Source organism: Barbatula barbatula (assembly GCF_947034865.1).
Source record: "Barbatula barbatula genome assembly, chromosome: 12".
Lineage (NCBI taxonomy): Eukaryota > Metazoa > Chordata > Actinopteri > Cypriniformes > Nemacheilidae > Barbatula > Barbatula barbatula.
Window position 1 is genome coordinate 20210486 of NC_136775.1, and position 117252 is coordinate 20327737.

General features: G+C 39.8%; 3 protein-coding genes across 4 annotated transcripts; 1 reads left to right on the plus strand and 2 right to left on the minus strand.

The window, feature by feature from the left end:
* Positions 1 to 40632: 40632 nt before the first annotated feature.
* On the minus strand, positions 40633 to 43411 carry tent5aa (terminal nucleotidyltransferase 5Aa). The gene is made up of 2 exons (XM_079468569.1): positions 42817 to 43411; positions 40633 to 42012 (listed from the first exon to the last, which is right to left on the minus strand). The coding sequence occupies exons 1-2, from the start codon at positions 43225 to 43227 to the stop codon at positions 41233 to 41235; spliced, it is 1191 nt and encodes a 396-aa protein (XP_079324695.1). The 5' UTR covers positions 43228 to 43411; the 3' UTR covers positions 40633 to 41232.
* A 10421-nt stretch (positions 43412 to 53832) lies between these two features.
* ibtk (inhibitor of Bruton agammaglobulinemia tyrosine kinase) lies at positions 53833 to 83870 on the minus strand. 2 transcript variants are annotated; one of them, XM_079468726.1, is made up of 28 exons: positions 83644 to 83870; positions 80636 to 81515; positions 80412 to 80508; positions 80062 to 80186; positions 74813 to 74923; positions 74328 to 74498; positions 74118 to 74235; positions 73479 to 73659; positions 73165 to 73288; positions 71597 to 71774; positions 71374 to 71524; positions 69973 to 70587; positions 69677 to 69763; positions 69520 to 69602; positions 66440 to 66477; positions 66239 to 66335; positions 66040 to 66141; positions 65501 to 65618; positions 65216 to 65276; positions 65012 to 65136; positions 62903 to 63063; positions 61538 to 61677; positions 60769 to 60881; positions 60531 to 60617; positions 60246 to 60398; positions 59288 to 59464; positions 56847 to 56979; positions 53833 to 54541 (listed from the first exon to the last, which is right to left on the minus strand). In XM_079468726.1, exons 2-28 carry the CDS (start codon positions 80957 to 80959, stop codon positions 54416 to 54418), a joined length of 3996 nt encoding a protein of 1331 aa, XP_079324852.1. In that variant the 5' UTR covers positions 80960 to 81515; positions 83644 to 83870; the 3' UTR covers positions 53833 to 54415. The 2 variants fall into 2 exon arrangements, with proteins under 2 accessions (XP_079324852.1, XP_079324851.1); XM_079468725.1 differs by lacking the exon at positions 83644 to 83870 and adding an exon at positions 82106 to 82274.
* Positions 83782 to 84995, plus strand: tpbg (trophoblast glycoprotein; the record flags this gene model as incomplete). Its single annotated transcript, XM_079468733.1, has 1 exon — positions 83782 to 84995. The coding sequence occupies one exon, from the start codon at positions 83782 to 83784 to the stop codon at positions 84862 to 84864; it is 1083 nt and encodes a 360-aa protein (XP_079324859.1). The 3' UTR covers positions 84865 to 84995.
* Between the last annotated feature and the right edge of the window lie 32257 nt (positions 84996 to 117252).

The following is a 117252-nucleotide window of genomic DNA, read 5'->3' on the forward strand; positions in this document are numbered from 1 at the left end:
ATTGCATTAAAGGTAATGTCCCTGGGTGATCAAATTGCATTAAATTCTGATAAACTCTGAAGAATATCTTGGTAGCCTTTATTAAGAATCATGATGCCTGGCAAGGCAAATCAAGTATTAAATCAAATAAGATGTATTTAAAATAGACATTCCTGATTTATATTTATAGATTTGGATAATTTCATTTCAAGGTATAAACTCCAAAAGAACAGATCATACAGTACATCTCTGATGTTTGGCCAGCATGCCTGGAATCAATTAGGGCATTTTACAAACACAACAGACCTTGCAAAGTAAGTTTTAGGTGGTCGATAATATTTTGAGCAAAGTTTGTTAAAGGTTCATCTGATGGTCATCTTTTATATGACTTGCTTTTCACACTGTGTTCAACCCTACTGCCTAACATTCAAACTCTTTTAACCTCTGGGTAAAGGAAATTTTTAACCTGGGTTAGCTTCTGCTAGCACCAAATTACTGTATGTTATCAAGGGTATAATGTATACCAGTGGTTCTCTACTAAAACACACCTGAACAATCTAATCAACCGCCGCTGCCCAAATCTATCAGCCTTTCACACTTAAGTACCGCGACAGCAATTCAAGTGCAGACTGCTCCGTATGCATTTGAATCACTCTCGCTGTATTGTAATCTAATATGGCAAGCAATCAGTGCAGATCCGCATTAAGTAGAACGCGTCTATTTCTGAAGACGTTGACCAGCTTGTTCAGATGTGTTTTATCAGGGCTGAGGCTGAACGTGACAGGAAAAGGAATCTCGCAGGCCAGAGTTGAGAAGCAAAGCTCTATACTATAAAATATAGAGGATTATATGGTTTATGGTGATGAGTAGGGTACAACGGGACTTAAGGCACATCTTAAGAAACAATGTATGATTGCAGACAAATATATATGTTTGTATTAAACATGTATGGAGCAACAGATTTTGCATTAAAATAAATGATAAGTGGTTGATCTTGTTTAAAAATCTAATAAATGTATGAGGTAGCGATGGGGTTAAAGCCACACAGTATCGATACAAATACTTTAGATAAAATAACTCTTTTGTTTTAATAATGTTTGACTAAATACTTGTTCAGAAAAATCACTTTAGCAAAGTTTGTACTATTTTTGTATATTTCGTTAAAAAGATTGTTCAATAAATATACTGTCTAAATACACTAGACTAAAGACACATCTTTTTATTCTTGCATACACTACACTATCATCATATATATATTCCGAAGGTTTAGGCTGCACTAGTTAGATCAACTGGAACCAGGAACACTTCCAACAACAACTGATGCATGTTTTGCATCAAAGCGTGCAGAACATTACTCTACTCTCAGCTACTCTTGTCTCATTGTTCCAAGGTTACCAGAGCGGGCAGGACGCAGTCCAAGGTTACCAGAGCGGGCAGGACACAGTCCATGCCCAGACCTGACAAAAGCTGTGATGATATAGCTGGACAAAGGACGTTGCGACTCTACAAAATTTCAGCTGCCATTAGATTATTAATGATAAATCAATTGTTTTTTATTTTGCCTTCTTGTGCAAGTACTATCGAGCCTGTGCAGAGGCTGCAGCTTTTGCCAGAGGGGAACTGGAATCCCCTGGTTAGGCCTGGTTTCCTGCTGAGGTTTTTTTTCTCCTCCAATGGAGTTTTGGGTTCCTCGCCACCGTTTGCATACTGTTTTGCACTGTTTTGCCTGGCCGGGGGGGGGGGCTGCTAGAATTTTATAGTTTTATTTAATTAACACTGCATATAGGAATTTATGATCAGTCTGATATTTTACCTGTGCTTTGACTTCCATAACCTTATATGTTTTGCTTATAGTCAATGTTTTCTTGTACAGCTGCTTTGTAACAATGAAAAGTATAAAAAGCACTAAATTAATAAAGCTGACTTGGCTTGACTGTCATTAAAATATGTTAATATCACAATATATAAAAACTAAATATTGCACACACAACACAAAAAATTACTGCACAACCAGCACTCCCTTTATAATTACTAAAAAGCTGTCACTCATCTTCATCGAGATCTCTAGCACCTCAGAACCAGGACTAATAATAATTTACGCAAGGAATACAAAAACCCTGACATGGAGTTGATAAATATAGTGGAAAGATATAAAGAGAGAGAAAATTACCCCTCAACAAAGTAGAAGCTTCCTCTTCCAGATTGCGATTTGTTATTCTACATTTCTTAGCTAAAGTCTATTTAAGTCTATTTTTTACTTCTTATCTGGGGTCCCTAATGCCTTATGGGTGGTCCTGGATCCCCCCTTCAATTCGAGCACTGCTAAAAACTATAAACCGAACAGAGTGACTGACTTCTCAATTCTGTTTCATTACGAATCTAAATCTAAATCTACAGAAATCGTTGTTATAACGCACATCATTTATATTTTGCAATGCTTTGTAAAAACTAAAAAGAAGGGTTAAAATACTTAGGTAATTGTACTTTGTTACTTGTCTTATTTTTCGACCATTTACAAACTTAACTATTATTGAATCTGTATTAATTGTTTAAAAAATACTTAAAAACACAAGAAATCCTGTCCTCTTTTTGTTCTGTTGTCAGTGAAAGTATAGAGAATTTACTTTACTGTTTTTGCTTCTCATTGTAGGCAATTGTGTATTGTAATAAAGCCAAGCCCTAGTTACAGATTTTATCAATCGATTTGACTTTTCTCCAAAGAAATGTATTTGCGCTCAAAACAATTAACACGTCAATCTAAACAAGCACTTTAATCTTTTCTAGTAATGTGTTTATTAAACATACATATTAACACCAATTCTATAGGTGTGCTCTCTATGGATTATAAAACATATTCAGCTGTAGATGCACAAATATGCAATATTAATGAGAATATATGTTTACCAAGTTCTTAAACAGAGAGCCCGCGAATGATATTGGACTTTGTCAACAGAGGGTATGCATTGGCGCATTTGGCATGCTCACGTGGTGAAGTGACGACACATCCATACCCTCTATTGATTTGGTAGAAGTAATGCTACATAGTTTTACGTGTTTAAAACAGTCATACAGTCGTTAAAATGTAAACTACGTTTATGCTTTTTTGGGTTTCCTTGACTCGCCAAAGAGTAATCGTGATCCATAATAACAGAAAAACAGATGCTAAGTCCCAGATGCTGTATAACCATTTCCGCATTTGCGTGTTGCCGTAGTTTCTACAACCAGAAATGGAGGATATTGCGGAGCAGCGGATATTAAGTCACTGATATGCGACAAATACAAGTGAGACAAGGGACGGGCCATTGTTTTAAATAGGAATTTCTCTGGATTTGCTAATTCTTGGGAACATTTGGGATAATGTAAGTACACGACTGCATGAAATATATTACGTTATTTTGGGATATTTCAACTAAATTCTTTCATATTGTGGCTTTTAGTGAGAAATCATTAGTTTGGGACCAACTGAAAATATACCATATGCATTTGATAATTTAACAAATTACAGAGTTTTGTTAGTTGTTTTTGGATTAATAATACATAAATGTTTGTGATTTGTGTAAAACCAATAAAAGGAGTTGCTATTGATTTTTTACCAATATTTTAAAGTATTGGTTGGTTGTATAAACTATTATGAAAACATTTGAGAGTTTTGTTCACAGTAGAGGTCTTCTCGGGTCCAAAGATCTTTACCCGACCCGAAATTACCCGAATCACTTTTACCCGAACCCGACATGCCAATTTAAAAAAAAAATGTAAAGCCCCGAACCCGAGACAGACCCGATAACGTTAGACCCGAGTCCGACCCGACCCATCGTATATTTTTTTTTAAGCCCGACTAGACCTAAATGTAAACGTTATTAATGGAAATGAAATTGATATGGCAATGGAAACGTTGATCCTCTTGTTTTGCTCTGGCAAATTGCGCAAACTCAGGCTAAATAGCCTACGCAAAACAGCATAAAGACACAGCTTAATCCAGTTTCCTGATTAATCCCCTGCACAGATCTGTTTTTTTGGCAAGAGGAGAGTTGGTAACTACACGCACACACACGAGCGATGCGCTGTTACTGTACAGGATAGTTCGGGTCTTCCTCGGGTCAATTCAGCAAAAAACATTTTTACTTTATATTTCCTGAGACCCGAAGAACCTAATAATAGACCCGTGTCCGAAGCTCCCGTGAATCTTTTAGACCCGAACCCGCTCGGGTCTCGGGCCGGACCTCGGGTTTTCGGATCTAAGTGGACCCGTGAAGACTTCTAGTTCACAGTGGTTTGGGGAAATCATTTGCATGATTTGTATGAAATTAATAAAACACTTCTTACAATTATAATGTGTTCAAATTCTATTTTAAAAATAAGAGCTGCAATTCTACAGTATGTGCCTAGACAAAGTACATTGTCCTGTTTTCCTCTGAATATTGTTTACTTGGATGAAATTTCCTGTGTTTTGTTTTCATATTTAGCCTATCCTGATGTGAGCTCTTTGTCCGCTGTGGACAGACAGTCTCTAATTACCACAGCCGAAACTTATTCAGAGCTCTGTGGCTTTTGGGGACATTTTAGGTTGAAAGCACAATGAGAGAACACAATTCCTAGCGTAGCGACTTTGATACACTCACTGACCATTGAATGGCCTGATCAATCACAAGCAACCGAACAATCAACTTAAACCCAATGAATTGTGGTACTCACAGGTGTACAGTATGTTTATATGTAGCTGTGATTGCAAAGGAACTTCCAATTGTCCTGTGTCCTTTCCTGTAGCTCAGTGGTAAGAGCATTGCATTAACAATGCAAGGTTGTGGGTTTGATCCCAGGGGATTGCAGATACCTATGTAAAATAAATTATAGTATAATGCAATGTAAGTCGCTAAAGCGTATGCTAAATGTAAATGTAATTGCTAATAAACATACTAATTTAGTAGCTGGGCCTTCTGCCTGACTACAACCTTTAATAGCGGATCGTCTTTGATAAATGCCATCCCTTGAAGATGGTTATATATCTAAAATAGAGAGCTGCTGAGATGCTGCTGCTGCGCTGTAATTGTCAAACAACTCCTGTTAAATACCATCATTTAAATGTAATGTACCAAAGTCTGACATTTCACTTTTAAATACTGAACAGACTACATAAGGAAGGGAGCACTTTAGAGCATAACAGGGGCATTTCCAAAAGCATTTTTTTTAAAACAGGGAGCGTACAGTATGCGTGGAGTACTGCATTTGTAAAGTGTCCAAAATACTTTACTTAATCATTTTGCTAACAAACTTTGGCACAAACTTTGGCATAATATTTGTTATTTTGCCACATACAGTAATTCAATTTTTGTTTTGCTTTGTTTCTTTTGATTCTTTGTTATTTTAACAAAATTCCAGCACCATTAGCTATGGTTTTATTGTTGTCTACTTCACTTAATTTATTTATTTTTATATATTTTTAAAGACTTGCACCAGCTGTGCTGAATGTTTATAACAAAACAATTACGTTGAGTTGTTCTCCAGCATCAGAAAACTGGAAAAAATAAAAAGGACGTCACATTCGTGGGTGAGCCTCCATTTCGGGAAAACAACCACAGCATTTCCTTAGAATTCTATAGAGCCTCTTTGAAAAAAGTTTATAAGTGAGACCCACACAAGCTTGCTTAGTTCATTACTGAGTGGTGCAAGTTTTTCTTGGCTTTTTGCACCCTTATCAATGGACAACAACAAGACATGAAATTATAAAAAAAATTAAGTTTTTTATTGCATTCTGCAGAAGAAATATTGTAGTTAAGTCTTCAGAGCCATATCATTGCAAGCTTTTTAAACATTTATATACACTGTCACTGACATTTGGTAATTTTTAGAGTGGTAGCTTGCAATTGATTGAAATAATTGGAGCAGTTCATTTGGACTGAATTTGCACTCTATGCAACAAAACATTATTTCCTTATGGAGAGTATATGAAAAACAGTTTTTGCGGTTTGGGTATTTTGCATAGTTTGACCACAGTGGGAGCCTTTTGAATACTGTGTAGCGCCTCTCTAGCGTATCTCTCACTATAAAAAGCACATTTTCTCTATTAAACTTTACCACGTATTTCTTATCAAACCAACACCCTCGCGTCTCTCGATCCTCCTCCCCCTCTCCTTTGACCTCCACCGTGATTGGCTCATTACAAAACTTTCAGAAAATAAAATAAATTCACAAAACACTTCTGTACCTCTCTTCCTATTCTTACAGGCATTAAATAAGCATCTTCACACATATTAACCAAAACATATTTAACCTTTTAAATGCAAAACATGAACATAAATTAATATTGTGCTTTCTTATACATCAAAAGCATAACTTGTAAATGATTATTAACTTTTCTTTTTTAACCTTAAACTACTTATTAAACCATGAAATTATTTATTCAAACCTACTAATGATTAACATTCAACCGGGTTACACCCTCCCCCTTTTAAATGTCTGCGTGTCCTCATCAGACACTAATACTAACCAAAGGAGTCATAAGGGCATAATAATCAGTGTGTCTAGTGTTTTCCTATTTTAATGACTATCCCTCTATGTACGATAGTCAAAGGCTCATCCCTTGATCTACCAGGCTCATCATAGGTAAGTCTAATAGTTGGCTTGGCAGCTCTCTTAGGTCTAGGCTCAGATGTGTGCTGCACTCTATCCTCACGGACCTCAGATACTACTTCTTGTTCAGACTCCGTTCCCACTTCACTAGTCTCTTCTTGAGTTACTTCGGGATCACACTCCTCATTCTCAGGTCCGGGTGCATAGTTCTGGACAACCTCTTCTGGGCCTGAATCATTTTCCTGTTCCGTTTCAAGGTCATCTTCTAATTCAATTACGGGCCTGGTAGTATGCATCAGCCTCGGGACAGGCTCTCTTCGAGTGCAATGGTGAGTGACATAATACTCCATGTCAGAGGACGAATCAGAAAACTCCTGTAACTCTTGAATCTCTGGTCTTGAGTCCCTTTGACTTCTCCTACGAGTGTCTGCTCTGGTCTTGGGTTTCTCGGGCGGATCAACATCTTGGTCAGTGAAAGGCATCCTCACAAGCTGTCCAATCGGAAGAAGGTGGTCCCTGTGTATAGTCTTTGTCCCTAACCTTCCATCTTCCCGCTTGATCTTGAACACAGGTAGGTTTGGCATCTTTCCAACGACAACATACGGGTCAGAACTCCACTTGCTTTCCAGTTTGTGCTTGCCTTTCAAGCCTAGATTCCGGAGCAGTACTCTGTCGCCGATCTCTATGGACTGAAAAGTAACTCTGCGATCATACAACTTCTTGTTTCTCTGATGACGTTTGTCTGCAGCATCAGAGGCTAACTTGTAGGCATGCTTTAAATCTTCCTTCAGCTTGGTTACATATCGGGTGTGAGACGCCTCCTCTACGCCATCTGGGGACGTTCCAAAACACAGATCAACTGGAAGTCTCGCCTCTCTGCCGAACATTAGATGGTAAGGGGAGTAACCAGTGGCATCACACTTAGTACTGTTGTACGCATGGACCAGGTAAGGCACATGTTGACTCCACGTACGCTTCTTCCCCCGGCCTAACGTACCAAGCATGGAGAGCAGAGTTCGGTTGAACCGTTCTGGCTGAGGATCTCCTTGCGGATGATATGGCGTTGTCCGCGACTTACGTATCCCCATCAAGGTCAACAGTTCTCGGATCAGACGGCTCTCGAAATCTCTTCCTTGATCCGAATGGATCCTTGAAGGCAATCCATAATGTATGAAATATTTCTCCATCAAGACCTTTGCCACAACATGGGCCTTCTGGTTTTTAGTTGGGAAAGCCTGGGCGTATCTCGTGAAATGGTCCGTGACTACTAACACGTTACTTATGCCTTTGGAGTCAGGCTCCATGGAAAGAAAGTCCATGCACACTAAATCCATAGGCCCCTGACTTACGATCTGGTGCAATGGAGCAGCTCTCTGTATGGGGGTCTTGTGAGTGACACACTCCCCACAGTTCTTGATGTACTCTTCCACTTGCATCGACATCCTAGGCCAAAAGAATCTACTACGGAGCAGGTCAACAGTTCTTTCTTGTCCAAGATGCCCCATGTCATCATGCATGGCCTGCATAACCATCTCGCGGAACTCTCTGGGCAGGATGAGTTGGTTGACCACATCTCCGGATGGTCTCTTAGTGTACCGATACAGCAGTCCATCTTTCATTGACATCTTCCCAGCTTCTCTTTTCAATCTGGATAATTCAGGACACATGTTCCCCTCCTCTGGCCAGTGCCCAGTCTTGATGGCTTGGATGGCCGGTCCAATGGCTTCATCCTCTTCTTGCGCCTTTCGGAGACTCATTTTGGACATGAGTTCCAGGGACTTTAACTCCATATGTGTTGGAAACGCATACAGTTCAGGAACACAGTGGGGAGATGCTCCAAGCTGAGCCACATAGACTGGTGTACTACATGCAGGCTCTGTGATGCAGACTCTCTGGCAGATGGTTTTCACTCCAGACTGAGGTATAGTCACCCAGCCATTGTCATCCTCCTCTGGCATATTCCTGGACAACAAGTCGGCATCAATGTTTTGTCGGCCTGGGCGATACTGCACATCAAACTCATATGTCGATAGGGCAGCTAGCCAGCGATGCCCTACCGCGTTGAGCTTCGCTGTGGACAGCACGTACGTCAGAGGGTTGTTGTCGGTGCGTACGGTGAATCTTGCCCCATACAAATAGTCGTGGAATTTGTCGACTACGGCCCACTTGAGAGACAAGAATTCCAGCTGATGAATAGGGTAGTTCTTCTCTGCAGAGCTGACTTTTCTGCTTGCAAAGGCGACTGGTCTCACACCTCCAGGGTGTTCTTGGTAAAGAACAGCACCCAGACCCTTCAAGCTTGCATCCACGTGCAGGATGTATGGACGTTGTGGATTGGCAAATGCCAGGACAGGCGCATGTGTCAGACAGTGAATTATTTGATGAAACGCATCTGCACAGGATTTGTCCCATCTTTCCCCGAACGGTTCCGATTCTTTCAAGTAGACTTTGTTCACATATTGGTCATACTTCTTACCCTTCTGAGTTGGAGCATATCCCTTTGTGAGTTCAGTCAGTGGCCTTACAATTTCAGAATAGTTCTGGATGAAACGACGGTAATAACCGCAAAATCCTAGAAAAGATTGTAACGTCTTCAGGTTTGTTGGCATGGGCCAGGCAGTGACGGCCTCAATCTTGTTTGGATCTGGGGCAACTCCATCTGCCGACACAATGTGCCCCAGGTATTTGACCCTTGGCAGACAGATCTGACACTTGTCCACTGAGAGCTTCAGCCCAACTTCACCGAGACGATCTAGGACCTTGAGCAGCCTCTCTTCGTGTTCCTCAAGAGTTTTTCCAAACACGATCACATCGTCTAGGTACACCAGCACTTGTAAGAGGTTCATGTCACCGACAGCCTTTTCCATCAACCTTTGAAAGGTTGCTGGTGCCCCAGTAATGCCTTGAGGCATTCGCTCAAACTGGAAAAATCCTAATGGGCAAATGAATGCCGTCTTCTCTTTGTCCTCTTCGGACATGGCTATCTGGTAGTAGCCTGAACGCAAATCCAGTACAGAAAACCACTGACTTCCTGTTAAAGCATTCAGCGCATCTTCAATGCATGGTGTTGTGTACTGGTCGGGTATGGTTCGGCTATTCAACAGACGGTAATCTATGCACATCCTTATAGCCCCAGTCTTCTTTCTGACTACAACTATAGGGGATGCATAGGGGCTCCGCGACTCTGTTATGATTCCAGCCTGCAGCAATTCTTGTAAATGCTTTCTCACGTCTTCTATATCTGCTGGGGCTAGCCGGCGTGATCGTTGACGGAAAGGGCGGGAATCTGAAAGTCGGATCCGGTGCTCTACTCCTCTAGCTAATCCCACGTCCCACTCGCGCATTGAGAAGACATGAGACTTTTGACTCAGTTTCTTACGTAATCTGTTCTTCCACTGTTCAGAGATGGGGGAGTCTCCAAATTGTATCAGGCTCTCATCAAAGTCAGAGGAAACAGACTCCTTAGGAGGAATCGTCGCAACTGAATCAATGTGGTACACACATCCAAGCACTGTTCCCACAGGTATGGAAGTTTCTCTTGCAGATTCATTTTTCAGTAATATTCTTAAACTGTGGACATCCAATGCCCCACTGGGCACAACCATAGGATGAAAAATCACATCTGCAGGTAAGACAGCTGCGGGTGAGGAATCAATCATCAGTATTTCTTGAGCCACAGGCTTCCTCAGCTCAACTTTACACACAACATGAGTGTCACCATTTGGAGGTAGAACCAAGGGGCCTGGACCCATCCATCGGACACGACCCGCCTCCTCCTCTTGGACTGCCACACCTGTTAGATCAGGTTGATCTTCCTCAACATGAACACGAAACCCTAGAGTACGGGTGACATCAATGCCGTTGTCTTTGCATTCATTCACCAAGCGTCTAACATGGCTTGCGTTGGTGCCCACAATGACAGACGTCTTATCTTCACTCCTGGGGTTAGGACATATGAGAGCTAGGACAGTTAAAGTCTGACTGGTTCCTAACACCTCAGCTGGATACTCCACATCAACTACCACGTAGCCACGGTAAGGGTAGCTAGCTCCAGACTCACTTAAACCCCACAGGGAAAGACCAGATACTGGCTGAATGGGGATATCAGACAAGTACTTCTTGTACCAGGGTTCAAAAATGATCGTCACCTGAGAGCCACTATCTAATAGAGCAGTGCAGGGTTGTCCATTAACCTTCAGCGGCACCAGGCTAGGTGGTCCAACTAAACCATCAGGAATATGCACACTCTCAGGCATGTCCGCTGCACTTTCCTTAACAGAACAGTTAACTTTATTAGCTGTGGCATCACTTGACGGCTGGTGGTTCTTGGACAGCTTCAAAGCTTGGATAAGTCTCTTGATAACTTTAGCCTGGTTTTCTGGGCTTTGACACTTCCTGGCGAAATGCCCACTCTCACCACATCGATAGCAGAAGTGTTCCTCTGATACTTTGACTGATCGTTGTGGGGAGCTGGCTAATCCGTTGGAGGTATTCACAGCTGAAATGGCAGCTTGAGGTTCAGCTACTTTATTTGTGACTTTCTGTTGCAAACGCTTCATTTGTTTTTTCAAAGCTGCTATTTCACCGTCTGAACTGCACTCACTGTACACTACCTTTGGGGGAATTTTCTCGCTGCTAACCGACGGGTCTTGCACTGGCTTTGACATAACAGCAGCAACCAAGGCCTGTAGTTCTTTGATCTCAGACTTCAAGTTCTGAATTTCAGCCTGTTTCGCATCAGCATTCTGCCTTACAGTTCCACTTTGCAGGACAGGAGTAATCTTCTTTCGTGAAGCCTCATATTCCTCTTCTGTGCGAACCTCCTTCAACAGCTGAAGAAAGGATGGGGGCTTTGCTCTTCTCTCTCTCAGACGAAGGTTAACTAACATCAGATCAGAGGCTATTGCACCACGCAACAACTGGTCAAGTCTCGCTTTATCTGCACATCCAAGGGGAAGACCATCTCTCTGCACTACCCTAGTTAACGACTGCTCTAGACGTCTAAGGAAGTCAGACAACTTCTCACCTGGTTGTTGCTGCAGTAAACGAAATGCAAAATACAACTCTTCTCCTGACTCTGCTGTCCCAAAAGCATTCTCCAGTGCTTCTAAGCAATCTTCAGGGCTCACCTCAGGATCACTGGCTCGTATTGATTTTACAATGTCCAGCGCTGGGCCTCTAAGACTTTCCATCAATTTCCGCCTCTTCTCTTTGTGAGAGCAGTCACACTCTTCCACCATGAGCCGTGCTTGCCCCAACCAGTGGTCGAACTGCTCTTCTCCAGCGGGGGTGGGTAACATCCCAGAGAAAGTTCGTAGACGGCGATAGCTTCCATGCTCACCTGAGGACTTGGACGTCTTGTCCAGTAAATCACTCACAGCTCGCAAAATGGCCTCTGTTGACTTAGCAGCAGCCCCATCTTCAGGGAACAATGTGTGAAGGCCTTCAAACTGTTTACCTGGAGCTGGTGGGGTTCTGTGGATATCAACTTGTGTGTTGGCACGTGCAGCTGCATCTGCTGTGATAACCGGCCAAGGCTCTCCACCAGGGATAGGAAACACTTCAACGGGAACAATTTCACCTTTTACTGCTTCCTTACATTCACACAGGACCAAGTATCGGTTTAGATGGCTGTTGAACATTCGGCCTCTGACTCGCACACGTCCCAAGCACTTCACTGTTTGCATTGTCTCTTCTATTGCACTTGGGTCTACATCTTCACGAATGAGCACCATGACTGCATGAGCCTCCTCTAATGCCTCGCCACGGCACCATCCCTTTAAGTCTGATATTAGCTCTTTCGTACGTTCCATTTAAGCTTATAGTTAGCACTATTTAAAGTTTCAGAATGCTAATTTCCAAGGCCAAATAAATTATTTAAAAAAAAGAAGAAACCCACACTAAATATCCCAGCGGTGCCTCCAATTTATGTAGCGCCTCTCTAGCGTATCTCTCACTATAAAAAGCACATTTTCTCTATTAAACTTTACCACGTATTTCTTATCAAACCAACACCCTCGCGTCTCTCGATCCTGCTCCCCCTCTCCTTTGACCTCCACCGTGATTGGCTCATTACAAAACTTTCAGAAAATAAAATAAATTCACAAAACACTTCTGTACCTCTCTTCCTATTCTTACAGGCATTAAATAAGCATCTTCACACATATTAACCAAAACATATTTAACCTTTTAAATGCAAAACATGAACATAAATTAATATTGTGCTTTCTTATACATCAAAAGCATAACTTGTAAATGATTATTAACTTTTCTTTTTTAACCTTAAACTATTTATTAAACCATGAAATTATTTATTCAAACCTACTAATGATTAACATTCAACCGGGTTACAACTGTTTTTGGTAAATTCAGACTTAATTCTATGAAGTTTCAAATCTGAAATATGAACAGATTAAATGTTAACCGTTTGTGATGGCACATGATAATATTGTGGAGCTGGAAAATGTTGCAATGCATAACAGGAAACGTATTTGTGTTGTCGTGTTGCTCTTTACTGTAGTATTTTAGGATAAAATAAAATCAAAAGACCCCATTGTGCTCGTCTCAAAGTCACATCAAAGCCCCTTTCAAAGACCACTGACCTAAACAAAACATTGTTTTAATTATAAAATGCCATACTATTAGAGCCACAAAAAATTCCCTGCAAGGAGAAAAGTGCCTAATGTTTTCGAACATTATCAGCCCTAACAAGCCCTAAATCTAAAACATAAGGATTTCACACATGAATTGACTTCAGTTACCTAATGCAACGTGAAATGAAATAACAGATGACCTCACATAAATCTTGATGTGGAATAGGTTTTATTTTTCAGTATGCAAAGATCTTAGAGCAGACTGGGAAAACGTCAAGGGTCATTATCAGGGCAAAGGAACAGATTATTTTTATAGCATAAGTAATACCCTTTCATGTGAGTCTCCACTAGTTGGCATGGTGGAGGTGGCTGTACTGATACTGTAATTCTGCTATTAGAAGCAGAACTGGGCAATATTTCAAGAGACTTTACATAGTCACTTCATACAGACTTAAAAGAAGACTGTATTAAAAAACCCACTGTGAACACAGTACCATGTGAAAAATTACAATACATGTGTCTGGAATTCACAAATTTGAAAGAAAAACCTGACCCAAATTGTAGATTTAAATCAACCTATTTGTATGCAATGAATGTAAACAATATCTAAATGTAGTGAAAGTAAGTAAAGTAAGTAAGTAAAGAAAGTGACAGGCCTTTCAGAACACCGATTCTGTAACATGCTTTAAATTAATGAGCGTTCATGACCAAGTTCAACAAATAAGACCAGTTCAAACAGCTGCCTGGAATTAACACATGTTTTTGTCATCTCCTATAATGTATGTCATCTCTCTCTTTTCTATTGCCAGCATCTTTTTTCCTATCGACAACTAAAGGAAATACCACGTCGGATGTGCAGGTTTTCATTGACACTTCATAACATTAATTGCAGATTCTTTCATTTGTTTGTATGTTTTATATACAAACTTCCTGATGTGAGATTTTCAGTTGTTTTTTCGATTGCTAACATTCCTTTGACCAAAGTAGTCACATTTTCAAAACTCTAAACAAAATTAGCACAACATCCATCTGTTGTGACCATATGTAAAAGAACCACTAAGACTGCGAGAGGTGAGATCTTCAAATAGTTTATTGACACCACAGAGGAGAACAACAAGTATAATGAAGATATAAATAGTTAAACTATTTATTAAACTATTAAAAGGGGATTCCAGTTCCCCTCTGGCAAAAACTGCAGCCTTCTGCACAAGCTCGACAGTGCTTGCACAACAAGGCAAAATAAAAAAGTTAGATTTCAAATTATCATAAATAATCTAAAAGCAGCTGAAGTTTTGTAGAGTCGCCACGTCCTTCGTCCAGCTTTATCATCACAGCATTTGTCAGGTCTGGATTGTGCCCTGCCCACTCCGGTAACCTTGGACTGTATCCTGTCTGCTCTAGTAACCTTGGAACAATGAGACAAGACTCTTTGATGCAACAAATGCATCAGTTGTTATTGGAAGTGTTCCTGGTTCCGGTTGATCTAACTAGTGCAGCCTAGATCTTTGAAATACATATATTATGATCAGTGGTGTGCGGTGGACTTAAAAAATGAGGAGGCAGATTTCTATCCATGTTATTTTTGTTCATCTCTGCACTATTAACAAGTGCGTTTGTCAGAAAACCAGTGTCATTTCAGTGTTTATGTGTGAAAAATTCCTTTTAATTACTACAAGTTCATTACAGTATGTACTTCTGATTTTTTTTAGTTTATTTTCCCTGCTTTGGGAAAAGGTACATCAACACCACCTTCATCTTATTCTGGAACATTTGGGATTTCCAATATAAGAATAACATCATTACCAATACCATCAATTTAATTATTAGCAGTCCCAGAAATACTCAAAGCATTTAAGAGATCAAATCAAATAGATATGACCAGGGCCGCTGCTAGCCATTTTGGTGCCCTAAGCATAATTCCATTATGATGCCCCCCCCCCCCCCCCTTAAAGGTGCAAACTTTTCTTCAGTAAACAGAATAGCAAAACAAAAAACTATCAATGTTTAACAGTAAAATCTCAATTCAGATTGCAAGCTGCACCGAAATTAATATTGCTCGCCCCGCTCTGCACGGGCTTCGAACCTACGTCAATCCGAATGGGAGACGAGCGCTCTAACGAAGAGGCCAAAGCATCTCTGTTGGTTTGTATGTTAATTTTGATTAAACATGGACTTACCTGCAAGTGATTCGCGTGGTGGGAGCGGCGGCGCTGGATGTGACTTACTTTAGCCTTGCTACTATCCTGAGCAGCCTGATCACAAGCAAAAGTTTTTGACTTTTATGTAAGTCACGTAATTCTGTCAACAATCGATAACTCCTCTGCCTCCGCCATCTCCGACACGAATCCTAAACTCCGATTAATACAACTAATAAAACAATTTAATTAACGTTCAATCTAATTTAGCGCCCGCAGTTTAAAATGAATGACGAAGACGAGCAGGAAGGCGGTATCTCGCTGATGAGTTAATCCAATCATAGCCCGTTGGAGGCATTGCCTCCTCTCACGTGACTTTTCTCCATTCTCTTCAATTACCCCCACTCAAACTCACGGCACGCTTTAGGGGTTATATGTAAAGTCAATGAGCTTAGAGGAGGCAAGAGAAACGCTGTCACCCTTTGGAATTCTTTCGAGCGGGGTCGCTGTTTCACACTGTTCTACACGCTGATTTATCTCATATTTAGCTCAATACGTTATATCCGCTGTCCTATTCTATTTCTGAACAGTTAGTAATATTCTCATTCGATTATTTTCGAGGGGGAGGGGAGGCACTGCCTCCCTTGCCTCCTCGGAGGAAACGCCCCTGATTATGATAGTGTAGTGTATGCAAGATTAAAAAGATGCGTCTTTAGTCTAGATTTAAACTGACAGAGTGTGTCTGCCTCCCGGACAGTGCAGGGAAGACTGTTCCAAAGTTTAGGCGCTAGATAGGAAAAGGATCTGCCGCCTGCACTTTATTTAGAAATTCTAGGTATTACCAACTGACCTGACACCTGAGAGCGTAGTGCACATGATGGACTGTAATACGTGAAAAGTTCACTCAAGTAGTGAGGAGCTAAACCATGCAGGGCTTTATAGGTAATAAACAATATTTTAAAGTTAATGCGATGCTTTATAGGTAACCAGTGCAAGGTTGACAGAACCGGGCTAATATGCTCATACTTTTTTGTACGTGTAAGAACTCGAGCTGCCGCATTTTGGACCAGTTGGAGATTTTGTAATAGGCCTGCAGGGCAACCACCTAATAGTGCATTACAGTAATCTAGTCTTGATGTCATTAAGGCATGAATAAGCTTCTCTGCATCTGATGGTGATGGTTGTCTATTTCAACCCAGGATCTTTGGTTTCAGGCAATGATTGTAATATGCTCTGATATTGCTCTTACTCACGTTCTGCCTCAAATCTCAAATAGACATCATTTAGCTCATTTGCTCTTTGTAGATTGTCTAGTGTTGTAATATTTTTCTTAGCAGAGTTCATATTAGTAACCAATTTCATTGTTTCCCAAAACTGTGTTCCATAGCTTGCCTGTGCTGTTCCTTTGTTCAAATATTATTTAAATGTTTTACCCCCTGAACTCTTTGTAAGTCGCTTTGGAGAAATGCCTGGTTTTTATTATTTATGCACTCTTTAATGTCCTTTGTAACATGTTTTATCTGGATAAACAAGGACATTCTTTTTTCCACCACATTATCTACACAAAAGTTAATATAATCACTTATTGTGTCAGTGGCCTCATCAGGCTTTACTTGGTGAAATATGGACCAACAAATACATTAAGTGTTTCCATAGAGTCCTCAGTCCATATGTTAACTGTTTTGTACTCTGGTTTACATGTCTTAAAAACTGAACTACTGTTTGAGAAGGAATCAGATGTACAACATTATGATCCGAGTTGGACCGAGGTCCATATGCATTTTTGACATTGCCATAACATTTGTCCACATTTGTAGTTTTCCTGGTGTCACGGCGCACATATTGTTCAAAGCCCATGAACAGTGTCCAACTTGAAAGGGTTAAAGTCACCCAGAAAGAAAAGGTGACGCTATCGCTGCTCATGTGCACACTCTGCAATGCACGGGGCAAGTTTTACCTGCGTTTCCGCCAGGTGACACTGCACATATGATGACACAACCGAACATTCTTAGCAAATAATGAGGTCTGAGTGACAACACAGATCAGTCCGATATCAGGGGTACAAATCTTATATCTTACAGTGTGTTGTTTTCACCATCCGTCACATATGTCATACTTCCTTCACTCTTCTTACCAGACTCAATGGAGCGATCTTCGCGCACCAACATATATCCATCAAGTTCGAGTAGCGAATCTGGAATTCTCTCATGAAGCCAGCTTTCTATAAACACCATGAGATTGGACTCCCGATATTCAAAGCAGGTCTTTGTGATGGCACGGAGCTCCCAGACCCCTCTCCATCTCCCTCGCTTGCGCCGCAGCCGGGTCACGGTATGTGGCACACTTATAAGTGCTGGCAACTATCTGGTGCTGCATAATGATGATCTCTGAGAGACAGCAGTGCACTCCTGGAATTTAATTTGTTTTACATTTCTTCCAGATATCTTTCACTTTGTTCATCAGAACAAAGAAATACTGTATATACGGGTTTGAAATTACATAAGAGGTGAACTGCCCCTTTAAGTATCTGAATTAATTTATATCTGTAATGTAAATGTAAGTGTATTGCTATAGCAGGCCGTTGCTTAGTGGCCCGAGTGTCTTTAATACTTTGTTCTCCAGATATGATTTGAGTTTACTAGACTAGGATAAATGGTCTTTAAGGAAATAAATATTTTATACAAAATCTGCTTTGAGCTACACAAAGCTGCGGTAATAATGGCTGTTACCTTGGTTACATGTAAGAGTTTGCATGCATTTTGCTGCAATGAATCCAAGGCTTTGGGATACATCAACCCTGAGCACTCAGAGAGTATTCAGCACTTCAAAATGACCATGATGTTTCCCATAATGTGCTCAGATCCTTCTCACAATGTGGTTGTCAGGATGTGTTCAAGGCTGGGACAAGGTGACATGACGTCCAGTAATCTGTCCAGGATGAAGCTTCAGCAAAGGTGTCCTGCAGAAAAGACAGAATGTCATGTGCCACAATGCATCGCAGATGAGGGTCACATATGTGAGAGATGAGCAAATATTAAAAGAACTTGGTTTAACAGCCACTCAAGGTTGAGGTTAAGCAATACCTCTATATAAAGTATCATGGAAAGATATGTAGTCAAGAGTTTACGTTACACAGACTTGCAGTAAGTTGATTTTATAAAAGTCTTAGCATTTGCTTTCTTTTTATTTTCATAAATATGACCATATCACAAAAGGTTGTGTGTTCATTTCCCATTTGTATAAATACATCCGCTGAATGCATAAATGTTAACAATGGATGCGATCATGAATGGCCGGAGGGGGAAGTGTTAAAAGCTTGTGGGCCCAGGGCTGACTTGCTTCGCCACTGGTATAATACCTAGGTTTTGTAAAAAAATTTGTGTGTGTCAGACTTGACAAAAAGCTGCCCATTCATAAATGTCTCCTTAATGGCAACAGACACAGCTCTAGGTTGTGTGACACTGGTGGTAAAGCTTCCTCAAAGTACTTACACTTCTGCTGGCCTCAGTGTTTATGGCTTGTGTTTATGGTTGTATTTGATTTATTTGCTGCTTGCATTGCTGCACTTTATCTTCTACTGCATATTTTTATGTTTTCATTATTGAAACATAATATAGGCCAGTTTTATATTCAGTTTTTATCAACTTCATTGACAAGGCTTTGGAATAAATATGCTGAAAACTCACAACCCATTGTGATTGTTGTATAAAAATATATTTAGACTGTAGATGCTGTTCAAATAATGTATTCGATTAGGATTCTGTCTAAAAACTAAAAACTATTTAAAAAAACTATTGTAGAATCGTATAGAGATTTAGAGTTTATGTTTTTAGCTCTCAAAGCTTTATAGATTGAATATAATAATTATATAAACATTTATGATGCTGATATGTATAACACAATTAACCCCTAAAACAAAAACTAGTTGTTCCAATCCTAATGCATGCAATGCAGTTAAAACATATATATAGTTTCATATAGTTAATACAAAGTTGAGCTTCAATAAGGTCCAGATAACAACACAAAACTTAACTATTACACCTTGACATTCATGCTGAAGAAAAAAATGATTGGTTATAACTTGGAAACTATAATGATCCATGTAGCTCTCTACTATAATGTGTTGGGGTTAAATGGTGGGATGTTATTTGGCGTAAGAAAACGCCAATAAACCATTAAATTCTGCTGAAATAAACCCAAAACGCACTACATAACATCTTCAGTCTGCATGAACCACTGAGTTTTCCTTCATCTGTGTGCAAGTAGACCAGCATATGCCTACAGTACCTTGTAGTATAATAATAATAGTAATAATCTGATTAGAAAGTTATGGATTTATTTTTCATTATCAGATGCATTAATTATATCTGACATTTTGACAGGAAATGGGTGCTAGTCTTTTTGTCAATTAATTTCATTACCTATACATCAGTTAATTTTTCATTGGATCCCTTTAGTCTGTATTCATTCCAAAACACTTTTAATATTTTTTTATTTTAGTTGAATTTCAGCCCTTTCTGACAGATGTTGCAGAATATTCATCTGTACCTCAGAGAACATTTTTAGGGCAGGGCAACATATTATATTTAATGATCTGAGCTCATGTAATTGAATGGAGGTGGGAACTATTTTACATATTCATGATTCTGGATTTACTAAATGAAGCAAGGGTGTAAAGTTACATTTAGGCGAATATAAGGCATGAAAACATTATTATCACTGGAAACACTTTTAATGCCATTTTAAGTGCTTAAATATGAGTTTTAAGTGATAAAATTATAAAATGCAGTGGGACTTAGTTCTTAATGTTATGGGGCGTTTTGGAGACCTTAAAGGGATAGTATTTATTAATTATTTATGTATTTATTACCACTATATTAAATCATCAGTTTCTTTTTAAAAAGAGAGGCAAATGTATGTATTATGTATGTGACAAACAGTGGCGGTTTTAGACTACTGTGATGTGGGGCAGACACTTATGTTTTAAGGTGGCACACTGACTTTTGTTTTCAGGATTATATTTGAGAAATGTTTCACTATGTCATGTATCACTGTTTTCTCTATATTTATATTATGGAAGTGTAGTGTAGGCAAGGTTGAAATGATGATAACACTTCCATTAACAACTGATGTATTTGTTGCATCAAAGAGTGCAGAACAGTACTCTACTCTTTGCTAGTGAAAAATGAAAATGAATGAATAAATGAATAATTCAAGACAAGAAAATTCTGATTTGCCCACAACTGCTGCTGTGTCTGCTAGCGTTTGAGTCATGCGCAATTGAGACCTCACGTTCATTGACAATTAGCGCCGGTGCGCAAGTGCGCGTCACTGTAATAAATGATAAGCCATGTCACAAAAAAGGATGTATCCTCTGGTGCGGAAAAGAGAAAGAAGAAAAGGACAGAGATGGAGAAAAAAGCGCAAGATAAGCAGCAGCAGCAGCACAAATTTTGCTCACGTCACTTCAGGTAGCAGCTAGTCATGACTCATGATCTTATACAAGCCATTACCAGAGCTAACGTTAACGTCCCCACCATCAACAGTGAAATGTCTCGCATTATTAATATACATTTATCTAGGTGTATTTCACGTATTGATTATAGATATCAGTTTAAGTTGGAGAAAACAGCCGAAGGGGAACTTAATCTTCTAAGTGAAAGGGATGCCAGCTAGCATTGCTGTATATGTTGAAGTTAACGTTAGAAAATATACCAATACCATGTTGGGTGGGGAGACTTCTGTGATGGAAATAGACTTACATTAATATGGTGGCGAGTGATGTAGCAGGGCTATCGTCATATTAATATGCTGCAGTTATGCGATTTTGAGTTCATTGTTGTTCAATTGTCATTGTTGAACCGTTTGCTGTTCTTATGTTTGCTTTCATTATTTAAGTATCTATTTTTTGTAACATTCTATTTTTGATTATATTAATGTTTGTCTATTTTGGTTTCATTTAAAAGAATGCACATTTGCAAATTATTTATTTCATGTTTTGTGACAGTTTGTATTCAGAAGTTTAAGAGTAAAGTATTTTATTTAAGTATCGATTTTTATTTATTTATTTTGTATTAATACATAACCTCACTGTATTCATTTATAATGTAACATTATAGCGTGACATTTGTGTCAATAATCTTGGTGACTCCGCGTGGTGGGAGTGGGGCCCCAAATCAAATTCAGCTTGGGGCCCCAAGAGGCTCGGGCCGGCACTGGCCGTCTTCAATCGAGATTTAAACTGACAGTGTGTCTGCCTACCTGGTTGTCACCTTCAAGTTACCGCCTGTAAATAAATTCACAAGGATGCCTGGACATATCAGCAGAAGATTGCCAGGGATGGCTAGAGGGTGCCAAACACCCATTATTGGTACTGACCAAGAAAACCAAGGCAGACGCTCTTTCACATCAGTTCGACTCCACTCTCCAAAACATGTCCCCTGATCCCATAATTTCACCCTCTCTCATTGTGGCCCTTGTTCAATGGGACATCATGCTGGAGATCAACCATACTAACAGTCATTAAACGGTTCTCCAAAGCATGCCGTTTTATCCCCTTACCCAAACCACCATCTGCATTCGAGACTGCTTCCAGTGATAACTGATTCCAGTTATTCCAGTGTGTGTTTCGATATTATGGTCTTCCTGAAGACATTGTTTCCGACAGAGGTTCCCAATTCACATCCAGGGTATAAACAGCTTTCTTCCGCCTTCTGAACGTCAAATGATCCTTACCTCTTGCTATCACCCCCAATCCAATGGGAAAATGGAACGTCTCAACCAAGAACTGACTAAATTTCTCTGCATATACTGCCATTAGAACAAAGCAGAATGGTGCCGCTTTATCCCATGGGTGATGGGATATCATCTACATTATCTTATCGTCTACGGTTACCTTCTAACTACTGCAACTATCCCACATTACATGTGTCGCTGTTGAAACCGGCTGAAAGAGACGGATGAATGGACATGAACCCCCCTCCCATTATCATGGATGGTGAGCAGGTAATCTTTTGAAGAAATCATTGGACTCAAGACGCAGGGGAGACGCAGCTCCAGTATCTGGTAGACTGGGAGGGGTACGGTCCGGAAGAGAGATCATGGATCAACTCTGATGACATCACAGAGAAACAGAGAGACAGAGAACCCAGGCGCAGACAGAAAGGTGGTGGGAAACAATTGATTTAATTGATAAACACAAAACAAAAACCCACGAGGGGTTAAACAACACTGAACAAGGAATAATAATAATAAACAGACTTGACAGGACACGATAAACTGACTGGAATAAACTAAAACAACACTTGACATACACTAGAACTACTCAACTTGACTTAAAGCGGACCTGCAATGGTATTTCATGCATTCTGACTTATTTACAATGTTAAACGTGTTTAATGTTAGCGTTATACAAGTCAAAACAAAAAAGGTGAAAACACAGAAGACAGACACACACAGATTCAGACACACCCACACAAAACACTCACGCAGACACAACACGCACCAACACAGACACACATACAAACGTGCACATAGACAGACACGCACACACACAGACACACTTTTTTTGTCCGGTCTGGGCACGAACTATGTCCTGCCCGCTCTGGTAACCTTGGAACAATGAGACAAGACTAGCAAAGAGTAGAGTACTGTTCTGCACTCTTTGATGCAACAAATACATCAGTTGTTAATGGAAGTGTTCCTGGTTTTGGTTGATCGAACTAGTGCAGCCTAAACCTTCGTAATACTTATATTAACGTAGTGTAGTGTAGAGTAGCATCTTTCGTCTAGATTTAAACTGACAGAGTGTGTCTGCCTCCCGGACAGTGCGGGGAAGACTGCTCCAAAGTTTAGGCGCTAGATAGCAAAAGGATCTACCTCCACTTGATTTTGAAATTCTAGGTATTACCAATTAACCGGACGCCTGAGAGCGTAGTGCACCTGAAGGACTGTAATACAAGAGATAGTCACTCAAGTAGTGAGGAGCTAAACCATGTAGGGCATTATAGGCAATAAGCAAGATTTTAAAGTTAATATGCTCATACTTTTTTGTACAATACCTGTGTGGGGAGGCTCACTGGCAAACTATAAAATGTTGGAGAAGAATTTGTAAAGTGATAAATCTTTGAACATGAGATGGTTTTATTAAGAGAAATAGCAAGAGATCCAGATTTCAAACCAAATATTTTTGATAGTGTATTTAAGATTTGGGCTAGCAAAGGCCTAGAAAGGTTATAAAATTTATGGAGATAATGAGATGTCATCTCTCACGCATGAAACACTGCAATATTTGAAGTCAGGTGATGTTTAATCCAAACAGTGCTGCTATGAATCCCTTTGAGTCACCTTCAGCCTTCTGTTATTTGCGTTCGAGGTTAAATGTCTGCAACAGAGCTGTGTCTGTTGCTGTCCTACATGCTTGAAGTATGTATCCCTTTAACTCTCGTAGTATTTATTTCCCCTACTATGGAAGTTAATTGGGGATGACACATTTTTTGGGGGGTACTGACATTCTTCCTAATATCTTCCTGTTCAGCAGAACAATGAGATTTATAAAGGTTTTAAAAAAATATTAAGGTAAGTGAAGTATCATACATTTTTGGGTGAACTATTCCGTTAAACTTTAAAGCCTTTTAATACATTTAAATCTTGTGGTGCTATCCCACAAAAGTAAAACAGCACTCTCACGCACTTTCTCCGGATGTGTTCCACAACTCTGGAATGGAATGAGTTGTCTTTAAGAATCGGCTAAAAACACATCTCTTCCATCAACATCTGACCCATTAGGACAGTTTCCTACTTTTGTATTTTCCTATTCCCCCCTCAAAAAAAGAAAACAGAAATTCTTAGCTTTGTATACTGTGGTAATCTAACTGCGCATTGCATTGGTGTTCTTTTGTTGCAAAAATTGCTTCTATTGTTTTTCCCTACTTTGTAAGTCGCTTAGGATAAAAGCGTCTGCTAAATGACTAAATGTAAATCAAACCCAGATGCACAATGAAAAACATATGATGCTGACCAAGCACTGCTTCTCAAACATTCGTTTCACAAACATTCATAACATACTTCATATTCTATTCAAATACAGAAACGCAAAATTAAAATGATGTTGAAGTTAAGTTATACCATTACCAATAAAAATTGTTAAATGGTGTTTCAGAAAAGAAATATCATATCACAGCTGTATCGAGAACATCTGCTTGATATAACAGCCATGTAACTGAAATCGACCAAGCCAAACTTACAAAGAGAAAAATGTTTTGAGGGTTGGAAAAAAAAAATTTTTGCTAATGCGGTGCAAAATCTGGGGAAGAATTTGTTTTTAGCTTGATGATTCACATGAGGTTACGGAGTTTATCTAAAAGTATTCTGAACCCTGTGAACCATTGTCTGAATAAAGAGATGATAATACAAGATATCTACAAATATCATCAAAAAGATAGTTAAACTAGTCAAACCTATTCATTAGAAGGGAGATTTCCAAGACTTTTGTCCATATAGTGCATGTATAAAATTTCAGAACATAGACTCCTAAAAATGATGTGTTTCAGTGGGAAATGCATAGCAGTTATAGGAGAAGCCATGTTTCCAAATGACAGAACCTACGCATCTCATGTATACGGAAAAGAGCAACAGTCCAAGCACTGAGGCACCCTGTATTGAGATGTTGGGACTCAGAGACCTCACCTCTCCAGGATACTCTTAATGACATACCTACAAAGTAAGACTTGAACCATTGTTGCACCATTCCAGAGACACCCATATCCTTGAGGATCGACATGAGGATGTGATGGTTAACAGCAGGGGCACAGATTTTTAACTGGGGGGACCAAGCTGTCAAGTAATTTTTTTAATTTGGGATTTAACTAGTGCCCAAGATGTTACTTTGCGTGCTTTGAGCTAATGGTTTACACTAAAAAGCCATTGGAGGATTCTTATTTGAAATCGTGGATGAATAACAATTAACAAAGGCCTACCCATCAACACTAGCAAATTGTGATCAAACTGTTATTTATATATTATGCCTACCACCCACCAATACTTCATGCCTTCTGCAAAATATGTTTTATTTAAACATAAATCAGTAAATTTACCTCGGTCAATTTACCCAGCACATTAGGTTAGACGATAATGTTATGCCAGGACCCTAATTTCATCCAGATAAATCATAATTTCCTCGGAAAGGATGTAAACACAACATAGAAACAGGAATAAGGATTACTAACTAAACTAGACAATACTAAAACAAAACTTGAATTAAATACAAATAACTGCACTAGACTAAGCTTACTAAGACAGGCACTCACCACACCCTCACAATGTACCAGCACAAAACAGAAGACACAAGGGCATTAAATAAGGGACCAAATAAAGAGGGGAACAGGTGTAGTACATGAACTAATTAACAGGCAATAACGAGGAAACAAGAGGACGGAACAGAGACGAGACCGAAGAGAGCATATGGCAAGCCAAACCAACAATAATTGCCTCTCTCCACATTAAACATGAGGTTCTGTCATGATCCTGTCACTAGACCAAGAGAAACATGACATGATGTGGCAGAATCACGACAAGCAACAGCACCCAGAGAGCACAAAGAACGTAAACAGTGGTGGCCGACTCTGTTCTAAAGCAGTGACGGCAAAATAATTAAGGGAGTGGCAGCCCTGCCCTCCACTACTTAGGCTAATGTACATAGTGGAAACCCTGATTAATCCTCAATTTTACCAATGTTTGTCTCCTTTTGTAAGGACAGTGAGGGGGACAGATCAGGTCACTATGAATCTGAGGTGGTTATGTCTCACCTGTCCTAAGTGCCATCTGCGCACCTGGTTAACGGTGTCAAAGGCTGCAGATAGATCCAGTTGGATGATTGTTGATGATTTCGCATGATCTTGAATTGTTCTTTGGCGCTCATCCTTGACTTGCTGATATAGCAACAGGTCCGTTAGCTTAAACCTGCTCAGGAGCAGGCTAATTTCATGTAAACAAAATCATTTAGCGGCCACGGCACAGTCTTTATTCCTATGAAAGCAACTTGTTGCACAATGTGCTTGATTAATAGAAAGAGCTTTCTGCAGTCTTGATTGATGTCATAGAGCTTTGCCCCATGAGGCCTCAGGTTATTATCCGAAAATAAATTATAATATTTGCATATGAACTATTGTAAATTGTAATATTTCAGATATATTAATATTTCAGATTAGTAATAGTTTATTAAACAAAAAGTTAGAAAATAATAACAATTAAGAAAACTGTATACAATCTCTTACATGGTGTGTAAGAGCCTAAACTTTGGAACAGTCTTCCCTGCACTGTCCGGGAGGCAAACACACTCTGTCAGTTTAAATCTAGACTAAAGACGCATCTTTTTAATCTTGCATACACTACACTATCATAATATATATATTTCAAAGATCTAGTCTGCACTAGTTAGATCAACCGGAACCAGGGACACTTCCAATAACAACTGATGCATTTGTTGTATCAAAGAGTGCAGAACAGTACTCTACTCTCAGCCAGTCTTGTCTCATTGTTCCAAGGTTACCAGAGCGGAAGGACGCAGTCCAAGGCTACTGGAGCGGGCAGGGCGCAATCCATTCCCAGACCTGACAAATGCTGGACGAAGGACGTGGCGACTCTACAAAACTTCAGTCGCTATTAGATTATTAATGATAATTTTAAATCTAAATTTGTTTTTTATTTTGCCTTGTTGTGCAAGCACCGTCGAGCTTGTGCAGAGGCAGCAGTTTTTGCCAGAGGGGAACTGGAATCCCCTGGTTAGGCCTGGTCTCCCTCTGAGGTTTTTTTTCTCCTCCAATGGAGTTTTGGGTTCCTCGCCACCGTTTGCATAATTTTGTTTTGCACTGTTTGCCTGGCCGGGGGGGGGGGGCTGCTAGAATTTGATAGTCTTATTTAATTAACTCTGCATATAGTAATTTATTGTGTGTCTGATATTTGAACTGTGTGACTTCCATAACCTTTTATGTTTTACTTATAGTCAATGTTTTCTTGTACAGCTGCTTTGTAACAATGAAAATTGTAAAAAGCGCTATATAAATAAAGCTGACTTGACTTGACTTGTGTGACTTAATATGCACCTACAGTATGCCCCGCACTGAAGCAAATGGCCTTGATCTGCATAAATCAACAATATTCCGTCACATTTATGCACATTACTTGAATATGTTAAAAGAAATTAAAAGTGTAAAACTCAATGTATTACATGCAGTACATGTATTACATGCTGGGCCTAACTAAACATAATTTTTCCTTGAAAAATTGTGTTAATATTTAGTTATTAAGATCCTAGTTTAGTTTATTGAGTTTCCAACAACAAGTTTACATACATTCAAGGTGTTAAACATTTTCATTTTCTAATGCTATTTCTTGACTGACCCAGTTGATTAGTTCGGCGAATCAACTATGTAATCCCCTCCTTTCTGTCAGCCTACTTTGATCTGATTGGTCATATGGTTTAGTCTGCTGTGATTGGTGTACCGTGTTCAGCGTTGCAGTGTCGCAAATGGAACGTAGGCGGGATTTACAAATCTGACACTGACCTGAAATTAAAATTACAGACGACTCGTTCGTGATAGAACTGTTTTTGAAGACACCATTCCCTGACCCAAACCTGTAACACTGCAGCTCTAGCCAAGACAACATCCTGATTTGAAATGACTTTTGGGTAACCGCTTCTAAAGAAACCCACCCTGGACCCTACACTGCTAGAAAACTACAGGCCTGTCTCCCTTCTTCCCTTCATCGCCAAAGCCCTGGAGCGAGTTGTGTTCAATCAGCTCTCCTCCTTTCTCATGCAAAACAACCTCCTGGACAGCAATCAGTCTGGGTTCAAGACCGGTCATTCCACAGAGACTGCACTGCTCTCAGTCATCGAAGCCCTGAGACTGGCAAAAGCATCATCCATGTCTTCTGTGCTCATCCTACTGGATCTGTCTGCTGCCTTTGACACTGTCAATCATCACATCCTCCTGGCTTCTCTCAGTGCTATGGGTGTCTCCGGAATGGCGTTGCAATGGTTTGAGTCCTACCTCTCGGGTAGGTCATTCAGAGTATCCTGGAGAGATGAGGTCTCCGCGTCCCAACAGCTCAACACGGGGGTGCCACAGGGCTCAGTGCTTGGACCGCTACTCTTCTCCATTTACATGACATCCCTCGGCTCGGTCATTCAGAAGCATGGCTTCTCCTATCACTGCTATGCGGACGACACACAACTCTACTTGTCATTTCAACCGGACGATCCGACGGTCGCTGCTCGCATCGCGGCATGCCTTAGTGATATCTCGCTTTGGATGAAGGATCATCACCTGCAGCTAAACCTTGCAAAAACGGAACTGCTTGTGATCCCGGGCAACCCAAAGATTCACCACAACCTTGCCATTCAACTAGGCTCATCAACGATTACACCGTCCAGCACAGCCAGAAACCTGGGAGTGGTAATCGATGATCGGCTTAACCTCACAAGTCATGTTGCCAGCACCACCCGGTCCTGTAGATTCATCCTCTACAACATTAGGAAAATTTGACCATTCCTATCGGAGCACTCTACGCAAGTCCTAGTCCAGGCTCTTGTCCTGTCCAAACTGGATTATTGCAATGCGCTTCTGGCTGGACTTCCTGCTTGCACAATCAAACCTCTCCAGATGATCCAGAATGCGGCGGCAAGAGTGGTCTTCAATGAACCGAAGAGAGCGCATGTAACTCCGCTCTTCATCAGGTTACACTGGCTCCCTGTTGCCGCCCGCATAAAGTTCAAGGCTTTGCTCCTGGCCTACAAGACCAACACCGGATCTGCACCATCGTATCTCCACTCGCTAATGCAGATCTATGTTCCTGCCAGATCACTGCGGTCTGCAAAGGAACAACGACTAGTGGTACCATCCCAAAAAGGAAAAAAGTCACTCTCCCGTACCTTCACTGGATCTGTTCCACATTGGTGGAATGATCTACCAGCTGCTACAAGATCAGCAGACTCGGTTGCCATCTTTAAAAAACACCTAAAAACGCATCTCTTCCGTCAACACGTTGCTGATTGAGTTTTTCCTAATTCTCTTCCCTTTCCTTCTTAAAAAAAAAAAAAAAAAAAAAAAACTACTAACCTAACTATTCTTAGCTTTTATACTGTGCTAGGCTTTAATGGACTAGTTTGATGCACTTATGTATTTTCGTTGCCTATGTTGTTATAATTGCTTCCAATGTTTCCTCATCTGTAAGTCGCTTTGGATAAAAGCGTCTGCTAAATGACTAAATGTAAATGTAAATGTAACTGATAGGAATTGTTTCAGTCAGAGACAATTCTGCGCAGACTAGTCGGGTTGCATAGGGCTCCTGCACAACCAGGGAGCCCCCTTGAGTACAGAATCAAAAACACTATTGTAAACAAGATACGATTTTTATAACTTGCAGGAATTCAACTTCAGACGAATCATTTAGAAATGTCCTTTTTAATACTTAATTTAAGTTACATACTCGAATATAATGCAGTGGGCGGCAGGTAATGACTTGCTGATATGCGTCTTTACATATGACAAATGGCTTTAAAACGGAGCCATCCGTCTGGGCAGAGAAAAAACGTAGTGTCTATTTACACCGAGTACAAATAGCCCGCCTTGTTGGCAGAGACTATCTACACTAGTTCCGCCCACCAATATGTGATTGGAATATAGAAGTGTAAGATTGACAGCATTTTGAACAGTGTCTCGAGTGGCAAAAAGTGTTATGGCTGTATAGTGCAGCTATATTGCTTTAAAGATCATTAAGACTTAAAATTCATTATTCATAAACTTTAGGTTCAGGGTAAGGTTAGGGGTAGGTAAAGGGCTTAATATATCAATAAGTTGCCATCCTTTTAATAATATTTATAAATATAATGATTTACCCTCTGTTATTATTGCATAATGTTTAATGCACAACAATACTGAGGTGCAAATAGTAACGTTATCTGCCACTATTTATAAGTAAAACGCATCTAACTATTATTTAATCCAAAGTAATTAGTGTAAATAGCATATCGCTAAGAAATACTGCAAGTTTCACTAAGTAAAAACAGAACTTACTACTATTTAAAATTAGTGTAAATAGCATCTGTCGTTATTTTCACTTAGTATAAATAGCATCAATTGCTATCTAAACTTAATGCAAATAGCCACTGGCGAAACAAAATGGCAACAATGCGAAGCAAAAGAACAACAAGGCAAGTGTTTTTGTACAATTTCAAAGTCTTATTTAGTTTTGCCAAATTATGCAATGAATTACTTACAAAATAATTATCCATAATATGGATATGGTTACGGCTTCAGGTGTTTCCTGTGCAGCAAAAAAATATATACTGTTGGTTAAAATGGCACTGGTTTATACAGTTTATAAAACTCTGAGAACGTTATGTAAGCTTCCACTGTCATTAAAAGAAATGAAAATAGCTTCTCAAGTCTCAATGACTGCAGTACTGCAATGGAAACCATGTTGATTTTCGGTATGAACATTCTTGTTGATGCACAGGTGTGAAAGAGTGTGTCGTCATGTTTGTGTATGATGGGCGCTTTATTTGGCTTGTTGCACATATCACATACACCTATTGTAAATAAGAAACATTTGGTTACACCCTGCTGAATCAAGGGACCTTTTTTAATCCACCCAGCCTCCCTCCTTTATCCTGCAATTATCTCCATAAGCACACATATGAAACTAGATGACATTCAGTCAGTCAACTTTGTGTTTGTGGAAACCTCACAGAGTATGAGATGGACCCTGTTCCTCATCCAGCATTAAGATAAGATAGAGCTGCTGTCTGAGTGTTGTTTGAGTCTGATCAATAGGAAATAGGCAATGAGAAAGACTTTGAAACCCACAACAGAGTTTTCATTTCCTAAGCTTGCTCTACCATTAGTGAGATTTAATGAGAAAAGCATGGTGTTTTAAACAGTGTTGATGTACAATACACTATTTTGTTTTTAAATCATTCTTTTTTTAATTGACGCTTATACTTTTCTGACTCCACAAGCAGTTTCCACAAGCAGTTTTTGCTTCTGTGTTGTCCAAATGGATATTGGGAGCATTGAGTGCTCAAAAAGAAGCATAAGGCCTAACAGATTTTCTTACATTTTACTCGTATTGTTAGGTCTTTCAGTGTTTAGCAATAAATACATATATTCTACTTTCTCCATTTTCCTTGCCATGTCTGGGTGGGCCTAGTTTCTGTTTGCTAATAGATTTGTAAATGTGTTAATCATTGTATCTGAAGATGTTTTAGGCATTTAGCAAATTTCAAAGGAACTATAGTTTTGACAGTTATCCTGTGGCTCAGAGGTTAGAGCATGGCTCCGGCAATGCCAAGGTCAGGGGATTGCACATAGCCAGAAACAAATATGCAATGTAGGCAATTTGGACAAGCGTCTGCCAAATGCATTCAAAATGTAAATGTAAATATTGTCATTAAACGTTTCCATCTAATTATTTTCTCATGAAAATGTCTTTCTGGAGGTATAACTTAATTGATTTATAGTTTATTTTTACTTATGTGTTCTGTCTATCTTTGTCATTTACCCTACTTTCCTATTGCCCTTTGTGTATGGGGATTATCTCTCTGGCAAACCAGTTTACTCCTATCACTGTAATCCTTCATAGAGATCAACTTCTCTCTCTTCCTTTGCTCCACCCAGTTTATTAGAAACATTAACAGAGAGAATTACATAATCAACAATGAGAACACATTCATAGCATGCCTGTGTCCCATATGATTTGTTATCCACACCTCTCTCAAAGGCTCATTTTACTGTAATTTATCCTTATATTCTTAGCATTTATTGTCCATAGGAATATAATGTTTCCACCTATTTTTTAATAAACACATACCTTCCACCTTAGAGGCATGTTCTGTATTTTCTTGGGTCACAGACACCAGACATGTGTGATGAGAAGAGAGGGTAGTGTATTTCCTTCCCTATTCACTTTATATTTGCCAACTGTCAACTAAATTGCTTGTCATATAGCTGTAGCATACACTATAATAATGTAATAACATTTTGTCAAATAAAGCCTTTTAATGAGGTTTTGCATCAGAACGATTAGATAAACAGTCAGTGACGTGGGACCATAGGGGCTCAAGCCCCTGCCCCTTTCGTTAAATTGTAAATGTGCGCTTTCGGTCATACTTAAAAATAAATATGAATTATGTTCTTTATCATATTAATTATAAAAATATTAATTATACTGGCTAAAAATACCTTTCTGATATTGTAACGATAACAAATAAATACTCAATATTTTTTTAATTAATTTGCGGTGGGAGGTGGAAAAGTAGGTGAAGGTTCTTTATGGGGATGCGTGCATAACTTCTCTGTCTCTTTACCAGCCGCAGTTAATACAGAAGAAATGCATTTACCAGACTGTTGTTGCTAATGTGCGGGTTATGATTAATCAATTCTAGGTGATTCAACTTGCAAGTGTGCTTTTTTAAGCATTTTTTAAGCACAAACAAGATGAACAAAATTGACCCAGAATGTCCCAATGCACAATCAGATAAAATACATTACAAATGTCACGACTTGTTTGTAAAAATGTTGATTACAGCATTACGTGTTGATCCACACAAGATTAAATGTTTTTGCTGGGTTTAACATTACAACCAGTGACAGATGGATCTGTTGAGATAAGAAACGTAATGGCCAATCAGAGGCATCTAAATGACTCACCTTAGGCATAATTAAGGGCGGGTCACTTGAGTGACAGGTGGATTGACATTGCTGTCTTAACCTATAGGCTCACTCAGCTTCTTTGCCCATTTCCGATTATCCAGGAGTGACATGCTACCAAGTTATCAGGAACTGGTCCTGCCTACTTTAGGCAAGTAAATTGCTCTTCAAAAACCTACGGGTGACGTCATGGACACTACGTCTATGTTGTATACTGTCCATGGCATGGATCTCCAACCCTGCTCCAGCATATTGGGGCATTGCCGCCACCTTCTGCAAAACGTGTAAAGAATTTTAATGTCAAAGGTACGAAACTATCAAAGGTAATACCGCTGCAAATAACCAGAGGGAAAGATTTACTAATTGCATGCAGTAAGTATAAAGTGTTCAAATGTATTCATATAGCCTATTTTAATACAAATATATTAATTTATTCAAACAGTAAACAAGGAAAAGATTTGTTATTAAAATATATATCTTTAACAAAAATGTTAAACCTATGTTACTTGTTTTTATTTTTTATAACATTTATTAAAATACAGTGGTGTGTAGATGTCTTTCAGAAATGGTATAATGTGCATATACTGTATAACAATATCTTAGCCTCAAAAAACAACCACAATATGCAACTAATATTAGCGTTTTTTTTTTTAGATGTAATGCAATGTGTATAGACGATTTAAGGTTCAAAAACACTGTATTTTCCACAAAAATGCTTTATTTTCCCAAATCCAAAACAGCAAAAAACAGTGGCTTATAAAACGTGATTTTGTGCATGTCAGCCATAATAACATCAACCTACTGCACCTGCTCTTCTTTGTCTTTTCTAAAACCCTTTTTGCTTGCTCCTGGTGGACGGGTTTCAGATTTTGGGGTATGTGACAAACCCAGGAAAAAGCTTGTTGTAGTTCCAACTAGATGTTTGTTGTAGTCTTTAAAAAGGTGATTCTGTTCAAGAAAATATCTCTTTGCAGTGAACTTTGAGCTACAATTGATTCCTCATTGGCCTTTCAAATAGGAACATTAGAAAGCTGCAGTTGATACAGAATAGCCTAGTTTACATAAGTCATCAGACCTCGACATTGACCTCCAGCAAAACCTCACCCCCCCCATCCTTACTGTTGCGTCCAACAAGTGTTCGGTAGCAGCCATGCACTCCCAGTGTAAATGTGTGCACTCCCAGGGGAAATGGTGAAGAATTTCTGGAAAAATGACAATATCTTCAATATGCATTAGCAGGAAATATTCAGGATTTGAGATAACTGTACAATAATTATACCTACATTTGCGTCCACACACGATAACGTTATATTAATTTCGAAACTCACACGATGCAGTAGGCTACTAATGTTAATGTCACACAAATGGATGTATAGCTAACCTTAATGTGGTGTATTAAGTGTTTTATTTACTCCTAAATTTGTAATAATGACACTTTTAGAGAGAAAGTAACTTCGACAGGGTTTTTGTCGGCCGTGATCCCTCTTTGTGAAAACAAACGTTTAATTTTTTTTTTTAAATTAGATCGGTACAGAAAAGAATAACAGTCCATCGGTGTCTCAATCTTTATTTGTCTTAAATACAACAAACACAGTTCAGCTGTTGCTTTACGACTTCATTGCAGAAAAAGTCTCTCCTTTAAAATGTCACTGCAAATGCTGCTCTCTGAAGGCTGAAGGTTTGTCAGCACATCACAGGGGCGCAAATTATATCATGCCATCTTGCTCATAAATGTAATATGTAAGTAATATATAAATATTTAGTATATCAGCCTTTAAACATCACTTCCCGAACACTTCCGTCTGTAATTCGTACATTAATGATTCCAACAATATCGTGTCTCGTGTCTGTGTTGGTACAGTTGTGATGTGAACTCCGCTATTCTCCTTCATTTAGAATGATTTTTAAAAGTTATAACTTGGTTATCGTTTATCGTTATAGTGTGAACTATATCTCTGTAACGAGGATCCATAAAAGGAAGGAAGAAGGCAGAAGGAAATAATCAAAAAATTAAACGAACTTAAAATGCCGGTAGCTCCCTCACGGTCGACTGCCGGCCAAACAAACATAATAAAACACAACATAAAGTCCAGGCCTGGTCCTCTCTCGCACTTCCCTGTTGTCTCTCCTCTCTTATGCTTCCGGAGCTCCTCCGTGAGAGATACGAGACCGGTGCATGCACAGTTGACGCTCGTTATCAATCACGTGACCGGCTCGCGCCTTTCCCTCACGGCTCTCATCCCACCCTGCTCACCACAATCTCTCTATATACTATTATAATAATTAAAAAGCTATTTTTTCATATTAATCACCAAAGCTCTACTACGCCAGCTACGTCGGGAATGATTTGTTTGTTGGACAAAAAGGCGGTCAAGTCACAGGAGCACATAATGTCGACGTTATGATTGGTCTGATCGAATCAAAATGTTGGCCTAGGGTCAATTGACCACATTCAAACAGACTTATGGTATAAAGAAACATTAACATCTGAAAGGTTCTTCAGAGTATAAAAAAGGTGGAAGAGGTGGTTCTTTAAAGAGTACTCTACACAAAAAATTTTTTTTATTAAATACTACAAGTAAAAAAAATGAATATTAAAAACTTCAACATTCTATTCTTGTAAATCCACGTAGTAAAGCAGAAATAAAACACTACAATGCCAACCCGTTCTCATTAATCTACATGTGCTGGTCATATAATTATAATATCATCAAAAAGTTGATTTATTTCACTAATTCCCTTCAAAAAGTGAAACTTGCAGATTATATTCATTCATTACACACAGACTATATATATATATTTGATATATTCAAATGTTTATTTATTTTAATTTTGATGATTATAACTGACAACTAAGGAAAATCCCAAATTCAGTATCTCAGAAATTTTGAATATTACTTACGACCAATACAAACAAAGGATTTTTTGGCCTTCAGCTCTTCTGCATTGTTGGGTCTGGCATATCGCATCTTCCTCTTCACAATACCTCGTAGATTTTCTATGGGGTTAAGGTCAGGTGAGTTTGCTGGCCAATTAAGAAAAGGAATACCATGGTCCTTAAACCAGGCACTGATTGCTTTGGCACTGTGTGCAGGTGCCAAGTCCTGTTGGAATATTAAATCTGCATCTCCATAAAGTTGGTCAGCAGCATGAAGCATGAAGTGCTCTAAAACTTCCTGGTATATGGCTGCATTGACCTTGGACCTCAGAAAACATAGTGGACCCACACCAGCAGATGACATGGCACCCCAAACCATCACTGACGGTGGAAACTTTACACAGGACCTAAAGCAACGTGGATTGTGTGCCTTTCCTCTCTTCCTCCAGACTCTGGGGCCCTTATTTCAAAAGGAAATGCAAAATTTACTTTCATCAGAGAACACCAGCTCAGTCCTTTTTGTCTTTAGCCCAGACGAGGCGCTTCTGACGCTGTCGGTGGTTCAAGAATGGCTTGACACAAGGAATGCGACAGCTGAAACCCATGTCTTGAAAGCACTCCAGCTGCAGTCCACTCTTTGTGAATCTCCCCCACATTTTTTAATGGGTTTAGTTTTACAATCCTCTACAGGGTGCGGTTATCCCTATTGCTTGTACACTTTTTTCTACCACATCTTTTCCTTCCCTTCACCTCTCTATTACATTTACATTTATTCATTTGGCAGACGCTTTTATCCAAAGCGACTTACAAGTCGTTTTTTAACAGTGACACATTACTGCAGAGCAATCAGGGGTAAGGTGTCTTGCTCAAGGGCACTTCAGTCATGACCTGCTGGTACTGAGATTAGAACCAGCAACCTTCTGATCACAAGCCCAACGCTCTAACCCCCAGGCCACAACTGACAATTATTGACTATTAATATGTTTGGACATAGAGCTCTGTGAACAACCAGCCTCTTTTGCAATGACCTTTTGTGTCTTGCCCTCCTTGTGCAAGGTGTCAATGGTCATCTTATGGACAACTGTCAAGTCAGCAGTCTTCCCCATGATAGCCTACAGAACTAGACTGAGAGACCATTTAAAGGCTTTGCAGTTGTTTTGAGTTAATTAGCTGATTGGAGTGTGGCACCATGTGTCTTCAATATTTAACCTTTTCAGAATATTAAAATTTTCTGAGATACTGAATATGGGATTTTCCTTAGTTGTCAATTTTAATCATCACAATCAAAAAATTTACATTTGAAATATATCAGTCTGTCTGAAATGAATGAATATAATATACAAGTTTCACTTTTTGAATGGATTTTGTGAAACTTTTGATGATATTCTAATTATATGACCAGCACCTGTATTTATAAATAACACAATTTATGAGCACTTTCCGATTAGACTTAAACTTAGACTTACACTTTACGATTGTGTATAATGCATACGCCAAATTCTAATTTTGCGTGCATGTGATATGCCAATCCTTTCCATTTTTTTCTGTGAATAGTTAAGATATTACACTGAAAAAGAAGTGGCTGCCTCTATAAACATCTAATTCTCATGATATTCTCTGACATCAAATTGATCATTAAGCAAAAATACTGTGCTAGTTGCTCTATTCATAGCCCTACTATTCAGACTGTCCTGGCTGAAGGTCTGGTTGCCCTGGGTGACCGCTGATGTCATATGTATGTCCAGCAGACTGTGGCTTTCCACAAATGTCATCTCACTGAGACGTATATTCTGTCTGCTCACAGAGTATGGCCGTTGTCGATCGCCTGACCTCCTATTGTATCAAGGCAATACAAGTTACAGAGTGACTGCAGTCTTACTGAGCCAATTCACCCCCCCCAAAACAAACCTTTACGATTGACCTGTTTGCTGTTTGTCCTTAAAACATTTCTCAATCCGTTATGCTTAAATTTTAGATGATGGATTACAGCATTATCATCTGTAGGTTTAGGTTATAGGATGGGGTTAGGTGATCCAAAATATCTATTAAAGTACGAATAATACATATTTATAAAATAGTTTTATTTGCACGCATTTGCTCTCCACAGAAATAAATGGAAAGGATTGGCATATCACATGCACGCAAAATTTGAATTTGGCGTATGCATTATACGCAATCGTAAAGTGTAAGTCTAAATTTAAGTCTAATCGGAAAGTGCGTATAAATTGTGTTATTTATACATAGATTGATGAAAACGGGTTGGCATTATAGTGTTTTATTTCTGCTTTACTACGTGGATTTACAAGAATAGAATGTTGAATATAAATTTTAGCGTAAATTATGTATTGTGTTAATTTAAGCCAGTGGTTTGCCTCCAATTTTTGTCACCCCTGTGTTGAGAACTGTTTTTTTACTCTTGACAGAGCTGAAATAAAATTTTACATTTCATCATGCAGGTTATTCCAAAGCTTGTGGAAATGTTTCCTGGTATTTGCCATTCAGATGTAATGTAACTATATATCCTCAAATGTATTTGTTAACTCCCTCCGCCTCTGAAATAAATCCCTGTTTTTCTTTAAAGCCTCTGAGCACCTGGCTTCAGTCTGGTATGTAAAAGCCACTTTTCATTATAACATTTTGTTATAGTTTTATACATACAGCCTCTTGCATGTAAGCATGTGAGCATATGCAGTAGATGGGGCCATGCTGTCCTGTCAAGAAACACTGATTCAGTCTTAAACTGCAATAAGTGCAAATCTTTCAATCTTCTACACAAGCCACACATCTGCTCTATTCACTGATGTTTTCAAAAGGAGTTATATTAGGACGAAACTAAATGACCTTCCTCTTATGAGCTTGTATTATGACTACTGGGATGAATTCTCAGAACTGTTTTCTTTAGTCGGCTCACTTATAAACATACTGTATTATAATAATACTTTTCCGAACTTCAAATGTCACTGCTGAATGAGAATCTACTTAGCTTAAAACTATGTACTAAAATGTATTTCTGTAGCGCAAAAACACAATGCAGTTGAAATTTGTTTTCAGTATTTTTCAGTACTTCATTTTAATAGTCACTGGTACAGCGATTTTTTGTGGCTTAAGTCAGTGCTATTTTCCTCACTCAGCCAAAAAAGAGAGATATTTGTAGAGAATATGTTTCAGCATTTGAGGTGAGCAAGTGGTGCTGTCAAGTTACGGTCAAATTTACGGTTAATGTACAGTAAATTTGCGGGTGTTTTTACCCAAAATACAGAATTACTTTATTTAATCAGGTGCGTGGTAATTATTTTAAATAAATTGTACAATTGTAACTCAAAACGTCCTCCACTGCAAAGACTATTAACAATACACTGCAAACATCTTGTTCTGCACTTTTATGAGACAGATAAACATATTTTAAAATGACCAGCAACAATTACACCAGGGGTCCCAAAATTCGGTCCTGGAGGGCCACTGTCCTGCAGAATTGAATGGAGCTAAACTCAGCAGGACAGTGACCAAGTTTGGGGACTCCTGGATTAGACCTTCAGTACATGTTGACCAGAAACTTTTGTACAAGAGAAAAATGCAAATAAGTAGAATGGTAATAGATTAAATAAAAAGACACAAGTATTTTAAACTCTGAGTAAGCAAGAAAATTCTGACAAATTGATAGTATTCCCTGGGGTTTATAATAGATTGCATATATTGTACAGGGTTATTACTTTTTCTTTCATTTGGAGTACAGATAAGGAATAAAATCACTTGAGTAGAGTGCTCTCAAGACTTCAGGCTAAAACAAATATTAAACACCCATCTGCACAGTTAACTTTTTCACAGAAATGAAAGTAGAATTGATTAAATATATGTTGAAGATAAACCCCTTCACCAGTTGCACCCATCCCTCCAGCCCTCCCTCCCTCCCTCCCTCCCTCCCTCCCTCCCTCCCTCCCTCCCTCCCTCCCTCCCTCCCTCCCTTCCTCACTCACTTTCTACTGCCTCACATGTTTTGCCTTTTTTTCCCAAGTCTCTCTCTCAAGTCTTAACATATATTCCAAGGCTCCACCCAGCTCCTTCAATGGCACTATAAATCAAGAGCAGGTTAAACACTCTCTTAACAAGGAGTGAACGCTGGGTCATGTTTAGCAGACGTACAGTTGCGATGGGAGTGCATGAACACAAGCTGTTTTGCTTTGAAGGTTTCAGCAGGAGCTGTTGAATTCCCTGCTTGTGTGTTACAGTAAATAGTGTCCCGCTATCAGAGGTACTTTGGCAAATATCTTTCTTCTAGAAAGCTTGAAACACACATCTGTCCTGCAAAAGAAGTCTTGTCTTTGTATCCTGCATGTGCTTTCATCTTTCACCTGACACAGGATGTTGTCTGTCGAATGTTGTTGTACAAGTTGTTGACTTGCGAAACTTGGAGGACACCCCCTGTCTCGCACATTAAAACCTTTCACTGACGGCACGTTTGTTATTGTAGGCCTACAGTGCTACTTAAAGTCGGTTCCGCTCAAAACAAATAAATAAGTTACAATAAAAAAAAATTATAATTTCCTTTCACAATGCAGATACAGAACCTATAAGTTGAACCCCTTAATTTACAGTTACATTTACTGTAATGGGTTTGTCGAGTCGCAACGCATCCAGTGTGGACAAAATGTTTAATTATAATGGGGTCTAATGCGTTCTGTTGTCTTTTGTCGGGTCACGTCCGGTGCAGACAGTGATAGATGACCCTGGTAGCTAAACGAGACATAATCATACACATTCACAAGCAGTTAGTCACTTTGTCTTTTATCAAGATTGTTTTTTATTACCTCACTGTACTGCATTAAACATCAGGCACTTAGAATGCATTCACATGTACAAATAAATCTGCATATAAAAATATAATCTTTAAAACTTTGGTTTGAAAAAACCTGTATCTGTTGTGTTTTCTGACTTTTCCCGTCGTTTATATTGAAAGGATCTAGACACACTTTGTAATCTACAACACATCTGGTACCATTCGGACTGAGATGAGAAAGCCAACACTTCCTCTTTAATGCATCTGATAAACTTAATTTAATCTGTGTCAGTGTCAGCCAGTTAGAAATTGGCCTGTTGCTTCACAAATGTTTAAAGCTACACAATCAGCCAAGAGTTGCAAAGGCAGCCTTCTGAAAGTCCTGTTGGAAAGGGAATTGTTAACGGCTAACCCATCATCGACAAACCTTGCTGGAGTTGGTTAACATTGACCCCAAATAATTTCCAATCAATGCAGTTAGGAAGCAGACAGTCGTTCGTTGCACTGTCTATTGCAAAACGATTTCTGTTCCTTTATGAAAATGCAATGATTCATCTCAAAATGAAAAGAAGATATATTTGCTTCCTCCAGATGCTCAGTTGCACGGTAACCATGAAGAGAAGGATTGCTGATGGCAGGTAAATACAGGCTGAACCTGGGCAATGTAATAATTGCTAAAGTTAATGTCTGCTACATAGGGGGCAGGCTGGTAGTAGCAGGTGACATTTGCCACATTGGGTATGACATTCTGTTCGGCCAGCACGCGGACTGCCAGCATTGCAATCAATCCTAGCGTCTGACGTCTCTCATGTCCCATCAGACACACCGTACTTTCATTCACCACCCCATGCAATGTCATAAGATAATCATACTTGCGGTCCTCCAGTCCTACAAAGTGGTTCTGGAGGTACGACTCCAGTTTCCACTGCTGCTCGCTGATGTCCGAAAAGTCAATGAAGAAGCGAGAACACATATATCGCTGGAGAGTCTTCATCTCTGACTCCGAAGTGGCTCGGAAACCTCTTACCAGAAGGTGGCAGTACTTCAGGAGACCCCCACCCCGGATCTCCTCTGGGTTTCTCGTGCAGATCACCTTGTTGCGCAGGTGGTCCAGGGCAGCAGCAAAGTCTCCGTACACGCTCTCGCCAATAACGGTGGGATGAAAGGTCTTGGCCATCGGGTTCTCTGAGCACTCGTAGAAAAGAAGCAGAGAGTCTATCTTAATCTGGAAAGAGTCAACGCTGAACTCGAACTGTCGACGCAAGGAGTCAACAAACTTTAGCTCTACGTTTTTGCCCCTGTTGTTGGAGAGGGAGATCAAACTCCAGCGGTCTGAATCATTACACACCTTCACCATCTTCTGAACATATGCTTCCTGCAACAACAAAAAATGAATCATTTTTACAATTTATATTACTTCATGTATAAGTTGGTTTCGTTTCATAAAGAAGAAAAATTAGTCAGGTCATCCAAATCAGGGGCGACTTGCACCTAACAGATCAGCTTGACACCTCAGTTCTCCATCATTACTGTACCTGTCACAGTACATCTAAGAGGCTGAGATTGGCTTTGACCTGCTTTACTTTAATCCCATTACCCCATTTTGACGACAGAAAAGCAATATTTTACCAGCCTATCGGTAAACTACTCTAATCGCTTTTCTACTACATGTCATTGGATGTAATAGCATGCAGACAATCTGAAGTTACATATTGCAAAAACAAATAAAAAAATTAGAAAAATGACATGCTGGCAGCTTTGACAGACGTGTGTTCCAGTGGCTTCTGTCTTTCTATTTCTTCTAAATCAATGATACATTTAGCTTATTTGCTTCCATAATTGTGCAATATTGTAGACACAGGATTATTTATGTGAACTAAAAACTTTATGTAAAATACATTTTAAAAACATATTTATATAATTTAGAAAGAAAACTGTAGTAAATCAATTTTACAGTATTATTTTGCAGTTATTACTACACTTTGTTAATAAACAGCACAGTACAGTTGACTACAGTAAATAGCCTACTCGGCATACCCAAGCATTTTTATGTGGGTAAAACTGAATCTTTTCATTTTTATATTGTTTTAATAGACACCTTCCCTAACACATGTTTTTTTTAACCGGTTAAAAATACATTTGACATCCACTTGTATGTCCACACGACATAAACACACACCTTCAGAGTCAGGGGGGTGATTTTCTCCTTATTGACCCCCTCGGGTAAAAAGTCCAAAAGACAGTCTAGGACAATATTCTTGACCATCTGAAACTTGTTCTCTCCCTTCAGGTCCGCGCAGAATATGAGGTCCAGGTCTTTATAACCGAGCCCACTGTCCTTGTGCAGTACATGGCTGGCGGCGGATCCGTTGAGCCGCACGTCCCGCACCTGGATGCACTGATCCCGCATGCGACTGCGCACCGCTGTCACGATCTGCCGGGGATTCATCTGCAGCGTGGGGAAGTTTCCGCGGCCATGGATCGGGATGCTCTCGTTCAGGATGACGTCCAGACGCTGGACCTGCTCCCAGTTTAACACGCTAAACTTACAGTCTGAAACTCCACCGATCCAGTTGTCCTCTTCAGCCATCGTGCAGTCTTGCGAATAAACAGGAACGTGCGCCGTTGATCCTAAACGTTACAGACGGAGTTGAAATGCACCAGAGATGCCTTAGAGATGAGACGCATGTTGGATCAGATAAGAGCAATAACTCTCTCTCTCTCTCTTCTGTGTGTGTTCATGCATACAGTGGTTGAGTATGGTGGTGTAGTGTGACAGCAGTATGGCAATAGGCTACTGAAGGTTTCTCTGAGCGTCAGGGCACGCCTATCACTCTGCTATAGGAGTAACCCAATGAGAGCACAGGACTGATCTTTGTACAGCTGTGCTACAGCAAACTCAATGACACATTATTGAATGTGTAGATAGATCGATGAAATTGAAAGTTATTCTCCAGTTAGCCTATATCAGGCTGAGAATTCAACTGAAAAAAACCTAACTGTCATAAATGAACAGCACAGTGGGCTGCATTAGGTCGCACAGGTTAGTTCAGGCTGAGGCTAAGCAGAGAATGTTGAAAGTAGTGACCGAACGAGGCAGCTGTCACTCAAGATTCATCAGTAGACACAAAGACATGCGTCACAACTCTCAACCCGCCCTTCAAATCTGCTTGATCCCATTTAGGTTAACATAGGCTAAAGCATGTGTTTGGAAAACCAGTCTAGCTTTCCTCTTGCTCATCTGTTAGAGGGTGCTTGCAATGCCATGGTCAAAGGTTTGAATCCCATGCAATACGTGAATTCACAAAAGGTATAGCTTAAAGGTAAGTTTCTTTGAATACCAGAATTGGATACATAATAGAAGAAACAAGTGTAAAAATACTGGCTTACAAGCCAGTGTTCACACTGTCCATATTCATACATTCATATTCGTGCAAGAAAGGAAAGAAGGGAATATACTTTCATGAAATATCTTAATCATTTCTGAAGATGAAGGCATACTTTTTTTGTTTAAATTTATTGACTTGTCATGATTCAAATATAGATTCTGTAATCATTTTGACAAATTAACCATAATCGACACGATTCTAAAAACAGTTTTCTTGGTAGTATCTACATTGTCTTAAGTTTTAGCGCCCCCTATTACTGTAAAATTATGACGTTTGCCACATGTCCTCAGATTGTCATCCTGTTTATACAGAATGTACTACTTTGTGGATCTTAGATTTTACGTTTGGGAGATACTGTGTAGGGAAATCTGGCCACACCCAAATAACTTAAAAGCCAAATTAAACTTTGTGTGAATTGAGTGTTGTGACATTGAGTGTTTTTGTATTTGTTAGTGTAGAATTTGTATTTGACTGAAAGGTTCAGAAAGGTTGTCATAATGGCTCATATGATTTTGATTTGATAAGCCAAAATATAAATCAACTTGCTGTTTATAGCACCAAGAAGTGTCAGAAGGATTTGTGTGTGTATTCCTTAGTAGTGGGATTTGTTTTAGAAAAAACAGAGTGCTTACTGAATAGTATTTTGATATTTTAGCCATACTGAATGTGATTAAGTAGCCACTTTATTTACTGTCATCGGCTGTTTGTTCCTTTGAACCAAACAGCAATGAACCAATAAGCAGATCAGAATGAAAGCAGTAATGTTTAGTAGATGACTCAGTACTGACTGGGCCAAAGGTCTGTGTACTGAGTCTGACAAATGTTATGGGCAGGACCAAGAGTAAACAATGTGTTTTTATGCCACATGCCACATCTCTGAGTAGCTCTATTGACCAGACTTGGACCATCAGACCAATAAAAAAAATTATGTTGAGATTATTCAATCAAATGCAGTGTTTGCTGTTGTTTAACCCTTGTTTATGGTAGGCTATGTTCTTTTTCCATGTAAGATGGACTTTCAGAGACAGCTATTTGGTTGAATCTCACGACCCTCCCCTACCCCTCGATACTGTAAACCTGCTACTTTAACTATTCTGGGAAAACATTGTAATTGAATCATATTAAATAGGATTAGTTGAAAGCAATGTAGAAAACACTAATTCACGACAGAAACGATATCTTTCAAAATACACAAAACACCTGAGAGTCAAATCATAGCGTTTACACTGAAGAAGTTATGGGTTTAAAGCCCAGGAAACCTATAGGCAGGCACTGATATATGTACATTTTGGCTGATAATGATAACTGATAGTTTTTTAACGTCAGAAGCCAATAACCAATATATTGGCGGATATACAGTTTCTAAATATGAACATAAATGTTTTCTGAGCTTGAGCATGGATTCTATGGTGCTTAAAATTCTGGTATATTATTTATTTAATAAAGAAATTATAGATGTTCTTCAAGTGCAACTCATAAAATTGTTCTCAGGAGCCACACGTCTAACATGCTTTAAGAAAGAAAGCATTCAGACAACAATCTGGTTCAAACCGTATGCATTTGTTCCTATGGCTTTCCTGTGGCTCAGTGGTTAGAGGATGAATCATTTTTATTTTATTTTAGTCATACCCTTTTAAAGCCACACAGTCCTTAAGGATGATTTAATCTTTTTTGATTTAGTGTATTTACTTGATAACAATTGAATTAATTAACAGTATGCACACAATTATTCTAAACCTTATTTTTCGCAAGGTTGTGGGTTTGATCCCAGGCGATTGCAGATACCTATGTATAAATGTATAGGATAATGCAATGTAAGTCGCTTTGGATAAAAGCGTCTGCCAAATGCGTAAATGTAAATGTAAAATGTAATGTAGTTCAAACCCCATTCTGTCTTGACACAACATCTCGTTTCCTCTATCAATGGAACGGAGGTTACAGTCAAGACGTTTCTGTTGGACTGTTTGCTACAGAAACGTTATTTATTTTATGTAGCACAAACACAGTCCTGTAGGACGCCATTATTGTTTTGGAATACTCGCCCATGACGTCAGTATTTTACCAGTTTTATATATTAACACACAGTGACGACAATGCAGCTGTTTTCAAAAAATTTCACTTTGATACCTGTATTCAATATTTACGATATTTAGTCATTTTTATTTAAACAACCAGCCAAAACACTTGAAAACATTGTCATAAAGTGGCAGGCCGCTATGTCTATGAATGTCAATTCTAAAGACACATTCTTTCAGATCTATTTTCAGCTTTCTTGCCTGATGAGAGGCGCTGTGAAATTATGGGGAGAGAGTGAATATGGGTTTGGTACAAGCTAGATTGAAACTTACATATATCCCACGGAACAGCACCCTTGTTCAACATGGTCGTTGTCTGCTTTTATTACCACTAAAGTTAAAGGTTATTTTCCCAGGTGATTATAACGTCTATGACAGACAAGATAAATTAGACCAATCCATAATTTCATATCCCAATAAAGAACTGTCAGAAATGAAGTAGTTCCTCTATTATAGATGATAGCAGCATAAATCTGGTGTGTCCCTTTTGAACTGCCATTTCTAAAGAAAGAAAGAAAGTAAGAAAGAAAGAAAGTTCTGCTTCACACCACATAAACAGCTCCTCCTGCAGGTTGCAAGACCACATTGTGTTGACGATCTGTGTATGCCTGCTCAGATTGTGCTACCTCCCATAAGAAACATAAGAGTAACCCCTTTCAAACCTTAAATCTCAAGTCAGTGGGAAGTAAATCTGATGCTAACACAAAATGTAAGAACACACATCTGAGTGATAAATGACAAAGGGTTCTGCATCAAAAATATACAGTATATGGTTACAATGATGGCTGCATGTAGGCTATTATTCTGAACCAAAGTCCTAGTGGAATTTCAACAGCATGCACCTGGGACAACATAAAGACAACTGAGTCGACTCCATATAATCCTATTTTACTTTTCCTGAAAAGGATGCTATGAGACCAGTCTCCACCCTAGTCTCCTTCTCCCTATATACTAAAGCAGCTTCTTGCTGAATCCAATCTGGCATCTCAAAAGACGACAGAGTGAAACGTGCCACAGGTCCTGTGAGTTTGAAAGTGACTGATGGGTATGTCAACAATACACTCAGACTTATTCAAAGCAGTTTAATAACAAGAGTCTTGTAGTCAACGCTGCTGGCTCGGTGACCACTGAGATCAGAAGATCAGGAAGACTGCTGCATGTGTGTCTTCAACTACACTTAATTAAGTAATAGCTAAAGTACAGTTGTAATAAACCTTGACCGGGAAATGAAGTGGTTTGTTTTGAAATAACAGTCTAAATGTGGTTTATTTTGTAATAACAGTCTAAATGTGGTTTATTTCGTGATTTGCACTCAACTGTAAGTTGCTTTGGATAAAAGTTTTTGCCAAATGAATATGTAAATGTTGCCCAATTAATAACTGTAGGTAATAACTTTTAGCTCATTTAGTTGCATATTAAATAACAACTTAGAGTACAAGGATCAAACACCTTTTCTATTTACCTATTGCTTTAAAGTATTCCACTGTGGATCATCATACCTTAAAGCCTTGTGCTAAAATAAACTAAACTAACGAAATGATTGACATTCATGCAAACACCATCTTTGTTGAAGAATTCTGTAAAATGCAGATACCCCACATTTCTCCTTTCATTACTGGAAGTGTTACACGGACACCCTGCAGCGCAATTTATTTTCAACAACAACATTTTTTCCACCTTATGACGTAAACAGGTGAAGTTTCATTACGCAGAAAAGCAGATGTGGTGAACAGGTGTTTCATAGCATAGTGCCAAAACATCCAGGGACAGAAATTAAACAGAGAATTAAGCCGAGCTCAGGGCAAAAAATGCCAAACACTGAAAATGGTAAAATGTCCCAGATATGTACAGTATTTAATATGTATAATTATGTATAAAAATGTCAAAAAAAGTTATTTGGCGTCTGAATATTTTATATTTTACTGTAGCTTATAGTCTTTCTGTTTAAGGAATTAGTTTTTAATCTCATTCATTAGTATTTAATGTCACAAAATACAGATGCACAGGTTAAGAAAGTGATAAAAAACATATTTATTTTCTCAAGAAAGTGACTACTTTTCTAAATATGGATGTCAAAGTTTATTCTTTTCCCGTTGCTGAGTAACTCATCCAAACAGGTGATTATCATTCATCTCACTGCCAAATGCTTGAACGGAAATATTGCCGTAATTACTGCACATTAGGACCCTCAACCATCCTGCATGTATTTTCAGAAGAGTCATCTGATGTACTTCTCTACTGGCTGATTTTTAATGCCTTAATGAAGCTAACATATGCAAAGAGAGAGAGAAAAAGACTTGCTTCTTAATTAAATCACACCAAACATCAAATTCATTAGAATGGGCTCGAGAGGACTGCATGAGCGTGAATTTGACAAATGAAAAGGTGTTGACATCACTCCAGTCACATCATCATTCAGGGCACGTACTTCTCTGACCTCAATGACTGAGAAAATACAGGTGACTCCTCTCCTAACAGGCACACAGGGTCACTGAGGTCACTTTGTTAGAGCAAAATAGCTAAATTGATTGCATGATTGTCTCTGTGCTACAAGAAATTGATTGACAGTATCATTAAATACATGTTGAATCTGAGACCAGAATAAGGGTAAAATTTGAGGGTAAAATAGAATTTTGAAGTCAAATAAATATTCTGCTGCTGGTCTGTATCGTCACACATATAATGTGTGATTTTTCATGATCTTTTAGATATTTCTATATCCTGAAACTAAATAGCCACTAAGAACAGATTATTACGTCAGAAAAATTATTCGTACAAAAAGATATGTATATAGAAAACTACTTTTAAGTGCACAGCTGAGCTACATGTATCAGTTATAAAATGTTACAATGCCTGTATTCACGTTGAAATTAGTTTATATTTAATTGAGTAGGAATTACTTAATATTTGTTTTTGTTTTCTGTTGAACCATTGGCTTGGTAAACATCAGAAGGAATTTTCTATTTATGATAATTTAACTTGAGTATACTACGCCACTCTTACTTTAACAAATCATAAGAGAAAATAGGAAAATATCCCTACTCAAGCAATCCAGACAAATTAGAAGCTAAAGTACATAGAAGTCTACAATTTATTAGAAATATTAAAATATAAGCTCCACAATCATTACAGGCACTATCACAGCTCCCCCTACTGATTCAATAATTTAGTAAACACTAGATGGAACGTATAGGAGTGAATTCAAGAATAAAAACTATATTAATCACATCAAAATTAAACCCAAATAAAAATAAATACAAATTAAAAAATAAGAAAAATAAATCAACCAAATCTGTGGAACTCAATTCCAAACACAATGAATTGTGAATAATTGTGGATGAATAAATCTTAAAAAATGGAGCCTATAAATCCACCTGGCAACTTGTTGGCCAGACAATTACAATTGTTCAAAACTATGCTAATAGGCAAAGAAGAATTACAAACAAAACAAAACATTTAAGGAATAAAATAAATCAGTTAAAAAGGAAAAAAACAGTGGTTGCCCGGCCAACAGCTAGTCCTCACATTTAAAACAGATAGAAGACTTAAATTAACTGCGCTGCCTCAGAGAGGGAAGAAACTTCTCAATTTCAAACAATGTCTTCAAAATAGGAATCAGGATCAAACCAATTGATGATAATGAGCCTCCAATTTGTTCACGGCCACATACAAAGAAATACAGTCTCTTGAATAAACAGGCTACAGGAAAGCTGACATAATTTAGTAATGCTTAGCCATCGGTTTGTCACAAGCCACAAACTAAAAGGTCGTTTACACGAGACCGTCTTTAACTGAAAACGGAAAAAAACGCATGCGTTTTGGCTGTTCATTTACACAGAAACGTTTTAGGGAACGGAAAACGGCACCGTTTTCGTTTCCATTTAAACTGCAAGACAGAACTTTCTGAAAATGATGATATCACGCACATGCGAATTACGCGCTCCGACGCAAGAGTATAGTCAAAACAATATGGTGGCTTCCCGTTTTATGAGTTCTCGCTGCTTGACTATGTATTAACGTTTTCCCAGCAAAATGTGGATTTGCTGCACCAATAAGTCAAGTCAAGTCAGCTTTATTTATATAGCGCTTTTTACAATTTTCATTGTTACAAAGCAGCTGTACAAGAAAACATTGACTATAAGTAAAGCATAAAAGGTTATGGAAGTCAAAACACAGGTCAAATATCAGACACACAATAAATTCCTATATGCAGAGTTAATTAAATAAGACTATCAAATTCTAGCAGCCCCCCCGGCCAGGCAAACAGTGCAAAACAGTATGCAAACGGTGGCGAGGAACCCAAAACTCCATTGGAGGAGAAAAAAAACCTCAGAGGGAGACCAGGCCTAACCAGGGGATTCCAGTTCCCCTCTGGCAAAAAATGCTGCCTCTGCACAAGCTCGACAGTGCTTGCACAACAAGGCAAAATAATCAAATCATAAAATTATCATTAATAATCTAATAGCGACTGAAGTTTTGTAGTCGCCACGTCCTTCGTCCAGCATTTGTTAGGTCTGGGAATGGATTGCACCCTGCCCGCTCCGGTAACCTTGGACTGCGTCCTGCCCGCTCTGGTAACCTTGGAACAATGAGACAAGACTGGCTGAGAGTAGAGTACTGTTCTGCACTCTTTGATGCATCAAATGCATCAGCTGTTATTGGAAGTGTCCCTGGTTCCGGTTGATCTAACTAGTGCAGCCTAGATCTTTGAAATATATATATTATGATAGTGCAGTGTATGCAAGATTAAAAAGATGCGTCTTTAGTCTAGATTTAAATAATATAATAAGGACAGGGGAGACACATTGTTTACATTCGCCAGGCTTAAATCACACATATTCATCATCCAATGTTGTTAAAAAGCACTTTTGGCTTATAACTGTGCATGTGCCAAGGCATGCCCTGTTTCTTTACACAACAACATTGCCATCCACTGGCATGGCATGCAAAGTACAGCGTTTTTATCCGTTTTCCTGGATCCGTGTAAATACAGATCATTTTGAAAACGCTGTCATGTGTACGTGAAACCTTTCAAAAACGCAAAGGAATGACAAGCTCAACAGTGTTTGCACAACTAGGCTTAATAAAAATAAATAAACTTATTAATAAGGTAAATTATAGATTTTAGATTATCATTACCACATTTTAACTGCAATTAGATTATTAGTGAAGACGTCTCAAATTGCAGCTTTCTTCTTTATCCAGCTCTATTATCTCAGCTCCTGTCAGGTCCCCGCTTCCCATTCTCAGCTCAACCATTAGGTCTGGGCATGAACTGCATCCTGCCCGCTGTGGTAACATCGGAACAATGAGACAAAACTAGCAAAGAGTAGAGCAAAGAGTGTTCTGCACATTTTGATGCAACAAGTACATCAGTTTTATATTATGGAAGTGAAGTTAATGCAAGATTTAAAAACATGCGTCTTTAGTCTAGATTTAAACTGACAGTTTGTGTCTGCTCCTGGACAGTGCAGGGTAGATTGTTCCAAAGTTTATGATAGGAAATGTATTACCAACTGACCGGAGACCTGTAGTGCACGTGAAGGACTGTAATAAAAGAAGTTCACTGGAGCTAAACCATGTAGTGTAAAGTAAAGGTAATAAGCAAGATTTTAAAGCTAATGCAATTGCTTTATAGGTAACCAGTGCAAGGTTGACAGAACCTGGCTAATATACTCATACTTTTTTGAATGTGTAAGAACTCGAACTCAGAGTATTTGTACTATAGCCTCGTTTCTGCACTGTCTTACTTTACAACACTTATATTCTTCAGTTGGACTCGTTCAGGCGTGCAGGCATGTGTCACCAAAACTACTCCAATCATTTCGAGCGCAGTTGAAAGCAACCGGGTTGAATGTGAGTATGGCCTAACAGACACATAAACTGATAAATTATACCAATGCCAAGGTCTCTGGAAAGAGTTTTGGTAAGTGGAATTTATGTTCCCCTGTCGCCATGAGAAGTCAGGTGGTGGCAACGTCTTCCACTGGTCAGGTTGGGCTGCAGTGGGGAAGGAGTCAGATTCCGTTTAACAGCTTAAACACATAGCACTGTGGGATGCTGATCTCCTTATCTTGAATAAGCAGACGAGGAACACACAGATGAAGTAAAGGTTTGCTCTCCTGAGCTGAACCTTTTTGCAGACATTTGTTGCCGCCATATTTCTGCGTATCCTCTCTCAACAATCATAATTGTGGTATAAAATTTTCTCACAGACATTTACGTTCTTAAAGTAATGATCTTTTATCAAACACAGCATTATTATACAACCAATATTTTAAATAAATGACTCACTGCTTAATGAAACGGATGTTCTTAGGGTTCTCAAATAATTCTCTATGCAGTGTGTGTCTTTAAACTCTTGTGGTTTATTTTTCGAAGTAGCATGCTTTGTTTTGATGCAGTTATGAGAGAGAACTTTTGCACAGATAAGCACTGTGGTTTGGGATTTTGGTCCTGAAATATTTAACCCTTTTTGATCGTCTTTCTGGGAACTGCTGAAACCGAGTTGACGCTGTAATTTCTGATGCATCGCTATCAGTGTCGGTGTCAACAGGAGGGGTTGCTGGACGTACAATTGCAGCCGAAGTGCAGTTGGAGGGACACAGGGTGAAGTCAGATGACTTTCTGTGGCGGTGCGCCTGAATCTTTGCATCAATTTAAAATTTTCAAGCAGTTGTTGTTGCTTCGTTTCAAGAAGCATATTTCAATGAATGTCATGAATTTGACCTTTTATGGCACTACCACTATTTTGCTGTGTACACTAGAGGGAACATGTTTTAATATTTAGGTTGTGAGAAAAACATGCTGGTTGAATGTCAGGTGCATTATTAAGAATACAGTGCATTTGAACAAAATTTCCGCATTTTGTTCAAGTACACCCTCAGTCACCTGGCGTACCCCAGTTTGGGAACCACTGCACTAGGTAATAGGGCATTGGATAAAATATGACATTAAAACGTGACTTTTGTGGTTTATCTATGCATATTTCACTTCCCAAACCACCTTTAAAATACCTTTGGCATTGTACAAACTCTCTGATGGAGGAATCCTCAATCAACTTAATCTGTGGTAGGAAACCGGAACACCCAGAGTAAACCCACGCTGGAAAACATGCAAACTCCACACAGAAAGCCTTCCTCTCCCAGCCCAGACTCAACTGAGGACCTTCTTGTTGTGAAGCAGTGCTAACCAGTGCTGACGTTTGATGTAGACCAGATAAACTGGCAATGAAAAGTGAAATGTGTAATAGGTACAAATAAAATAATTTCTCAGTCAATTAATCTCGCTTAGCCAGAACTTCAGGTCTGCAATTTATCGGCGCTTTTTTGGCCAAAGCACACCCAAGAGGCACGTTTAGTTTTGTGCCGCGTCATGTTTAGAGGGGTGGAAATGTCCCCAAGTAACATAATAAATTTGTTGCTGTAAACTTCTAAGTTTATGCCAGGAACCTTGCATACTTTTAAGAATTAAGCATTTTGTCAATCATGATGAATTCTTACAGCAACCGTCGTAAACATGACAGCTTACTTCTTAAATCAGATTGCTTTGTTGTTTCCAGGCGGACCATTAAGAACGAGAAAATTCAAACATCCAGATCAGCCACTAGCATCTGCACACCGTGCAACAAATTCTTAAGCAGGGTTCCTGAACATCTGTCATTGGTAGAACATCTGTCCCCAGTTCACATCCTTATAATTGATGGCTCATCATAAAGAACTTAGGCACTGATACACATTCAACTCTTTATTGCATGCCACTCCAAAGATCCACATTCAGCAAAAAAAAGAACCAATCATAGTCTTGCAATGCCAAAAAAGTCTACCGCTCTAATCAAACCCAAAATAAGCATGTATTATAAAGATGGCAATGGAAACATTTTTTTGTGCACAGGAAAAAAACAGCTTCTTCAAACAGCCCTTATGCGCAGCCTAATAAAATTGTTATTAAATTTTTCTCATACTGTTACAATGTGTGAAAGGAGTTTGCTGTGCACAGAATTTATATTTTTCTGCCTGGTCTCTAAAGAACCTCATACACACACACACAACCTGTGAGATGCAATTATTTCAACATGACATTACATAGTAAAAATACAAATATTATTTGGCAAGTAACTCTCTGAATAGCATGATTACGTCCACCTCATAGCCCAGTCTTTTCTGTATTTCCCATCTAAGAGATCATCATTACCCATGGGAAAAGAAAGCAGACAGAATTACATCAGCAAGCAGCAAATGAAAATGAGTTTGCATACTACAGAATAAGGTGAGAAAAATAGGACTTGGCTTGCAATACACCATAAAACTTAGCATCAGTGTTTCTTCCAGGTGGGAGCAGCGATTGGACCTTGGGGTGATCTCTCCACCACTATCAACTCCTCCGGGTTATTGGCGGCATTGTAATGGAGTAAAAGGTCTTGAATTGCTCGCTCTTCAATCTAAAGCAGATGGGAGAAACAGAACATAAGAGTCGAATAAAGAGGTCGATAAGGAAAAATGCCACCAGCCATTGAGAAAATACAATCACTGCATACAGCATTAAAGCTGGATGTGTGCAGACACACTGGCTTTATTCTAAATCGAGTGCCTCATAAATAATTTTGGGGGATTTAAACATACATGTGTGCTGTCCATCTAATCTATTAAGCTTATTAAACTCATTTGATTTGACACAGCTTGTAAATGTCTATACTCGCATGCATGGTCATACCCTTGATGGTTTGTCAGTATGTGATCTTGCAATTGACGACCATTAGCCCATTAAATTCAGAGTTCCCATAAATGACAATATTACTAAACACACTAAGGTAGTTTGTTGGTCTCGTATGATAACACAAACTACTTGTAGTGAGTTTCCTGCGGCCTTTAAAGAGGTACTCCAATCATACAACCCTAGTTTGTGAGGATTGGAAGAGTGCTGCTAATCTTAATCATTTTAATACCATTTCTGCTAATATTGTAAACTCTCTGGCTCCTAAAAATGCAATGCAACAAACCAAAGGCTGAGCCCTGGCTCAACAGTAATACTGGTGCTCTTTGACAGGAATGTAGAAGACAGAAAGAATGTGGAAAAAAGATAAACTGCAAGTTTCTTCTGAAATATTAAGAATTTTTTTTATATTGTATCAGACTAAGTTTAAGTATTTTTCATACCTGATTGAGAAAAATTTTCACAATTCCAGAGCACTTCTTTCCACTATTAATGCGGCTGTCTCTGACAATGTGTGACAAATTTCTAAACTTTTTTGAGGTCAAGATAAGAGATATTAGGCTAAATACTCCCTCCTCTTGTCAAGATGCCTTTGTTCCCCCACTAGTTACTAGCAACTTGTAGAGCAGGCAAAGTAACCGGCTCAAACTGCCACAAGATATTGTAAGTCAGCTTAAATCCTCTTCCTATGACATTCTTCCTCCTCGTTTTCTTAAACAAATCTTTGAGGTGATTGGGCCTACTCTACTTAAGATCATGAACAGTTGCCTCAAAATGGCTATTGTCCCGGACGACATGAAGCACAACATCGTATGCCCACTTCTTAAAAAGCCTAATTGACCCGACAGTTCTGACTGTTTTAGACCAGTATCAAATCTTTTAAGTGCAAAATTTTAGAGAAAATAGTGTTTCATCAAGCTACAGACATTTTTACTTAATAACAATATATCTGAGGTGTTTCAATCGGGCTTTAAGCAAAAGCATTTCACTTTAAAAGCTTTGGTTAAAGTTCTGAATTATACTTTAATGACTCTTTATGCTGCCAAATCTGCTGTGTTGGTTCTATTAGATTTGCAGGCGGCATTTGATACAATCGACCACTATGTTTTGATTTCTTGCTTGGAGCGATGGGTGGGCATTAAGGGCAGTGCTCTAAAATAATTCCAATACTACTTAAACAATAGAAGGTTTTCTTTGGTATGGGGGATTTAATCTAAGAGGCAGCTTGCTTAATGAGTGGGGTCCCTCAAGGCTCTTTCCTTGCTCCAATGTTATTCAATTTGTACATGCTCCCACTTGAAACGATTTTAAGGAAACATGGCGTCTCCTTCCATTGTTATGTAGATGATACCCATATGTATTTGCCTCTGGAATCTTATAACAAGGGTTTGGATGCCCTGTGGGCTTGTTTAGCTGAAGTTGAAACCTGGATGTCCCTAAACTATTTACACCTTGAAGGCAAAACTGAAACTATTGTTTTCGATTCTTCAGATATCGCTGGCTCCACTGGCTTAAACCTTGGTCATCTTTAATCAAATGTGTAACCAGTAGTGAAGAATTTGGGGGTCTATTTTCTCATATTTATCAGATTCCGGGGATCATGGGTCAGTTTGAGTACATTAAAATACTTAGAGGTCATGTTGCCTTATGCCGAAGAGGAAATGCCCTTAAAATGGGTGTTTCAAAAAGACAACGGCCCCAAACACACCAGTAAGTGAGCAGCATCTTGGTTCCAGACAAACAAGATTAACGTTATGAAGTGGCCAGCCCAATGTCCAGTCTTTAATCCAATAGAAAACTTGTGGGGTGACATCAAAAATGCTGTTTATCAGAAAATATAATGTATGAAAGTAATTGGCAAATTAATTTTGAAATTTTAACCTGTTAAAATGTAATTAAACCATAGGGTCACAAAAAATAAAAACATTATTAATTACTCAAAGCACCTCTTATATTCATTTAAGTAAACACACTTGATTAAGATGAAACCAGTTCAGAACATGTTTTCATGTGGTTGCCAGCATAGAGAATACCTGAATGAGCGCTAGAGGTTTCTCACGGCTTCGAATAAGTGCGGCCTCTTGTTTTCTCTCCTCCTCCACTATAGAGGTGAATGTGACAGTAGAGGTGGAGGGGGGGCTGCCCAACGCCCGCAGTACCCAAGCGCTAATGGGAGAAAATACAAAATTGTCTTTTTTTAACAATATTTACAATTAACATCCAAACTAACTATTCATATTACTTACTACCGAGGTGCATAACAAATTTCTAGATCTGTAAAGTATTTACTATAAAATGAATTATCTAAAGTTTGTAATCAGCTCCTACGTAGAAAGAAGACAAGGCTTATGTTTACTTGTTTAAACGACATGCCAGCTTCAATGGCGAGAAAGATTTGATCCATTTCCTTCAGGTTTTTATAATTTATTTTAAATTAAATTAATTTAATTAATTTAAACACAGTTTTAATTTAAATTTAACTGGATGATTCTCATGAAATTTTGTCAGCTGTGGCCTGGTGGTTAGAGCGTTGGGCTTGTGATCAGAAGGTTGCCGGATTGAATCTCAGTGCCAGCAGGTCATGACTGAAGTGCCCTTGAGCAAGACACCTTACCCCTGATTGCTCTGCAGTAATGTGCCACTGTAAAAAAAACTACTTGTAAGTCGCTTTGGATAAAAGCGTCTGCCAAATGAATAAATGTAAATGTAAGATGTCAAACGTGATTCTCTTGAAAAAATAACTTGTATCAACACATTTACTTTTCATTCGTTAAAAACAAATGTATGACATGCTTAAGAACATTAACTTCAAAACTATTACTGACATTTTAACAAAATGTAACTTTTTTTATATAAGAAAAGGCTTTAAAATGTCTCATTACCGCAACAATTCAAAAAAACTGCACAGAGAAAGAGAGAGACACACAACAATACATACTGTACACACACAGATAGAGAGACGAAGAGAGAGTCCCACATCTGCAGGCTCAGTTAAGACCAGTGCTGACACAGGCTGGATAAGGAAAATTCATGCAGTGTGTTTCTCATCTGTAGACATTCAGAAACTTCTAGATCAAGCTAACATCGCCTTTTTAAATTGCCAATAGGTTTTGTCCACCATATGAGAAAATACCATGGCGTTGCTTCATAAATTCACATCTTATCCTAAACTGACAGTATAAGCTAACTATTACCTACCATACATCAACAAATGTCATCAAATCTACAATATTTAAACTGCATGCCTGCTGTGACTTTCAACAGTGCTAAATAACTACTGCTCATTTTGTTTTTTATGATTAAAAAAGACCCTTTACTTATGATAGAAGTCTACAACTCCATCTAGTGGACAATACAACAGAGCACTAGAAAAATAATTCACACAGGAAACATTTTCAGGGGGTCATTGACTCTTTCCCTGCCAGCCTCTTTTTTTTTTAAGTTGCTAGTCAGCGCCAGCATTTTTGAACATTTTCACTACAATGTGATTGTACATTTTCTGTCATAAATATATGGACAAATAATACGGAGTCTCTGCTTTTAAACAAAATAAACCTTTTTCTGTAAAATAAATCTTTATTTGTTCTTTTTTTATCACCTCTAAAATGTGGGTAGGTTTGTTCAAAAATACATCATTTTGATATATACATCAATTTGAGATAATTAGCTTTTATTATTAGATTAGATGAAAAAATATTATTAAAAACAGATATTTACGTTCTTTCCAAAGAACACAAAACAGAACAAACAGCAATTGCTGTAATAACTCGTCTTTGGCAGGGAATCGTTGGATTTTAAATGACGAGATAACTTGTCTATGGCGGGAAAAGAGTTAAATATGCAAATCCATAGAAATACATCATAATTATTGCACCGTTATATCCCATAACGCAATGCTCTCGAGTCTCAATTCATCCTTCCATTTTGAGAAAAATGTACAAAAAAAAACTTTTTTTTAGCTGCCAATAATTGTTTTTACGTTCTCACATAACAATTGACCACTCAGTATGCAGAGAACATTCTGAAGAACGTCTGCAACCAGCTGGAAAATCTCCAGTGAAATATAACTCATTGGTAGGGGAACTGTCAGTTTCTGATGAACGTAGCTTTAACAGCATAAAGTTATATAACTAGTCATGCCTTAACATTAAGTTGTTTCACCGTAAAACGTAATTAAAAGACATTTACGTTTCACCGGCATAAGGGGAGAACAGTTGAGCTCTGCTGCATTTTTCAGTGTTTCTCTTCGGGCAATCACAAATCATCCATCCCCTTAAATCTATAGCTGTCAGTTCCCCAGAAATGCCTGAGCTGGCATATCGAAAATCAGGAAGAAACCACGCAAATAGTCAATTAAAATAAACTATGAAGTTACCACTTTTATTTTAGAGAATAACACCACTCCATCATAAACAATCGTAGGCATTATGAAATTGTGTGCCAACAACTACATAGAAAACAATGTGTTTCTCACCCTGATGGTTTCTCTGGGTCACTGGTCTCGGCACATTTAAACGTCACTCTTTTGGCACAGATGGCAGGTCCAGCAGCAGCCACTGGGGAAACTGAAGAGGGTTTCCCACGCTGCTCCTCCTCTACCAAAAGATCCCGGAAGGAACAGGAAGAGGGCAAAGACTGTACCGCTGTCGACCTGAAAACAACAGAGCAAAACTAAGTTGTGGTCAATGTGAACATTTGTATGGAAGAAAATGGCTTCATATAGGGGTGGGCGATATGGCCTCAAAACGATATGACGGTATATCTGGGCGCAGTATCGATAGCAATGGCGTGATATAAATATAACTACGTGCACCATTGTTTTTGGCTAAAAGTGATAGTAAAAGCTGCATGTACCATGTTTTTTAAAGTATAAAATAGAATGGTAATGTTCAACCAATAGAACTCCACTTACACTTAATTTGCTTAAACTGTATATACTGTCATTCACTCTCTACTGAACTCCTTCTCCTCTCTTAGGAACATATAAGCTTGATTATCTGTCATAACTCGCACTACAGAAAGAGCACAGAAATAAATAAAAAATATAATCTACACTGTGGCATACACTCATATTTAGAAACTGGCAATAAATCGTATTAAACAATTCGTTGAAAGCATGCACGCACATAACATCTAACGAATGTCTGAATAAAGACTTTTAACCAAACTTAATGTTGTGGCTGTGAATGGGTATCGCAAAGAAATACGTCATCAACTAGGCTTTATCGTTTATATCACCAGAAGACAAATTCCTATTGTGTTGACAATTTCTAGCAGTCCCTAGTTGCATTACAATGTCAGTAAATTCATTTTCTATCCATTTCTTTAACAATCAACTTTTATACCACAACGGTTCCTCTTTTTGACACATTTCTAATACCACAGTTTTCATTTATTTCAGAGATAGAATGAAACAAGTCCATGGCTCTCACCAGGTCTTCACAGGTTTTACTGGGGTAACAGACGAGGGCGATTTAGGAGACATGTTCTCTGTGCTGCCTTCTCTGGAGGCCAAAGCCATCATCTTCCTCTGCTTCTGAGACAGCTTACTGGAGATGACTGGGACTTTACTGCTGCCACCCGATCTATAATACACACAGAATGAATAATGAATGGATGCTGAACCTCATTGACCAACGCTCCATTTTTGGGTCAACAAACTGACATGAAAATAAGGCTTATGTTTCATAAGTGGAGTACAAAACTGGAAAATTTACAAGCCAGGACTTTTGGGTGTGGCGCCCAGACTTTTTGAATTGGCCTCCATCTCCATGATGGCCCTGAGGTCTAGGATCGGAGCTGGTCTAAACAGATCGAACACAATTCGGTATCAATTTCAGAATTTCTGCTAAATCAATGCAAAATATCCACAGCATCTTCAGGTGAACAACTACTTAAATTGCTTGTGGTGAAAATGTATAAATTACTTTACCCTGTAAGAATCATTTAATTTACCTTGCTTTGACAATTGGGATAGATTCAGGGGTGGAAACTTGAAGCAAATTGCCGTTTTCTAAAACAGGAATCCCAGGTGGTGTTTTTGATCCTATTGGTCCATGTCGATTATCCTGCATACACCAATTGAAGGTATACGTCAACTATAAATTAACCTTAACCAATATTTGTACCAAAAACCATTTAAACCAGTATTTTACACTACCGGTCAAAAGTTTTTGGACATGTAATTATGTGTTCATATTTTTCCATGTTTTAGAATTATAATGAACACATCAAAATTACAATAGAACAAAGGGATCTATTGACACTATATAACATAATTTTATTTATTTATTAAAATGTGCCATGAATATTTTATCATCTTCACCTTTTGACACAAATTTGCTGAAATATTTTTTGGTCAAGCAGCTTCTTGAGGTCTTACCTTGATATACTTTTTAAACAATATTAAAGGAGTTCCCATCTATTCTGTGCTCTTATTGGCTGCTCTTTCTTCATTATTCAGTCAAAGTCATCCATTTCAAAAACATTTTTCATTAAATAAAATGTTAGTTTTGTTATGAAAAAAAGCATGTTTGTTTGTTTGAAAAAAATTATATTGTCTACTAAACTAAGTTCATACATTTAAGCACACACTTTCAGATCAAAAGTTTTTTTTTAAATAACAAGAAACATTTTACTCAAGTGTCCAAAAACTTTGACCGATGGTGTACATTACTAACTGTATGAAATGCACGTCTATTCTATAAGAGTATCCAGGTGTTACCTGTGTGTCAGGTCTGTCCAGGAAGATGGGGGACTGCAGGTCTCTAGGGCTACCCACTCCCATATAACTGCCCTCTGAGTCAGATGTGATGAGCTCCTGAAGAGACTCCACTGAACTTGCCTTCACTGAATTTCTCAAACCTGTTAGATCGTTATTTAAATAATAGCCATTTCAAACCTACTGTACCTTTTCTCTTGAAAGCTGTGCAGACACACGAGAGTAAGTGTGCTCTGTTGGTTTCTATGTTGTATGGGGTAGTTGTAGGGCATATTGCCCAGCCAAATACTTGATGATAATCTAGTTCTTAAATATAGCTCAAGTCATTCCTTTAAGGTTAGTTTAGGGATTTTTACCCATAATATTTTCAGTTAGTTGGAAATGGGGTATATGCATAAGGGTCGATCTCAGCCAGGGTATCACATTCAGCGCACGTGCTGTCCATAGGGAACAATGGCGTTTCGCTTCAGGATGCACATAGGATTACGGTATAAAAAAAAGAAAAATTATTCTAACACTTTGCCATACGTCAAAAACCAAAAAGTAGAACCACTTCAGGCTCCGTTTCAAGGCACATAAACAAATATGAAAAATAAGGACAGTGAACTTTTCCACTTACTCGAGGCATGATCAAAGAGTCACTTAATGCTCACACGTAGTGCAGTGCCTTCACCGAAATTTGAAAGTTTTCTTACTAAATACATCGTTATCACTTGGTGAAAAATCCACTTAGTGCTATGAGAGCAGAAGTGACCTAGCTGGCAGACATTTTAGCAGAAGTACGTCATCGTCCCATTTGCACATATATCCCATTATAAGTCAATTCTAAAAGTAATACAAAGAGGTTCTATGTCGAACTCGCCGAAGGGTAACTCCACCCAAAAAATTCTGTCATGAATAACTCTCTAGTTGTTCCAGACATGTATACATTTCTTTGTTCGGTTGACCACAAAGAGAGATATTTTGGAATAATGTTAGCAACCAACAGTTCTGAAGCACCACAGAGTAGGAAGAGTTTTTAGAGGATTTTTTGGTCCGGTTGAACTCAAAAGAAGATATCTTGAGGAATGTTGGAAAACAAAAATGTTTTGACTACTTTTGACTACCATTTAAATTTGTCCTATTATGGCAGTCAATGGTGCTTCAGAACTGTTGGTTGGTAACATTATTCCAAAATATCTCTCTTTGTGTTCAACCGAACAAAGAAATGTATATATGTTTGGAACAACTGAAGGGTGAGTAATTCATGACAGAATTGTCATTTTTGGGGGGAGTATCCCTTTAAGGTCAAATAATAAAAATAATAATTGATTAAATAAAATAATAATTTCAAAGTAACAGTGATGTTGCCAAGGTTAGCAGATTAACCTGGAATAGGTGGTGTCTGTGTAACATCAACAGGTGAGCTCTGGGTGACATTAACAGGTGAGCTCTGTATGACATCAGACAAGTTGTATCCGGCGGAGCTGTCAGAGCGTCGCCGTGGTTTCCTCTTTGCCCTCATCTTGGCCTTCTTCAGCAGATTATCACTACAGTAAAGACAGTGAAAACAACTTCAGCTACATCTGAACATTCTTTACATATCCACATTTAAGTTATTTAAGCATTCAGCGTGGCACTGAATTCTAGGGATGTTCCAACATTTTTCAAACAAAAATCTTTTCTTTGCCAAAAGAGGGGCTGAAAAAATCTAGCTGCCAACTCTCCAGTCATGATTTCCCTCTCACACTAACTGAGGATGATCATGCAAGCCATAGAATGAACTTATAAATACTGTATACCAGCAAAAAAAGGTCAAAACCAACAGACAGCAAATTAGCTCTGTGTGATGCGTGACTGTGTGATCACACCTTAAATGTTTCTTTTTCACATGCATCAACTCCCAAATTTTTTAACTTTTTACATATAGTTGTTGTGAATGTCATTGTTAATTATCAGTGGCTCTGACAGTAAATGATGTTGTTTTCAGTAGCTCAAGTTTGAATGTAATGCAGCCGGTGGTGACATTTCTGAATCTCAATTAAAGTCCCTTTTCCATTTTGTTTTTCAAAAAAATTACTTCGTTGCATAAATAAACTGTATTACTAAGAGGTGCAGAGTTTTTTGCGAGTCATTTTACTCCTGTAATGCATATAATAGGTTTATAAAGCTTTACATTATTTGAATAACTGGTAAAAAAAAGTTTAGTTTAATTTCAGTAGTGCCTGAGACACGTCAGACATCCATCCATCCATCCATCCATCCATTTTCTACCGCTTATCCGGGGCCGGGTCGCGGGGGCAGCAGTCTAAGCAGAGATGCCCAGACATCCCTCACCCTAGACACTTCCTCCAGCTCTTCCGGGGGGACACCGAGGCGTTCCCAGGCCAGCCGGGAGACATAGTCCCACCAGCGTGTCCTAGGTCTTCCCCGGGGTCTCCTCCCGGTCGGACGGGCCCGGAGCACCTTCCGGGGAAGGCGTCCAGTAGGCATCCGTAACAGATGCCCAAGCCACCTCAGCTGACCCCTCTCGATGTGGAGGAGCAGCGGCTCTACTCCGAGCTCCTCCCGGGTGACCGAGCTTCTCACCCTATCTCTAAGGGATCGCCCAGCCACCCTGCGGAGGAAGCTCATTTCAGCCGCCTGTATCCGGGATCTTGTCCTTTCGGTCATGACCCAAAGCTCATGACCATAGGTGAGAGTAGGAACGTAGATTGACCGGTAAATTGAGAGCTTCGCCTTGCGGCTCAGCTCTTTCTTCACCACGACGGACCGGTACATCGACCGCATTACTGCAGAAGCTGCACCGATCCGTCTGTCAATCTCCCGTTCCATCCTTCCCTCACTCGTGAACAAGACCCCGAGATACTTAAACTCCTCCACTTGAGGAAGGAACTCTCCACCAACCTGAAGTGGGCAAGCCACCCTTTTCCGACTGAGGACCATGGCCTCGGATTTGGAGGTACTGATTTTCATTCCAGCCGCTTCACACTCTGCTGTAAACCGTCACAGGTCAGACATGCAATAACTAATTAGGTTTCTAAAATATAACAACTTCACCCCTCAACCAGCCAGCAAGCTGGGGACCGGGGATCTACCCCCACTCTGCAACTAACACCGCAACACAATTTACTTTCCACCTTCTCTTCCTTTTTGCTTTTGACCCCTATACCTGCCTCAACCAGAAACCAGGTCGTGGTGTCTCTTCCCACCGGGGGAATAGGAATGAACAATGGACTTCTGTTGCCTCGCACACCTCGAGGGACCACATGGCCATGTAAAGTCACGTTACTTATGGCCATGAGATGACTGAAAGTGTTTTAATCATTGATGCATTTGCTGGATGAATGCATACCAATATTGTTATACTGTACATTACTAATCAGAGACTGTAATAAGTAATTTTCAGTTTCGGTTTTTAGCCAAGTGCAACCTGAATTTTCAGTATCTGTTTTCAGCAAACTTTTTTATTTCTGTGCATCATTACTGAATGTACACCTGGAGTGATCCAGATCAGAGCTGCTTTTATAGTCCACTGCAGAGTCCCACTCTCTGTCCTCAAAGGTGCTGAGATCGGGGGCGTTGCAGTATGGCGTGATGAAACGTCTCTGCATAGCTGGGATCTGTCAGAAGATGCTGCTGTCAGATACGCTGAGCTTTAGTGCTATACAGTACCAGAGGAGAGCGATTATTTATACTCACCATTTTCCTGTAAGCTGCGGTCAGCTCAAGCAGAACATCATTGCTCAGGATCTCCAAAGCTCTGACAGACAGACAGATGAATGAGCAACACTGGACAGACTGTTCATTTCCGATCAGAACTTAAGAGGCCAAATGTAAACTGGTGGTTTCTGCTGCTGTATGTCGTGCCTGACATTTTTAGCAGTGATAAGATTGTCAAAATGTTTTAAATATGTTTAATGTTAAACACTTAGGATACTTAGATGTAAGGTGTGAAGCATTTGCGCAAGATGGGTTTTATCTCACTTGGATTCAAGTAGTGCTGCCATGTTAAGGACAATGAACTGCAGGCAGGACAGTTTGAGCTGCTCGGCATTGTACACAGCGGCAAACTCCAGCAATTCAGCTGCATTTTTCAGTGTCACTACAAACAAAACATCCATCCAATAAACATGTCATACACACCATTTAAGTAGTAGTTTACTATAAAATTTAAGTTTCATGATAATTCTCTCACCCACATGTCATACAAGCTGTCCATGTGTTTATTTCAAGCCATATAATTATGTTAAAACATTTATTTTTCGTTTTCTTGAAAATGACCAATCGTTTCGCTAGACAACACCCTTATTCATCGGCTGTTGTCATTTAGAGCCATTTGAAGCTGAAAAGAAAGGGAAATCCGGACCTTAACCAACAGCCCATTGTTTAGGTGCATTATAATGGCTAAGAATCCTGGAAACCTTTCCTCAAAAGCCTCAATTTTTTTCCCCTTATGGGTAAATTAGATAAACGGACTCTAGTAGTTTAAAAAAATGTAAAGTAGGGAGAGAAAGTAAACTTACAGTTCTCAGTAATGGTGACCTCACAGATCTCCTTTAGTCTAGTGATCAACAACTGATCAGCCACCACCAGCACATTACAAACAAACTCCACATACACAGACTCTGGGATAGAAACAGAGACATTGATGAAATTCATTGTGTTGAATACACACATGAAATAATGCTAATGCATCGATAAGGTTTAAAACAGAGTTAAAACCTTTGACAGTTGTGGACTCATCAGTGTAGATGTATTCCAGAACAACCTGTAGGATCTCAGAGGGGATTTGCATGTCTAGTGCAGTGCAGCTTGTGGCCTGAAGGGGGTAGAAGATATCAGCATATAAATTACATTGCAAATTACACAACTGACAAAAATAAAACAGTTCAGGGAGATCAATTCTTATATTTGCCATGATACCTCTATCCATGGATTGCCCAACATACTGTTAAAGTACTCTGCAAAAAAAGACATTCATTTTTAAATACCATATATATGATAACACTGTAATTGACATTCCTAACTGATCACTCTCATGATTTACAACCACATGTGACATATGACTCCAATGTATTTCTTTGCCTGATACACTCCCCCAGAACTACAACTTTTTCAGAAAGTTTTTATAAGTTTGGATCCCAGTTTCGTTACAGGGATCCTATTCATTTTATTGGGCAATTCTCCCGTAAAAGCACGCCCACGGCAAGGCGAAAGAAAAAGCCCCACTTATCAAGATTTGCTTAGCTGCATTAAGATTGGCCTGCAGCTGAAGCTTGTTACTCTTGCTAAATTTGAAGTGTGTTTGTTTGTTCACGGCATTTCAGTGGATGTTGTATAAACATTGGATATAACGCTGGATTTGGAGATCGTTTGAAACTGATAGATGTCGCGGTCCCAGTGCTAAAACATGCCGGACATGAACTGCACAGGGCAAGTCAAACAAAGTCATACGTCTGTGTTTTTTTGGCATTCGATGCAAACGTACATAATGTAAACAACACGAAGGGATAATTCGATGAAGTATTGTGTGCTCCTGCTTTTGTTCCATTGCCTGCCTCCAGCAGCTCGTCTTTTTCCGGAAATAACCGTATAGCTGTATCTCTCTTTTATAAATTTGATCTAAATACTTTTCAAAGATACGATGTATGCAATACTACTGTATCGGTACTCAAGATTAGTATGGGATTGGCTGCATATGTAAACTGAATATGTTATCCCATCTTTAAAGTTGAAATAATAAATTATTGTTTATAATATACAGTGAAAAATAAAGGGGACTGGGGTTGTCAAACTCCTAAAACTAAACACTAAATATAAAAAAATTAGATCTTGATCACTAACAATGTAACTTTTGTTATGTTTCTCACAAAGTTTATTAAAAGGTTTCAAACTACTTTTATAATCTATTTTTGTCATTTAAAATATGCTATTCTGCAAAATATCAGCTTTTGTTTTCACTAAGAACACATGCCGTTTAGAACCTGTGTCGATGAAAGGGTAAATATGTATTAATGTAGTAATAATGGTTGCTTTTATCATTAAATAGTATAAAAGTTACTTCTATTTTTCACAAATGGGGCCAGTTGCATAAACTTGGCTGTAAAGACGCAGCCTTAACTCAGCAGTTATGTTTCCATCCAGTTTTGGCGCTATTTTCTTATCAACAAAGCAAATCTGCTGAAAAACATTGTTTGCGAATTTGCGGTCTGTTTCCGTCCAGTTGTCCTTTTAGCGATACAATTATGTGTGTAATGACAATCATCCCTAAACAAATTCATTGCTGCTTAAGTTTTTTTTATAATGCCCTTCAAGCGTTTCCATAACGAATTTTCAGACATTGCAAATTCGTAGGCCTATCATTGCAAGAGTAATGAGAAAATCTAAATTCGCAAGTAATTACCACTTATTTACACAATGTTATTAAACAAGAAATAAGACGAAGATGTAAATTGTTTGACATAAAATTCTATATTAATAAACTGCACTTACAATAATTATTTGATCCCCTGCTGAAGTTTGCCTGCTTACAAGGAAATTAAGGGTCTATAATTTTTATGGTAGGTTTATTTTTACTGATAGAGACAGAATATAAAACATCAGGGGAAAATTTGTTATATAAAGGTTATAGATTGATTTGCATTTAAGTCAGTGGAATAAGTATTTAATCCATGAGCAAAACATAACTTTGAACTTGGTATAAAAACATTTCTGATAGTTGATTGCCAGGTTTTCACATGTATCCGGATACATTTCAGTCCACTCCTCTGTAAATCTTTAAGGTTTCTTGGCCGTCGCTCAGCAAATTGGAGTTTTAGCCTTTTAACATTACTGATGTGCATCTTGAAACAAAACAATGGCAATGACATATTTTAAGATATGTCAGGGCAAGTTATTTTCAGTTAAAACAGCTTAAAATTAATTTTAGTTTGGGACTAGTTATAAGCCTTTTCTATGAAACCGGCGCTTAACCAAAGAGTGGCTTGAGGAGAAGCATATTGTCTTGGCAATATGCTTTAGGTCTTTATGTTAAAGGCACATCCACGACCCATCTTCAGTAATCTAGTTAAGGGGAGGAGGTTCTTGTCCAAGATTTTAGGTTACATGGGCCCGTCCCTCAATGCGGTGAAGTCATCCTGTACCATTAGCAGTGGAAAAGCTCTAAAGCATAATGTTTCCAACACTGTGCTTCTCTGTAAAGATGGCGTTCTTGGGGTCATAGTCAGCATTTCTCTCCCTCCAAAAACAGCATTTCTCTATCTAATAAATATTTGTGATTTGTGTCTCACAGCACTTTCTCCAAAGCCTTTTCTGAATCATTTTGAAGTTCAAACGGACTATACTTAAAAAAGAAAAACTGAAATATCACATGGTCCTAAGTATTTAGTATATTAATAAATCTGCAAAAATGTCAACAATTCTGTGTTTTTCTGTCAATATGGGGTGCTGTGTGTACATTAATGAGGAAAAAAATGAACTTAAATGATTTTAGCAAATGGCTGCAACATAACATAAAGAGTGAAAAATTTAAGGGGGTCTGAATACTTTCCGTACCCACTGTAAGTTATTATAAGGATTTTGAGCTTTACTTGCTATGTTTTGAACACAACTATATATCGCTGAACATTTTGAAGCTCTAAATCTTCTTTCGCAAAAAAGCAATGGATGGAAACATGGCTACTGACTAGCAATTAGATCGGAATAATACGTTTTACTTTTCAGATTTCAATTAGACCAGTCTACCTTTTAATGTAACTGAATTAAAGAAGTCATAGCCAGTCTTGAAGAAAAAATTTGACTAGTCTAAGAAGTTTATGCAACCAGCCCATGTACAGTTTTTGTACTGGTATTGTTGGAAATTATTTTTGTATTCAATTATTGTGTCGATTATTGGTATTATTGCTTTAAATCACGTGTCTGAATGAGGCAAGCACATAAAAAGATAACACACCGAATAAGACAATAGACAAGCATGATAAAAATAGTTTAAAAAGTTATCTTACCCAGCCTAGCACAGAGAACACATTTGTGACAAGGAAATTCTTTCCCGTCTTCAGACCTCAGCGTGACGTCACAGAGGTAAGAGCTAAAGACATGATTCATCAGTCAAATGAGTTTGTACTCTTTTGTGATTAAAATCTATAAGAAAATAAGACAAACCTTTTCTTCCGGTTGAATCGTGGCTTGTTGCTTGCCTTCTTCTGCCCCAAAATGATCTGCCCCTTTTCATATTTGACTCCATCAAGCCTAAATATTCAGAAAATTAAAATTCATATGCAGCCTCAATACAAAGCCTAAATATTCAGTGCACTGTGCAATGTAACAAGCAAAATTTTAGATAGCAGACAAAGCTAAATTAATTATGATAGTATTGCTTATAAAATGAGGCATGATTAAACATATGACTTGATCACCAAGAATAATAGTTTGTTAAATGAACCTTTTTGTGAACTTACCGTGCTGAGAGACTCCCCAAGCCCAGTTTTTTGGCAACTACCTGCAGCATTTTGACAGGGTTTTGTCCAACTTCCCCGACATTCTTGCCCTTTTTTCCAAACTTTGTACTCCTGCTCTTAGGCTTATCTGCTTCCTCACAGGCCTTAGCAGGAATGGAACGGTAGACTCCCAGAGCCGAGCGCCTCTCTAGCCCTAATGCTTGCAAACTATAGATTAGATGAGGCTGGGGTTCAGGGTCAGTGCTCTGATCAGTGCGCGGTACGCTGGGCCTTGCACCGTGCACTAGCATTTCACAGGAGTCTGTGTAAATGAAGTACAGAGCATGCTCTAAGATCTCAGGAGGAACCTTCTCCAGCACCAGCAGGTCACAGCCCACCGCATCTTCCCCTTTCTTCACCTCACAATCTCCAGCATATTCTGTGGAGCCCTCCGGCAGGAAGGCTTTTCGGAAGAAGTCAGATCTCAAGGAGAGGATGTATTTGTGTGCTGGGAAGGTGCGTTCTCCAGCCTGCAGCGTCACATCATGAATACTGTCAGTCTCATCGGCTTCAGCCAGGAGATGCTGGAAGTGCTGGGAGAACGTGGACTGGGACACACTGGGCACTTCAAACAGGCTGGAGAAAGTTAACATAAACCGTCAAAATGCATGACCAACGCTGTTGGTTTTCATAATGTTAGTAGGGAAGAACACATGCTTTTTTCTTTAAGAGGCCGTTTATATGACAATTTGAAACGTTGTGATTAGCTCTTCACAAAAGTCTGCAATGTGGATGTGATATGCATTACATGCAGCGAGTCTGTCCCAGAGCAAAGCATGACTTCCCTCTCTGTGCGGCAGTCTCACTAACCAATGCAGTGAGCGCACCACTGATCTCTCCAACTACCACTGCCCTAGCCAAATGCATAAACAGGAAAGCATGATGGAGTGGGATTATAGTGTCTGGAGTTTGTACGAATTGAAAACAGCATTTACATTACATTTACATTTATTCATTTGGCAGACGCTTTTATCCAAAGCGACTTGCAAGGAGTTTTTACAGTGGCACATTACTGCAGAGAAATCAGGGGTAAGGTTGCTCAAGGGCACTTCAGTCATGACCTGCTGGCACCGAGATTCGAAATGGCAACCTTCTGATCACAAGCCCAACGCTCTAACCACTAGGCCACAGCTGAAGGTGGGCCCCTTGAAACTTTTTTACATAAAAAATATAAAATTTAAAAAATACTGGTAAAATATTAAATCACAATACCAATATCTGTCAATTAACAAATCAGCATTATTCCATTTTCTACTCATATTTTACTCTAAATTTGCCTTGTCTAATTCCCCCAAAATAGTTTGGACACAAAAAGGTCACCATGAAAATGTATGTAACATTTTGGCATTATTTAATCTATACCTGGTTTTGGGATCAGCCTGCAGGACCCCAAAATTTCGGCCCTTAGAATCCATGGTGATGGAGACGGCTCTGTGGACGTAATGAAGCTTCTCCAGACGAATCCGTTCATAAACAGCCCCGCTTTCTGAGTGACTAGACACCTCCAAACCATCTGAAACAACAGACTAGTCAAGAAAAGAAACCAAATAGAATACAAAAGCTATTATATTGGTATTTTCTGTACCTTTCTTATACACGGCTTTCTTGCATTGGCCCAGCCACTGTCCACTGAACCCTTCTCCATCTTGAGTGACAAACATCATGCTGGTTTTACTCAGGGCGATGTCTGACATAAAGACTTGTCGCCCATATGCCCAGCGACACTGCTTTACCACCGTGCCCGTAGAGTGCCAGCAAAACACCTATTAGAACGTGGAAACAGAGAGAGAGAGAAAATTAATACATCATTGCAACAAAAGGCAACAAATCTATACACCATTGCAACTACCTAGAACACTTAAGCCATGAACAATCCGTTTTTTTCCACATTTCAAGTTGCACAATTAAAGATTAAAGGGTTCATTCGGAACACCAACCAGATTTGGGGACAGTCTACACCAAGGAAAATAGAGAATGTAAAGCTGACGTCACGCCCCATGTTGTAGAGGCTCCGCCATTTTGGGAGGATCATACTCCACTGCTATTATTTTTTGATATGTACTATTACTTGTTTTGTTTGATATATGGAGAAATCGATAGTGAAAGAACCAGGGGATTTTACTAAACGACTCTACGTAATGCTTTTGTAGTTTTTAACACAGCAGCGATACTCCCAAGATGGTGCACGGCGTGATGTATTTATCATTCTCTATAACTACAAAGTTTTAGAAACTGCTTTAAATTTAAGTGGAATTCACAAATATAATAATACAGAGGACACAATTCCTGTCACAGTAAGTAAAAATCGTCTTCAGATTAAAAAGCGTGCATGCTTTCTCCTAAAGCAAGAATATACAGTGTTTTTAACACCGATATTAAACAGTAAAAATGTTAAATCATTCAACATGCCTATTCAAACCTTGGAGCTTTAGCTAACAGGACTGCTACAGCTGATAGTTTTTATCAGGAGACTACAGACCCACTAAACTCAACATCTTGGCCAAACAGACGTTAAAAGATTTCCTGATAAATAAATAAAAGCCATAGCTGCAAATTAGACACGTTTTGAACAGCAACTATCTAAAACAGTTTAATTTCGCATTGTAATCATTTGTTACTGGTGTTAAAGTGATCATTTTAACTATGTCATCATTACTTTATTGTCATTTCAAACCTGTCCGAATTTCTTTCTTCCGCAGAACGAAAAATAAGAGATTTTGAAGAAAGTTGGTAACTTTAAGGACTGGGAACTCATTCACTTGCATTGGTTTTGTGTCCATAAAATATAATTTAATGAGTTAATAAAAATTTTTAAACATATCTTCTTTTGTGTTTAGCGGAAGAAAGTCGTACAGGTTTGAAATGACAAGGGAGTGAGTAAATTATGACAGATTGTTTTGGAGGGTGACCTATCACTTTAACACCAGTAACAAATAACAACAATGCTAGAGAAATTAAACAGTTTTAGACCTGTCTGAACTAATTATGGGAAAGAATTGGGTGCCACAAGTCTTATATATTTTTGTCCATGTTGACTTTGGTTAATATTAAGAAACATGGCAATAGACATGGCAATAGCTTTCATTACGAAAATACACAGCTATGTACTTCCTTGGGACCAAAAACCAAGTTTTCCAAGATCATAATGCTCACCCTTCCAGCTTCATCTAGAGCCAAAATCACCAGCTTCTCTCCTCCACCATCATGCAGGACCTGGGGGTCAACACGATGGTCCAAACTACCACCACTGACAAGAACCTTTTTCAGATTCAGCTGTCTGAAAAATAAAGAAGAACAAGAACAACCAGCTGGACATTGTTAAACTGAGCAACAGGATAAACAAGGTGTCTGTTGAACAACATAACCTCAATATAAACCTTGACCAGTAGATTTCCATGGCAGAGCAATTACAGGCAACCCCTCTAAAGTTCAATCACTGTGAAAGCTGGTCATTGTACTTCACTCACTTGGAGGCCAGTTTCTTGCACTGATAATCTGCCAGCAGGTATACATCTCCTTTTTCTGTCACGCACACGGTGGCACCGTTACTGGCTGTGGCCATAGCGATGTTCACATACTTGTGATGCAGAGCGGACACCTGCCGGGGGGCAGTCACGCACTTCTCACCATTGGGCTCCAGCAGGTAACCTGAATATAACAATAGTCGGAAATCAACTTTTCATATGGGAAAAGGCAAATGAAGCAACCACTTTGACTTCCAAGTTCTATGAAACAAAATGAAAATGGAAGAAGAGGATTTGAATTTTGAAACAAAAGACACATTTTGCTGCTGCAAGAATGGTATATTTAGTTTTTTCCTCGCACTATTATGCTTTTTGTAAGATCAGCTACTTTAACTTTAAGGAGATAAGTTAAGTTCTACCAACAATTATTTTTATAATTTACCCACCCTCATGTCATTTCAAACCTGTATGACTCTCTTCTGCAGAACACAACAGAGTATACTCATTGATTTCCTTTGTATGGACACATAACCACAAAGTCATTTTTCAAAATATCTTCTTTTTTGTTTTACAGAAGGAGGGGTCATATGCAGGTCTGTTTGTTGTCTGTGATAAATAAACCTGTGTGTTTAAGACTCTTACCCAGCTGGCCACCGTTTAATCCTACAGTATACACTGCATCTCGAGTCCAAAGAACTGTGTGGAACCTGCCAGCTGCAACACCAATCACCATCCTACCCTTTAGAGCCTTACATGACACCTGTTGTCAACAGGAAATTACAATAAATTATTCATGAATATAAACAGAGGCAAGGAGACAATGTCCATAGGATCAAGCTACATTACGCTGACCTGTTTGGGAATTTGGCTGGAGGCAAGTGGAGGTGACAGACCAAGCTGATAATGGGTGTTGAGCCCAAACGTGTAGACGTACCCTTCCTCTGTCAGAACCACTGTGTGATCTCGGGCCGCTGCGATCTGAGAGCACTGATGGGACAGCAGCCCATCCACTATTCGGGGAACCTGAGACATAAACATGGACATCAGGGGTTGGTGGCATAAATTGCTCAGACTAGTCTTAAATGTCAGTCATCTACTACTGAAGTTAGGACTAGTCTCAAGTAAAAGTCATCAACATAAAAAGGTAGGTGGTCTAATTGAAATCTGAAAAGTACGACTCGTCAGTCCTAACTAACTGCTAGGTCGTGAGACTACTTAAAGACATAGTCTTTATTTAGCAGCTATGTTTATGCAAACCGGCCCCAGGTATTACAAAGAATGGATAGAGTATGTAAAAAAGATTTCACCCCCACATGAGGAACACCAAAGAATCTCACCAGATAGGTCTGTTCATCACCATGCCCCAGTCGTCCCCCCTGTCCATGTCCACATGTGTAGACCTGACCCTTCTGGGACAGGAAGACGGAGTGGAACTTGCACAACACCACCTGAAATGTCAAAACAATGGCATTGTCATCAAGGATTATATTCACTCTTTGATATCTTTCAATAAATTGCCTCAAATAGTTTTGGTAGGGCTGAACGATTAATTGCATTTGCGATTAAATCGCAATGTGGTGAAACTGCGATTAATTATCGGGATGCACAGTGTGATGCGACCTTAGCTGCTCGGAGCTGACCAGTACCATCTCAAAAGCATTAAAAATGCGCTGCATTTTCTCCTTTTCCCAAAAAAAGGGACAGAAGCTTGCTCTCTCGTGGTGACTGCCTGCGAGTGTAGAAAGAGCGTTGCACCTCATTTGCGTCGCTATAGCTCTCTATTTCAGCTACCTGGCCGCACGTCTGTATTTGAACCATGAGCCGTGGCTGAAGAGCATGTTGCACCACATGAGTGTGTCTGCATTTAAAGTAATTAATATGGGCAGGTCTGAAATCAACTCTCGATGTAGCATTGGAGACACCGAGCATGCATGGCCCTTCGCCTTACATTAGAGAGCATTAGCATCAGTGGTTCGCCTGGTTAAATCACGAGCTCAGGGTTGTCAGCTTTTGTGCACACACTTTCAGGCTCTCTTACACAGTCTCACTCTGCCCAAACAATTATCCTGCCAAATAACAAGTGAACGGTAACGCAGACACGATTGGACGGAGGAAGAAAGTAAAACGGTAAATTGACAGAGGGTGATCACTGGCATGATTTCAGTGCCAACAGCGGACACATCCCCAGCGGTGGGGCTCATTGTTGACAAGATTTTGATAATTTATTTTTAATCATTCAGATTTGGTTAGGTGGATAGTAACACAATTTAATTTTCTATGGTGCAACAAACTCAGAACAGTTATTTTAATATTATAAATGTATTGCTGAAACACATAGTTTTAAATTGTCAAGTTAGATCGTTAGACAGCTTTAAAGGAAAATGACAACTGAGCTTAAAGGGACCATTCACACAAAAAGAAAAATTCTGTCATACCACTTTTGATGGTAGGTTTATTTTAACTGGGAGAGACAAAATATTAAAAAAATCAAGAAAGGTTGTAATTAATTAGCATTTTCAGTCAGTGAAATAAGCATTTGCAAAATATGACTTTGTAATTGGTGGTGAAACCCTTGTTGGCAAGCACAGAGGTAAGACCTTTCTGAGAGTTGGTCACCAGGTTTGCACATGTGTCAGGATACATTTTAGTCCACTCCTCTGTAGATCTTTAAAGGAGGCCTAACATGCTATTAAATCCATTGTGCCTTCTCTATACTGTTAAACGTGCTTGGTCCTCACGCTTAACATGGTCAACTTGTTTAAAAATGTGTTGGTCGCACGGCGTAGTATTTCTGTGCTCGATACTGTCCACCAGCTTCTCGGAAAGTGTTTTTATAAGTCTGGATCCCTGTGTCGAAACTGCACAGTCCGTGTTTAGAATTGCGATGATTTCTCATGATTTACAAGAGATATTGTCTCTGAAGTACTCATCTGAACAGAATATAGAACACTGGTCTAGTCTTTTTTTTTATAATTTACTGCAAAATAATTACAAACTGCACCTTAAAGCCACTCTTTGGTTGTCATGGGAATATGTTTTGGGTCTTTATCATGTTGAAAGCAAATCCACAACCCATCTTCAGTGATCTAGTTAAGGGGAAGAGGTTCTTGCCCAAGATTTTACAGTACATGGCCGGTCCCTCAGCCCCTTAATTCGGTGAAGTTTCCAACACTGTGCTTTCTGTAGCGATGGTGTTCTTGGGAACATAGTCAGCATTTCTCTCCCTCCAAAATTGTGGTTTCAAAGCACTTTCTCCAAAGCCTTTTCTGAATCATTTTGATGTTTGAAACTTTAGACGAGCCAAGCAGGCCTTCATGGGCAGGAGGACCTTGTGGGTGCTTCGGATTTTCAATCTATTGTGGCATAGTGTTACCAATGGTTTGCTTGCTAACTGTGGTCCTTACTGTCTTGAAATCATTAACAAGCTTCTTCCGTGGAGTTCTGGACTGATCTTTAACCTCTCTCAAGATCATCTTTACCCCATTGGGGAAATCTTGCAGGGAGCTCCAGACTAGGAGCAATTGATAGTAATTTTAAATTTATTCGATTTCCGAATAATCGCACCAACAGTTGACTGCTTCTCACCAAGCTTCTATCTGAAGCTAATTCAAGGTTTGTGAAGGTCTACAATCTTCCTTTGAATATTTGGTCTTGACCATGGTGATGGAGCGGTTGAAATGGAAGATACAGATTATGTTGGTAGGCATCTTTTATATACATTAACTGACTAGGACTACTTCCTTAAAGTGACAGGACTAATCTGTGGTCCATATATGCTCATTATCTGTGGAGCAAGAATTCTTGATGGTTGGTAGGGGATCAAATACTTATATATACTGACTGAAATGCAAATCAATTTATAACCTTTATATAATTTTTTTACAACAACAATGGCGTAGCTTGATGATGCTGTGAAGGAGCGTGTAATGATGTGACCTGTTGTATTCAACTCCACCACTGATGGCCATCAATCAGATGGGAACAAGAAATCATGTTAGCTGAGGAGGTAAAGTAATAAAGTTTTATAAATGTTGCATATAATTGTGGTCCATAAATAAGTGACTGCTCGAATCAAGCTAGTGGCTTGGTAGACACCATTTCCTCATTTGTCCGCGACACTGTTGTCATGCTGTTTCTACGTCAGTGAACAGCGGAAACAAAGGGTAACACAGATATTACGCCAATGACTGGGGACTGCACAGCCCTGTCTCACGGTTTAGAATTTTCTAATGATTTACAAGTAGTTGGAAACATTTGAGATATTGTATACAAGTACTCATCTGAACAAAATGTTTTTGGATATTTTAATGCAGAATTGTTACAAACCCGCACCTTTATTTTTATGTAAGCAAATACTTCTTGGCAGCAACACTGTTTACAAATTAAGATGTAAAATAAAAACTGCAGAGCATAATAAAACATCTGTGCCTCGCCCATCATGCGGCCTTGACTTTTAGCCATGACAGCACTGCACTTTCTCTTCAGATCACACCAGTGACTAGCTTGGCGTCGAGTACAGCAGGGGAGGGATGCAAATGTCAAAATCATCACTAATTTAACACACTTCTCAAGTCCTAAAGAGAGACAAGAGATGCTTTGTAAAGCATTCAAACCATTCTGCAATAGAGCTGACTGGCACACGCTTTCGCTCGCATTTATGGCACTTATTTAATCTGGTCCTGTTATCCCTGAATTAATATTTTAATATTTAAATGAGAGCATCTGCAGAACAGCGTAGCAGGTCACAATACACTCTCTTTCCATGTAAGAGGACATCAGAAGGATGATGAAAGAGTCGGGAAATCGGATCCCTACCAGGTTAAATTAAAGGACTGCCAGCACTTCAGGGATTAATATGCTTGCTGTAAATACACACACCAATTTAATGTAAATAAAATATATATTTTGTTTTCCTTTAATGCTAAATTGGTGGCAGAATTGACATCCTCCATTTGTTTTGATTGCACCCTTTTCTCTTTAAGGTAGAGATGGGAAAATCCTTAAATACCAAGTGAAAAGGATAGGGAAGGCTGACAATGGGATTATACAACATTACAGGATCACATTTCCCATCCACATTTTATAGAATTTATAGAACAATTTACAGCCAAAGAGGTTGAAAGTTTTCCTCAGTTGATTTGCAGAGGTCCTTTGAGAGCTTTATTTTGAAGGAGCAAAGCTTGCGGGGAGCCTGTTATCAATGCGACACTAGTAAGTCCCCTGTTTTATCACCCTTTCTTGATGCCACTCTCATTGGGAATTTTAGACCATTGTTTCTCAACCGGGGGTACGCAGACCCCCAGCGGTCCACGGCGTAATTTCAGGGGGTCCGTAAAAACGCAATGTTTTGAGTTATTATCTTGCATTTAGGGTCTAGAAAAGAACACCCACCTGATGCAGATAAAAATCAACTGAGTCGGCTAATGCAGTCAAATTAATTGCCAAATTGACTGGTTACTTTGAGGCATTTCAGACTCAACCACACCCATCATGCGGCATCATTTAGAGCGTAAGACATCACAGCACCGCGAAAGAGAGTTGACTGCTCTGTTTGCTTTGAATTGCTCTTGCAGTACTTTGATGTCATATGCCAGGTGGTTCTGCGCACCACCGCATCAAGACAAACAAGCCTATTTTCATTGAAGCACCACGCTTTACCAAATTCATGAGCTTAAGCTCTTAGCAATAAACAGCAATGGCATCAGTTTTACCTTTTAAGTTCAAAACGCAGATCGATCAGAACTCAAAAGTGTAACGGAGGCCTTCTAGTGCGTGAAAGTGTGCATGGCAAACAGCAATCTTTAGATCACTCATGCGTTTCCAACACCTGACCGAATAACCTCCTATTGGCTCTTATTCGCAGCGGTTTCGCGTCAAATCGGTTTTAAGGAATGGGTCAGGTTAGGTGCAGAGTTCAAAGTCCAATCCTGATAGAAGTTTAAAACGTTTTATTTTGATTGAACAATGGATAGCCTCTATATAACAAATCTGTTATTGTTTTCTTGTTTTTAACCATTTTGTACACGTATTAAACATTTTATAATTTTATAATAGTAATTCAGTAATGGTTGGTTGTAAGTCCATGTTGACAATGTTAAAAAGAATGTCAAAAGAAGAAACTGCAGTAGTGTGTTTATACGGTTGGAGATACTGAAATAGAATGTTTTGGCGATGTAATTGTGATTTAGTCGTCATTTTAATGCAACTGAAAACCATTAAATGGTCCCATGTAATTTAAAGTTGGGCTTACATTTATTGACTTTACAAATATAAAATTTTTGACTTTACTTATCTTTTTACTTTCCAAATTTACTGTATACATGTTGTCGTGCTGGGGAAAGAAAATGGGATGGGGTGTGTGTGGGGGCAGATGTGGGTTTGGGGTACACGAGGATGGTTTGAGATATGATGGGGTCCAATACTCAAAAAAGGTTGAGAACCACTGTTTTGGACCATGCAACTTTGTACAAACCCTGAGGTTCATAGTAGATATCATCAGCAAAACTGAATCCAGACTGAGCCTGACCTTAAAAGTATTACGACTGATCATTGTATTGAAATAAAGTTTAGTGGCAACCACACTTGCCTGTTTCACATAAACACCAGACCTGGAAAACAAATCCACAATCTCAGGATGATGCCTACTTTCCTGGTTTCCATGCCCAAGACTGAAATTTGTGTTGCTTCCCCAAGTGTACACCTCAGTAGGATCTAAAAGACAATCAGATGATTGTAAAAGCAACATAAGATTCAGAAATATAATTTACACCTTCACATATGGTAACTAGGTGCGTTAAGATGCATCATGTTAGGTTCAAGAACAAGGCAGTGACATTATTGTTAGCAATGATGTTAATTTTGTTAGATAAACTATTTCTTTATAAAATTGTTATGGCAGAGATCATTTTAGATAATAAGGAATTTGTATTAAATTACCAGTGTTGCGGAAAACAACATGAGTTGGGCGGTCTTTCATGGTAAGATCTAAAACAGAAAGCCCTTCTTTGTCCTGGATGGACAGCTGCCCTCCATGCTTCAACACAAAAACACAATAAAGCAGTTTAAAAATTAAACATCACATAAAGAATATATACATATGTATAGCCATTACAATGGTCACCCTGCTTTTAAAAAAACATCGGTCAACCACTGGTTCTTACCTTGATGAGGGTCATGAGGCAGTGAATCTGCCCATAGAATGCGCCGCGATGCAGGGCGGTCCACCCCGACTCTTTGTCCTTTGCCAGCAGGTCGGCATGCTTGCTCTCCAGGAGCCACTGAAGCAAGTCACGCTTACCCAGCGAAGCTGCGAAGTGGAGAGCCGTGCGTCCGTATGAATCCCGCAGAGTAGCTGCATTGTGACAATGCGCAGACAGGTAGGTCCGCAGACGACCCTCCGAGCCACTGGTCAATGCAGCGATGACCTCCTCTGCATGCTCCAGAGAACGGCACTTCGGTGTGCAGTCTGGGGTTCCCAGGCTCATTTTAGCTTCTCACACTCTAAGCTACAACCCCACAGTTATTCTTCAATCCCCAACACCTTTGCCCAAAATATTCAAGAAATCTTAACAAGACTGTGCTTAAAATACTGACAGCTAGAAATTAAACTATGAAAAACAGAACGAAAGCATTAAACACATTCAACTTCTTTTTTCTTCAAACACATTCAACTTCTTTCTTCTTCTTGCCAGATTAATTTAGGGTGCTAGAATTGTGCATGTGTTGAGGTTCCACTGCACCCTAGCAACCCTAGAGTGAGGATCTACCTCATCCTAGTCATGTCTCACAGATATTCAACATAACCCTTGAAACGACCACTAGCATTAAAGAAAATACAAAGTCTTCGGTACAAAATAATAAATATATTCCAGTTGTCTCAAATATAAGATAAATGTGCTTAATCAGTCTATCTTTTTTTCATAAAAGGCAACTCCTTCAAATCTTCGAACTGTCCATCCAAAACGTCCATCTACTCTGAGGGAAAGATGCCTTCCCCTCAAAACTCTTTACAATTTAGGCCTCCATAATTGCAAATTGCTCCTGAAAAATAAATATTATTATTATGTGATTTGTGATGTGGTGGTAAAAGTTATTTGCATATAACACAATGTACCTATATTTGTAATAATCTAAAAGTAGCTGGCTGTATAGTTTAACAGTTTTCAAGTGACCTTTCTTGCTTAACGCTTCAAATAATTTAAAACACTGGCTCATACGTGTACCTGCAGTTGAAGAAACACCCAAATATTTTCATAACAGCTCACTGGGCAGGTTGAGACCTTCCAAATACCCCCTCTGCTAAATATGGCTTCAGTTTGAAAACGTATTGCCCTAATTATTGCTTCTTAACCCGTTAGGATCAACAGTCAGAATCTCAAAAATATGTGCAATGCGATGTAATACAGTCAGTCACAGTAACGTTGCATCAGGCTACATTCATTCAACGTTATACCGCTTTACAAGGAGCTCTGGTGTCTAGTGAAAGGAAATTTATATCACACATAATCAGATCTGTCAGTCTCTGAGCGACAGACACATAATCATTTATCATTATAATAATGAACCATATTGGGCTGAACTATGTACCAACCATTGAAATACACAGCTACTATTTTACTCTTTTAACGTACCTGACGCTAGATGAAAGAAAAATACAATATCGTCTTTTCCCTGACGCAGCAGATCATGCAATACATCTTTAAACGAAAGCTTGGTGTTTTTTAGTAAATATGTTGCAGCAAGAGTTAGGTTAAGTAATATCTTGAGGTGGAGGGTATAGCAGTAAAACATTTTGTGATTGGTCTAGCAAGATGTGCATGCTTATAGTTCATTGGGCGATTTAACATACGGTCTTGCATAGTTGCTTTTGATTGGAGGATTTTGTTCATAGAGGTCTTAACAGTTTAAAAGGTCTCGTGAGTTTTTAACTTTTTTATTTAATGGGTTCATTCAGTGTATTTGTGATGCACAGACGGCTTCTTTGACAGATCCCCACCATTTGCGGTTTTAGAGTCTCTGCTTTTGCGTCAGAAAAGTAGGGGCGCGGCTAAGGGAGCATACCTCACACATGAGTCACATGACTTACCATAGCCTAAGTAAATTACCATAATGGGTATGTTTATAAATGAGAAAATAAATATGTCCTATTTTTAAAAGATTTAAAAAAAGTTTATTTATTTAAATGTACAAAATATCTCACAGTTTTTTCCTGGAGTTGCAAGTACAAATACAAGTACATGGCACCTAACAACCAAGTTTTATAAATATGATAAGATCACTTAAGACTAGAATCATATATTTGTATTGGCCAAAAAACGACAATATTGTTACTGAAGCAAATGCATCCATAGTAACATTTTCTCCATTTTCAATTTAAAACGTTCTGTTTAATGAACAATGTATAATGTATATTTATTATAATGTTAATAATATTATCTATTATAATAAATGAATCATTTATAACTGCTAAAATGTATTGGCTATTGCGCAAGGTTGTCTGCATAGAATAGTTTTATATCTTTCATTACTTTGAGCTTTCTTTCTTCTATTATTTAGGCTCACTAAATAAGTGTGCAGTATAAAATATATTTACCTTAAGGGAAATAAGTGTTCAGGTGTATAGGAGTTTATGTTTTTCCGTAGTTTTTTTTACGAATTAAAATCATGTACAATAATGTTCCACTTTCAAAACTTCACAATTAGAGACGGTTCTTGTTGTAACCTGTGTGGTCCTGACGCCCCTGTTAACAGGTGAATGGTACATTCCAGTGAATAGAACTCCGTGTAAGTTCAGGGAGCGGTAGGGGGAGAATCAATGTCTGAGCAGCGGCGCACAGTATAGTGAGTGACATGAAGAGACGTGTGGATTCACAAAAAAAAGACACGAACAATAACACGCCTATGTGTGCCTGGATCTACTTTATCTTTTCAGCAAAGCGAGAACTGAACGTATGGATGTTAATAACGGGATCGGATACTTTTGGCGAATTTAGTGATAAACAAATATGTGTGTTTCAGATTTAAGCGACGATATAAACGTACGGCTTTGACGCACATGAAAATACTCTTTCGTGTTGGATTTCGTCTTTAAGTGAAGACTTAAAGGTCCAGGAAGATATCCCACACAAGCATGTAGAAGAAAGACAACGAAAGATGTGATAGTTCTTACGGGAGAATCGTTTGAAGATCGCCAACTTTCCTTGCATCGCCGTAGAAGGAGAGACACATTCCTGCTAGTTACGTTCTCGGCAAAAAGCGCGAGCTCGGATTAGTGCGTTTGCTTGAACTGGAAAGAAAGGAAATTAACATGTGTAACTTGACTCTCTGTGTTTTGCTCTTCCTTGCGGCTTCAAGCTCATCTTCCTGTCCTGTCCATTGCGTGTGTGAAACCACAATGGTGAACTGTGTAAACCAAGGCTTGAGATCCATCCCACAACCTCTTCCCGAAGACATCACCACACTTAACATCAATGGAAACGAAATAAGGAATCTAAACAATGAATCATTCCCCAGCCCTCTGGAGCATTTAACAAGCCTTTATGTGTCTGGAAGCCAAGTGGAGCAGTTAGACTCTATGGTGTTTGCTAACTTGCCAAGTCTTCGTTTCCTTGACCTCAGCAACAATACAATTGTGCATTTCAGCGCTAAGGCTTTTTCTCAAGACAATAAGGTAGAGGTTCTGAACCTGAGCAGATCCCTATACAATTATTCGTATGTAGGTATGTTTGCAAATCTTTTCAAACAGAGATTACCTAAGGTTTCCCATCTTGATTTATCAAACAACAAACTGGTTCTCCTTCCAGAAGGCACATTCACAGGTTTGTTGGACCTCACTATTTTAGATTTGAGGAACAACTCCCTTGTTTCAATAATGAATGGCACCTTTCAGAACCGCGCACTTGAAGAGTTGGACTTACGTGACAATGCATTAAAAGACCTGCCAAATGGTACTCTTGCAGACCTCCGTTTAATTCCTGATTTGAGAGTCAGGCTTGCAGGAAACCCTTGGCGTTGTGATTGTAATATTGAGGACATGTTGATTTGGTTGAAGAGATATGATATTATAGTTGACAAATTAAAAATGACCTGTTCTGCTCCGGCAGGGTTGAAAAATGTCTCACTTTTACAACTTCAACAATCTCAACTTCCTTGCACCTACACTGGTGATTTAAAGGGTGTTCTGGAGACCTCCTATGTCTTCCTGGGGATGGTCCTTGCCCTCATTGGAGTCATCTTCCTGCTTGTCCTTTATCTCAACAGAAAAGGCATCAAGCGGTGGATCTACAATATCCGTGATGCCTGCAGAGACCATATGGAGGGGTACCATTACAGATATGAGATCAACTCAGACCCAAGGCTAGCCAACCTCAGCCTCAATTCAGATGTGTGAGGAGACATGCAGAATGTTAGAACTGGCTTGCACAACTGGCATGTAATGATTTGAGTCTAGCATTGCATGAGTTTATACATATATGTGTAGAGTTTGCTGTGATATGCATTCTTTCTCATCAGACAGAATTAGCTGGATTTTGTAAGTGTCAACCCTGTCATGCTCGCTAGAGCTAATTCATACATGCTGATATGTTGCTATAATGTTGTCCAGTAATGCATGAATCAAGAAAAAAAAATATTTTTATAACGAAAGGACTGAATAGGACTGTGGAGATTATCTCTTATTCTGAGGAAATGCAAGCATAACACAAACTCTATAGTCTCTGTTACTATTCAAACTGCCATGCATGTGTTTACATACTTTTCATCTATGGTAATAGCTAGTTTTTTATAATCAGTTTCTGTTTTGTTAGGTTTACATTTGTTGTCTGTTCATAGATCAACTTTTCTCTCTGAGATGCCTTGTTAAATAAAAGGTCTTGCACTGATTGTTTTTGCACTGACTCTTCGGTCCAGTGATTTAAATTTCAGAGAGGAGCATGAGGCTAATCAGACGGGCACACTGCACAATGTAAAACTCTTAAAGAATAACTATTGTCCTTAAAATTACATTTCATGCAGTGTGTAATGTTGCTGTGTATGAATGTAAGCAGTGTGCCAAGTTGTAAAGACAAAAGTGAACGAATAACAAAGTTATTGGCTTGGGGAAAGAAGGAGTTGACTCTGAATCACGCGAACGAGGTGTCTGTCATTCTAATTTCAGTTCCGGATCAGATTTACGTCACTCAGTGTAATGCCTGCCGTTCCATTTGCTACTCTACGAAGCTGTACGCTGTAGACCACAGCAGACTAGACCATCTGACCAATCAGATCAAAGTAGGCTGACAGAGAGGAGGGGATTAGACAGATGATTCCCCAAACTAATCATTTGAGAGAAAATAAGTTAAGATAATAACTGCCTATTACTGGAAAATGAAAGTGTTTTACACCTTGTATGTATGTAAACTTGTTGTTTGACAATCTGTAAACCAAAGTCGGACCTTAAAGCAACACTTTGTAGTTTTTAATGGCTCCAAAAAATTTTCAGTGATAGAAAAAATCTTATCTTGAAGAATTCTACTGCCGTGGCTACCTTAGCAGCCTCGTGGCAGCTACAACCCCACTCTGTAAGTTCTGTGTTCGGGTCGGTATACACAGCCCCCCACCATCCCCTGCCTGCAGAAGAGTGAGACATGGTTTCCAGTGACATTTCTGCATTCGCCAGTTTCATCAGCTTAGTAAATACATTCACGTATATTGTGATGCCCACAGGGAAGCTTATACATCGACATTATTTACGACACTGGTAACAAACAATTGCACTTATCAAACACATGGGTGTTGCTTTAAAAATCACAAAGTATTTACTCTTTAATAGTATCACACTCTGGTTTTCAAAACTGTTTAACATGTAAAAGGCTGGCTACTCTATTCAAAGCTGAATCTTACACCTACTGAAGGTGCAGAAGCCGCAAGTATTTGAATAACATTCAGATATATCTACCCATGAAAGCCCTGTGGTTTACAGCAGACAATTGAAAATATGAATATAAGAAACATTCATGGAAGTTGGTCACATTGAAAATCTGGGCTTTTTATTCACATGTTACCTCAAACAATACATTTAAAAATATAAATTTTCAATGTTACTTAGCAAATTGGAGCAAATTGGTAATGTTGACCATGTTCAAGGGATACTTTTTTTCTCGCTCACTCACCCTTGTGTGGTTCCGAACCTGTATGACTTTCTTCTGCAGAACATGAAACACAATATTTTGAAGAACGTTAGTAGCCTGACATTGAATCCCATTGAATTGTTTTGACACATTTCTCACATATCTTTGTTGTTTTACAGAAAGTTAGTTATGTACAGGTCTTGAATGATGTGAGCTTGAATAAATAAATTATGACATAAATTTTACCTTTGGGTGAACTATCCTTAAGCACAACTCCTTAACACAAAAGGTTAGATTTATTTGCTCCCACTAGGCTACTATAGGCTAACACAAAAATATTTTTCATTCTTTAATGATGCTGGGAAAACACATCAGTCCTTGCGGAAACCTCTGTCCCATCCAGGAAAGCTTGAATACTGAAAATGCTGATCAAGAAGAAATTATGCCTTTATGGTTGGGTTGAAACAAACAGACTGGAATGTGTTATGTGTTAGTAATCGCTGTCTGGTTACTCTGACACTTGTTGCATTGTAACGCTTCTGACATCAAAGACAGATTTGTGACTGGTACATTTGCAGTTTGGTTAGTGGTTTGGTCAAGCTTGGTTCAATATTTGTGTATGTTATTGACATACCTATCAGCTTTCTCAATAGTTTTTAAAAGGCAGGTCATGTTTTCTTTTCTTTGAAAACCATTCTGAACCATTAGTTTGGCATATAGCTAAGTGAAATTATGGCTCTATATTCTGTGTAATCCGGCTGCCGATGACACCCCAAGGACATGCCACGCCCTCCCTAGAGAAGAGGGCTCGGTCGCCCATCTCAGGGGGAGGAACACAGGTGCTCACTATCTCACGTTTCCACGGTGACGATCTAAACCTCATGTGATTGCTGTGCAGCGGGTGGCTCTCAGCAGACTTTTATTAGAGAGACTGAGCAGTGTTGCTCAGGCATGCTTCGTGGGGCAGGTGTAATTTGAATGAAACAATAAATGCTGGTGTATTGGAGCACATTTGAAAGAAGGGGTACTTTACCATTGAGACTTTTTAACAACCCCATGTGCCTACTACAAATAGCTTAAACCAGCGCTAAAGCATTTGCCCCAACAGACACTTTTCCAGTTGTGTCTGCGTCTGTGACATTGCCCAAAGTAAAGCTCATAAACCATGACAAGACATTCTTCCATATCTTCCTCTTCCCATCTCTCTAATTTGCTTTTTTCAACACTTTTGTGTCAGTTGTTTTGCAAATGATGCCCAATGAATGCTCTATTCAATCATTTTAGAAAAGAAAAATGAAAATCAAATGGGTTTGGAACGACCATTTTGGGTGAACTACTCATTTACTGTATAATATTTAAACTTAAGGGGCTTGACAGACATAGTAAATGGTCTGGACAGTGTTATCTGCAATCTTGTCATAGATTGACAGAGTGATAAAATACCTTAATTTAGTGTGTTAGTTTTTAAAAAACATGCAGTGCATATCTCAGAGTATATAATAGGAATTTTACAGAACCATTAACCCCATGTATCTTTTTTAATGCTCTTTCTGTTAACTTTGGAGTTGATTTGTCTTAGGGTGGCATTTCTTCCTTCCCTGTTGAGTTTTATTAAATAATTTATCAATAAATAAAGAAAAATATGGTGCTGCCATTCCAACTGAGGCCAATTTCCACCACAATATAACTAGAGTGAAACAAGACCCCAGACTGCAGAGAGAAGGAATAGCCTGGGTTTTTTTCCTGCTAAACCCTTTTCAGTTCATCAGGCTGATGTTCTACAGTTTAATACCAAACCAAATAATACCTATTTATTTTGCACCTTGCTACCAATCAATAACAAATGTAAAGAACAAATAATTGGTTTGAGAACAATTTAGTTACTTAAAGAGCATCTCTGGGACACATTATTATCTGGTTATGAGACGTGCATCAGTGGAGGATGTCGGAGGATAACGACCATATAGAGGCACACACCACAGTATACTTATTTTTTAAGAGATGAATTTTTTTATTATCAATATGCTCAGTGGAGCCTTAAGTGGCAGCGTGACTGAACTCCCCCAAGATGTGAACAGTGTGTCCTGGTCTGCAATGTCTCGTACCCCAGACCATGTCGACAGGGAGATAATGCGGTGTTATTTGGGATACACAGTATGTAGGTATATAATGAGGCACTTTTAATTACTTCAATGTACCACTTATGTGCTGATCTCATGGGGAAATGTATAAACAAGTTCACAGAGAATACTTCACAGACCCACACCTGTTTCGATTACTTAACTGTTTCACACATAGGCCTGAGAGCTGAATCATGCTTCATTAAAGGTTTAAACTTTACAATAGTGTGTGTAAGTAAAAAGTTACCAAAACATTCCAAAAACGCAACTGTTGTCAGAAGGTTGTTGGCAAGACAACATAGCATTTAAAGGATTTACAATTTCTGACGGCCCTTATGTGGGCCACATATGTCAAAATTCTCCCAGAATTTAACCATATTTACACCACACCATATTTTTATTTAAAATATTCAGTAAACACAATCAAACAATATTAAACACAAATACTGATTCACTAAATAGATTTTTATTATCACAGATAATGCAAAAGCCATTTGAACCACCTAAACCATACACTCAACTATACAAATGTATTCAATTTAAAAAATAATAATAATAATTAAATCTGCAAGCAGCATTTAGCGGGTTCGAGCACTTTTAAGGCATCTAAAGCAGCTTTGCCTTCATCAAGTAGGCCGAGGACTCTCATCCTAAAACACCCAAGTGGACGATACTCCCAACGCCTGAAAAATTATAGATACAGTCAGCAACGGTTCATAGTCACTACGCATGATTACACACATATGCACATATAGTACACTTGAGGGGAATCATCTTTTCAGGTTCATTTGGTCACATCCATTTAAGAAATGACCCTGAAGTTGCTGCCATGTGACTGCTGAGTAGCTATTTTGGTTTACATGCAATTAAACTGGTGTACATAATAAAGGTGTGTTATGTTTAGCAAAACAGCATCTTACAACCAGCCAGACATGTTCTATATTTCTAGACGTGTAAATATGGAGCAACGTTTAATGTATAGTGCTTTATACAGTCAGGTCCATAAATATTGGGACATCGACACAATTCTAATCTTTTTGACTCTATACAGCACCACAATGGATTTGAAATGAAACGACCAAGATGTGCTTTAACTGCAGACTTATAGCTTTAATTTGAGGGTATTTACATCCAAATCAGGTGAACGGTGTAGGAATTACAACAGTTTGTATATGTGCCTCCCACTTTTTAAGGGACCAAAAGTAATGGGACAGATTAACAATCATAAATCAAACTTTCACTTTTTAATACTTGGTTGCAAATCCTTTGCAGTCAATTACAGCCTGAAGTCTGGAACGCATAGACATCACCAGACACTGGGTTTCATCCCTGGTGATGCTCTGCCAGGCCTCTACTGCAACTGTCTTCAGTTCCTGCTTGTTCTTGGGGCATTTTCCCTTCAGTCTTGTCTTCAACAAGTGAAATGCATGCTCAATCGGATTCAGGTCAGGTGATTGACTTGGCCATTGCATAACATTCCACTTATTTCCCTTAAAAACCTCTTTGGTTGCTTTCGCAGGATGCTTCGGGTCATTGTCCATCTGCACTGTGAAGCGCCGTCCAATGAGTTCTGAAGCATTTGGGTGATAAGCATATGAGCAGATAATATTGCCCAAAAAACTTCTGAATTCATCCTGCTGCTTTTGTCAGCAGTCACATCATCAATAAATACAAGAGAACCAGTTCCATTGGCAGCCATACATGCCCACACCATGACACTACCACCACAATGCTTCACTGATGAGGTGGTATGCTTTGGATCATGAGCAGTTCCTTTCCTTCTCCCTACTCTTCTCTTCCCATCACTCTGGAACAAGTTGATCTTGGTCTCATCGGTCCATATGATGTTGTTCCAGACCTGTGAAGGCTTTTTTAGATGTTGTTTGGCAAACTCTAATCTGGCCTTCCTGTTTTTGAGGCTCATCAATCGGTTTACATCTTGTGGTAAACCCTCTGTATATACCCTGGTGAAGCCTTCTCTTGATTGTTGACTTTGACACACATACACCAACCTCCTGGAGAGTGTTCTTGATCTGGCCAACTGTTATGAAGGGTGTTTTCTTCACCAGGGAAATAATTATTCGGTCATCCACCACAGTTGTTTTCCGTGGTCTTCCGGGTCTTTTGATGTTGCTGAGCTCACCGGTGAGTTCTTTCTTTTTAAGGATGTTCCAAACAGTTGATTTGGCCACACCAAAGTTTTTGCTATCTCTCTGATGGTTTGTTTTGTTTTTTCAGCCTTATGATAGCTTGCTTCACTGATAGTGACAGCTCTTTGGATGTCATATTGAGAGTTGAGAGCAACAGTTTCCAAATGCAAATAGCACACTTGAAATGAACTCTGAATCTTTTATCTGCTCCTTGTAAATGGGAGAATGAGGGAATAACACACACCTGGCCATGGAACAGCTGAGCAGCCAATTGTCCCATTACTTTTGGTCCCTTAAAAAGTGGGAGGCACATATACAAACTGTTGTAATTCCTACACCGTTCACCTGATTTGGATTTAAATACCCTCAAATTAAAGCTAAAAGTCTGCAGTTAAAGCACATCTTGGTCGTTTCATTTCAAATCCATTGTGGTGGTGTATAGAGTCAAAAAGATTAGAATTGTGTCGATGTCCCAATATTTATGGACCTGACTGTATGTCTAACACCTTGTTCCTGTGAGACAGGAAATGTATCCCTTGTCTGATCACCACCATATTTAGCATGCTTGTTAAGTGTAATAAGATGTATGATTGTACTTAATGGCAAGTCAATTGGATTATTTGTTAAGGAGTAGCGAGCTTTCAGGTACACCGTTCACTTGAATACAATAAAGGACCCTGTAATGGTCACGCAAATGAAAAATTTAAACATGTTTTTGATAGTTATTGATCTAGAGAGTCCAGAGAATTGTACTGTGGTGGAAATTTTGAAATTGCTTGAAAAACCTAGGACAAGTTCGCAAAAGCAGCTTCTTAACATCATCACAGATAACTCACAAACTGTTTGATCGACATCAATGGTTCAAGAGCCAAATTTGTTTGGAATTATGAGATCTTTCATATGATATTGATAGTTTGTGTAAATGTCAAATGTCACGTGATAAACAATTGTTAAGGCAATCAAAGATGTGTCAATTTTGCCATTTTTACTGTTATAGCGCCACCTAGTGTCCAAACGCATCAGTATTTTGTAAGTCATCTCGGAGTGATGGTCTACACATTTGTTCCAAGCCCCATGATGATATCTATAATAGTGCTCAAGTTATGGGCATTTTAATGTAATAGGCTCCGCCTATTTAAAATGTTTAAGCCCCTAAGCAACCGTGAAAGGAAATTTCAACTTTTTTTGATAATTATTTACATTCACACTCCAGAGATGTCATCTGCATTGGTTTGGATCCGATCGGTCGAAAAACCTAGGACTAGTTTGCGAAAGTAGGTTTTAGACATCGTCAACGATATCTGAAGTTATGAACCGTTCAATCGACAGAAGCGTGTCCAGAGGCAAAGTTGTTCAGAATGAGAAGAGCTATCATATGATAACAATAGTTTGAGTATATGTCAAATGTCACGTGATATACAATTGTTTATGCACTCCAAAAACGTTACTTCGCCCCCCGGTGGCCGAATGAGTTCATATTTCTTACAGACCTTCAGGACCATGAGTGGAACAAGCCCAGCGAGTGTCGTTTCGATCGAGTTCCGTTAACCCGGTCTAATGAGTGCTCAAACTTCATTGGCCGATGACCGCCATGTTTCTTTAGATACGCCACTGTCCTTTTATACAGTCATGGTACATGACACAAAGACACACCATACCAAATAATAAGTCGATCGGGCAAACGGTTGGGTAGTTATAGCTCTTTTCGAGTTCATGTATATTATAGCGCCACCTAGTGGCCAAACGCCAACTCCTTTTTACTGTGACCCCGGACTGAGAGTCTACACATAGGGTACAAGCCACGTGAAGATTGCTCAAACGGTTCACGAGTTATGGCCATTCTAGTAAAATATGCCACTTCCTGTTCAGACGTTTTGGCGCCCCCTAGCAACGGTGAATCGAAATTTCAACTTTTTTTTGGATAATTATTCACATTCACTCTCCACAGAATTCATCAGCTTTGGTTTGGTTCCGATCGGGCAAAAATCCAGGGACTAGTTCATTTTTTTTGTTGCATAAAATGCAAATTAGCGAAAATCGGTGATATACGTTTTTTAAGTTTTGAGCCAATGATTACAGGGATATAAAACACTTGGGTGTGCGACAAGTGATTTAGGAATTATGAGCGTAAACGCGTTCAGCATCGCTGTAGCGCCCCCTATGGACCGACATGGCTGGCTCCTATCTGAGTAGCGAGCAAGACTACTACCATCTGACCTAGTCTCAGCTTTGTCGGCCTTACGGTTTGGGCTGAACGATCAGTTTTACGGCCGATACGGCGGAAAAATAATAATAAAACCTACAAATACAATAGGTTTCAAGCCCTACGGGCTCGAACCCTAATAATTAGCTTTTGTCATATTACACATACTCAAATATCTACAGGTACTCTTTATATCTTTGTGATCAGTATTTTAAATAATATGTAACATTCAAAGTGTCTATATCTTGGATTTTTATACATTCTAATAAAGCAATAAGTCATTAAAAACCCCTTAGCTGTTAAAAAATGCACTGTAACCCACCGCTTTGCGTGACTTATTACTTTTATAAAACGGTTATTCCATAGGCGTAGAAAGGTTTCATAAAATACATTAAATAAAATGATATAGGCTATGTAATGCGGTCAGACTTTATAAATCGGTAAATTGTATTTTATAACAACTTAGAACTCGGCTCAGTCAATCAGAATCAAGGACAAGAACTGAAAATCATCAAAAATAAAGTGATTTAAAATAAAACATCTTTAAAAGTTCTCCTTCTGGGGTTTTTCCCAATGTCTGCGGGGATCATTTGAAGGGAAATCTGTTAGTATACACTGCTATTAGACATCTCTTATATTACTGCATACTTAATTTAAACACTGATTTTGTTGGTAAGGTTTTCACATAAGAATTTAAACAACAATTCAAATAAAAAGCCTGCACAGTAAAATATGTATTAGTTAATTTGAGATTTGTTTGATCTGTCTGGAGTGTGGAGAGTCAATTTTTAGACTGATTTTTCTAATGAGCGTTATTTTATCCTTAAACCAAATAAAGAGAAAGGTGCTGTGTGAATGGCAGGATGTGTTAATGTGTTGTTCCAAGTACAATCCGAATGTCAGCAACAAGTTGATGTTTCCCACTGTGTGCCATGTCTTAAACATATATGGTTCCTCATGTGTTTGTTATTTGGGCCATGTACCACAATCTAAGATGTGAACCAATTGAACATTCCTGCCATTTCTAAAGTTATGGCAAAACAAATATGGCCCATGTTTGGCCCACATATGATCAGCCATGCCATATATAGGCCAGATGTGCCAGACGATTTTCACATGTGGCCCAAATAACAATGAAAACATGACAAAACTAAATTATATTCCTAAATATTATCGATCATCTTATTTTGATGCGAGCATTGATAGCCCCTGTAGATGGAGTTTAGAATTTGTAGGTGCAAAGGAAGTTTGATGGCGATAAGACTTGATAAACTAACTACTGTGCATCCCCAGCCAGTCAGGTCTCAGGAAAACCTTTGTCATGTATGTAAAATTGCATTGTTGCTTAGAAAAACAATTGTTTTATGTACTTTCAGAAATAATTTAATTTACTGGTTCTAGTTTAGGACATTACATAAAAAGTTGACAGTACATACTCAATGGCTGAGATAACTATGTGCTGGCCCTCAATGCTTCATTGTTGACCATGTACTGGATCAACACTGCCTCCGGGTCTCCCCCAGACACAACCTGAGACAATTGGAACAATCACTGTATTTTAGATCACAATCTGAAATCATAAGAATTTAACAACATTCTGCGCGGGGCAAATTATAAAAAAATATTATTTAAAATGGTCTTTTTCATTTGTGCTGTCATTTATTATTTGAAACTTTAGCATAGAAAACATGCACATTGTGGCTTAGTTTCCTTTGTTGTTGCTACTAAAGTCCCATGAAACCTGAGTGGGTTAGTAGATAACAGATGTGTGGCACAGAACTGAAACACTTACCTTCATTAGGTCGGTGATAGAGCCAATCATTCTGGTAACTACTCTGGTTACAGTGACACACCAGGGGGGGAGGTAATTCTTTATTTTGTTGCAAACCAATATGCTCTTATTATCATCTGTGGCCTGTATCACAAAGCCGCTTAGTTTGAGCATACGCTGAGTTTTTGGCCTCAAGAAGGTGGATTGCAAAACAAGACTGGACCAATCAGCTCTTAGAAAAGTTATGTATATCTTAGGCACTGAAGCCACTCCCTATGTACAGTATATCTCGCTCCAAATTAAAAAAAGTTTAAAAGTGAAAAGGTGTTAGAGAGAAAATATTTTGCTGCCAAGTGTTTATCTCTGGATCAAACCTTAGTTGACAGACAAAGTTAATACCAAGCGTTGTGCTACAGCTGAACCTGATCTGAACCAGGTTGGGTTTGTCTGGTTTTTCAACTCAAAACTTACTCTGCAACTCAATGTTTAGTCACTTCGCATCGTGATACAGGCCACTGGTATGTCAAATTTTTTAAATATTTGTTTACATCTAGAGAGAACAGCCTAAAAGCATAGGGTCACTAATTTAAATTCTTTATTAATATTTTCCCCACATTTTAGAATAATATTAAAATAAAAAACATGAAATCCTGTAGCAAGGTTTCCTGTAGTTCAGTGGGTAGAGCATGGCACTAGCAATGCCAAGGTTGTGGGTTCGATCCAAAGGGAATGCACATACTTAGAAACAAATGTATAGTATAACGGTAAGTCACTTTGGATAAAAGTGTCTGCCAAATGCGTAAATGTGATTTTTCATTAGTCATGTCTCACCTTGAGATGCTTTTTAAACACTATATAAGTTCACATACTGTACATCCTGGGCTTTTATTGGCTGTTTTACGTACTGCTCAGAGACTCAAAGTGGTTGAAGATCTAAATGCAGCTTTATTATCCAAAACAGTACAGGCAATGTTCAAGACAGGCAGAAAACAATCATGAACGACCATTTCTCAATATGCGTTCTTGTCTGTACTTGTGTTTTTGTGGACTTGTGAAACGTCATCAGTTGCAGCCCAAGTACTGTTCAAATTCAAATACACATCCAGACAAGAATGGTTAATGTGTCCTTGATCCGCCCCTCTTATCGAGGATGCATTGGGAGGTGATTTGTGTTGACTTATGACGCTATATTTCCCAAAAGGCTTTGCCCAGCAACTGCAGTGGAGCAGTAAAACAACTACATGTTCATAATATTACGGTTATTTTGTCACAAAATGTAGGTTTCAAGGCGTCATATGAAACAGATACAACGAATATTATCGATTGTTTTAGATGTAACACAATCTGTATACACAAGTTAAGGTTAAAAAACGCTGTATTTTCCACATACCGTGCATGTTTGTATCTCCTCTTTGCCCTGCACCGATTTTTTGGTTGAGTATTGCAAGCGTGTGATGGAAATGTAACACCTCTTACCATATTTGTAACATCAGGTTCCAAAGCAATTGTACTGACAGATACAACTTGCATATACATTTGGGCGGTCTTAGTCAAATCATACCACCAACTGACGTAGATTTGTGGGGTGTGGTTACACAAGGTCTTTCAGGCAGGTCTGGGTGAGCATTTGCTTTTGATAGAATGCATCTTTTGTTCCGACTGCAATTTAACGTTTAATACATGAATGGGCAACTTATAACACATCAAAGAGACAGAAAACCACGTATTCACACCATATGACCTCTTCAAGAGTGTTAAGACGAGAATGTTTGTGTTTAAAGATCAAATCTGCAGTTGGCTAATAAAGATAGCATCTATTTAAAAATTTGCTGGATGAAGGACGTGGCGACTCTACAAAACTTCAGTCGCTATTAGATTATTAATGATCATTTTAAATCTAACTTTGTTTTTTATTTTGCCTTGTTGTGCAAGCACTGTCGAGCTTGTGCAGAGGCAGCAGTTTTTGCCAGAGGGGAACTGGAATCCCCTGGTTAGGCCTGGTCTCCCTCTGAGGATTTTTTTCTCCTCCAATTGAGTTTTGGGTTCCTCGCCACCATTTGCCTGGCCGGGGGGCTGCTAGAATTTGATAGTCTTATTTAATTAACTCTGCATATGAATTTATTGAGTGTCTGATATTTGACCTGTGTTTTGACTTCCATAACCTTTTATGTTTTACTTATAGTCAATGTTTTCTTGTACAGCTGCTTTGTAACAATGAAAATTGTAAAAAGCGATAAATAAAGCTGACTTGACTTGACTTGACTTGCTGGAGGATTTCGGAGATGTGAGCTTGGGGCACCAGGCGCTCATACCTGCCCAACACAGCCTCACCTGTATCTGAATCTCACAGCTGGCTCTGATGTACTTGTAGCGGTTAAACATGAGATTTTTAGTAATTTTGGGTATATTTAACAGGCAATCTTTGGTCTTAAAAACCTCTTATTTGTTCCTGGCCCAATCGATTTTACTGATGGGAAAGTTGAGTTTCACTTTTCTACTTTTGATTTCATGTTGTACCCGCTTACTAGTGTAATGTTACTTTTAACTACTTTAAATTATTTGCTTGTTATATTCCCTATTGTACACACTTCTTACACTTTGTGTACAGCATTGTGTTTTGCATCATATTTCATTTTATTCTTAACAAAATCAGAGCAGTCATTGGCAGAATCAAATATATATATATTTTTTTTTAAAAAGACATAAAGCACTGTTGTGTTTTGTCATATTATTTAATTTTACTTTGTTTAAACCTAAACTACATTAAAATAAATAGGCTATTAAGTTAAATAGAACTAAAATGTTCATCCTTACAGAGTTTATTGTCACGAGAGCAATTCAATAGTTCACTTTTGCAACTAATGTAACCCACACACACATGTACAATGCAGAAAAACTTGAGAAGACCTTACAGCCAGATCTGCTTAATCTGATTTCATACAGGGCTGAAATAATTAAATGAGTGAGACAGTACCACTGCCCTGAGGCTCTTGTACACATACAACATTTCTGATTTATCTTCTTAGAGAAAAGAAAGCAGTACACAGTGAGGAAGTACCAATTTAAGGTCTCTGTTGTGATTTAATGTAGTAGATCCTTTGATACAATAATCACTCCTTCTGCAGGACTCTTTGTTCCTCAGATCCAAACTGTGTAAATCCTGTGATCTTTCTTCCTTGACAAGTCTTCATTTCAGCTTCATTGCAGAAACCCAATAGGCCCTTTTTTAGACAGATCTTCAAAAAGTCAGATTTACAAGCCTGAAAGTTCATGCTAACCTGATTCAGATGATACAATATTTATTTTCTAACATAGGAAAGTGACAGGTTCTCTGTTTTGTGCTTCTGCGACCCCTGCTGGCGCCTAAACCAGAATGTTTGAAGGCTTATTTTGGATCTTCTAAGGAAAAATTCTACCGCATTAACAAAGCTAAATTCACTTTTACTTGGCAAACCGGAGTGGCACACCTTGCTTGCAGACTTGCATTTCAGTAGGTTTAGTGGCATGAATGTGTGGAGTTCGCTGGCAGCACTAATGAGACACAAGGGACTTGCACAAAGAGAGCAGGACTGTAGACAAGGGCTGCGTCGAAATCTCATACTGTGACACTACATACTGAATTTGAATAAGTACCTACCTATCGGCCGTTAAAACCGTACGTTCTATATAGTATGAGTGGGAGTCGTATGAATAGTCAAGTCAAGTCAACCTTATTTATATAGTGCTTTTTACAATTTTCATTACAAAGCAGCTATACAAGAAACATATTGATTATAAGATAAACATAAAAGCTTATACAAGTAAAAACAAAAAAGGTGAAAACACAGAAGACAGACACACACACACCGATTTAAACACACCCACATACAAAACACTCCCCACACAGAATATGCACACGTACTAACACACATAGACACAGACTCCAATGTGCACACAGACAGACGTGCAGACACACACACACAGTGGTCATCACTGAGAATCACACATTTAAGTTAAAGGAGAAAGAAACACAGGTCAAATATTAAACAGACTATAAATTCCTAAATGCAATATTAAGTAAAATTCTAAAATTCTAATTCTAAAGCAGCCCCCCCCCGGCTAGGCAAACAGTGCAAAACAGTATGCAAATGATGGCGTGGAACCCAAATCTCCAATGGAGAAAAATAAAACCTCAGGAGAACCCAGTCCCAACCAGGGGATTCCAGTTCCCCACTGGCAAAACCTGCAGCCTCTGCACAAGCTCGACAGTTCTTGCACAACAAGGCTAAATAAAAATACATTTAGGTTAATTATAGATTCAAGATTATCATTAATAATCTAATAGCAGTTGAAAATTGTTAGTGAAGACGTGTCAAGTCCTTCTGTATCTAGCTCTATCATCTCAGTGATGATCTTAATGACGGCCATATTAAAGTGTCCTGGGACATGGCCTAGATTCATTGACGAGTTGATAATGTTATAAATGGGCTCAATTGCAACGGGTAGTAACTCTTTTAATAATTTAGTTGCTATGGGGTCTAATAAGCAAGTTGTAGGTTTAGATGTTGCAATAAGTTTGGTACTATTTCATAGGACAGACTTGGAGGTTCAGTTTTACTATTTTCATGAATTCATTGCTTCCAAGGTGCGGCAGAATAACCAGGTCAGGTGATGCCTGTGTATTTGTTAATTTAGCAACTGTGCTAAATAAAAACCTTGGATTGTTTTTGTTAGTTTCTATCAGGTTATGGAGGTGCTCAGCCTTTGCTGCTTTTAGTGCCTTTTTATTAGAGTTTGCACTTTCTTTCCACACAATTTTAAAGACCTCTATTTTGGTTTGTTTCCATTTGCGCTTGAGTTTACGTGTTTCTCTTTTATGGGCACGAGTAGTGCTATTGTACCATGGTGCTATGTTTTTCTCATTAATCTTTTTTGACTTCTTAGGTGCGACAGCTTCTAATGTATTAGAGAAAATAGTGCCCAATTTCCTGGTCATGTCATCGAGCGATTCTGTATATATTGGTATGGATATTAATGGAGTCAGATCTGGCAAGCTCTTTGCGAAACTATCTTTAATAACCAAGGTAATTGTTCTACCCTGTCAATAATGAGTTAAACGGCTGATTCCTGCAGTGCGCCAGTGTACATGTTATAAGATAGTGATCACTGATAGGTGACGTCATCGCATTGAGGTGTAATATCTATATAATGGTTAGATCGGCTCCATGAGATATAATCAAGTCTAGTGTATGATTAAATCGATGAGTGGGTCCTTTACTGCGTTGTATTTGTTAACCAATGTTAACCAATAGGTCCGACAAGAAGTCCGCGAACTCTTTCAGAAAATCAGTTTAGGGACCAGGGGGTCTAAACACAGTAGCCAATGTAAAAGAGAGTGTAACCGGCAGAGTAGTCACTGTCTGGTTGAAGTTTGTCCCTCGGCAGTAACGGTAGCCCTCTGACGTCACCCAGCTAGCCGTGAGTGGCTAAACAACTAATTTGCCACTAGGCTGGTTTCTATAAAATTGTCTTCACTGTCGGGCTTAGAGAGATTCACTGGTGTCCAGATAACTTCAGTCTTGTTACGGCTTTGGTATGCCGTTCTCCTGTGCAACGAAGGTGTTTGACTGATTGCCAGACACTTCCGGGTAGTCGTGTTGTCTATTGCCGAGGGTCTTGGGCAAAGCACCGGCCGGGTAGCTGTACCGCAATCAAGACGTAATGTCTAGAAGGTAAATGTCTGTTTATTGTTACGAGTAGACCCAGTGTGTGAGGATTAATTTGAAGACGTATAAGATTGGTCTGATTGTGTTGTCCTGATGTAATGCTTGGTTGTGTTTTATGATAGAAATGTTTTTAATGAATATGCTGTTCATCTGTGGTGTATTTCTACGAACCTGCTTGCCTTAGATTAGGTATTTAGCAGTTGAGGTGCAGAGTATATCCTGGTGTGAGAGGCATCAGGTGGCATAGTCAAGAAACTTTCAACCTAGATCTGGTCAAAGTTCCATAAGGTCACAAAGTGGCGTAGTCGGCAGGGTCCTTGCACACAGAGACGTGTTTTTCTTTTTTTCTTTTTGTTTGGTTCTATTTGTTTATTTACATTTTGAATTGCAAGGCATAGAAATAGGTTGAGGGCAAGCAGCAGCGGGCAAGGTGTGGGACCTAAAGGAGCAGTTGGAAGGTCACTGACTACCCCGCCATGTCAGGTACAGAAGGTAAGGACTCAAAAGCAGATTCAAAATAATGGTTTAATTGGATAATAATAATAATGAGCAGGAACAAAACAATAATAAGCAGATCAGAGCTTCAGATAGTCCAAGGGCTAGGCAGAGACAGGGTCAGACAGGCGGTAGGTCGGTCGAGATGCAAACAGAGTCCGAGTGGGTAATCCAAAGGGTAAACAACAGTCGAGGGTCAGTTGAGGTACAAACAGAGTCCAGAGGGAGAAGGCAAACACATAATCCTAAACAGCAGATCAGTCCAAAGTAATCCCCAATACACACGAATACTGGAACTGGAAGAAAGCACAGTTAGCAAATAATCCAACAAGGCAGGATGGCTAGGGTGATGTAGTAAATACAACACAACAGCAACGAAGGAGAGAAACAGAGAGGAATATAAAGGGAGGAAAATGAGCAATAAGAAACAGCTGTGCGCTGCTGAGCCGCTCAGCTGATTGCCAAGCAGAGCTGTGCACATCACAGCTCTGACTGCCGCATCAGCTGTGCACATGGAAAGGCGAGTGAGAAAGTGAAGGGAGATCAAACCCAGGACCTGACACGCCGCCTCTCCTGTAACGTGGGCATTACTCTGCTGCAGTAATGGATGAAGTTGACCAGCTGAGAGAGCAGATTCGTCAGCTACAGGCAGGCAATGGCCGCCTGCAGCAACAGCATTAACTACCGCTGCCTCAGCCGGACAATTCTGCCAACCCTGTCTCCCATGAACGGTTGATTTATCTCCCTAGGGAACGGAAGTGTTCTGTATTTCGGGGTAGGATGGGTATTGGCATTGTTGAGTGGGTGGAAGAGGTGGAGGTTTGTGCGCGTACTAGACATTTGGGTGCACTTGACAAAGCTTACCTTATGTTTGATCATCTGGATGGGGAGGCTAAGGATGAGATTCGCTATAGGCCAAGGGCAGATCGGGAAAACCTGGAAAGGATTGCAAATATTCTCAAAGAACTTTATGGGGGTTCACAGTCTTATGTTGCTTTACAAGAAAGTTTCTTTTCTAGAAAACAATTAGACTGTGAATCTTTACAAGAATATTCACATGCTCTTTTTTCTCTGATGGATAAAGTTAAACAGGTCTCCCCTGACTCAGTATCTCAGTTTGACATGCTGCTCCGTGAACAGTTTGCAGAGCACGATTTTGACTCTGACCTGAAGAGACTTGTCCGTCAGACCCCAGGGATGTCCATGCTGGAAGTGCGTGCTGCTGCTATCCGGTGGGAGTGTGAGGGCAGGCCCAGTGACTTCAATAGGGGTAGGAGTCATTCAGTTCCCTCTCTTTGCGCCATGCAGTACTCCAAAACTCAGCCAGGCAGAGCTTTATCGCCTGTTAGTATGGCAAGTTCAGAAATGGCAGACTTGCGGTGCATGTTGCTTAAGCAACAAGAACAGATCAACTACTTAACTAGTGCCTTTACAACTTTACAAGGAGTAGCTCGCCCAGCCTACTCTAGTTGCCCTTCTCTAGTTAGTCGGCCGTCAACGGTCATTTGTAGGCGATGCTTAAAGTCTGGTCACTACAATCGAGAGTGTAACAATGAGAGAGTGGTAGCTCCTAATCACATCCCAAGGCCCAAGCTCAGGCTGATGTTGTCTCAGCTTCTTTGTCAGAAAACTAGCTCCCTTCAGTGTGCAGAGTCACACGCTGAGAGGGGATGGTAGCGGCTCTCAGATTCAGAACACTTTTAACCACCCTGTAACCTCGCATGTAGCTCAGTGCCCGAAGGTAGCAGTGAGAGTATGGGGATAGTTGTCAGTTGTCTTTTGGACACAGGGTCTATGGTATATACCTTGGTGGAGAGTTTCTTTGTGCAACATTTCAAGGTTAAACTTCAAACAATGTAATTGGTTACAGCTTCGGGGTGCAAATGGTCTAGACATATTTCACCCGGTGACAGGGCCAAGGGTTTTTATTAATCTAAAAAGTTTTTATTAATCTTTATTAATTTATTAATCTAAAAAGGGATAAAAAGCAGAGGTGGGGATGCTCGTGGCTGTAGCGTGGACGCAATGAAGAAGGGGGGGGGGGCTGGAAGGTACTTTTCCATTCTTCAGGTAAGTATATTCCTCTCTAGGTGGGCCTGTGGCTGTAGCGTTGATGAAGTGAGGAAGGGGGGGGGGGTGCCGGTAGGTACTTTTCTGTTCTTCAGGTAAGTATATTCCTCTCTAGGTAGGCCTCGTGGGACAGACCGGGACTTTCCTCGTCGTCAGACTCGTGGAAGTACTCGTGGGGTAGGCAGCTTCCGGGCTCGGATTTGTTGACGTGCACGCAAAGCCACCATTCAACTCTTCACAATAGCTCCCTCTTTGCTCCCTGTAAGGGACGGACAATTCGACAGTGAGGCGGACAGTAGTAGGTGAGACAGAAAAGGGTTTTACTTTACCAGCCTTCGCTCTCGTTCTGGGTGTAATGGAACGGCATCGTCAGAAGAATGGTAAGGCTGGACTTTCGTTGATGTGGGATGCAGTGCTCGTGACTTGTGGCAACAACGGTGCGTTGAGTTTTCCTTCCTCCTCTACACCATGCACACAATCTTTAGGGACCTGGAAACAACTACGGGGACAGTTCAATTTAAAAGCATCTTCAAAGTTATGGACCAGTTTCATCCATCAGAGACTCAGAGAAAACACAGTTGTTTCCTCACTCGCCGCTCACTGCCGCTACTATGATCCACTCAAGTACTCCTGGAGCACTTCACAACTGCACAAACATTCTCTTCCCCCTTCCTCTTTCTCCCTTACCATGCTTTCAGCCGCTCCCTTTATACTGTGCTTCATTGAAGCATGTGCTTCAATGAAGCGCTAATCATTGGCTTCAGCTGGTGCTCGTTATGGTGTCGCACCGGCATTTCTTGCCCCTAGCAACGAGTCGAAATCTTTTTGGTTCCTGGTTTGTTCACCCGGTGACACCCTCCCCCACAGGATCCGTTCTAGTCCCGAGAACGGGGTCCAGACTCTTATTCTCTATACCTGGTAGGAGGTACTCCTCGGGTCTCCCGTTGGAAGCGTCGAGCTGGAGCAGAGGGTTCTTCCTCCCTTGGTTCAGGAGTAGGGGCTCTAGGGAACATAGCCCAACACACCCAAGGTGGTGCAGGGGCCACAGGCACCGGCGGCTCCTCAGTCTCTTGCGGCGGATAGTTAGGGCAGGGGCGAAGCAAGTTTCGGTGCAGGATTCTCACGGGGCCAGCCTTCCCCTCTGTCTGGATGGCATAGACGGCTGGTCAGGTCTCTGTCGTTGCTCTACCACATACGGCACGGTTTCCCACCGGTCGCTGAGCTTCCCCTGGCGCCCGTTTATCTCGTACCAGCACCCGTTCTCCGGGTAACAAGGGGGCCTCTCGGGCAGTACGGTCATACAGACGCTTGTTCTTCTGGGCGGCCACGTCGAGGTGTTTGGACACTTTCTCATACACAGAGTGGATTTGGCGGTGGTGTCGGTGTACCCATTCGGTGGTGGTAGCGGGGGCCTCAACCGCTGCCGCTCCGAGTAGCAGATCTATGGGCAGACGCACATGTCTCCCGAACATCAGGTGAGCAGGGGCATAATCCGTATTGCTGTGGACGCTGTTGTTATAGGCCTGCACCAGGGCCGGGAGGCTATCCGTCCAATAACCCTGATTGTCCGCATCTAGAGTCCCCAGTAAACTCAGAAGCGTCTGATTGAAACGTTCGCGCACCCCGTTTCCCTGTGGGTGGTATGGAGTGGTGTGGGTCTTCCTGCATCCGTACAGTTGGCATAGTTCTTGGATGACACGGGACTCGAAGTTCGGCCCTTGGTCCGAGTGGAGTGTTTCAGGACATCCAAAGGGCTGGAAGACATGCCTCCACAGAGCGTTGGCAGTGGTGGTGGCGGTCTGATCTAAGGTCGGTATGGCCCAGGCATACTTGGTGAACAAATCCGTAACGACCAAGATGTTCTGATAGACCTAAGATCAGACCGCGATCCGTTGGACGACTCAAGGTCAAGAAATCCATAGCCACCATATGCAATGGGGCTCTGGGCCTCACCGGAACCATGGGGGCCCTCACGTTTCGTCGGGACTTAAACAACACACAGCGGGGGCATCCTTGCACGTTCCTTCCCACCGATTATTCCATCCCGCTCCAGAAAAAGTGCCGGCGCAGCAGTGATACCGTCCGTTCTTGACCCTGATGTCCTAGCCGATCGTGGTAGGCTTGGAGCAACGGCTGAATTTGGGCTTCAGGCACCACCACCTGGTATACCATCTCGTGGGTCCTCGAGTCCAAGACAGACCTACAGATCACTCCCTCCCGCAACTTTAGTCGCTTCCAGTGTCCAAGAAGCTTCTGCAATCACACAGGCTGTCCCCGTCGTTCATCCATCCCAGGGGGTTTGTTCCGCTCCAGGTAAGTCCGCAGGGTAGCCAACCCTTCATCCTGTTCCTGCCGCTCTCTCCATCGGTGGGGGTCCCATCCCCAACTTGCCGGTACTCCATCCGAAAGTATTCCAGGTACCTCCACTATCCCTACCATCAGCCCTTCCTCTGATTCTGGGGTTCCCCCTTCCCCTGCCGGTGGTAATCGTGACAGAAAATCAGCATTTATGTGTTCACAGCCTGGTCGATACTGCAGCCGATAGTTGAAATTGGCGAGCTGGGCCACCCACCTCTGCTCCACCGCCCCTAACTTTGCGGTTTGGAGGTGGACCAATGGGCTGTTGTCGGTCACCACCAACACTTCAGCTCCCCACAAGTAGTCCTTAAATTTCTCACACAAAGCCAACTTCAGGGCCAGCAGCTCGATTTTAAAAGAGCTGTAGTTGGCGTCGTTCTGCTCTGCTGGGTGAAGACTCCGACTGGCGTAGGCGATAACCCTCTCTGTTCCGTCCTGTCGCTGGGCCAGTACGGCTCCCAGTCCGCTGTTGCTAGCGTCGGTGTAAAGTACAAAGGGTCGGGTGAAATCAGCGTAAGCCAGAATGGGGGCCCGCAGCAACTCCTGTTTTAGCCTCTGAAAGGCGGTCTCCCACTCTGGGCCCCAAGTAATCATGGGGGAACTCCGTCTCCGTGAAGTACCGGATCCGGCCAGCAGCTGGTTCCGAGGCTTCGCAATTTTTGAAAAGTCTTTTATGAAGCGTCTGTAGTAGCCGACAAATCCCAGGAAAGACCACACCTGCCTGACGGTTTTTGGTGGAACCCAGCCCTGTACTGCGGACACCTTCTCCGGGTCAACAGCCACTCCTGCAGCGCTCACTCGATGTCCCAAGAACTGGACCTCCCTCTTATGGATCTCGAATAACGAGTGGGCGGAGAGTCCGCGCGTTTTTTTTTGTTTGTTTTGGTCTGTGAAAAAAAGTGAGCGAGACTGAGTGAGAAGAAGAGTGAGCGTGAAAGAGATTTTCTGAGTTAATTTGTGAATTAGTGGTGCACAAACCAGTGTGTAAATTGTGTCTTATGATTGTTTCCACGACAACCAGAGTGACAAGTTGCATATTGAAAAACGGGAGGAATTTCTACAAGAAGTTCAGAGACTGTTTACTTTTTTGTGTTACTGCTAATGCTTAGTTATATTGAAGTAAATGCTGGAGTCTGTTCATTACAAGTGAACTACATTCTCTAGTTAAAGTTTGACTCCTGCAGTTGAACAGTTCGAGGGGTTTATCTGCTGTTTTCGACCTGAAGACAGGAAGAGACTCAGACAGAGCTTGGAGTAACCAGGACTTCTCTCGTGAGTTTTACTGAAACGTGAATGAGAAAGAGAAACATCGGAGTTCGTGTTGAAACGCGGATCGAACATTGAACAGATGTTTCTGGACAGAAACATACTCAAGGTATCCTTCATTTTGTTTGCTCGCTGACGAGTGAAACGGCCATTACATTTTGGGCCACAACGAACACAAGCACCGCACCAGGCCTGCTACGGTATTTTAGTTCTATAATAATTTTGTTTGCCGGCTTTAGATTGTATTAAGGAGTGTGTGGGCCCACAAAGTATGTTGGTTTAAGTGATTTTGAAGTTGGTACATTGAGGTTTTCTGAAATAATCCATTTGAAGGTTAATAGGATTTAAATTGTTGTCTGTGCATTTATATGGTTCAGTATTGACAGCATTTTCTTTTAAAAAAAGAGCACTACTTTTATGTTTGAAGGTTCAAAGCGGAACAATCATATCCTTATTTCATTTTCTTATTTTATTGGAGATAATAATTTCTTTGAGTAAATATTTGAGATATATTTTTCTAAAACCTTGTGTGCTGTTATTTGATTACTTACCGGAAAATAAGTTATTTTATTCTTAGAGAGACATACAGACCCATATGGTTAAAAATCTTTATTAAAACTATAACTTAAGAAAGGTGAATTCATAGGTAGGTTAGACAAACATTTCCTGTGTGTACTTTAAAAGAGAGATCCAAGATTACATTTAAAACTGAGTTAATTAGGGTTAAATTACATTTGACAAAAACATTAAAAGAACATAAAAGCCCTGCCCTCATCCATATGCATACTGAGGGGAGCGCTACATTTGTTTGATCTCCCACCGGTAATTCATGCCTCACTCCCATGACGGCACGCCTTGCAGCATTGTCAGCGGTTCCAGATTAGTTCTCTTCCACCCAAAACATGTGTAGCTAAAGTTGGAGGTAGAAGGCCCATTCATATACCAGGAGGCACTGTAAAATTGGTGGCAGCCACCTGCTCACCTCACTTTTGTGATGCTCCTGTTGTCCTGTTGGAACCGACTAGCGATTTTTTTCCTAGTGGTCTCCTAGTTCCGCCTGCGCTAGTGCGTATATATCAAGGTACAGCTTTTATCCCTGTAGTCAACGTAGGCTTTACACGTGCTACGTTATACCCCCGCCAGTCGCTGGGGTTGCTTGTTCACGCTACTGTTGAGGGCCTGCCTTTGGGGATTCCTGAAGACCACCCAGAAATAGAGGCTGTTGTGGCTAGCATGCAGGTTTCTAATGGGAAAGTCAGGCCTAGGTCATTGAGGGAGCAGATACAGGCCCTTGATTTGTCAGTGCTAGTGGAGGCTGAACAAGAAAAGATAAGGGCATTTTTTTAAAACATGAGTCAGTGTTCTCTTCTTTTGAGGGTGACCTTGGCTGTACTAATCTTATCTCTCATGATATACCTCTGCTGGATGACCAACCAGTCAGGCAACGTTACAGGCGTCTCCCCCTTCTGATTGCGATGCTGTTAAGGCCCACCTGCGACAGTTACTAGACAGTCAGGTCATACGAGAAAGTAGTAGCCCTTATGCCTCTCTCATTGTGATTGTGCGGAAGAAATGTGGTGGCCTACGTATGTGTGTTGATTATAGACAGCTCAACAGCAGGAACAGAAAGGATGCCTTCCCTCTCCCCCCGCATTGAGGAGTCGTTGGATGCATTATGTGGGGCTCATTGGTTCTCCATGCTGGACCTGGTTAGTGGGTATAACCAGTTACCTGTGACCGAACAAGACCGTCCAAAGACTGCCTTTTGCACGCCTTTTGGGTTATTTGAATTTAACCGCATGGCTTTTGGACTGTGTAACGCTCCAAGCACTTTTCCACGACTGATGGAGAGAATGTTTGGAGCGCAGCATTGCCAGTCCCTTTTACTATATCTGGACGATATAATTGTTTTTTCTTCTAGTGTCGAGGATCATATACCGTCTGGATCTAGTGAAAGCAAAGCTGGAGAAATGCAGTTTTTTCCAGAAGGAATTTCAGTACCTGGGCCACCTTGTCTCCCACAAGGATGTATCCACTGACCCAGCCAAGGTGTCCGCAGTGGCTAAGTGGCCCCTTCCCACCACCGTGTCCGAATTGAGGTCTTTCCTAGGGTTTGCTGGTTATTACAGGCGATTTGTGGAGGGCTTTTCCAAGCTGGCAGCTCCTTTAAACCGACTGGGGGCAGAGCTTGCCAGTACTAAGACCCCGAAGGGCCAAGGGGCACACCTTGAAGGGGTATGGACAGATGTCTGCGAGAACAGCTTCCAGGCCTTGAAGCAGAGATGGCTGTCTCGGCCTTCCCTTCTTGCACCGTCAAGGAGTTAAGAAGGCTACAAGCAGCGGATCCCACTATTGGGGCCTTCCTGCCGTTCTGGCAGACACAGGGACCGCCTAACCCGACATTGCGGAGGAAATTGCCTGGCCCTACCCGTGTGCTGTTGCAACAATGGGATCGTGTTGTGGGAGCTGATGGACTGCTCTACCACCGAGCTTTCCGTCCAGATGGGGGTGAAGAGGTGCGTCAACTTTTGTTGCCTGCATGCCTAAAGGAGGAAGTCTTACAACAGCTCCACAACGACCATGGTCATCAGGGGATTGAACGTACCACAGAGCTTAGAAGACTGCTGTTATTGGCCAGGAATGGGGGAAGATATAAAGCAGTGGTGTCAGAAGTGTGACCGGTGTACCCTTGCAAAGTCTTCGCAATGCAGACCCCATGCGCCCATGGGGCACCTCCTGGCATCTCGTCCAAACCAGATATTGCCGGGGGATTTCACCTTCCTGGAGCCTGCAGTGGATGGTAGGGGGCAAGAATTGATAATGACTGACGTTTTTACTAAATTCACACAGGCTGTGCCCACCAGGGACCAGAAGGCAACGACTGTGGCCAACGTGCTCATCCGGGAGTGTTTTTTCAGTTTTGGGGTCCCGGCTCGCTTGCACTCCGATCAGGGATGCAGCTTTGAGAATGCCATCATCTACCAGCTATGTGACCTCTACGGGATCCAGAAGACCCGGACCACCCCTTACCACCCTCAGGGCAACGGCCAGTGTGAGCGTTTCAACCGCACTATACACGATCTGCTCCGTACTCTGCCCGTGGATGTGAAGCGCCGCTGGCCAGAGCACCTTCCACAATTAGTGTTTAGTTACAACACTGCTGTACATCAGACAACTGGCGACTCACTGTACTTCCTGATGTTTGGACAAGACCCCCAGTTACCGGTGGATTTCCTGCTTGGCAGGGTACAAGAGCCTGGACACGGGCATGTGTGTGAATGGGTCCGAGAGCACCAGTAGCGCCTTAATGTGGCAATGCCAAGGAGCGAATGCAAGCTGCTGCCTCCAAGAGAAAGGAAAGGCATGACCAGAAACCAAAGAGTGAGCCACTGGCCGAAGGACAGCACGTTTACATAAGAGACCATACAACGAGGGGCCGTTCGAAGATCCACGATGCCTGGGGCACCACGATTTATCAGGTTATCCGTGCACCCCCACTTGGTGGGGTGGTATACTCTGTGGCCCCAGCAGAGGACTGAAGCAAATTACGACAAGTACATCGAACCATGCTAAAGCCTGCCCACTTGGACCAGGACCCACAAACACCCTATGGAAATGCAGGGGGAAACAAGCCAATCAGCAGATGGTGATACTCCTGGCCAATGGGCCCTTGTCCGCTCTTGGGAAGATGTCCCACCCATACAGCTTGCCGCAACCCTTCCAGTGGATGCTCCTATGCTGGCTTTGCCTGATTTCTTGCATGTCGCCCCCATCGTGGACGAGACCCCAGCTGACTCAGTGGCACCCCGGAGGACAGCTCGGACTAATGCAGGACTACACGCCAACCTACACCACCTCCCAGTGCCAGTGGTGAGTAGGGCAGATGGGGCTACTAACACTCAAGTACTGGGGTCTAGCAGTAATGTGACAACGGTTTTCCGTCCTTGGAACTAGGTTATTTTTTGCTGTTTTCATTTTTATTTCTGGGGTGTTACTTAAATTTTCTTTCATTTCTTGGAAGGTAGGTTAGGGTTATGATTTATTGAGTTTTTCGGCGGGACGCCAATAACAAATCGGGGGTAGAGTGTAACCGGCAGAGTAGTCACTGTCTGGTTGAAGTTTGTCCCTCGGCAGTAACGGTAGCCCTCTGACGTCACCCAGCTAGCCGTGAGTGGCTAAACAACTAACTTGGGGCTAGGCTGGTTTCTATAAAATCGTCTTCACTGTCGGGCTTAGAGAGATTCACTGGTGTCCATACAACTTCAGTCTTGTTACGGCTTTGGTATCCCGTTCTCCTGTTCAACGATTGCTTCCGGGTAGTCGTGTTGTGTATTGCCGAGGATCTTGGGCAAAGCGCCCGCCGGGTAGCTGTACCGCAATCAAGACGTAACGTCTAGAAGGTAAATGTCTGTTTATTGTTACGAGTAGACCCAGTGTGTGAGGATTAATAGCTTTGAAGACGTGTAAGATTGGTCTTATTGTGTTGTCCTGACGTAATGCATGGTTGTGTTTTATAATAGAAATGTTTTTAATGAATATGCTGTGTGTAACAACTTATGTAGGAGTGTGAAGATTGGCGCAAAGGGCTGTTTTTCCACTGTCATTTTGTTTGCCAACATTGGGGCAGGTTGCTCCTTCTGCTTTGCCTTGCCTAAATTAAGTTCTATTTATCTATGTACATTTTCTTTTCTTTATTGTGGTTAGTTTGCCGTGGCCTTCTGTCTGACTGATGTTGCATTGGCTGTTCAAGTAGTGTATGGTTTGCTATTCTTATTGATAATAACTTGTCCTTATTTTCCTTTTTCTCCCGCGTATTAGAGTAGCTGCTTACAAGAGAGGTTCCTGGTTCGGTCCTCGCGCATTGCGCAGGACAGGTAACCTGCCTTGACAGTGAAGTCGTATTTCTTTGTTAAAGTGTTAATTTTATTGTCCCTTGTAACAGCCAATGCCAGGTCGTCTCTCTCTTTAGGCCAATCTTTTTCGTTTGTACCTACTGTGCCTCTAGTGTGATAGTGTCACTCTTTTAATCATACTATTGTATAATAAAGTATTATTGTTTTTCTATTGAAAGCACGTCTCTGTCTAGTTCATCTATGGTGTATTTCTACGAACCTGCTTGCCTTAGATTAGGTATTTAGCAGTTGAGGTGCAGAGTATATCCTGGTGTGAGAGGCACCAGGTGGGTAGGCAAGAACCTTTCAACCTAGATCTGGTCAAAGTTTTTTTACTTTTGTTCGGAACAATGATGTTCGAAGTAAGCACTTCTAATGATTTAAATTTACGGTATGCTCTGTTCTCTGAGTTAATGTAAGAAAGTCTCTAAAGATTGTTGCAACACCACCACCTCGACTAACCGGACCTGGCTCATGCATATAACAGTATCTTGGTGGGGTACACTCATTTAGACAGAAATTATAATTTGGTTTAAGCCAGGTTTCGGTGAGACAAAGTATATCAAAACAGATGTCCATGATAATTTCATTTACAAAAACAGCCTTCGAATTTAGTGATCTAGTAGTTTGAACTTTATGAAGTGGTTTTGGTTGTTTATTACATTGTCTTCAGGTTTTATAACGATCAGATTTTTTCTCTGACTTTTGCCAAAATTATTATTTTGCGTTCTCACAGCCGTGTCTGCTCCTGTATGCTCTTTGACCTCGTTGATAAACAACAACCTACACCTCAGCATTGATAAAAACATAATTTAATCACAATAAATTAATTTATTGACAATTACATTAAAAAGGAAAACGCCTTAAAGGTTTCCGTTTCACAAATTTTATTTACTTAAATTTGGCCGTTGCTCAGCTCCCCTCAGCTTTCTGAGTAACGCCCCTGAATCCGATTTGTACTTTGTGATGCTGCATTTGTTTCTGTGTTTAACCGACCTTTGTTAGACCGAACGTTTAGACCAACTGGTCTAACATTAGAGCAGTTACCTTGGATTTCAGGGCTGATTCTATTGATTGCTGAATCGTACACTTACAGCCAGTAGACAGAATATTTCTATGCCAGACAGCCGAAGAGTGATCGCCACCATTGTATGTCTGTTTTTTAGTTAGTGTAGTTTATTTATGGCGATGAATTCGCTGAAGATATCAAGTTTCTTTCTACATTTTTCTTTGATAGCTAGATGGAGGTTTTGGGTAAACTAGCTATGGTAGTTATGTTTTGATTATTTTATTGATTTGGTGACACTCTTGTATTTGATTCTCTATTGTTATTTCTTCTTTACATTTACAATGTTTGGTTCTTGTATTTTTCCTGTTAACCCCTAATTCATAAATTAAACGACTTTAACGTTGAGTCCGGCATTTCTAGTTGTTTCTGCTACTATACATAATAAATACCTCATGCAAATGTTGCGTAATCATCCCGCTTACATCTTTAAACTCGTAACATTTGGTGGTGGCAGCGGTGGGATTCCTTTAATGGGATATCTTATTTTCCTGGGATGAGTCTTGTGAGTACTGTTGCTTGTGTGCGGGTGCAGCAGCCATTGCTTGTATGAAATGGAGTGCAGGTTTTGGCTTGTAGGGAAGAGTATATGAGGTTACCTTGGAGTTTACTGTTTGTGGTGGTAAGTTTAATTAGAATGGCTGATTTTGATCTGGTTAGTTTTTCGATTGCACCAACTGGATAGGTGTAGGAAGGATGATTTATTGAGCATTGCTGAACACTTTCAAATTAGAGTTTCTAAACAGCAGCTTAAGCATGAAATTAAAAACGTTCTAGTACAGGAGTTGAAGTTTGGTGTGTTGGAACTGGCTGGTAGATCGGAGGAGGATCCTCTGGGCTCCGAAGTCTGCCATGTGGGTGAAGAGGATGCGAATGAGACTGGTAAGGTGGAGGGAACCGAAGCCAAAGCAGTCTTGCTGCCCTTCAAGCTTTTTCTCCGGCTCTGACTGGGTCGGGAGATCAGTCACGTCTCTGAGTACCTTTAGCAAGGGTCCAACTGGGAAAAGCGCGAGAGAGCAGAGGATCGTAGAGCTCAGTTAGATCTGCAACTTCAGGTCCGCCGTCTTGAAATAGAGGCGGACACACAAATCAAGTTGCCTCAACAGTGAGCAGAATTTCTTTAAACCCTCAAACCTATGTTGTGATCTGCTCTACTGCTGTGGAAATGAGATCATTGTACCAACTGCACAGAGACATTTTAAATAATAACGAATACAATTTTCATTTAGTCAATTAGCAGACGCTTTTATCCAAAGCGACTTACAAAGAGTCGGGGGAGAAGAGAACAGATGTAAAGGTGTGGGTTTGCATTCATCATTCATTGTTGTATACTATCTGAGATGGAGATGCAAACCCTGTGGGAGTTCATTGAATTGGGTGAAGCTCTGTGTTTCTCAGGATGTGGTGCTCTTTTGATGTGGACAACTTGGCACCAGCCTTACAGTCCACTGACGTCACTCACAGTCTGCTAGAATACCACAGCACTGCGCAGCCATGGGTGTAAAACAATGTGGATTTAAATTCCTGCAAAATTGGATACCTTTTTTTGTTGTCATGTGTTAGTGTAGCTAATATAATGTGTGAGTTTACACAACTGTTACAACACTGACTCATGGGACACAGGGTTAAGTGCTCACACAACAGACTTTACTTCGCAGGATAGACAGACTTCTCCACAACAAGTAATAGGTGAGTAATTCACAGGCAGGAATACATCCACAGATAAACAGGGAAAGAGAAACAGGTAAGTAATCCACAGGTAAAAAGGTATAGCCTTCGGGTAACAGGGGTCTAAGCTTCGGCCTCCCAATAAATAAACTTAAAACCTGACGGAACCATGACAAAAACAATAAATATGTTTTCATACTCATACAAAATTTGTTTGCTCCTGAGTGTTAATGGCCCGGCTTGGCAGGGTTTTTTTAAATTGTGAGGTGTGCATATTCATCCAGTAATTTTTGAAAATGTTTTAACAAACCTAAGTATATTCAATGATTCAAAGTATACAGTATACTGTATTCAATATTAGTACATAAAGTTTAACAATAACAGCTTACATTATTTTATTTAAAGCTTATTTCATTTAAAAGGTTAAATAATAAAGTTAATAATACAATTAGGTGTGAATGCTGAATTGTGATGGGTGAGATTGGAAATGTAATTGTAATATTGCTGTAAAATTATAATATATTTTATGTAATCTGTGCTTCCACGCCCACTTGACGCTCATCAAAAGCGCACACATGCGCAGACAACCCCTGAAGTTTAGAATTGTTTCCTTGAAATGAACTAACCCTGGAACATAACCTGCTCTCCGGAGCAAGATTATCTTCAGAGAGCAAGTTGCTATGGTTACATACATACCACGAAAGTTACCTCTGTTTTTGGAATGAAAGTTGGTTATCAGCTAACTGACCCTTAAACTTACAAGGTTATGTCACATAACCAGCTTACTGGAATACCTCACAGGAAACATTTGAAAGCAGGACTTCAAAGGATGTTTCACATCTTTTATTGTAAAACACATTTATTGTAGAAAACGTACCCCCCCGAGACAATCAGGGAATTGGGTCTCCTTATAAACATTACTGACTTTTCTCACATTCATGAAGCTACAGACACTGAAGCTATGTTTGGTGCTTTACCTCAACTATCATATACGTCTTTGATAAAACAGTTCCATTAAAGAAGGTCTCTATTACAACACAGATAAGCCTTGGATGACTATTCAAATTAAAGATCTGCTAAAGGACAGACAGCGTGCATTTTGTGACAAAAGCTCTTATATGAAGTTAAAATCAACCATAGACAAAAACAATATTACCAACATGAGGCGGGGGAACTACGATGCTCCAAGCCTAAATAATGGTTTAAGTCTGTGAAGGCTTAAATGGGGATGAAAGGAGAAAGGAGTGATGTGGTGCAAAACATTGTGCAACGCGAGTGTGACATTTTGGCGAGGCACTTTGCTTCTGTGTGGAACTTTGCAGGCCATACTTCTCTGTCTGAGGAAAAAGTCACCCGCAATATATGATATCTTCAATACATGCATCCAACATAACATTTTTCCACAACGTGGAAGGAGGCTATAGTAAAAGCTGTTCCCAAAAAAACAAAGCCTAGTTTTCCAGTAGCTTATTGCCAGGATTATTAGAAACACCTGTTAAATTTCTCATTAATGCAATTATCTAATCAACCTATCACATGGCGGTTGCTTCAATGCATTTAATCGTGTGGTCCTGGTCAAGACAATCTCCTGAAATCCAAACTGAATGTCAGAAGAAGAAAGAAAGGGGATTTAAGTAATTTTGAGTGTGGCATAGTTGTTCGTGCCAGACGGGCCGGTCTAAGTATTTCACAATCTGCTCAGTTACTGGGATTTTCACGTACAACCATTTCTAGGGTTTACAAAGAATGGTGTGAAAAGGGAAAAACATCCAGTATGCGGCAGTCCTGTGGGCGAAAATGCCGTGTTGATGCTAGAGGTCAGAGGAGAATGGCCCGGCTGATTCAAGCTGATAGAAGAGCAACTTTGACTGAAATATCCACTTGTTACAACCGAGGTATGCAGCAAAGCATTTGTGAAGCCACAACATGCAAAACCTTGAGGCGGACGGGCTACAACAGCAGAAGACCCCATCGGTACCACTCATCTCCACTCCAAATAGTAAAAAGAGGCTACAATTTGCACAAGCTCACCAAAATTGGACAGTTGAAGACTGGAAAAATATTGCCTGGTCTGATGAGTCTCGATTTCTGTTTAGACATTCAGATGGTAGTCAGAATTTGGCGTAAACAGAATGAGAACATGGATCCATCATGACTTGTTACCACTCTGCAGGCTGGTGTTGGTGGTCTAATTGTGTGGTGGATGTTTTCTTGGCACACTTTAGGCCCCTTAGTGCCAATTGGGCATCGTTTAAATGCCACGGCCTACCTGAGCATTGTTTCTGACCATGTCCATCCCTTTATGACAACCACGTACCCATCCTCTGATGGCTACTTCCAGCATGATAATGCACCATGTCACAAAGCTTGAATCATTTCAAATTGGTTTCTTGAACATGACAATGAATTCACTGTACTAAAATGGCCCCCACAGTCAACAGATCTTAACCCAATAGAGCATCTTTGGGATGTGGTGGAACGGGAGCTTTGTGCCCTGGATGTGTATCCCACAAATCTCCATCAACTGCAAGATGCTATCCTATCAAGATGGTCCAACATTTCTAAAGAATGCTTTCAGCACCTTGTTGAATCAATGCCACGTAGAATAAAGGCAGTTTGGAAGGCGAAAGGGGGTCAAACACAGTATTAGTATGGTGTTCCTAATAATCCTTTAGGTGAGTGTAAGTATTCACAGCCTTTGCCATGACACTCAAAATTGAGCTCAGGTGCATCCTATTTCCACTGATCTTCCTTGAGATGTTTATACTCTTTGATTAGAGTCCACCTGTGGTAAATTCAGTTGATCGGACATGATTTGGAAAGGCACACACCTGTCTATAAAAGGTCCCACAGTTTATAGTGAATGTCAGAGCACAAACCAAGCCACGAAGTCCAAGGAATTGTCTG

Bases quoted from the DNA above. Each gene is read 5' to 3' on its own strand.
- tent5aa (XM_079468569.1), bottom strand. From the start codon at position 43,227: ATGGCTGAAGAGGACAACTGGATCGGTGGAGTTTCAGACTGTAAGTTT. The intron at 42,013-42,816 runs GTGTGTGTTTAT...TTGTTGTTGCAG, and splicing joins TCACCCCCCTGACTCTGAAG to GAAGCATATGTTCAGAAGAT.
- ibtk (XM_079468726.1), bottom strand. From the start codon at position 80,959: ATGAGCCTGGGAACCCCAGACTGCACACCGAAGTGCCGTTCTCTGGAG. The intron at 66,142-66,238 runs GTTTTAACTCTG...TTTCTATCCCAG, and splicing joins TGAGTCCACAACTGTCAAAG to AGTCTGTGTATGTGGAGTTT. The intron at 65,137-65,215 runs GTGAGTATAAAT...ATCTTCTGACAG, and splicing joins CCGCAGCTTACAGGAAAATG to ATCCCAGCTATGCAGAGACG.